This window comes from Scomber scombrus, chromosome 10, assembly GCF_963691925.1.
Source record: "Scomber scombrus chromosome 10, fScoSco1.1, whole genome shotgun sequence".
In the NCBI taxonomy this organism is placed as follows: Eukaryota; Metazoa; Chordata; class Actinopteri; order Scombriformes; family Scombridae; genus Scomber; species Scomber scombrus.
This window is the reverse complement of record NC_084979.1, coordinates 26,956,871-27,080,168: the sequence shown is the minus strand read 5'-3', so window position 1 is coordinate 27,080,168 and position 123,298 is coordinate 26,956,871. Positions and strand designations below refer to the sequence as shown.

The 123,298-nt window shown below is 39.5% G+C and overlaps 3 protein-coding genes across 3 annotated transcripts; 1 reads left to right on the top strand and 2 right to left on the bottom strand.

The window, feature by feature from the left end:
* Positions 1-9,772: 9,772 nt before the first annotated feature.
* Positions 9,773-12,630, bottom strand: igfbp6b (insulin-like growth factor binding protein 6b). The gene is made up of 4 exons (XM_062427533.1): positions 12,120-12,630; positions 11,114-11,148; positions 10,228-10,347; positions 9,773-9,886 (listed from the first exon to the last, which is right to left on the bottom strand). Exons 1-4 carry the CDS (start codon positions 12,454-12,456, stop codon positions 9,773-9,775), a joined length of 606 nt encoding a protein of 201 aa, XP_062283517.1. The 5' UTR covers positions 12,457-12,630.
* Positions 12,631-17,869: 5,239 nt separating this feature from the next.
* Positions 17,870-80,604, top strand: spryd3 (SPRY domain containing 3). Its single transcript, XM_062427664.1, has 11 exons — positions 17,870-17,971; positions 20,492-20,619; positions 22,035-22,110; positions 28,570-28,694; positions 31,032-31,171; positions 31,277-31,461; positions 56,003-56,152; positions 69,444-69,501; positions 76,610-76,729; positions 77,194-77,339; positions 80,020-80,604. The coding sequence occupies exons 2-11, from the start codon at positions 20,492-20,494 to the stop codon at positions 80,152-80,154; spliced, it is 1,263 nt and encodes a 420-aa protein (XP_062283648.1). The 5' UTR covers positions 17,870-17,971; the 3' UTR covers positions 80,155-80,604.
* An 8,192-nt stretch (positions 80,605-88,796) lies between these two features.
* lima1a (LIM domain and actin binding 1a) lies at positions 88,797-116,826 on the bottom strand. Its single transcript, XM_062427970.1, has 11 exons — positions 116,784-116,826; positions 113,759-113,965; positions 111,329-111,374; positions 107,674-108,078; positions 97,307-97,373; positions 94,843-94,937; positions 92,890-92,955; positions 92,678-92,732; positions 92,139-92,203; positions 91,912-92,045; positions 88,797-90,682 (listed from the first exon to the last, which is right to left on the bottom strand). Exons 2-11 carry the CDS (start codon positions 113,881-113,883, stop codon positions 89,581-89,583), a joined length of 2,160 nt encoding a protein of 719 aa, XP_062283954.1. The 5' UTR covers positions 113,884-113,965; positions 116,784-116,826; the 3' UTR covers positions 88,797-89,580.
* Positions 116,827-123,298: the final 6,472 nt, after the last annotated feature.

The window sequence follows — 123,298 nt, the reverse complement described above, 5'->3', positions numbered from 1 at the left end:
GATTAACTTCCAAACTAGTTGTGCTGTCACAAATCCTGCTCATAAGTATACACAAGAAACCTTCCTCCCTCAGGAAGTGACAGTCTGCACATTCGTCGTTCTGCACAGTGAAGCTCAAACATACAAGTAAAGTAAGAACATCACAAACTAATTTATTGTAACCTACTTAAACAGAGTAAGTTATAATAAAGGAAAAGGGCAGCAAGCCTGATGGCAAAGTTACTGAACTCTCAAGTTATCTCTGATCGAGATTAAATTACTTTGTCAGTTCAAAACTTGCAAGATTGTTAAAGCTGTGTTAAAGTTGAAGTGTTCTACTTGAGCTGCAGGAACCAAAGACAGACGACAGAATATACTGTTTACTGGAGGATGCAACCACTTGTAGTATGTATAATCTAAAGGGAGTTTTAACCTCTAGGGGGCAATGAGATCCCAAAACAAAGTCACAAGTATCACCAAGTACCAGTGGTAGAAGAAGTATTCAGATTCTTAGGTAAAAGTACAAATACTGTAGTTTAAAAATACTCCAATACAGGTGAAAGTCCTGAATTCAAAAGTATAATCAGCAATTTGTACAAAAAAGCATCAAAAGTAAAACTACTCATTATGCAGATTTACACGTGTTGTGTTTTTATAGTATATTATAATTTTTTTTATGTAAGAACGTTTTAATGCTGTAGGTCATTAACATGGAGCCAATTTTAGATATGTTGGGGTAGATTTATAGTACTGCATCTTCTTTTATATATGTTAATAATAATATTTTATTTTATAGCACCTTTCGAACACTAATACAGCTCAAAGTGCATAACAATTTTTTTTAAAGAAAAGAAGCAGATGATTCAAACAACAGTAAGAATATAAATTCATATTGTGCAAAATCTCAATTTGAAAAGTTAGTAGAAAGCAAACCAGAGGTGAAGTAAAAAGCATATCTCCTTCTGTAGAAGTACAAAGTAGCATACATATGGAAATTTCGAGATGATATTAGAAATATTATTCACTGCAGCTTTAATGATATTCAGCAGCTCTGGAGTTTTAACAGATTGTTTGAAACTCTTCTAATTCTCTTCTATTTTACAATTCACATTCATATTGTTAGGGAATTCTCCATATTTAGGGTCAAGCATGGGCCTTGAGGTCGCAGTAAAGGCCCGCAATCTCATCTTGGCAGAGTGACACACTGTTTCTCTCCTTGAGACAGTGAAGGTGACTGTCTGTGGTGTTTTGGGTAATGCAGGAGTCACTTTTGGCGCAGCATTGTTGTGGCGACCAAGGTCAGAGGATATGACTGTCTGCCTTCCTAAAGCCACAGATGGGTTACTGTGTTTCCTTGTTTGTAGAATAACAAACCAATAGGCTTATTCCATTACTGTAGATGCATTGAGTACGACCATTTATGGGCATATAGTGTTCATGGTACTATCTGTGAGGGGATGACGATCAACCGAGGACAGCTTCCTCAGAATCGTGGTGGCATCATGTATCACACAGGTGTATTGATAATACTTTGATTCTCCTCGGCCGAGCTTCAATAAACATTTTCAGTGTAAGACATCCTGGACTCCTCTGCACTTTTGCACTGATGAGGTTAACCACTGACAAACAAAATCTCCATAACTCTTATAATTACTAATTTCACTCCGAAGTGTGAATATGCTGTTATAAAATTGGACTTTGTGTCTTTAGAGGAATAATAAATTAATGTTTTCCACCAATTTGAGATGATGAGAAGCAGAAGGGAATAAAATGGGAATGAAAATTAGCCAGGAACCTTTGACTCAGACCAACCCACCAAAAACACACTATACTTTACACAAATTATAGAGTAGATTAAATTACTGTAACTATGATAATTTGTAGAACAATGCATGAAATAGAAACCCCTGTGCAATGTTACATAAGTATAATAATTTATATAATTTTGTAATGTTATAATTATGGTTTACACTGTGTCACATCAGATTCTGAGGGGATTTTATGACTGTAGTTCGTAAGGTTGAGAGATGGGTGAAATTAAAAAACGCCTTTTCATAGTAGAGTCCATAACTTCAACAGCAAAGTGCAGTTTTTGTGTGTCTTCTGCAGCGAGCTAAACACACTTCCAATAAAAGTTTGAAGGCAGTAGCTTGTCTTTGAAGTTTTTACTGGAAGTAATTGTGAAGCTGTGAAAACATAGGACAACAAATTCAATGGTGGCAAAAAAGACCACAAAACAAAAGTCAGACTTAAGCTATTGTAAAAATCAATTATTGCAGTAAGGAAACTTGATTCACAAAAGTATAAGATAACTGTTAATTTAGTCATTAAAGGACAAGTTCACAATTTTTCAAGTGTTTCTATGAACAATGACACAATTTCTGTGCTGTAATCATTCCTCCTGTTCATACTACTTGAGGATCCCCTCATAACGCACTTATAATGTGATGTAAAGTGATGGAGGCCAAAATCCATAGTTCTTCTTCTGTGCAAAAAAGTATTTAAAGCTTATTTGAAGTTAATATGAAGCTTCAGCCGTCCAAATGAGTCAAAATCAAGGGGACACCTCTCAGAGTGTCCTTTCAGGCCTTTCAGTGCAAAAGTCCCTCTTTATATTATTATACTTCCACTGCAGCTGAACAGGAAAATACTGTCCTTTGAGACACATGGGGGATTTTTTACTAAAGAGACTGTAACTGTGGCAGATATCCGCTTTATTTGACTAACTGAATCCTCATGTTATCTTCACTTTTTTGAAAAAAAAAATGTAAATACATTTTTGCACAGAAGAGGGACTGTGGATTTTGGCTTCCATCACTTACAATGAAAACACATTTGGCATATTTTAATAGCCAGTATGAACAGGAGGAATGATAACAGCGAGGCCTTGAGACATTTATAAATTTACGAGAAAAAAAAGTTGGATATTCTCCGACATTATAAAGTTGCAAATTTACAAGAAAAACAAACTGCAAGAAGGTGTTTTATTCTGCCAAGCAGTCACATTGCCTCACTTTGCAACAATAGACAGACGCCGCTTGTTGTGCATTAGATCTGCTGTAGAAGAACTGATCAAATTGTACTTTTCAGTTGGGTTTAGCAATAAGGAGATACTTGTGTAACTGAGCGTTATAGACACCCATATATAGGTTATAAAAACTACTCCTTCAAATTTATGTGAAATAAACTTGGATATTCTCTGACATTGTATGTTTTTTTATACGAAACAGGCCCAGTTTCTTTCAATGTCTTTTCAAAGTCCGGATGCTTAGGACGATATGTTGATTCTGGGCTAAGATAACACGTTTTTTGTAATGAATTATTTCTGAACAGGTGGTTTAGAGTCAATTTATGTTTCTTCCGGTTAAGCATTCACACAGTGAAGATGTGGTGGTTTTATTTTGAAGGAGTAGCTTACTATAGGCGATAATGTGTAATAAGGGAACTGCGATCTGTATGACCACAGCGGCGTTCGGAGGTATAAATGCTCAGAAATCGTTTGTATTTTATTTTAGCACCTTATGTCCTTCAGAAAACATCAAAAACACATATTCAGGAAAAGTCACAGGCCTACAGGCTTGTAGTTTTTAGTTAGTTTTTAGTTATTAACGTTATAAAAACTCAACCGGTTTTAGTGTTATTAGGCATGCGCTCAGCTCGTGTGTTCTGCTCCAGAATGATGCACGTGAATATACCCAAATTTGGCACCGTTTGATTTACTGTATCTCCAATACTCACTAAAAGTACTTTGGTAGGTACCCAACCCTACATACTGTATATGGCCCTAATGGCCGCCGTACTTATTTGCACGTCATGTCTTCTTTTTATAAAAAATCACAGAGGTTGAAACCAAACGGGGAGTTCCGGTCCTCTGAAATGATGCCAGCGCGGAAGTAACTTAAAACTGCATTTCATCAAAAGGCCACCAGGGGGCGACCATTTTGGTGTCAAAAGGACTTCCGTCTCTATACTATCTTATACTAAGTCAATGGAGAATTCACCAACTTCTCACTTGATTTCTAACCTCAGTAAACGTTTTCAAAATGTGTTTATGGTCTCAATCGCTAGTTTAAATCCTTCTTCAATGCAGTATGATGTTCATTTGGGACATTTTGGCCTCCCTGATTTTATATTTGACGATAAAGCAGGGTATGCATTAGGGCGTGGCTGCGTCGTGATTGACAGGTTAATTGGTTCACAGGTTCAGGAGGGTGCCTCTTGCTCCTCCTGATGCCCATATAAGTAGAATCCGTGTTTTTTTTTTTACCCGGTATGCACCGGAAATGTTCAAGATGGCGCTGCTCAGATCCGAAACTATTCGCTTCCAAGCAGCAGTCCACAAACCAATGGGTGACGTTACGGATGTTACGTCCATTTTATATACAGTCTATGGTTGAAACAGATGATAGATTAAGTTTTTTAAAAGTTAGTCTATAGAAATACAATATAAGCCTGTATTCCAAGTTAAAGCAAGCTAATTGAAGACCATTTTATTAGAAGTTCCCTCTTTTCCGATATGCAGTGAATGCAGCACCATGTTTCCACTCTTTCTCACATACATTACTTATCATTTGAAAACCCATTTTTACACAGAAGCCCCTTCCTAATGGGAACATCCCTCATGTAGACAAAATAAGTTCAAGACATTACACTAAAGAGACAAAGTAAAATGTAATTAATACGTTCTGCTTTAACATAAAGACATTCCCTAAACTTTGTCCTACAGAATGTATAGTTCATGTTTCATTTTGGAAATGAAACAAATTTAGAAACGTGCTGTTTGTACTCACATTACAATTCATAATGGAGTGATATAAAAATAGTGGATGGATGTATTGTGTTATGATTTACATACATACCATTGGCTTCGTCTCATGCTCAATGCACAGAAGAATCTCCAAGAATAGCAATCGCAAACCACCACCCCAGATAGAGAAGTAGGACGTGTGGTGGTGTGATTCTACCAAGGATCATGCTTCCTCCTTTATTTTCTGCAAGGCCTTCGTTTCATATTACGCATGGACAAATGGGATATTCTTTGCTGTTACCTTGGAAACAGGCATGTATCGAAACCCTGTGTGGAGAAGCAGGAGAAAATTATCCTTAATGTGCCTAGTAATGGCAGAAAAGCAGCATGACTCTAATGTGCTCTAATGTGTAATTTCTGTTTCACTGCTGGCGACTGGTAAGTGTGACTGCAGAGGGGATTCTCAGAGACGCAGCTAATGGATAAGAGTAGAAAGCCTCAAACCAAAGGCTCAGTTATACACAATAACCTGCTTTTATGATGGTTGATGATTCAGAGGAAACACAGCATCCGAGTGTTCAGAGTGACTGTGCAGGAGTGTCAAAACAACGACATTTTTTTGACAAAGACACTGAAGTAGAAGCCCCTATGGGACTTTAAAATGTGATAATGTTGAAAAAAAACAATCATTTTCAAGACCTTAGTACATGTTTTTGCCGAACACCTAACATGCCGTTTATAGGCTCTGTGTCTCTGTGGTTGTTTCTATGTAGGACAAACAAAAAGATCATGTACAAGTCATAGTTTTAAAGTTTTAAATTGTTGAAAAGTATATCGGAGGGGGAGATTGCCTGAAAAGACGACTCCAAGCTGGGGCTTTTTGGCTTGTACAACTAAAGGTACCTAAATACCCGGGACTCAATCAGGATATTGATTTTTCTACTTTTTTATTATATATTTCCTCAGAAACAATGTAAAGATTTTGTCTCATGGAACAATTGTTTTTGTTCTCATTCTTATGGTTGTGAATTGATAATTGTAGAATAGGTTGATTCATGTATCACTTAGGTGCACCTGTGATGTTTGGTGTCCACTTTGAGTCGCGGGCAATCTGATCACAAGTGGACAGCGCTAAATACAAGTGTAAATGACCACCATGATGCATTTTGATTTGATCACTCAAACCACTTCCTGAGGTGGTCTGGGATGCATCTTTGTAGTGTAAACAGTGTGGCTGGGTATCGGTACTCGATACCTTTAAGTTATTGACCAAAATAAATCGATACCAAGTAGTATCGAATCGTCTCCCGTCAAACGATACCTGCAATCGATCCTTTTTGCACCCAGAGCTAGAAAATAAGACTTGCTCACAGCCAATCAACACAAGGGTTCTTCTATTAAATGCAACATGTGATTGGCCAACTGCCACAGCAGCTACAACCCGTCTGTGGTGGTGAAGTCGTGGTGAATTTGAGTTAGCGATCTTAGCAGTTCAGCAGCCAAGATGCCACCTAAACGCTCTAAAGTGTGGCTACACTACACACCTGTTAAATTGGATAAAAGCAAGAGCACTAAATGTGTAATGGGTGTACTCAATTGGTATCGGTGTCACTTTAAGGGTACTTGATGATTGATACTGGCATCGTAATTTTTTAAGCGATACCCAGCCCTTGTAAACAGTAATGCGTCCTGATGCATCTCTCACAGTGACGTAACAGAAAAATACATCATCAATTCAGGACGTGGCGGTTGTTGTTTTGGTCAACAGATGAAAGAATGGAGAGGAGCACAGATGTACATGGTTGGAGTAATCTGAACAGTTAGAACAGGGAAGTCAAACATATGGCCCGTGGGCCAGAACCGGCCCGCCAAAGGGTTGAATCCGGCCCACTGGATAACTTTACAAAGTATGAAAATTACAGAATATTTAGTAACATTTTTTAATATAAAACGCATCGCTGTTCTTGCTTATTTTTAGTTAGTAGTTTTTAGTTGCCATTCACGCTCGTACATGTATATTAGTTCTTGAAACATTTTTTTCAGCTCTTTAGCCCGCATTAAAAACATATCTGGCACTTGACGTAATAACTGTGAGCGGGACCATTTGACCTTCTAGCAGAAGTGACGTAGGCAGCAACAAAATCTGGACACGTGTTCGAGATCCACAATAAAGACAGGTGTGAACGGTAATGTGTCTCAGCCGTCCACCTGAGACGCATGCTAAAGCCGGGTGTAAACAGGGTTATCGACTTAGCAGCCATATTGTGTCTATCTTCATTTTAACATCACAATATTTAAATAAGATATTTCTTTGTTTTTGTTAATGAAACTCACATCTGTATGAAATCAAGAGCTCATCGTTCTTGTTTTCCCACAACTACTTTAGTGTTTTTCTACCTTTGTCATCACTCGGTATAGCTCATTTCTTCTTAGAAATATTTAAAGTGTCCCTCCACTCAAAGATTTGTTTCTCTTTTTGTTACCATAGTTGGATGCTTGAGCTTTAATGTGCAGAGTTTGACACTAGAAGGCTGTTTTCGCATTTATCTGCTGAAGTTTCTCTGTGCTCACCCTTAATCTGAGTTTAAGACATCGACCTACGAGCGGGATCTGTGACATCACAGCTAGTCTGGAGCCAATCGTGGTCCAGTTTGCAACTCATACAAGTCTGATGTGGAGACCTGAAGCTTCCACTGTACATACAGTGAGAATGAACTTTACATTAAAGTAGGAAGCATCTGATACCATACTGTAATAAAATTAGACATTGCTTTCTTTTCTGGCTGCCAAAGTTTTGAGGTATTTTAGAAACTTGATTAATGTCCTGTGCTGTTTTAAGATGATGTGTTAGGTTGTTTCTATGATTAAATGTTTTATATGATTGTATTATCACATTTTTATTTAATTCTGATTTGTGCATTGGTGGAAGGGTTAGGGTAAGGAAGTTTTAACACAAGTAAAAGTATCATTACTACACTATAAAAAGTTAAAAAAAAAAATGTACATAAAGTATCAGAAGTGCCTCAAACTTGTATTAAATGTCCAGTTACTCTCCACTACTAGATTTGTTGTCTGTCTGTAACACATTGCTGTAGCATCTGGGACGAGAATCTATTGAAAAATATATTTTTAAGGTTAAATAAAGATTATGATCATGATCAACAACTGCAGCTTCATTTAAATTCCTCACAAATACCCGAATGAATTTTACCTGGTGGTGGAAAGTCAAAATTGAGGTACTTGTTACATCATACTTCTACTCCACTACTTTACAGAAGGAAACCACTACTCCACTAGATTTATTTAACAGTAAGTTACTCCTCTGTATTTCTTACATTAATATTTTACATACAAAACATGTGATCATTTTATTTTTTAAAAACAACATAGTTATACATTTCTCAACAGTTTATAAAATAGTTTGAATCAGCTCTACCTCGAGCAACTACATCATTAAAATGCTGCTTACATTTTAATGCATCAACAGTATATCATAAACTATAAAATGAACCATTCTGTGCTTCTACATATGATACTTAAAGTACTTTGTGATGATAATACTGCAAGATTTTGAATGCAAAGACTTTGACAAGAACACACTCAACACCTGCTGTTATATTAATATATGTTTTATTCTTCTCCATTTTTATTATCATTATGTTTTATTTTCATATTTGCAAATCTTACAGGTCCTTTGTGCATGGACCTATCATCACGGCACACACATTGGCACAACAAGATTGGTCAGAAATAGATAAATTCTAATCACACTTTAATAGCACACATTTTCATGACTTTTGCAAGGACTCGGGAAAGACATACTATAACAATAACAAATTTGATCTTTTTTTTTTTTCTTCCCTCTATTGAAATCAGAATTTATAGTATGATGTGCCAAAATAAAACATAATAGTAACATGGACATTCTCAATTCTCAAATAAACAAAGCATAAATAAGAAGGAAATAAAAACATGAGATATAACCATAAGATGTACAGCAGTTGAATAGAGCTCTGATGAATGTGATGAGTTTTGCCATAAAGGTGCCTTTAAAGCACAACACTTCCCCTAACATGAAATAAAATAATCTCTGTCTTTAAATAAGAAACTGCTGACAATATAAAAATACATGGCATTGTACTGTAGTTCATTAAATAAACCAACAATTCATATATAAAATATTATATTGACGTGTATAAAAATATGCCTTACAACTTTTTGAAAAGGGTAACAGCCGTAAGCTTTTTGTCTGCCACTTCAGAACACACAGTCGACCACAAAAATCCAACATATGTACAAACAATCAACTAATAAGCAGTCAAAAACGCCATTTTGACAAATAAAATGAACAGAAGCATCCAGAATCATTTTTCGTATGACTATTTTTTCTGACTTGACATATATATAAGATACTGTAAGATTCAAGCAGTACTTGATGGAAATACAGACTCAAAAATAAATTAATAGAAAAAAGAAATATTCTGTCAATTAGGTATATTGATATCAGTGTATCTTTGGAGAGAGGGAGAGAGGACGGTGAGGGAGACACGTTTTTCCAAACATTTGTGTCACATCACCTGCGTAACAGTATTTCAGCCCACTGAGATCAGAACAAACACAGGCAGTGTCAGCTATCCTAAAGTAAAAAGGAAAACGGAAATCTACCAGAAAGCCAGGACAAGAGCCAGGGAATATAGAGATCATTCAGAGTAATACCGCTTGGATCACTGAGGCAGTTCACGGAGCATTAATGTGAGCATGCAGCATGTCACCAGACGACGCAGAGGACGTTGCTGCAACTGTTGAACATTCAGGCAGATGTTATTGTTGTCGCTGCTGGACTGTAAGTGTGTGTGTCTTGCTTCTAGAGAGGACATTAACTGGTGTGTATTTTCCATAGGAAGTGGTTTATCCCTGCTACCTCCTGTCCAGGCAGTGTCTAGCACATGCTAAAGCCACCCCCTCTCCCTGTGCTCCTGCTCCTCCTCTACCGCCTCCTCTTTCTCCTCTTCCTCCAGGCTCAGAGCAATAGGACAGACTCATCTCTCACTCCCCGTCGCATGGTAAAGTGCCATCTTCGCTGGCATGTGAGGGCAGGGCCGTGCCGAGCTCGTCCACGCACCAGCAATGGCCACGCTGCATGCCCTTGGAGGAGCGGCACTGTGTGAGATTAAAAGACAGAGAGAGGGAGATTTTGAAAGGGAGAGAGGGCGGAGATTGAGTGGGAGAGTGGGAAAGGTGGTGAGAGAGGAAGAGAGAGAGAAAATGATATGTCATCATAGCGCAGTACTGATTCTCTGAGCCCACAGCTGAGAGGCTCAGAGAGAAAAGTGTCAGTTATTCTCAGCCCCTATGGTCACAGACAAATCTCTGGATGCAGCAGAGTACAGCTCTCACAATCTCACATGTACATACAGTCAGTGACACATTTTCACATCACGTCGCGTCCAAAAGCCAACAAAGTTCCAGTTTTATGTTTCACTGTGACTGTGATACTCTACCTGCTTTTTCCTGTAGAAGCCGCGAGTGTCACAGTTGGGTATATAGATGTCGCGGTCAGACTGGATGATCGTCAGCTCGAGACCTCTCAGGACACTATTGAGCAGTTTGCGGCAGGGGGCCTAAAAAAACAGCAACGCAGAGTGTGACTTCAAACATCACCAGAGGTAAAGATAGAGAACCTGCCTTCATCTGAGGAGAGAGTGGCTGCTATCTCCCCTCAGGTGATTCTGTTGGCAGAAAGTCTCTTTGATCACAACACATGTCGATGTAATTCACACACAGGATTAGCCACAGTGATGCAGCATTACAGCCAGAAGCAGGGAATATGGATATTTATATATATCAGATGTCACATATTGTGTAACATTATATAACCATATTGTTACACAATTGCTTTTGCTTTTCAGGTCACTGAATGGTTTGAAGTGACTGTGCGTTTTTTGTGTCACTTTGGGAAATTAAACTATGTGATCTTCATCAATGATGTGACTATTGTGATCACACATATTTGTTTAAATGCTGTGGCTCACCCGGCTCGCAAAGTAAAAAAAAAAATCTGTGGCGGCAGCGGCCGACTTGAAACTTTCCTGATTCTCATCATGGTCAATTAGTTCTGCCGCATAGCAGCACACACATCATGCACCATAATGCATAGCTTCAGAGCCGTGTGTGTACATGCCACTGCAACACCCAAAACAGCAGAGGATGGTAATAACCCTCTAAAATGCAATGCAGCTCGATATACAACCCTCTCCATCACATATGATGTGTGTTAATGCAATCTTGTTACATAAAAGGCTTTAAACATCTCAGAAATTCAGTCATTTAGGTGAGGATTTGTTATCTTCACTCATTAAAGACTGTAAAATAAGAACATGAACTTACTTTTTCAATGTCACCACTGTGTGAGGGATGGGGACCTGAGAGGAAATGACACACCGGCATGAGATTGTGATATTAAAGCAATGTGGCCATTAACATCAAACCACATCCAATGTCAAACTATACAATATATGCTTCATATACAGTATAATATAAAGACTTGGGTATATGTTTATACATCAGCATATTTCTGCATAAAACATTACAAAACAGTCACTCAAATTGAGATCCATCTGAGGGTGGTCATTCAATGAGAGACCTAATTTCCATCAGTACATTTCCTTTTCAGATTGGTAATCGCAGTATCTCAGTTTGAACAGTAGATGGAGATCACTGCAATAAAAAGCAGCTTGATCAGGATGTAGGTGACACTGTGACAGTTTCACATTCATTCTAAAATCTCTACAGAAAGGCTGACTTGTAAGACAGATCATTGTCATGCACTCTGTCATTGAAATGGATAAATATTTAACACTGTACATATCATATAAAAGCAGGTATATGTATCTTTACTTAAACACTGTCGCAAAACCCCAAAGACTAAATAAAAGCTCATTGAATGCATTTCATAAAGAAGCTCTGTGCTTTTGGTGATTCACCATCATTTCTGATTAACAAATTACAGTCCTTTACAACAGGACTGTAATGACAAATGACATTTTTTATCACAGTGATTCCAGAGGCACTGCAGAGCTGTACTGAATGCTAGAGGTTTGCAAATTCATCTGTGGTGCACAAAATGCATCCAGGCTTAAATGTCACACACAAATTGGCCTTTCCTTTTGTTGGTGAGTGACACAGCATCACATGCAATTCACAGCAACACAGGAGGCACACTCTATGCACAATTATCTGTGGTGGCTGTTACAACATCTTCAATATACCACTGTACATGTCAACCCTACCTGCAGTGTCCATGCATGCGTCTGTGTGCGTTTGTAAAGAGCATGCATGTACGTGTGCATACGTGATTTCATGCACGTGTGTGTGTGTGTATACAGTATCTTACCTGTGGGGTGGGGCTTCTCAGTGGGACTAGTCCTGCTGTGCTTGGCGCAAATGCCCCTTCCCTGCAACAGAGCCTGGAGGGGGCTGTGCTCCCTTGGTGGGGGAACACAGCGGAGCCCTTTGGCACAGCTCAGGGTGTACACACCACAGGGCTCTCCCTGGGCCAACACTGACGTGCTGCCGGCAACATTATGGTCCCTGGGGGGCCGACCTGCCCCCAGTGGATCCCTGCAGGAGGGACAGACCTTGAGGGTGCCCAAGCGGTTTGCCCCGGTCCATGATCCGCAGTGAGCAATCAGCAACAAAACAACGGTTGTTAAGTTAGAAAGGATAGGCATTTTCTGTCCAGGTCTCAGGTTCTCCACACTGTCACTCTCTGTCAGTTAAATGTGGCTGATGCTATTTCTGGATGTATATTTCTCTCTCACTCTCCCTCCCTTTCTCTCCCCTTTCCTCAGTCTTCTTCCCGTTTCTATACAGTAGCTTTCCTTGGTGCTTTGCTGGTTGAGTCCCCTGCAGTGCCAGAGGAGACAAATGGAGATCGAGAGAGACACAGCAAAGCACCAGCTTTTAAAGATCTGAAAGGCGGTGATAGAGAGTGAGTGAGTGAGTGAGTGAGTGAGAGAGAGAGACAGGAAGAGAGAGAGAGAGAGAGAGCACAGTTATGACACCTTCAGGGGCTGGGACTCAGAGAGAGAGAGAGAGAGAGAGAGAGAGAGAGAGAGAGAGAGAGAGAGAGAGAGAGAGAGAGAGAGAGAGAGAGAGAGAGAGAGAGAGAGAGAGACAGAGAGAGAGAGAAAGAGAGAGAGAGAGAGAAAGAGAGAGAGAGAGAGAGAGAGAGAGAGGGAGGTGGCAGGGAGGGAGAGAGCAAGTGGGGGGTGGATTATGTTCCTTTCAGAAATTATCAAAATCTCCCCACCCTTTCCTGTTATATACTAACACATACATCTAGCCCTTCATCTCACACTTATCTTACACATTACACATGCACAAACAGTAGTAGTCATGTTGAGCTATTTGCACTTTCTTTTCCCAGTGTCAGAGACCTTTGGGGAATTATGTTTGCCATGGTAACAAATACAAACGTATATACATATGTGTGTGTGTCTCCATCAGCGTCGCCACTGCAATGCCATTTGCTACAACAAACACACAGCTGTGTGATTCCTCCTGCTTGGATCCTGTACGAGGTTATGACCGAGAATATTTCCTGTACAAACATGTAATCCTCAGGCTGAATTCCACAGCTGAGATACTCTGTCTTTTTTTGTGTTAAATTACAGATTATCAGTCATAAAATTTAAATTAGTGACCTCCCTGAATGCACTGTAATGTTTGTGTATTACAAAACAGATGCTTAACATACTGAAGATTACTTTATGGTGCCGTACACCGACTGAATCTGTGCCTCAGTTTAATCAAATCAGTGCTGAGTGCCAAATCCACTCTTTAATAAACCAGTCAACTTCTAGATTACATTTGAGCAGCTATCAGATATTAACTGACTTCATGCACGGTGTCACATGTTGAAAGTGCGAAGGCAGAGGAGGTTATTGCTCGCCAGTTGTTTGAATTGGAAGAGTAATCATCTGGATAATTAGGAGGAGGACTCGCTTTTGCAGGAATGCACATCGACCAGCCCGAGCCAAACTGCTAATAATGCAATCCATCGCTCCACTCAGCCAGTTAGGATTTTCTACACGAGTGCAATCATCGAATGATCACTGCTGAGCCCTTCACGTTTTCTACTCAGCGCACAACACTAGCTTGTGACATAATTAAACTGTCATGCCCGTGTGGTTTTGTGATAAATAGAGGTAGTTGGTGTATAGAAATGATGTTGTTCTCTTAAATATACAAGGCGTCATGCTTTAACTCTTCAAGACAGATGCAAAACGTAACTTTGCAGCTACTTTAGTACTTTTATGGTTACGCTTTTAGTGATTTACTTTTACATGAGTAATTCATAAGAATCGCTAAAATTATAACCACAGTAATATCTGCAGTAACAGCAAATCTTTTGGAGCAAAATATTTTAGCCAATGCTCTATTTCAACACTAATTAACAACACGCTGCACTGCAAGAAAAAATATGAAGGTTGATGCACAGTCTGCAAATACTGTATTTGTAAGAAGAGAAAGTGAAAGCTCATGTGTAGGTACAGTGTGTTCCTGTCTTATCTAGAGCCCCATTGTATCCTGTGTTATCTGACACAGCCTTGCTGCATCTTGTTGCAAGTTTATTTGGAGCTAAAATGAAGCTCCAGCCATCCAAATGGGTCTAATCAAGTAGAAATCTTTCAATGTTGCAGTCTTTTATGCCAAAGTCCCTCTTTTTGCTACTATGCTTCCACCACAGCTCAACAGGGAAACACTGTCTGAGGAAATACAAAGAGGGACTTTGATGCTAATAAGACTGTAAATGTGTCAGATATCCACTTGATATGATTAACTGAGACTGCGGAAACCTCATTTGAGTTTCACCTCAACTTCTGGAATATGTTTTTCCACTAAATGACTGTGTGGGCACACTGTGGATTTTGGCCCCCATCACTTACACTGAAAGCACATTTGAATGGGATCTTTTACTAGCCAGTATGAACAGCAGGAATAATTGCAGCGAGGGCTTCAGACATTGATATTTTTCCTCTGTGGACAGATGCAACGTGAATATGACACCAAAAATGAGGGAGAATTTCACAGTGCATAAAAATAATTAGGATATTATATTAAAGGACAGGTTCACAATTTTTGCAGTCTGTATTAAACATTGAAATAGGTTGTCTTGCTGTAATCATTCCTCCTGTTAATACTGACCGTTAGAAGATCCCTTCATAATGCACTTGCAATGTAAGTGATGGGGGACAAAATCCACAGTCCTTCTTCTGTGCAAAAATGTATTTAAAAGTTTATCTGAAGCTAATATGAAGCTTCAGTCGTCCAAATGAGTCAAATCAAGTAGATATCTTTCAATGTTACAGTGTTTTTAGTGCCAGAGTCCCTCTTTTTGTTACTATACTCCACACCACAGCTCAACAGGGAAACACACAGAGGGAATCTGATGCTAAAAAGATTGTAAATGTGGCCGATATCCACATGATATGACTAACTCAGACTGCTGAAGTCTCATATAAGCTTCACATCAACTTTTAAATGTGTTTTTCCACTAAATGACTGTGTGGACTCACTGTGGATTTTGGCCCCCATCACTTACACTGAAAGCACATTTGAAGGGGATCTTTTAATAGCCAGTATGAACAGGAGGAATGATTACAGCGAGGCCTTGAGACATTTATAAACATGTGCAAAATGTGCAGTGTGTGTCCCGCAGTAGTAGTACAGACATGACAGGGCACACAGACATACCCACTGGCTTGTACTTGCTGGAATTCAGGGCAACATGAGGCCAAAATCTGCCTTGCCATCAGCAGCCTGCTGTTCTGATGAATCTTGGCAAGGAGAGCAGAAATCACCTGCCGTCTCGTGTTCCCATCAGCTCGCGAGCTACAGCACTAGTCTGTTTCCACATATCAGGAGAATGTTCCAACACACACGCCAGACCAACGGGGGCTCTCTTTTCCACATTCCCCTGGATAATTCATCTTTTTCCTCATCCAGCCACACACATTTCTTCCTCTGTTTCTTCCTACTCTCTGCCTCCCCGGCTCAGGTCTATCCCAGCTGGCTCAGAGAGTCACTTCTGCTTTCAGCACAGCAACCAGAGAGTCCGCACAGCGCTGGAATGGTCTCCTCTGACCCTCTTGTTAGACTGACCACCTGCCTACGTTGGTGCACATTTTTAAGCAGCTTTAAAACCTGGTGTTATGTTAGTTTAGGATCATTAAACATACTGTGAGTGGTGGAAAGTAACTGAGAACATTTAATCAAGAACTGTACTTAAGTACAGTTTTGAAGTACTTGTACTTTACTTGAGTATTTCCATTTTCTGCTACTTTATGCTTTTACTCCACTACATTTATTTGGCAGCTTTAGTTACTTTTCAGATGAAGATTTGACACAATGGATAATGCAACAAGCTTTTAAAATAAAACACATTCTTAAAGATGAAACCAGTGGTTTCCAACCTTTTTGTCTTTTGACGTCTTACAATAAGTGTAGTCAGGCTCATATTTCAGATGTCTATGAGTTGTTAACAGCTCCACCAAATAGTTTTTAGTTTTATAGTTTTTCCCTCTAAACTTCTCACATGGTTTCATTTCAATAAAAACAAAGATTAGAGATAAAGTCCAAAAACTGAAAACACATTTGTGTATCAGAACTTTGTTTTTTCTTCTTTCCTCTCCCATTAATCATCTCACCACCCCTCACATTTATCTGCTGACCCTTTAAAGGGGCCTGACCCCAAGTTGGGAACCACTGGACTAAACTAGCTAACTGTATATAAAGTAGTGTAAACTAGCTCCACCTCCAGCAGCTACAACAGTAACATGCTGCTCTAACACTGATGCTTCACTATTAATAATCTAATGATGTCATATATAATAATATATCAGTCAGAGGGACCAAACCACTACTTTTACTTTAAAGGTGCAGTGTGCAGAATTTTGTGGCATCAAGCGGAACGGACTTGGCAGAAATGGAATATAATATTCTTAAGTACGGTTTAAATTAATGTATAATCCCATGAAATTAAGAATTGTTGTGTTTTCGTTACCTTAGAGCCCTTCATCATATCTACATCGGTAGCAGGTCCTCTTCCACAGAGTCAGCCATGTTTCTACTGTAGCCCAAAAAGGACAAACCAAACACTCATTCTAGAGAGGGGCTTTTACGTTTTTTACGTGGCCACAGTACTCCTACATACTATGAAGGGGAGGGGGAGGAGGAGGGGTTTTAAATTGTTTGCAAACTGCAACCTCACCGCTAGATGCCACTAAATCCTCCACACTGGTCCTTTATTACTTTAACTACATTTTGCTGCTAATACTTTATTACTTTTACTTGTAACTGAGTATTTTTACATTGCTGTACTGGTACTTTTACTGAAGTAAAACATCTGAATAGTTTGTATGTTGTTCTGTGATACTCACCGGACATGAGAAACAAGCTGGTCCCTGAAGGGGGTTTCCTTTAAGATGATTGATGATTGCATTTACTTCCATTCATTGTGGACAGCCTGACCCAGACCTTAACCTAACCTCAATTCACACCTCACACCGAGCCTCAACAAGGACCTCAGACGTGACATTTAACCTCATTAGGGCCAGAATGTGATCCCATGAGGACTACAGGTCGGAAAAGGTCCCAATGAGTTAACAACACACACACAAACACACACACACACACGCACACACACGCACACACACACACACGCACACACACACACACACACACACACACACACACATGCACAGATACACACACGCACAAATACAGGCACACATGCACACAGATACACACACACACATGCACACAGATACACACACACGCACACACACATGCACAGATACACGAACACAGAGACACGCACATGCACAGATACACGTGCACACAGATACACACACACACATACACACGCACACACGCGCGCGCGCGCGCGAACACACACACACACACACACACACACACACACACACACACACACACACACACACACACACACACACACACACACACACACACACACAGAATATCCGAGCGATACGATTGGCTGTATGGCTTGTCACCGCTTCTAAAAAGCTCGCTCTGATTGGTTGCTGCAGTGCCTCTGGTGTGACGTCACTGGGGAGCGCCGAACTCTAGTTTCCAAAGTTTTGCTGTGGAGCTATGAACAGCTGATGGACAACAAGAAAAAAACAGAGTGTCAGCGTAAACTAGCCGCGTAGATAACAGGTAAGACATTGACTAATCGATAATAACACCTGTAGGGAGCCAGTTTCCTGCTCTGTTTGTGTAGAAACACCCATTATTCATCCTCTTGCTCAACGCTTGAGCCGCAACTTCATGAAACTAGCTCTTAGCTCACGCTGCTAACACCTTATCTCTGCGTCTCCACCTGCTGCAAATGGACACTTACACCTAAATAACAGCGTTTAATTTACACTAAGCGATGCATTACGATAGATCACAGTAGCTGCAGTTGACTGTCTGTACTTTAATGCTACATTTAACTTGTCTAATTAGCTTTGTCGTTAGCAAAGGAGCTAGCAGGCAAAGCTGGGGCTAATTGTAAACATTGTCACGCCCACTTCCCCCCATGTCCCCACTGCTGTTTGATAATGTGTGTTTTAGTGTTGGTAAATTAATGTTTTATCACCTGAAACCGACCGACATAATATACCTCAATGAGGTTTCAAGAATTTGATGTGTTAATTTAAAGATAAAATACTGATAAACTACTCAGTAATTAAAGACAACTAGTCATCCTAGTTTAGGATCATTACACAGAGTACATATAGTAAAGTACTGTACTTAAGTGCAATTTTTGAGGTGTTTGTAGACTAGTTGAGTCTTTATATTTCACTCTACTACCTATCCACTACATTTCAGAGGGGAAATATTGTACTTTTTTCTCCACTACACTTAATTTAAGTCTGAATCTCAGTACATTAATCACAAACTGTATTTAAGTACAGTTTTGAGGTACTTGTACTTTACTTGAGTATTTCCATTGGAGGATACTTTATATTTTATAATCCATATTGTACTTATTACTCCACTACATTTAATTTAACATTTTGTATTACTTTTCAGATGAATATTTTGACCCAATGGATAATATAACAAGCTTTTTAAATACAACACATTGTCAGTAATAAATTGACAACTGTGTTATTTTAAACAGAGTTCATATATTTCAGTACTGTACTTAAGTGCAATTTTGAGGTACTTCCCATTTGACTCTATTGTATAAATCCACACCATTACATTCGGAGGGGAAATATTGTACTTTCTACTCCACTGCATTTAATATAACAAATTTGATTACGTTGGTGCACATTTTTAAGAAAGTAACTGAGTACATTTAATCAAGAACTGTACATAAGTAACATTTTGAGGTACTTGTACTTTACTTGAGTATTTCCATTGGATGATACTTTCTACTCCACATTGTACTTACTTCTTCACTACATTTATCTGACTGCTTTAGTTACTTCTCAGATGAAGATTTGACCCAAATGGATAATATAACAAGCTTTTAAAAATACAACACATTGTTAAAGATGAAACCAATGGTCTTACAAAAAGCAGCCGGGGGGGTCACATTTCAGATGTTTGTGAGTTGTTAACAGCTCCACCGAATAGTGCCAGCAAATGGTGCCAGTGTCTTGTTTCACAAATTCAAGTCATAGTGTCCTCTCATATGCTCATGCATCGGTCACAAGTATGGTGTTGCTTTGGATATGTTAAATGCATCAAAATTAACGCTCATGTTGCAAGTCACAGCTTGCATGTCATGAATTTGATATGATTTTATGAGGATGCCAGAATTTCCCAAATTTTCCCAACCATGAAGCGACATAGAGATTGAACTATAAAGAGCAATGCCCATGAATCTTCTGTGAGTCTTACATGCTGAGAAAAGACACAAAGTTAAAGATGAATATCAAGAATGTCTTAATCTGTATCAATAGTTTTTAGTAGTTCACTGATTCCTGCTGGCAGAATGCGTTTGTTATTTATTGATTATTTGCGCCTGTATTTATTGATATATTGATTGTGAATGCATTATTTAGTAACCCAAAATATGATCAGGTTGTTTTTTGAACACTGAAAATTGTTTATCAGCTCAAATGTTTCAGGAAAAACTGATATGATGTATCATGTAAATCATATCAGTCACTATATACATTTATGAAAGTACATTTTATTCAATTTGTGACATTGTGAATTTAAAATAAAACAACACTTTGTCATCTCTGCAAGTTGTCTATTTATTACCAATGCATTTATCAGTACTACAGTTAAAATGGGTGAAAATGGGAATAATTGCATTGCAGGTAGATTTAAGGTGTACCCCTAAATTTTCTATTTGTGCTCCTAAAATGTTCAGTAAGGGGCTACAATGCTCCTAGTAAAGAAAGTTAGTCTGGAGCCCTGCAACAACAACTGATATAAGTCTTGCAGCTGTTGATACTTTGAAACTTGCCTCAGTGCCCTGGTCATGGCCACATCTCCTGCAGATAATAAATGAGAGTTTCCACTTATCAGAAACTTTCAAGCTACTATTGTTTAAAAATAATCAGGAGCTCATGTGTGAGAGGAGCTGGGTAGTTGGTACACAGTATTAGCTGTTTTTATTCTCTCTCTGTGAGCAAAGAGTTAGCAGGACAGAAAGCTTTGCACACAGTCTGCCTACTATAAACTATTAACTACTAACTTAATGTCAAAATGCTCGTTTTCTTCATTCAGATGGATGACATCAACGTGCTGCACCACAGATGCCTCCTGAATTTGAGGCGTAGAATCCGAGATATTGGGGATGGGCGCCCAGCTCAGGAACGATACATGAGGTTACTGAAGGACGGAGACACACTCAGGTCAGCCGAATTTAAAAGTTACCCTCGTCTGGTGGGGATTCAACTGAAGTGAATTGCAGTTAATTCAACTATTTCATGATAAAAGTCTGTGTTCAGTTAATACTTCACTACAGTAATCACTGACCTCATGTTAACTTTCATGTGATCAGGAGTTCTGCACAGAGAAGTGTACAGATTTACAGTTTGAGGAAAAAGAGAGCATTGGTATAAGCAGATATCCCAAGTTAGGTATCAGGAGCAGTACTCGGAAGGATATACATTGACTGCTGAACCTTGCTGGAGCGGGTTTATAGCATATATTTAAACAGTTTTTCTGTATTATCGGGGAATTAATTATTATTTTGTTATTATGTATCTATATGTGCCAATGTGCACTAAAGGCAGAAAAGGGCTCAAGAGCTATTTCTTTTAAAGAAAACGTTGTTAAATGTTAAAATGTTATGTTGATGCCATAGTGGTGAACAACCTCATGTTAGGTCTTCTGCCTATGACAATAATGTACGAGTTTGTATCCCTTGATTGTAGTTCATCTCCTTCACATAAAACACAGACAAAAAAAGGACAAAAAATAAAAATTTCAAGGTTTGTCAGTGGAGGTTTGTAAACAAGGGGAATATCAGAATATCAGTCAAAGTGAAAATATATTTGTCCTTGTCCTTTGTTTTTTTTCTACTTTATTTTACATTATTCCTATATTGTCTGTTTCTTCTGTCTTTTAATCTCTTTTTTTTAAATACCTAGTTTTATTTCAGCATTTATTAAACTTTTATTTTACTTTTACTTTGTGTCTTTAATCTATTCTAACTTAGTTTTTACTCTAACTTTTAATAAACCCTTTCTCTTTTCTCTCTTATTTTACTTATTTATTTAATTATTTTATTTATTTACTTATTTAATTTTAATTTTCTTATTTTCTCTTGTGTGCATTGGTCTCAACTTTTGTCTTTTAATTTGTGCTTTCTTTTTTAAATTCCTTTTCTTTATGTTGTCACTTGTTCCGTCTTATTATCAGCCTGTCAATCTGTCAAACTGTAAAGCGCTTTGAACTACACTAGCCTGTATGAAAGGTGCTATATAAATAAAGTTTGACTGATTGATTGATTGTGTATCTCCAGGTTTAACCCTCATAACAAAACCTATACTCATATAAAGCTGCTGGTAGTTATACTGTATGTTTAAACAGTAACAGCCAATAATCACACGCCTGTCATTTGATATAGATCCTCTTCTAATCATACGACTTTAAAGAGCAGTTTTTAAAATCACCTTTCATCGCCTCGAATGCACATTGTCTCGTTTGTGCTGCACACGATTATGTTGCTAGTGTAAGATTGAAGAGGTCGTTTGGGGTGCGTTTCTGATTGTGCATACAGCATTTGAGACCTATTGTTAAACCTGTAATTTATTCTCCGTAGTTACCAAGGGAACTCTGAAGAAGTGGGTTGCTATGTGGCTGGCCATCCTCTATCAAAGGGAAACTGCTACTTTGAGGTAAGTATGCCTATTGTGACACTGATGTGTTGTAACCGAGTTGCATAAACCTGTCCGTCGTCTACTCTCAATATCTTATTTTTTTTGTTTTGTTTTGTGCATCATTGCCTGACATGATCGCCAAAAAAAAAAAGTAGATAATCATTAAAAAATAAATGGTCCTTGTCATGAACTGGCTCAAGGTTCAGACAAAGCAAGGAGGAGAACACACATGTTTAAGTCTCACAATATCAAAGTAATTTATTAGGGTAACTTATTAACACAAATAAAACAAAACTACATGTTAAATCTGTAGAATCAGTGGAAGTGCATGGATGTGTAAATATGTTGTGTGCTAGAAAATAACCAAATGAAGCAAACAAAGAAAAAGGGTGTTGCTGGTGGAAGAGAGAGAAAGAGGGATAGACTGAGCAGGCCAGCTTTTATAAAGGTGGCTCAGCTGACGGCCCAGCCGACAGCCCAGGTGAACTGCTTCAGCCCGATGACTTCGGCTCTGCTTGGTCATCACAGTCGTTTTACATAATCATTCATTTTGAAATGTTGGATAGTGGTGGTGGTGGTGGTGGTGGTGGTGGTGGTGTGGTGTGGTGTGGTGGGGATAACTGACAATATGATAGGCTTACCACATACCATCGTCCCTAGTTTATGCCCAAGATTGCTTTTCCATCCAGCCAGCAATTTTTATCCCCTTGGAATCCCGTTGCTGACAATTTTCTCAACTTCATATTAAATTCTTTTAAGGTCCCCCCCCCCCCCCACCATTCACACACACACACACACACACACACACACACACACACACACACACACACACACACACACACACACACACACACACACACACACACACACACACACACACACACACACACACACACACACACACACTTCCAGTTCACCAGTGCAAAAACCACCACCTCAAAAATGTCGTAGCTGCACTGGAATGAGAGGATAGCGGGTGGTGGGTTAGGTGGTATCTCTGAGCACAAAGATTAGTCTAACATACAGGCAGGCAGACTGGCAGCGGGACGTTCCTCTGTATCAGGCCCTTTTTTTTTTTTGTTGAAATAGTTAGTCACACATACAGTAAGAGCAGCAGAGGTATGAGAGAAGGAGGAAAAAGTATCTTGGTGATGTAGCACAGGAAAGTTGCAAGACTTGAGTCATAAATTCGAGGCAGAGGGCTGCAGTGTGTTATTTATGAGGCAGCCTGTTTGCGGACGGTGCACACGTCAGAGCAGAGCCTTGTGCCGTGTGGTCAAGCGACTGCAGGTGAGGCAGGGCAGTACTTCCTCCTCGACTGGGGTGGTTTTTATTCATTTTTTTAAAGCTTCAGGAGGAAAAATTAAGGCTGTACATTATCCAGCGAACCTACGTCATTCAGCCGAGCCGCAAATAGAGCCAGACAGGACCACGCACGCAGCATCCACCAGTTCCACAGCTATACCAAGCTGCTGTCCTGCACATGATTTGCTTCTTCCACTTATTCTTTCCCAGTGTTTTTTTTTTTGAGAAGAGAAGCAACATATTTGAACATACATTTAAGCATTTCTGATTCGCTTCACTAAAAATCCAGGCTCACTACGTGCTTTGATGTTATTAATCATGGCTGTTAGGTGTCCCTGATGTGTGCCAGATGTGACATTTCCCTTAAATGTAATGTCAAACTCTCATCTGACCTCCACATCTCTCTCTTTTCTCTCTCTCTCTATGCTCCTCTAGCACGAAAAAAATCTTCAAGATAACAACATTTATATTTAAATGAGAATCACATTTGAGAGGCTGATGTATCCCTCTGACATTTAAACAAATGGATTTTTTAATGTAGCCATTAACCGGAGTTGATGCTACATTATTCTCCACTCAGTGACGCACACGCTGTAGAGTTTCCCAGATATCTCAAAAATTTGGAAGCTTTTATTCAGAGAAAAGGTCAGGTTACTGTCAAAGTATGCGTCACTGCCGTCCTCGTGTTTCGTCTAGCCGTGCTCTCTCCAGTTTAGGTCATCCGTCTTCAAAAGCAAAGTCGAAACATCTGCGGCATTCCTGCTTGTTTTTATTAGATTTATTAAATAAGAAAGAAAAAAAATTAATATATCAACATAACTTAACGGCTCATCAGGATCAGATTTATTGCAGAGTAAGTTTCCAGATACGATGAAATGTATCTTTGTTTTGTGGTGCGTAACAATAAAAGAAGAGGTAAGAGAATAAAAACAACCACCACCAAAGACAGGTGGTGTAAATATATGAATCAGGACTGGTTTTTATTCATCTGTTAAGCCTTATTACAGATACCACTCAATATTTCATCTCTTCTAACTCTGAAGTCATACAGAATAGGTTCACTCCACTAGTCAGATCTGAAATAGGGAAAAATCTGCCTTAAAATTAGACTGTTTTAAAGGCTGTATCCTAGACCTTGTTTTAATTGATTTCAAACTTCACGGTAATTGTATCTGTTTTATTTGTATTCATTAATTGTTTTTATCTTCTTTTATTTACCTACCTGATATTGTTGTAGTTGTTGATTCCTCCTCAACGGTCTTTCGAGGTAAAATTGAGTTTAAATGAATACATTTTCGCCATAAAAAAATAAGTAGAAATATGTGAAGAGTGAGTGAGTTTTGAAAAATGATGTTGAGGATATTGATGGTGAAAGGCATCTCTGCACACCTGAGTAGCGACAGGTCCGTAGGAGGAAGGTGCAATCACAAAATGGAAAAAAATGTATTGAGCATATTTATTTATAAAGTGACATCATGTCCTTAATTGTACTGTTTATCTATTGTATTTTACCATTTTGATCATTTTCATATTCTATTGTCTGACAGGTGATTATTATTACACATTATTTGTATTAACCCATGTGCTCATTAATTAGTCAGTGATCTTTCAAGTCCTCTCATTAGATGATTGAGGCAGCTCTTGTATGTATGTATATATAATCTATAATAATATAGTCTTAATTGGTACTGGACTCCATTTAAGCCCATGTGTGCCCCATTTAAGCCCACGTCATGATTTATTTAAAAAATATAACAATATTGTTTTTAAAGAATTAAAAACAGCAATATATGTATTCAGTAACATGTTAAATATTTAAAAAATTAGGAATAAACCCTCCTGAGCAAAATCTTAAATGTCTGACTTCAGATTTAACCTCCTTTATAATCATCAACATTTTCATCAGTAACTGTAACGGATTACAGTTAAATTTTTTTGTAATTAAACTACATAACACTGTTACATGTAACTAGTTACTCCCCAACACTGAATATAAGATTATAGATTTCTCATTAATGTTAGGTGTGGCGTCTATGAGTCTGTGTCAGCGGGGGTCCTGGACGTTGTCGATGAGGTCGGCTGCAGTGGTGGTGTGCAGTTTTGGTCACGAAAGACTGCAACTTCGTGCCGGAGTGGAGGGTTTTGAAAAAATTTATGTCTGCGGTGGGAGGGGTCGGTTCGCCTCAGTGTCAGTATCAGTTACGGTTTTTATTTAGATGTTCAGGTGTTTTTAGTTTAGTTTATTTTCGGTCACCGGACTCAAACACACAACCAAAGCAAACAGTCATACGTCCCCGATCCTTGTCCTTCATCTCCACCAACTAGTGACGAGACAAAAGGGTAAAACAAAAGTAAAAATAAATAAATAGATAAATAAAGCAGTTTCCAACCGAAAAGGTGTATGCTGAAGCATTTGCTTATAACACCCAACCTTCAACCATTAGTCATAACTTTTAAAAAAAACTATTTTTTTTTCTTTATTACTATTTGTAAAACAAACAATAGAAACAGGCTCAGACATGTGTAAAAAATAAGTAATCAAAACAAAACGACAAATGTAGAAGATAAATTCGAAGAAAAATGGGAATGATAAATAAATAGATAAATGTGTAGGCAAGCGGATGGAAAATAAGATGAAATAACGTGAGCTGCTTCAGTGCTATACATTGATTGATTGATTGATTGATTGATTTTATTGGATTATCAGGCAGAGAAAAAAGAATCCAAAGGATATCATGTCAAACACTTATTTCCAACATGGTTCCAAGATGTTAGACGACAAAGAAGCACAAAACATTCAGCGTAAAATACTAAACAAACACAATCTAGAAGATTAAAAATAACTCTCAGAAAGACATTGACAAACAAAACAAACTTTCTTTTACCCCGTTCCATAAAGAAACTCTTAAAGTGACTTCTATAACCCACTTTCATATTTAAAGACTAAATGTGTAGCGGCAGGCTGCTCCACGACATGACACCGGTATAAAAAAGGAACTTCTGTCTGCATTATTCACTCGAGGCACTTTACAAGAACGCACACTGGCCCTGGTATTATAAACTGAGTATGGACCAAAATATTGAGGAGCATGCTCATTGATAAAATTGTACATATGATGCAGCTTACTGCCCTTCTGAATTCATCGCCACCAATATGAGTTCTAGGAGATGCATTTTAATAAATACCTACTAATATTATTTTGCATCATCATCATTGAGTCTCAAACAATGTAGGATCAGCGATCTGAGGAAGGAAGATGGGTAAAGAATGGGGGAGGCAGCACCTTTCATTAGGATTTTTGGGGCAGACACCGATATTGGGGAGTAAAAAAATTCCGATATCAATATATCGGCAGATAATCTTATATATATACAAAATATGTACACAAAAACACTTTTTTTATGTGGTTATCAAACGCTTGTGAAAAAGATACTTTATGGAACGTAACTTTATGTCCTTTCGGAGCGCATCGGTAGCCGAGTGGTTACCGTGCACGCAGCATAATGTCCCTGGTTCAATTCCATCAAGGGACCTTTGCTGCAAGTCATTCCTCTCACACTCTCCCTGTTTCCTGTCGGCCTCGATGCCCCCTACTGTCAAATAAAGGCAAAAATAAAGGCAAAAATACCCAAAAATAAATCCTTGACAAAAAAAAAAAAAGAGTATACTTTTTATAAAATAACATCATTGCACTGAAACAGTTAACTTCACTTCATATTTAATATGTATATATTAAACTTGAATTAGGAAGAGATTATTAAATATGTATAAAATGCGGTCTTTAAAAAAATATGAGCACATATCGGATGGAATAAATGCTGATACCGATATATCTGTGACAGGCCAATATAGGCTGATAATATCAGTTGAACGATGTATCGGTTGGGCTTTACCTTTCGTGTAGTTAAATGTAGTTAAAAGTGCTTCACAGTTGATTGACAAGCTGATAATAAGACTGAACAATTGTTAGAGCGAGGACGACATAAAGAAAAGGAAGAAACACGATGAAGGAACTGCACATATGTTGGTGTGGAGCACAAACAGAGCATTAACATTTTATTTGGGAACAAACATGAAAAGAAAGCAAAATGGTCATACTGAAAAAAAAATAGACTTACACGTAACAATAAGCATAACGCAATGCAAGATTGTCAACCATATCTGAAAAGGAGTGGGAAGCAGTAATTAAACACCGGTGTGCAGCATGGATAAAGTACAACACGAGGAACTATATCCTTCAAAAATACACCAAATCAAAGTTTTAGGTTATCTGATTGTACCAACAAAATTAATTTAAACAGATGGTTTAAATAATGCTTTGGCAAGTAATTCATTATGCTTAGATTCAAAGTAAATAAGATACTCGTCTCCCACGTAGCTGTCATCACAGAGTTTGCAGATCCTCTGGTTTCTGTCTCATTCTTTATATCCTCCAGTGACCTTTTTAGAGGAAAGTGCATTCTCCCGTTTGTCTGCTTTGCCTTTCACCTCATTCTGCTTGGCAGTGTGTGTCATTTTGCTCTGATTGAGCTTAGCCGGCGGGCGGCATGACGTCTGAGGATGAGGGGGTGATACGTCTGAGGAGGAGCAGGAGGGGGGAGGGGGGAGGCGGGGGGGTAACTGTGGAGGTTTTCCCATGCGGCCACTGGCACAGCTGTGTACCCGAGCAGGGAGTCAGACTCTGGGCATTTAGCTCTGCTTGGCGTGACGTCTGAGGGAGACGGGGTGATACGTCAGAAGGGGTGGGGGGGGGGGGGGGGGGTTGCGGGATTGCGGAGGTGTTCCCGTGCTGCCAGTGGCACAGCTGTGTACCCGAGCAGGGAGTCAGACTCTGGGCATTTGGGTGAGAGCCACACAGACATACTGAGGGTGAAGAAAGGCCCGAGATTTACAGCAGGCTCACTTTCTTGAGTCGGGTTTTCCATTCAAGGTGTGAGACAGTGAAGGTTCTCATAGTAAAATATGTGTGTGTTTTAATTTTGGGTTTCTGCTATAAATCCATGCTGCTTTTTAAAAAAAAAAAAAACCTCTTCATTTTGCCCACATAAGTGAGTAAAAACATATTAAAAGACTGTTTAAGTGTAGCAATAGGTTTAAACTGACTATTTCTGGAACCACAGTTGTAGTTACATTGTTTGTGTGTGTGTGTGTGTTTGTGTGTGTGTGTGTAGGTGACAATAGTGGACACGGGGGTGAGGGGGACCATTGCTGTGGGCCTGGTGCCTAAATTCTACAGGCTGGACCACCAGCCTGGCTGGCTGCCATACTCTGTAGCTTACCACGCTGACAACGGCAAGTAAGTCAAACCACAATCATCTTTGCACTACAGTACAGCGTCGGTTTCTTGGATGGTTTGGGAAAGAGGATTGTGGCCTGTTGCTGCTGCATCCACACATAACTACAACAGTAAACCTCTATATCATTCTTCTTAGCTTTGACTTTTTTGGAACATTTTTCAGCGGCATAAAAACCGGTCAGATGAGTAGTTTTGTTGTAATGCTGCCGAACCTTGCACCTCCCTTTTTTTTTGTCTGTAAATGTACAAATTGGTTAAAAAATTACCATCACGATTTCCCAGAGCCCAAGTTTATAATCAATTTGTTTTCCTGATAATCACCTGTGTCTACGAAGTCAAAGCATTCAAAGTATTTCGGCTTAAAATAATGCAGCTAAACTCCCACAAAACTCTGCTATAATAAGAAGTGAATTTACAATCATCATGCAAAACAGATAAAAGCAGCTAATTCTCATAACTGAGGTGGAGTCAGTGAGTGTTTTGCATTTTTGCTCGATAAAATGACTCATAATTAATTTGAAAAATGTTGTTGATTCCAACTCTTATTGAGCAGACTGAAACAGATGTGAGAGAGCCACATTAAATACAGTCGCTTTGCCAATGTTGTAAAGTTTCTGCTATCGGTTACATTCATTAAGTCGAGCTGTGGACTCAGTTTTTAGCGCCGCAGCAATTCCTGGCCTCGTCTTATCTCACATAGGAATGATCCCAATGACATCCACTCACAATACAGATTTTAAACTTGGGAGAAAGAGAGCACTGTTATCAGATTGTTAAATGAATTGCAGATACTCTTGAGTAGGAATCTGTATATTGGAGAAGAAAGAAGTAGAAATGACTGAGTCGAGGCATCTACCTAAAACACTGAAACTAGATTAAAAGTGTTTAATAAAAACTCATAAGCAGTTGTGCTTGAACTACTGGGGATACTGCGGGTTTGACGTCCTGTTTTTAAAGCTACATTTACCTTCATCTAGAGTTTTATTAGGTACACCTGTGCAATCTCATGCAGTCCAATACAACAGCTCCGCCATAAATTCTACTTTTACGAAGCTTTTACATTTTCATTCATGTTGGTGTACTGGGGTGCATTATATTGAAAAGTCATGTATATTAATGGGATGGCCAAAATATTAGGAACACATTTCAATATCATGAAATCCAGTAGACCCAACACCTCCACCCAGTAATAAACATAAATTATCACCTTTCAGACAGTGTCAACAAAAACTGAAACTGTGTAAGCTTCATAAAAGTAGAATTTATAGCCGAGCTGTTGTATTGGATTACATGAGATTGCACAGATGTACCTAATAAAGTTCTCAGTGAGTGTGTATGTTTCTGTTATTATATAAATATGTGTATTTCAGTGTTTGATTTCACCTGTTGGTAGCCCTGCCACAATGTGCAGTGTGGTGCATCAGCCTGCATTGTGCTGACATTCGATACTCAAAAGTAACTGTGTTTACATTCTTTGATTAACACGGATAAAGAATGACATAATGGGACATGTTGCCTCGTCTCGCTGATGTTATTGAGTCAGACGCTGTTATTGTGAAACCATTAATAGCTGAAGTCATTTTTTAAAAACATTTTTTTACAAGGTGCATTTACGTTGTTTTATATATTTTGGAAAATTAGCTTATCCCCTTCGTGCACAGAGTTAGAGGAAAAGTTCAAAACCACTCATCGACGTGGCAAATTGTGAAGCTTTGTTTCCTTCATCTTCCAGTTTTTATCAAGGCAAATTTATTTGTATAGCATGTTTCAACAACAAGTGCTTAAGACAGAATATAAAAGCAACATATGGCAAAATAAAAAGACATTTAAACACGATTTAAAAGTGTTAAACCAGTCAAAGGTTTGGACATACTTACTCATTCAAGGGGTTTTCTTTATCTTTACTGTTTCCTACATTGAAGAAAGATACTGAAAACATCATAATTATGAAATTACACAGAAGGAATCATGTAGTGAACAAAAAATATCTTTCATATTTTAGATTCCTCAAAGTAGCCACTATCTGCCTTGATGACAGCTTCGCACACATTTGGCAATATGATATCTTGATCTTACTTTATTTAACACTTTATTTGTTCAATACATAACTTTATATGTATTATTTTATAATTTTTATGTCCAGTGTAGAAAATAGTAAAGAATAAAGAAAAACCCTTTAATGAGAAGGTGTATCCAAAGTTATGACTTGTAGTGTGACTTGTGATCCCTTAATCTCATACACAAGTATAAATTCAGTTTAATTTTTCATTTGAGTTATAAAAAGATTAATGATGGAACTACATTACTTATTACTTATTGAGTCTCCTTTCTTCCTAGGTTGTATAACGGTAACCCTGTGGGGCAACAATTTGGGCCAAAATGTGCTCGTGGTGACCGCATTGGCTGTGGAATACACTCAGAAAATATCGAAGGAGGTTTTACAACAGTCTTTTTCACCAAAAATGGCAAAGAGGTAGGTGTTTTTAACCTTTATGACACTCTGTAAGGCTTTTATTTTCGTGATTCAGCAAATGAAACCAGCAGAATTGTCTCTGTTTTGTTACCGTCTCTCATCCAGGTAGGTTCAGTGGAGGTTCCCGTGTCTGCTGAAGGGCTGTTCCCCGCCGTAGGGATGCACTCCATGGGGGAGGAGGTGAAGGTTGACCTGCAGGCTGAGTGGTTCCTGGAGGAGGATGATAGCATGATGATGGTGGACAGCCATGAAGATGACTGGGGACGGCTTTATGACGTCAGGGTGAGCGGCACGGTAAGTGGAATGAGTCTAATTGATTGCTTGATGGTTAAAACTCATTTGAGGAGAGTTAGGTCGATATCAGTTTTATCATTCTGCGTTCAGAACAGCGAAACTTCTCAGCATGGTGGAGTATTTCTTGGAATTTAAAGTCTTTATAAGAGCTTTAAACTGGTTATGAGACAGTTTCATGATGCCTCTGATTCCTTTATACGATCTAAACAAGCAAAGAAGACCATCAGCGAGAAGATTGGCTATTTCTGTGTAGTTGTTCTAAGTTGTAGTTATTCTACAGCGCGCACGCTAGAAGAGTCTTTATTTATATTACATGTAGTATTTTAGCATTACGGGGTAAAGATGTTTCTTAGACGACAGGAGGAAATTTCTTTTTATTTGATATTGTTAAAAAGAAAAGTTGGACCCATTTTAAAAAAGACGAGGAGGATATGAGGAGTGAATCTGAAACATGAAAACTAAAACAAGAAATAAAACATTAACCACTGAACTGACTTTATTGTGACTTTATCGATTTTCACCTGCAGCTTCATCAGGTTCACTCACTAAAATTACAAAAGCTTTTGTAAAGTCACAGTAAAGTCAGTACAGTGTGCAGCAGTTATTTTTTATTTTTCACTTAAGATGTTCCTGGGCCCGACCGGCACCAGCATACCAGCATACCAGCTTTGCACGGGGAGTACTCCGTAAAATAATAATACATATTTTTTCCTCATTGTTTCACAGCAGTTATGTTCTAAGGCACAAATAAACAGGCCCACATCACATGCACAACCCCGTGAAAAAGGTGATGCAATGCCAGATTAGGTGTGAATCCAGCCTTACATGTAACCTAGGTGTATAAACAGTGCCAAAACAAAGTTTACTTACATCACCATCATCATATTACAATTATTAGTCTTACATAGCCACAAATAGTTTCATTACCTTTCTTTCACTTGCTCCCAAAACAAAAGCACAGGCTAGCTAAGATCTTTATAACATGAAGCGGTGGTGCTCATGGGAAATGTCTTCATTTCGCTAAATAGTTCTGACCATATTTCAAACAAACTAGAAAACATTAATGTGAAAATTAACCAGGTCCTGCTTGTTTTCAATGTTGTACCACTTTTAGAGTCTATTAATCACTTCAGCACAATATTTGCCCTCTTTGTGTTGTGGACACAGAGACACAATGTACGTGAAAACACACGGATTACACAGGGCATATATTTGGTTTGTTTAACTAGCATATGTCCTTTTGAAAGAGCTAGATTATAGTAGCTTTTCTGCAGCTTGTGCAAGGTGGTTGCCAGTTTCCACCCCCCATGTTTGTTTTGTACTCTTATGAGATCCTTCAGCTGTGTGTTCTTTAGCAAATCCCTCTTTGGTGACAACTGTACTTTAATGCTATCTTAATTTCGGAGAAAGCTTCAGACACAGTTACTTGAACAATTTGGTCCGGGAATGGATCGAGGTCACATTTGAAGTGGTTTGTTTTTTTTTTTTTGCAGATTTCTTAATAACATCAGCGTAGGGGTTTTTCCTTTTTCAGGTTTGGTATAAAGATTAACCGCAGACTTTCAGTGAAGACGTTGAGTCTTTAGAAGTGCAGGATTATGCAACAGTTTTGTAAATTTACCTGCAAAGTTTAGACACACAAGCTGGATAACGTATCTACTTCTTCATATACAGGGCTCAGTTATAGAGATAGGAACTCCATCTTCAGACTTGAATAAAGGAAATGAAAAGCACCTCCAGCAGTTTTTGGTTGCCAGATGTGGTGAATGATTTCCACAATGTAATTGTTTTAATTACACCCATGATAGTCCTGAGTTATTATATCCAAATTAAACATAATAAATTAAGATGAAATCTATTTTACACACTATAACACATTTTTTCTGTTTTTTTTTCATGTTTTCTGTCACTCAAACACGAAGCTTTAAACATCAAATAATGTACGACACATCCCGCCGGTGTAGCGGTGATTCTATCAACGGGTGAAATCCGATGCCAAACTATAAATCAGTACCATTCCTTCACCATACTAATTCTCAGTGTTGGATGATTTGGTGCCCTAGGCAAATTCTCAGTCTGCGTCCTTCCCTCCCACCTGGCTTCCTTTATTGACACGCTTTTGGCATATCACTTATACCACTTTCCAGTGCGGAGATGACGCAGGTATGACGCAGGTATGACGCAGGTATGATGCACGTCTACCCGACACGTGTTCTGCTGACATTTAAACCCATTCATAAGACGGCTGTCATCCTGCATCTCTCTTTCAGGACAGACTGCTGTCTGCTTTGGAGTTTCATAAAATTCACCGATAAACCTGAGAATGACATCAAATAATTACCACATAAAAGTTAAGTTTCAGTTTCAAGTCTCTGTCCATCTGTGTGCTCCCTCTCAATCACCCACAGGAGCACACTTTCTGGTTCCTTCGCTCCCCTCTTTCTTGCAGTAGTTCCATCCTTCTCTTTCTCTCACACACTGACTTTATTTGGCTTGTTGGTTAAATGCAGGGCTGTCCCCTAAAAGTCACTGAGTCTAAGCATCAGTCTATAAGCCCCCCGAGTTGACTCACATTTAGTCAGTCTGATCGTTACTTTTTATCGCTGACAGCGTGAGCGGCTGTAAACTTTTACGTTTTCTTTGTCTCTAAATGACGTAAATGCATAATTATGATGGAAACAGAGGACAGCGTGACGCAGAGTGACTGTTTCCCGCTTTGAGCTCCGCTGCAGGGAAGTCAGCTAAATTACTGTTTGAACAGACGCATACCAGCATCTCTACCGTGTCCTCCACTGCCGCCCCGGCGTAATCGACACTTCGGCCGTCAGCAGCCGGCAGGAGAGAGATACTCTGTGCTGTGCCTGTATTTTACAACTGAACTAAAACCAGGACGCACACTTTTTATTTCTCTGATGTTTTCAAATGACAAACGATGAACAACAGCATTAAACACGAATCTAAGAAGTAAAACATGAGACTCATGTAGGTAGTTATATTAATAGAGTGGGGGGCTGCTGATTTGCATGTAGGGCTAACTGAGGGACATGAATACTTCTTATAGGAGGTTGTATTGAAGAAAGAAACCAATTAAGTAAGTAAAGTTGTTTTAGTATGTGCTCCTGTTAGAATGAAATATATGTAATGAGATGAATATAGAGTCGATGCATCAGTCTGAATTGTCGACTCTGAGTCGCCTTTAGAAATCCTGAGTCATGGACAGCCCTCGTTTCAACACACACACAAACTACACACATACACAAACTACACACATACAGTATATGAATGAATAGAGGTGTGTGTCAGTTGATGAGACGCACAGAGCCAATGATATTTTTTTAGTGAATCATCATGGTCTCAACTGCTAAATTCAAGCCCTTTTAACATGTGTGCTGTGGTCATTTTGTAAATGATTGCTCCGTTAATACGATCTGAAGACTTGCAGTAGCTTTGATGTCTCCCTTATAGGTGTTGATTGACGGTTGGCTCACCTGTTGTTCGTCCCGGTTGCACTGAGTCGGACTTTTGAATTTCTGTTCAAAGAACAAAAAGTGGATTTTTGTCCAAACGTGCAGATCTATAACTTAATGTTATTGTTAATGTGACAGGATTATGAAACCTGCCCTGTTAGCACAATTTAGCTAAAGTAGCTGATATTACAGAGGCTGCTCGCCACTGCTGGAGACATGACAGTAATAATAACACAGCGGAGCACTCCACCGCCCCTTTAGTTTATTATTCTCATACAGGCAGGAGACTATTAGATGCTTTCAGATTAATTCATGAATGAATGCAGTTAACTTTTATCTTAATTGTCAGTAATGTTCCCTCCTCCTCTCTCTTTCTCCCACACACTGACTTTATTTGGCTTGTTGGTTAAATGCAGGGCTGTCCCCTAAAAGTCACTGAGTCTAAGCATCAGTCTATAAGCCCCCAGAGTTGACTCACATTTAGTCAGTCTGATCGTTACCTTTTATCGCTGACAGCGTGAGCGGCTGTAAACTTTTACATTTTCTTTGTCTCTAAATGACGTAAATGCATAATTATGATGGAAACAGAGGACAGAGTGACGCAGAGCGACTGTTTCCCGCTCTGAGCTCCGCTGCAGGGAAGTCGGCTAAACTACTGTTTGAACAGACGCATACCAGCATCTCTACCGTGTCCTCCACTGCCGCCCGGCGTAATCGACACTGCAGCCGGCAGGAGAGAGATACTCTGTGCTGTGCTTGTATTTTACAACTGAACTAAAACCAGGCCGCACACTTTTAATTTCTCTGATGTTTTCAAATGACAAACGATGAACAACAGTATTAAAGTCTAACAAGTACAACATGAGACTCATATTTGCATATTGTGTATTTATTTTGTTATCTGTTATCATCTGTTCTGCTTTGGTAATGTAGATTTCTGATCTGTCATGCCAATCAATTATGAATTTGAATGGTTTGACAGACAGTATACCGGAGCAAGAGACAGAAATGTCTCTCTGTTTATTCAGTCGTGAATCGGTTTTGGATTGAGAATCATATCTGAATCGAATCGGAAGCCAAAAGATCGCAAATTGAATTAAATCATGACCTTCCCTGAGTTTCCCACCTCTAGTAGCTGATGTTGTGCATCAGTAGGCCAGCGTTCGCCTCAGCCTGAGGTAGCAGGGAGTGTTTTTTCGGAGCGTGAGAGGAAACACCCCTCACTCGTTATCTTGGAAGATCCTGGCTCCAAACAGAGAAGATTGCGCCAACCATAACCTCGTCTCCGGGCTTCGAGCCAGCTCCGTTGCAAACCGACAGGTGACGTCACACCTCCCCTTCATCCATCCGGTGGGTTGTAGGGTTTCCTGTGTAAAAGTTTAGGAGTTTTAGGTTCTCAGACATTGACTAAACTCTGATTCACGTAATTGATATTCGGCCCCTTCAATGGATTTCATTGTTGGCGACTTGCGTTTCATCACAATGCTTTTTTCTTTTTTTTTATTCCCACCACTCTTCAATAGTGAACTGTAACACCTTTGTTCTGTGTTGATGTGTGAGCTCTTAGTGCCCCGACCTCCCAACTTCAAAAAGAGTAACCACAAGACTACAGGCAGGTTTGTCAATGATAGCTTTGTGTATATGTGTGTGTGTGTGGGTCCCGCATGTGGTTGTGTGATAAACACGTCTGTCCACAGTGATAGGCAAACATCTGAAATACACATAGAGAGGCTATCATCTTCTCTGGAGGCGATAAAAGCAGGATGCTCGCTGTGGGTCAGAGGGATGATTCAACCAGCAGTCTCTCTCTTTCTCTCACTCTCTCTCTGTCTCTTCTTCTTCTTCTTCTTCTTTCTGTTTTTCTGGTGCCGGGAGTCAGCAAATGGCATGAGACGTGTTGATGGAGCCAAGTGCCTGGCAGTCCACCAGGTAGTAAAAATTCAATAAGTGGAGTAACGGGACTCTGAGGAATCTTTTACTCTTTCTCATGTGGTTGGAGGTTTTCACAGCTGGGGTGCCCGGCTGCTCGGGTAGTCCAGAAAGTTTTTCCCTCCCCTCCTCTCTCCTATCCCCCCTTTTTTCTTTTCTCTCATGAGTAAGCTACCATTAGCCTTTCAGATCCAATGATGTGGTCACCATTGTGAGGGTTTTAAGCGGGTGATTATCCTCGAAACTGATAAGGCTGTCAGGTTTTTACAAGTACAAGGATTTTCATTTTTTTTTAGTAAACACACCAAAAGACGGAGGGAGGGAAGGAGGGAAGGGTGTGGGACCAGAGTGGTAACAGTAGCTGCTTCCTGGAATGACTGAGAGAGTTTGGTTTTTGAACAAAGAACGAGAGACAGTAAAAAAAGGAAGAGTGTCGCAGAGGAAATGAACAGATAGGATATAGGAGAGAGAGAAGTGAAGAGAAAGAAGAAGGTTAGAAGTCTTGAAGTAGCAGGATTAGTTTGAGGTGAGATTAATCAGACGCCAGGTGGTCTCACTTTAATCTCTGTTGGTTTTGACTTCTAATTAATTTCATCGTGTGGTTTTAAACACTGAAACGTCTCAGTTCGCCTCACGTTTTCCAAAATGTTTAAATTACACCGAACGCAGATCGGCTCTCTTCTCTTCTCCCCTGCTCTCCTCTCATCTGTCTCTTCTTCATCATTGTTTCTTCTTCTCTATTCATGTCTCCTCCTCTCCTTTTATCTTTGATTCTTTTCCTGTCTCCTCCTTTCCTGTATCTTTGTCTTTTTTCCTCTCCTCTCCTCTTACTTTTCTTTCCTCTCATTTCTTCTATCATCTGTCTCTTCTCCTCCTCTCCTGTATCTTTGTCTTTTCTCCTCTTCTCTCCTCCATCTCTTTTTTCCTCTCCTCTCCTTTCATCTGTCTCTTCTTCACTTCTCCTCTCCTGTATCTTTGTCTTGTCTTCTCTCCTCACTTCCCCTCTCATTTGTCTCCTCCTCTCCTCTCCTCGCCTTACCTCTCCTTTCCTCTCCTCTCCATTCCTCTCCTCTCCTCTCCTCTCCTCTCCTCTCCTCTCCTCTCCTCTCCTCTCCTCTCCTCTCCTCTCCTCTCCATTCCTCTCCTCTCCTCCTCACTTCCCCTCTCATTTGTCTCCTCCTCTCCTCTCCTCTCCTCTCCTTACCTCTCCTTTCACCTCCTCTCCATTCCTCTCCTCTCCTCTCCTCACTTCCCCTCTCATTTGTCTCCTCCTCTCCTCTCCTCGCCTTTCCTCTCCTCTCCATTCCTCTCCTCTCCTCCTCACTTCCCCTCTCATTTGTCTCCTCCTCTCCTCTCCTCTCCTCTCCTCTCCTCTCCTCTCCTCACTTCTCTCATCTCTCTCCTTTCCTCTTTTGTGTAACAGATATTTCCACTCCTGGTGGTCTCCATTGACTCATGTATCTATCATTCATATAGATTAATTACACTTCTTCTCTCTCTCTCTCTCTCTCTCTCTCTCTCTCTCTCTCTCTCTCTCTCTCTCTCTCTCTCTCTCTCTCTCTCTCTCTCTCTCTCTCTCTCTCTCTCTCTCTCTCTCTCTCTCTCTCTCTCTCTCTCTCTCTCTCTCTCTCTCCAGCAGCAACAACACAACAGCATTTTTTATTACTCGTTGCTATTTGATAAGCGTGTATAATCACTGCTCCGGATGATGGCTGTCCTCGCTGATTGTGAAGGAGGAGGAGGGGGGGAAAAACTGAGTGACGGGAAAAATTACTGCAAGATAAATTACTTTACTGACTGGTATGCTTTTGATGAGGCGGTACTGAGAAGTGCAAAGCCGCAGAATGCCGAGTACAATGGTGATGGTAGTGACTTGTCTGCAGCTAAGTCTTTGCCTTTGTGAACTGTTTACATTACAGTCGGAGGGGGGGTGGTGGTGGCCACTCCTGTTTAGATAGGTGGGTATCTGATCCGAGATTTCTGCCCACTATCATCATACCTACCTTGCCAAATACCCCCCTCCTCCCCCCTCCTCCACCTCTTCCTCCTCCTCCTTCCGCTCTATTCTATCTACTTGTGTGTTTGTTTTATAACTCTCCAACTCTTATTTCTCTCTCTATCTCTCTCTCTCTTTCTCTGTGCTCAGTGCATTGTCATCAAATTTGACTTTTTCATAACTATCCTTGAAACAGCTCTCATAAAGTTACTCTGAAAAGGAAACTTTGGTGATATCTTTTCAGGGAGGGTACTGTTGTTTTTTTCACTGTGGCCTCTTACATTTTTATTTTGATATGCTCCGAGTTCCTTTCAACTTTTCTTTTCTTTTTTTTTTTCTTTTTTCTTAATCTCTCATCTCAAGGCCATTTGTTCAGGGTAATGAATACTCTTCTCATAGTTCTGTTCTGAGTGGAAAACTGAAGTTTTAATTTAATGTCTGTGCCCTTGTTGGCTCCGCTGTGTCTATAAATCGTTTCACCGGCGTCTTAATATGTGTTGAAAGCAGGTTTGTCATTATGCAATATGTGAGCACTAACTTGTGATGCCTGCCAAAGCTGCAGATGCCCACAGCTTATTCAATCTTCTCAATAGTAACACCACTTTAAATGAAGACTCCTCTCTACAGTGTCATCATCCAACTAAATATTTACGTTATCGATCTGCTGATTAGTGTCTTGATTAATCAGTGTGTCTGTAAAATATTTTTTCTCATTTTCAAATGTCTTGTTCTGTCTGATCAACATTCAAAAACCAGACGATATTCAGTTTTCTGTCACGTATGACATAGTAAAAGCTTCAAGTCCTCCAACATGAGACGCTACAAGCTGCAAATATTTGCTATTTCTTCTTAAAAATGACTAAAACTGACTAAATATTTCAGCTCAAGTAACCAACCACTTTATCTATAGCCATCAATCTATAACCAGGGACCTTGATTAACAGTAAATTGGTGGTAATTAAGAGTAGAGTGTCAAAGCATCACCAGTTTTAACAATGCAAAACATGACATTCTTTTATTCATTTCATCCATCAGGTTTTTCAAAAGAAAATGTATTTTATCATATTATCAGATTTTTTTTAGATTTATATCTGACAGAGCCTCAAAAAGATGAAAAATCACCCAAACACTCAGTATCAGTCCAGTTTGTCTCTCATTGTACGCGGACATTACAGTGGTTCCTCCACAGGTGATACTTCACCTTTTCTTAAAGTTACCTTCCACTCAGAAATATTGTTTATTGCTTCACTACACACGAGAAAGCTGTTGACACACTCATCGCCGGAAAGCGGAAAGTTTCTCAACTTAAATCTGAGTAGAGGGGGGCGTACCGACGAGTACGGACGAGCGTGATTTGTGATGTCACACCGTACCATCAGTATGGAAATTTACAGTGTACATACACTTTTACTCAATTAAGTAGGAAACTTACTTTGTCTCACAGATAAACATCTGAAATCAGTCAAAGTCATATGAGTCGTCATTTTAAGGTCAATGTTTAGGTAAACTTTATTATCCCACTCGGGGAAATTCATGTGTCATACACGTCTCAATTAAACACAAAAGTACAATATACACACACACACACATACACACACACACACACACACACACACACACACACACACACACACACACACACACACACACACACACACACACACACACACACACACACACACACACACACACACACACACACACACACACACACAAAGTTTATAAATTAAGCCTTTTGAAACATTCTTCTTTGGTAAGTTCATTTTTTTGTGGAAAAACTATCTCATACACAAATTACTAGTTAAAAAAAATTGTGTTTCAGTTGTCTTTGCCAGGTCTGGAGGAGACATTCAAGGTAAAATTTGTTGTGGTTATTTGTGGTTTGGATGAATGAATTCGTTACAAGACAGCATTGTGTAGAAGACTGTTATTCTGGATAAAATTGATGGATGTACCTCCTGGTAATTACCTATATTTGACGGAGCCTCGCCACAGCAAAAGGAAAGTGAAATTTGGAAGTATTTTATAATGATCTTAATAAACACTAATAATGTTTGGATATGTGTAAAACTGCCAATCGTTATAGATGGTATCATTTTCATGAATCAGAACAGAAACGAACGTAATAAGCTCAGGGAAGTTGTGACAGTCCACTTTCTGTGTTCTTGCGATGGGGCGCGCAGTGCACTCGGAAATGAAGTGGGATTAATGGAAGCCATTATCATTATCAACGGTTGTGTTAAGGGCTGAAATGAGTCATGACCGGTCACATCAACTCCTCTCCGCCCGTTTTTTAAAAGAAGTCTAGTCCAGAAGCGAAAACTTGGGCACATAATGTCATCCTGTTGCTTATTTCAGTAGAATTTCTGGACGTAATGAAAGACTTGTCATCCTTTTCCCCCCGCCTGTTCCATAATAATGCACATTTTTAGTTTTAAATCAAAGGCATCCACATCTTTTCTCTAACTTTCTTACACTGCTGTACAGTAAAGAATTAAAAATGGCTGCATTTACTTTTTATAATTTATCAGTGCTGCCAAAACTGTGAATGAAACACTCGTGTATTTAAACATGACATGGTTACATAAACTGAATGTACCATGTAATGAACTTGTTTACATGGCTGTTGTGGTTTCTCGCCAATTCGACCGCCGGACTGTTTTCGCAGTCCATGTTTACTCGCCCCTAACAGCGCCAATATGCAGACTGTACAGATGTTTGCTGTGGCTAGCTGGGAGCATACACATTGACTCTGTGTGTGTGTGTGTGTGTGTGTGTGTGTGTGTGTGTGAGAGACAGCTCAGCTTCTGACAAATCTCTGAACTTCACAGAAACTTTCCCTCACTCGCTCTCCCTCTTCCTCTTCCTCTCGTCTCTCTACATTTATAAAGGAGAGTAATAAAGTCTGAGCATACGTGCAAAGTTTAAAAAAAACATTTTGAAACTTGTTCAGTTGTGTCTTGGCCTCATTTTGTGCCACAGGACGTTCCCACGCACACTTAACTCTTTCCTTTGAATTTATGCAATCAATCGACTTCTAAAGAATTTTGAAATCTAGTCAGTGTTTCCCCGAAATTGAACCATCTGTGGTGCATTGTTACAGTTTTACCACGTCTCTCTCAGAAACATTAATAATAAAATTATGAAATGTTGAATTGATAAATAAAGTTTTGACAAGAGGTATATAAGTGGAAAAATGTAGTTTATGCCACTGATATTGGTTAAAGATCTCATAAACTTCTCAGTTTTTTTTCCATCTAGATCGCAGTTTTCATTCAGGGCTTCTTATCCATCAGGTTAGCTAAAACACATTACACATGTGCTAATTACACATACAGAAATAAAAACATGTTACAAAATGTTTTACAGCAACCAGAAGTCAAACAATAGAGCTCGGAACAGTGTAAAGCAGCACAACAAACCTCAGGTGACCACGCCCAACAGGATCCACAGACTGCAGCTTTCAGCCAGTAGAGGGCAGCGCAGCAGTGCGGTCTTGGTTAGTTACTCAAACTAAAGACAGCTCTAAAGAAAAAACAACAACATTGCTTTTAAATGGTGGAAAGAAAATTATTTCGATAAAAAACAGTAACTCAAGCCGCTAACAGTGTTCATAAAGTTCTGATTAATGTGTTGGTTTTAAGTTTCAAGGCTTTTGTTTTACATCAATAAATATAAAATGTTCCTCTACAAGTGATCTGACTTCTTGATTTCTAAGATTACTTCATCTCACAAAGAATGCGAGATCTTCACTTTGACATGACTGTCAGTGGAAGGTGTTGGATAATAATCCACATGAGTGATGTTTTTTTTCCTTTTTTTTTTCTTTAATGGCTCTTGCCACCACGGTCCCGCTCTGCTGTTTTTCTTTAGAGGAGACATTTGGCTGGCTCTCCTCTGCGTACGTGCGGCTCAGTGCGAACACGAGCCTCCAATCCTCTGCCTCCTGTTGTCACAGCAGTCAATGTGCCCACCAACTTAATCCCCTCAGCTGCGGATGAGCGGGCCGACAAGTAAGTGGACAGCACCTGAGTCTGCAGTTATCAGTTTTCCCAAGAGTGCCGGTGCTCCCTCACAGCCCTATATCTCACGTTCAATACCCCCCTCCTCCCACCCTCCGTCTCCCTCTCTCTCTCGCTCCCTCTCCACCTCTCTCTCTGTCCACCTCTCGCTCCCTCTCCACCTCTCTCTCTGTCCACCTCTCTCTCTCTGTCCACCTCTCTCCTTCATGTGGAGATTAAAACTGAAGATCTATGTGTCTTACCCTCTGACATAACTGTAGTGGTTCATAAAAGTTGGAGCCCCCCTTTTCTTTTTTTTAAACTCTCCTACACATTGCAGTATCTTCTCCAGAGTATCTCCTCCTCTTCTGTCCCGGCTTAAACTTTATGTGAGCGTGAGCCACCCCAGACATTGTCATGTCGTAATAGTCATCGTTGCTCCGTTTCTCGTTGTACCTTTTCCAACTGCTAGAGCCAGCTTAGTACCAACGCCCCTCTAAGGTTGCCTGCTTCCTTCCTTCCTTCCTCTGGGAACAATAGTCGTGAATCCCAACATGACACTGCTCTTGGATGAAAGTTCACAACTTTCCCATCAAGTTGTGATGTGTTTGCAACCTCGCTGGCCTATCAGTGGCACCACTGCTGCTTGCCTCCAGATCTCTGAACCGAGCAGCGTGAGAAAAGAGGAAACTGGGAATAACTAAATCCAAGAAAAGTCGACGGGCTGAGAGGAGGCTGGCCTATTTGGACTTTCTTCACACAGGATGAGTAGAGATGAGACCCCAGTTGTGTGTTTTTTTTGTCACCAGAAGATGACCCTACTCTCCCATTATCCTTTAAAATATTTATCTCTTAATTTTCTGGCTTCAGTTTCATCCTTTTTCTGAGATTCCCTTTCCATGTTTACAGCCTCACATTCATTTTCTGGCTACATTTTTTTTGCTCAGTTTCATAGTCTCGAGGTTCCCTGATATTTTTACAGAGGGATTAAAACACCGTCACTGGACAGACTTTTGGCTCATTTATGTTTTATTAGCTATCCTCACATAACTGATAGTAAGCTGTGTTTTCCTGGAGGTGTGTGAGATTTTTTAAAAATGTTTTTGGTGACTAGGGGACACTAAGATTTAGTTGTTAGCAGTTACGGTGTTAATATTGCATCGTCAGGAGAACAGACGAATTATATCCAGGTCACCCATGGCTATCATTGGGGTCAAAGTTTAATATATTTAGTCTTTGACTGGTTCTTTAGCATGCTGCTGATTAATTACTGTATCATGCTGACATTGTTACATAACAGGACTGGGTATCTGTACTTGATACCTTTTTAAGGTGTTGACCAAAATAAATGGATGCCAAGTTGTATCGAAACGTCTCCCGTCAAACGATACCTGCAATCGATCCTTTTCGCACCCAGAGCTAGAAAATATGACTATTTGTACAGAATTGCTCACAGCCAATCACAAGTGTGGCTGCACTACACACCTGTTACATTGGATGAAAGCAAGTGCACAAAAAGTGTAATGGGTATCAAATGAAGTACTCAGTTGGTATCAGTATCACTTTATGGGAACTTGGATTGGTACTGGTATCGTAATTATTTAACCCCTATTATGTAACATTTGCTTTTATGTCTGAAGGATCATTTTCAGCAGAATTGATTTCCAACTGTGTCTCAGTTTTTAAGTACCGGTCGAGTTCAAACCTGCTTGTGTGGAGTTTACGTGTCACCATGATTTGTAATATCATGGTGATAATTTTATTCGTTTTAAGATTTAAGTCTTTTTTGTGAACACTAATGATTACTTTTCATTATCGATTCATCAGAGAATTACTCTTTTGGTCTATAAAATCTCAGAATTTTGTGAAAAAAAGCCCATCGCATATTGCTTTATCCAAGGTGATGTCCCTACATTGCTCATTGTTTGCCTGACTAAAAGTCCAAAGCGAAAACATGTTAAGTTTCAATTTCAGTTTAGCAGGAACTAATGAATGTTTGGTTTGAAAAATGACAATTGTGACAATCATCACGTCCACCTACGCAGAGTCCCAGGTCGGCGTAGGTGGAAGTGTTCAGAGATGTACACTCAGTAATTTTAGGCTGCACATTGTGTTCATTGAAATGAGAAAAAGGACAACATTTACATTATGTCTTTACAGCTATACGAACAAGAGGTATAATTCTGTGCCTGAAGTTGTGTGTTAACCATTAAACCTCAGAAAATATTACATTTATTGATCATATCAGATTTTTCCTGAGCTGAGCTGAACTTTAAATTAAAGGACAGGTTCACAGTTTCTCAAGTATGTCTTAAAGTTGTCCATATGAACCAGGAGGGGAGTTCTGGTCCTCTGAAATGAGGCCAATGCGGAAGTAACTTAAAACTGCATTCTATCAAAAGGCCACCAGGGGGCGACTGTTTTGGTGTCAAAAGGACTTCCGTCTCTATACAAGTCAATGGAGAATTCACCAACTTCTCACTTGATTTATAACCTCAATAAACGTTTTCAAAATGTGTTTATGGTCTCAATCACTAGTTTAAAGCCTAAATGCAGTATGATGTTCATTTGTGAAATGTTGGCCTCCCTGATTTTATATTTGACGATAAAGCAGGGTATGCATTAGGGCGTGGCTACGTCGTGATTGACAGGTTGATTGGTTCACAGGTTCAGGAGGGTGCCTCATGCCCCTCCTGATGCCCATATAAGTAGAATCCGTGTTTTTTTTTTTACCCAGCATGCACCTGAAATTTTCAAGATGGCGCTGCTCAAGAACTATTCGCTTCCAAGCAGCAGTCCACAAACCAATGGGTGACGTCACGGATGTTACATCCATTGTATATACAGTCTATGATATGTGAAAGAAGTGTTAATCATTCCTCTTTTTCATACTGACTATTAAAAGATCTCTTTCAAATGTGCTTTCAATGTAAGTGATGGAGGACAAAATCCAAAGTGTGTACACAGTCACTTTGCACAAAAACACATTTAAAACACATTTGACACTTGAAAGCTTATATGAATCTTCATCAGTCTGAGTTAGTCATATCAAGTGGATATCGGCCACATTTACAGTCTTTTTAGCATCAAATTCCCTCTTTGTGTTTCCCTGTTGAGCTGTGGTGGAAGTATAGTAACAGAAAGAGGGATTTTGGTTCTAAAAAAGACTGTAACGTTGAAATGTATCTTCTGGATTTGACTCATTTGGACGACTGATGCTTTATATTAGCGTCAAATAAATTTTTCTGAGAGAAAATGGATATTCTAATGATCAATATGAACAAAAAGCCTTTTCCACTGTTCATTTGAGCATGTGACTACTGTTTTCAGACACAATCTCTCTAGTTAATTAGTATTTCTATTTCAGCTTCACTAGCAGCCTACATTATCATTTACTTTCTGAACATGGTGATGTTTGAAAAATCCCACTTCTACTTGATACTCCTGCAGGGCAGTCCCAGGACCTCATGACACCTCGAGCTGCTGTTTTACTAAATCCTTCTGTAAATACTCAGATATTATGAGCAGAAATCTGACCTGTGCCTAAATGTTAGTAAGTCTGGACCTGTGTATTTCTTGGTGAATCCAGTTGTTTGGATCAGTGTCTGGACAGTAATACTGACTTGGATCCTTGAGAATAAAACGCCTTCTTCCTCCTCTCTGAATAGTGTATCAGTATGACAACTGTGAGTTTATTATTCAATACTTTGAAAAATGATCTTTGACTCCAGAGAAATTGGTGATCACAACCCAGTGGTGGTACATAACCAGCCAATTACACAAGTCCAGTCCTACACGTATCTTGGTGTATACATCGATAGCACTCTGACCTGGAATATTTCATCAAAATTAAATAAAAAAATATGTTTTTATTTTCTCAGTCGGTTCTAAAGAGTATTATTAGATATTTGATGACTGCATGGTTTGTAACCTACCATCTGGTAGACGATACGGAGCTCAGAGGTGTAATTGAATCCTTTTAAAAACCTGCTTCGTCCTTTTCATCTGTTGGAATATTAAATAATAGCTTAAATTAAGAGGGCCAAACCCTTAAATTAACCCTAACCCTACAACATTGAGCGATTAATAAATGTTGTTTGTTGACTTTGGGTGATTAGGCATTTCTATTCTGGCTGTACTGAAGGCTGAGTACAAGAGATGCCTTAGTGTGTATTTTCTTCTGCACTATTATTTTGTTTTGTATTGTACCTTTTTATATTTATTGTCTTATGTGTGCTGGTGTTGGTTTGCTGATGGGTCTAACTTTGCAGATTGTCAAGTATATACTGTACGTCACGCCATCTTTTCATGGCATCTTCTCTCTTTCTCTCTGGTAATATTAAGCTGTTGCCCAAATGTAACATTGTGTTTTTCCATCAGTGGCAACCTTCCTGCAATACTGTAACTTTTTCTTCTTCTTCTTCTGCTTCTTTTTTTTTTTACGTCTTAGTCCAAATAAATCAGCGGTGGTGGCAGTAGGTGTTGGCATGGGAGCCGCAAGTTTTAATTTGAGCAACATCTTCCCAGCAGCGGTAATGGTGATAATAAATGGAGTGTATTAAAAGGTGATGAAAAGCCTCCACATGGCCGATGCGTGACGAGGTGTCAGTGAAGGGCAACAATGTGGGTCCGTTGCCTCTCACCGGTTTTAAAAGGGAAATCTCAAGTGAACGATTGACTGTTTAAACCTGCAAAGTAACGGCGTAAAGTCAAATGTTTTCACGTGTTGTGTTGTGATGGTTGCATAGTGTTCGAATGTTATTCGCTGGTGTCATACTGCATGTGATGGCTGTATGAAACACAAAGGTAGTCTCTTTTAAACAGTGTTGCTGCAGGTGGGAATGTTGCCGCGAGGCGTACTGTATGCATCAAGGCAAATATCATCATGTCTTGTAACAGTAAATACTTGTTCACCTAACTGCACATCACTTACTCTGTCAGTGCTATGGTAATTACAGGTTGTGTTTTGATTTTTGCATTTTGTTTTGGTGCTAAGTGCTTCTTTGAACTTCCTAACCCAGTTAAAATGAAAAGGGGTGTCCCTCAGAGAAAGCACCTATAAGAATCTTTATTGATACCTGCAGTGAAATCACTTTGTTAAAATTGCTCAACACACAGTTAGGAAAGAGGAAGTGCTACAGTAAAGTACAATTAGTAATAATGATATGATAAATACACAGTGAATAAGTAGAAAAATGTGCAAAAAGTAGAGCGGTAGAATTGCAATGCAAAGTGCAAAAAAATTGTAACACGCAACATAGATTGACAGTACTTTAACAGTACACGTACAACATCACACGACGCATTACACGCTTAAACAAGAAAGTTGTTAAAGGTTCGTAATGAGTGATAGATTTATTTTGGATCTGCTAATCTTAAAAGATACATTCAGATAACAACAATTTACTGCAAATATGGTGTTTGCGGTTTCTCCTGAGAACCTCTACCGTATGAGTTGAGTTTGAACATGCGAGCGATTATGCAAGCGATGTTTTGAAATATCTGAACTTTTAATGAATAGGTGGTTGTGATTTGTAGTGGTTTTGTTCAGGTAATTTATCACCAAAAAGACAGAACAGATTGTATTGTGTTACACTGTAATGTAAACAGAGTCATGACATGGTTTAGGGTAGAGTAATTTTCACACTGTTCAGCACTAGTGGATGCATTCAGCGCAAACATCACCTGTTAGCTCATTAAAAATAGCACCGGAGATGGAGTGGTTGTAACCGACTGTGGCGTTTATGGCGTCAGTTTTCAGTCCATCAGTTTTTCAATGTGCACGCATTAAAAAAAAGAGAGAAAAGAATTGACTGATGAACAAGTCAGATTTGGCCGCTGGAAGGCACCCAAACCCGAGATCACAAAACCTCTGTTCCAAAGGACAAGGCCAGAGAACATGTTTTCCAAATCAAATAGGCACATTTGGATCAAATTATTCAAGATTTTTTTATGTTAATATTTCAGTTTTTATGCGTACAAATTGTGAGGAACTATTTCCAGAGAAGAAATGGAGACCAGGGGATGAAAGAAAAGTGAGGGAAACGCTTCCTCAAGAACCAAAAGTAGACAGACATTAATAATAATGATAATAACTTTTCTTAACAGTGTTACAGAGTGATTTACAAAAGGGAATAAAACCAAACAAGGCAGATAAAAGAATAAGATGTACAGAGGTAAAGAAAGAGGGAGAAAAGTAACAGTATATGATGTATAAAATAATCAAATGCACAGAAGTAAAACCAGTAAAATCACACAATGGAAACAGTTTAACATAAAGGGGGGAAAAGCTGTAGCCCAGATGTAGTAACTGGTGTTTAATCAGGTCAGACTTTGGTCAAAGTGTGAACCACATAATACGAAGGAGGTCTCTTAATTTCACCTTTCTTCAAGTTCCCCCATTAGGTGTGACAGGAAATTGGCAGGACCACACTCTGGGCGTTACATCTTGTTTCCCAGGCAACGGCTCAACAAAACACATCTTGCACACCATCATCACCGTTCTCACCACTCAGAATTACAGGAGCGAGAGAGAAAGAGGGATAGAGGAGGGAGAAGGAGAGAGAGAAGGAGAGAGAGATTGTCAGCTATCTCAGTGAGGCATGCTTCGCTCAAGGCTATGTCTCTCTTTTTCTTCCCTCCTGTCTCTCTCCTCCTTCCATTACTCAGCAGCAAGAAGCAAAAAAAAAAAACAACACACACACACAGACACAGAAAAGAGAACACCGAAACTCTTTCCTCCTCTCCTAAAGGAACAAGCAGTTGTCCAGGCATGAAAGTGGAGTAGGTTAAGGAGACACAAGAGTACACATGAAAGGACAGTCTGTAACAAAAAAAGGTGAATGCTAATGCAGGAGGTGTAACTGTTATCCACTGTGAACAATTAATCAGCAGGGTAAAGAAAAGGAGCAATTTTCTCTCTCTATATATATTGTAAGAGTAAAAATGCATGCAGTAGGAAACTGAGAGGTTGGACACGCACTTACTTCCATCATCATCATCATCATCATCAATCAGTGTGTTTTACATGCACACTTAAATAACGGGATTACTGTCGGCTTTCTCCAGTAAGCTGGTTTCTTAGCTGTCGTGTAAACAAGAAAACTGGTCACGATAATCAGGGTAAAGAATTAGAGCAGCTTCATTTTCACAGGTAGGGGGAAAAAAAGAAGTTTCTCTAATTCTGAGAGAGCTGATTTTACTGCTAACCTGCTTTCAAATCTGTGGCTGTCTCTTTTTATTGGCAGTGAAGCAGCCAGATGAAAGGAGAGATGGTTATTACACAGAGCGTTGCTTCCTTGTATTTAAAATAACTCCGCCCGAAGTTCAACTAAAACTGAGACTAAACCAAAGTAGCCCGTAGAAGTTTAAATACATCAATTTCCCGCCACTGGATGTTAAATTTAGCTTCCACGTTGTGAGGACAAGGGTTATTATAGTTAACTAAAACTAATAATGAAAAAATTTAGATCTGAAATAAAAATAAAAATGACTAAAACTAAAATGCAAAGCTAACTAAAACTAAACTGAATCGGCTTCGACTTCTTAAGGTAACGGGCTAGTACCAGCAGGTGGCAGCTGAGCGGATGCCGGCTGCCGCATAATGCAAAAGAAGAAGATGCTTAACGTGCTATTTATGATTTTTTTTCGACAGAAGAAAAAGAAGAAGAAGAAGAAGATGATTCAGGCAGAAAACGTCACAGGCCAATAGGGGGATATTTTGATTACGACCCAGTAGTAGATAAAAGTCCTGATGGAGAGTGATGGGAACATTTGTGGGGTGCAGCTAAAAGGGTAAAATCCCACTAATATGAAAGTCCACATTTGAAGCTCTCACAGAGAAGCAGGAGACACTGCACACTTTACCTCAGTGTCAGACATTATTTCATCCCTTCTAATACCTGGAAAACGAAATAAAAACTAAACTAAAACTAGTCAATTCCTACTAATACTACTTAATTGGTTGTTAAACTAATTCAAACTAAACTGAAGTAAAAACAACAAGCTGAAAGATTAAATAAAAATAAAAACTAAAGAACATTTCAAAGCTAATAATAACCCTAGTGAGGACGACGTGTGTTCTCTCCTCTCGTTGTGCTGTCTGTCCCCTTCAACACACACGCCAGAAAACACAAAAGAAACCGCTCTGAAAAATATCCACACTAATACAATTAATAATAAGGTCAGGGGTAAAGGAGATATCTGGTTACTGATCAGCTGTTTGTACACATGCAGACTGATTACCCACAAAACCTTGTTGCACTGAGTAAGTTACTCTTTTCATCGTGGGCTGTTTGTCAACGCTACAAAAATCAATCAAATTAAGTACGAAACTTTGAAGAATTAAACAATACTTTCATATTAAACTGCCTAAATGTTAAATTGTTGCTGTTCAGGCTGCCTCGACAGCGCAAATGGGCCGTGACACATGTATTTATGCAGCTTTATGCAATCAGACTGAGAACAAGTAGCTGATGTAATTATGTAACTGTTGGAACAGGCTTTACTAAGACTCGGTCTGTGTGCTGTTTTTCTTAAGGTGTGATCACCTCATATGGTTGCCTGGTGTTATTTTTGGAGAAATTTACCTAGGAAAAAAAAAAGTATCAAGTCTGTATTGTAGTGTAGTTTGATGCTATTAGAGTTTTTCAGTTCTAAGGTCATCTTTGTCTTGATTAAAGGGATCCTTTTTTGGAGGTTTATTTTACTATTAGTAGTGCTTTATGTAGTAGTGTAGTAGTAATACCACATTTTCACTCTGTTTTATTGACTGAGAGTTAGTGGAGCATCAAGAAATGTAGCAATGTGCCACAAAAGGTGGAGAAGAGCAAGAAAAGGCGAGCAAATGATGGAGGGTTAAAAATATTACAAATGGTTTATGAGGAAGGAAATGCACTGAAGATTTTCGTTAGGCCTCAAGGATATATATATATCTATATATATAGTGCATTTTGGTGAGAAACAACTAAAAATAATGAAAAAACTCATCTACTCACACTTTTATAGCTTTATTTAGCAGGAAATGAGCGGAGGCAGAGTTGGGAAATGATGTGAACCGGAGATGGTTGAGGTTCCTTTATAATGATCATTTAAAGACCCCCTCTAATGAAAATCAAGTTTTTAACCTTGTCAACACGTCCATGTGGTGTTTTTTTATATGGTACAATACATGAAGTGAGACATGAGTGAAATAAATAGTCAACACCACGGCTGAGGATTTCCTCTTGGAAGCTGCAGGGCACCGAGGACGGTCTCAAAAAAACATGGATTCACTCAGGCAGGATTTCTTACATCACAAATCTATGAAATCAATCATTTATTTAATTTAAGTCATGCTGCGTCTACCTCCTCGGGTTTTCCCTGACAGCTGATTCTGATCTGTAGCAACCTGTTGAGTCGATAACCCGAGTCCAGCATTTTTCTGTTTAGCCAAGTTTCTGTCAGAAGAGAAACGCAACAGCTCCGCACCTCCTGATGAACTCTGTTTCACTCAGATCAGAGCCAGTTTGTCATCCAGTGAGTGAGGTCACACGTGGCCTGATCGCATTAGCTTTTAGGTTTTAGGTCGGCTGACAGACCGACCCGCTAACTCTTCTTCTGCTTCTGTCCCTAAAACTCTTTACGCCGTAATCGGGAGCCGGAGAAGCTGCTGCACTGCTGTGTGCCGTCATGAATATATTTACATATTCAAAGACGAGGAAGAGTAGAGGTCATTTTAAGGATTTTAGAGTGGTTATTATATCAGAAACTTAATTATTGTTCCAAGGAAAGTATCTTCATATGTCTTAATACATGTCTGGAAAGGATTTTTACCCCTTACAGACTGTTTAGGGTCTAGTTTGACCCAAAAAACCCTAAAAAAAACGTTTTCTTTTAGCCATAAATTTGATGACTTATCCTCATGTGACTCAGAATATACAAAAAATAGAAATGTTTCAACTTTCTAAAAATGTTTTTGTGCAGCTGATGCACATTTTTGTTGAGTATTTGACTCATATTTATTAAAAAATTCAAAAAGCACCGTTCAAAAATACTGTTAATTCATCATTCATCATCATCATTCATTGAAAGCACCATGCTCTCCAGTGTTATATAACAATAAACCATTATATAGTGTGATTACAGATATTTTTTCTCGCTCAACAAAAAGCGTAAAAACTAAGATCATCAATGATTTGTGGGTCCAAAATTTAGTATAAAGGCTAACTTTGAGGAAATACTGTGAAATGCCCAAATATGAACAGTATGTGAGGGTTAAACAATTAAATTGGGGTTTAAAGTTTGCTGTGCACCCATGAATATTTTTTGAAGATTAAATCCTGCGTTAAGTTCATTATGAAACCAAAAATGATGATGTGGATTGTATTTTCCTTCATGCATGAATGGTTTGGATGCTGCAATCAATCAAGTGTTTGATCACTTGAATGAACCAAGTTAGGCATTAAACATAATTTTGTATAATATACAGCTACACATCCATGTAAGTGCTGCTCTCAGCAACAGTTTTAATCTATCGTCAAGCTTCAGAGACTTATGAAACTTTTTGACTGCCTCATTTTCATTTCATTTTTTTTCTCCCAGTTTGATTGGTCACTAAGCAACAGAGAATAACAAAAAGGGAAAATTGTAATAACTTAATTGAGACACTTGACTTTTTCTTTTTTTTTTTGTCATAGATGTTGAATAGCTGTTCCCACCAGGTGTGTCCTTTAAGTGGCTGGCTAGTGAAACCCAGCACACCCAGGTGGTGTTACACACACATACACGCACGCACACGCACATGTACTAGCACATGTGCACACAAAGGCTTTCTAAAGAAGTCATTTTTGTCCACCCCCACCTCGTCTGTCATCCTCGACTTTCGAACTGGGGGCGTTTTCTTCATTACACTCATGCACTCACATGGCATGGAAACACCGCTCAGCCTAAAGGCTTTGCGGTTGCCTAGCTGCCCACCTACTCACCTGTACCCACCCATCTCCAACCTGTTTGGCTGTTTAAGAGATAAAATAGACCTAAAAATAATCACATTATCATTGTGTGCTCTACATGCAACCTCTGAGGTGGCTGTTCGTACTTGCAGGATCGTCAGCCACGGGCGGTTCATCAAGAGTTTGGAAGTGTCAATCTATCATGATGCCCACTCGCTTACTGCAGGACACATTTGCAAAAAAGCCAGTTTGCGTGGTTAAGTCCTTCGCCTCTGGAACAAAATCAGGCTAGGATCCTGCCCAAGCTTGATCTGCTGTCTCCATCTCAACTTTTCCCACTGAAAAAAAAAAAGACTCATTACTGCCAGCCCCCTTTTTAACCAGTCAAATAAAAACTGAAACAAAGAAAGTCAGGAAAATTCAGCCACAGTAGTAATAACAAGTTTTGCTGAGAAACTTTAAGGTACAGGAAACTTGATTTATAGTCACATTTTTATTCTTTAGCTATATGTAGAAATACATGTGAGGTACTGTTACAGAATACATCAAATAACTACTAAAAATACACAATTAACTGTTCAGATTTTCTTATGGATGTCCAGAAGCCAGGACAGTATTGAGGTTTGAATTAGATTTAAAGTCAGTGGCGACTTACCAACAACAGCAATACAATAAAACATACCAGAACACATGAAGAGTGTAAAGTAACAGAGGAATACCACAACTATAAACTATATGTGTGACTGAGATTTGAATAACTAATAAAATGTTTGTGCTGAACACTGAAGGGCAATCAATAATCTTTATTAGTGAAACATAGATCCACTCGGTAACCCCCCGAAAATAACAACACGTACTCAGAAGGATGGGACAAGCTATTAAACGTTATATGTGCTCTTTCAACAGCTGTGACAGTAGAATAAAAACACCCATCGCCGAGCTGCTGATTCTCCTCTTGAATTAACGCATTCACGCTGCACACAATTATCATTTTTCTTTTATCATTTGGAAAAAAGCTCTGTGGCAGTTTGATTATGAAAAAAAAAATTGGCCAAGTGTACATGTATGTACTTAGAAGTCGAGACGTCACCTCCTGCCAAAACGAATTAGACTAATGACTGTCAATCATTAAAGGAGGCATCCAGGTGGAGCAACATTCCCCATTTGGACTTGGTTTTTTTCTCTGTTGGAAACTCGTTAAAATGATAAAATAAAATATACAGGCAGCGAAACATTAAGAGAGAAATGACAGCAAACTTTAGATAAACAACAAACTAATAACCATGCAATGTTCAAAAAGTGTGTAGGATGAGGTGAGGAACTTTTCTAGTCCTACTCCTTTAAAAAAAAAAAAAAAAAAAAAAACATTCAAAGAAACATAACAGAATAAAGGAACAATAAAGAAAACAGAAATATATTTAAAAAAACAACAAGTCAAAAAGACACACTGTACCAAATCATATTATTCCGGTCCACCTACTGGAATAAACCATCGGTAAAGAAACAACATAAGTGCAATTAACAACAACTTAGCGTTTCTAAGAGATGAGGGTGCAACAACATACATAATTAACTCCTAATGAGCTAAAATGAACCTTTTAAGGCTCGGGGTGTGCTCAAAGCTAACTAGTTCATTTGTTGTCTGATGGGGGGAAAAAGTATTCATAGCTATTCTAAACAGAGACTTATTGTCATAGAGAAAAGGGAGACACGATAATTGCTTCGAAAAATTGACGAAAGCAGTCGTGTGTGAAGAAAATGTGCTTGATAGAGCAGTTAAAATCCCGCCTATTTTCCTACCTCTGCATACCTGGCCGATCATTAAGTGGGTGTGAATGTCGGATTAACGGATTAGTTTTTTAGGAAGTTACAAACCCCACTTAATTCCAACGCTTCCGACGAGGTTTCAGACACTTTTTAACAGTCTTAAAAGCAGTTTGTTTGAAGCACACTGATTCTCTCAGCATCGACATTGTTGTTTTTGTGAAAAGCTCGAGCAACATATTTGATTTTGATCTCCATCATCTCCGACAGCTGAATGAGCCTTGTGGTCGGACTTAATTGGGCAATAACTCGGTTTTGTAGTGCGAGCGTGCATCTTATTATGCTCATATTCAATTAGACCCCTTTTTATATATTGTCCATACTGTATATCAACATATTAACCCCCCCTCTCTCCTTCTTTTTCTGCCCCTCTGCTTATCCCCCCTTCCTCAGCTCTTGGAGTATGTTGGCAAAGGAAAGAGCATCATGGACGTGGGTTTGGCTCAGGCCCGCCAGCCACTCACCACCCGCTGCCACTACTATGAAGTGGAGATTGTGGATGCCGGAGAGAAGTGCTACATTGCCCTGGGCTTGGCAAGAAGGGTGAGCTCTCTAAGAAAATAACAACTTTACACACACACAAACACACACACACACACACACACACACACACACACACACACACATAGACAAACACACACACATACGCGCCTAGACTCAACGGAGAAGCAAGCTTTTCTTTTTGCCCTTCTCCCTTTTTTCCTCACTGTCATATATTACTGTCCAGCTTAATGAACTCAAGAGATGTGGACTGCATGAATAAGCCTCCAAATGGCTGACTTATATTCTCCCCCGCTGGTCCCTATTCAACAAGTGGTTGAGCTAACAACTATAATGACGGAAAACTCTGACAAAAACCTGGATTGGGAATTACGCAGGTCATTAGCATCTGCAAAATGTTCCTCAGTCCTTGCCTCGGGAATGTTGTAATCTTGGAAGAGCAGCAGTGATAGTGTCCTTTTTTTCCTTTTTTTTTTAAGGTAAGATCCTGGAAATAAATGTTCGTCTCACTGCATCGAGAAAAGATGATGAGTGATTAGGACGACCGGCTTTTCTTTTTTTTTTTGGAAGAGACCTCTATCTACAGTGTAACACATTAAAATGACTACATCTCTTCTTCGCCTTCATTTCAGTTGGCGAAAAACAAAACTGTATCGCAGCCAACATCTGGTAAGGAGTAAGGAGCAAGACGACAGCCCGGCCGACCAAATAATTATTTAATGGCTGCAGCGTTGTGCGATCACATTGACATGAATACAGGATAATGACAGCAGCTTTTGCTTTATAATAACCTATATTATTGACATTTAAAATACGTGAGTTGTCTTCTTAACTTTGCTGCCACACAGTCGACTGTGACTGGACAGCTACAGTATGTTACTGTGCTGCCTGCCAACCCATTAAATCTACATCGTGTCTAATACGGCCAAATCTGTTTCTGTTAACAGACAACGGAGCGAGTATGAAATAATTATATAATCATGGCCCATAAACACCAACAGCAGTCATTCCCACGCTGCTGCGGCTACGGTGATAAAAAATTATTATTATTTTATAATGTCGATGTCGTCTGACAAAATCAGAATAAATCAGGTTAATGGAGACGTTTCCACTCTGTATTTGGCCGTATTGACATTCAAACTGAACGATCACTGCCACACGGACCCTGACCTTCACCGAGCAGCTTACGTCACTGTTTTGCAAAAAGCTCGGTTTTCCCCTGTACACACTGAAACAACAAGCTGGAGTTTTAAGATTTACACACTCTGGAGGCCGCTTTGGAAAAGGTCCGTTTTTTTTGGGGAGGAGAAAAAACAGTTTGAGTCTCGACAGAGGGCTGAGAACGGAGAAAAAAAAGATGTGTTTACAAATTTAATCGGGTTAGTGTGGATGTGCTCTTGTGGAATACTTGAACTGTGTGAAATAGAGTCTAGTAGTAGTAAACATAGCAGTACTGTCATAAGCTTTATTTTCTTTCCCATTATCCAGCAGCTTAGCCATTCTCATCGGATCTAATAGCCTACTTTGTGGAGATAAAACACGTCCAAGAGGAAAATACAATTAGAGAAATTTTAACACCTCTCATTTGAGCCCTCATTTCTTTTTCCAAAGAATGCACATGCGGTTCCCATTTCAGCATTTAGCACTGCAGCTCTGCAAGTGACTGTTACCATGTTGACCTGCTTTGAAGAATTAAACAGACAAACCTGTACATGTTTGGGCACTGACTAAGACTGATTCAGTAGTCGTTGATAGTTTAGGATCTTGCCAGCACTTATATTAGAACTAAGGGTTTAATGGTATGTGTATTCGTCACGAACCATTTGGTGCAGGATGTTTGGTTCGGTATGCTCCGTGACCCAAAAAGTTACTGTCAAACGGTCTTTTAATCAACTCAGATGTGCAGAACCGTAATAAGAGTGCGGGTTTCATCTGGAACGTTTTGGCAGCGCACCACGTAGCTGTAGCATGCTCATGACTTAGCTAGCCGGCTTAGCTAAGGTAGCCGGGTTAGCCTGTAGTGTCGCTGCTGTCAAAATGACAAGCGAGAGACCCGCAAGACTGTCCGAGTGCAACACTGTTATTTAGATATGCTCTGTTATCGCCGTAGTGAAACAATACGGCATCTCCCTGTTGCTCCGCTTAGACAACACATATTAGCAGCCAGCGCTCAGAGAGAAAAAATATAGTTGAGAAGTATTACAGTAAAAGTTGTGGTTTTGTCCCTCTGACTGATTTATTATTCATCATCACCTTCATTGTCAGACTCAGGGTCCAGTTTAAAAACACAGAGACGATACAGACATAATATATAAAGAAGACATATAAGATACACAGAACAATAAAAGCATTGCACTAGTTATAAAAGACAATCACACCAGTGTTTCCATATAGGTGACTGGCAACGTATGGATCTATACTTTTGGATCTGACAACAGCCGAACAAGGTTGTTCTGAGAAACGTTCAGGCGACAAATAAATCTGTACATCAAACTCCTCAAGAAGGCAGAATAGGTCACTTACACTACCGTACCTGTGTTTCTTGAGTAAAATCCTCATGCAATCATCATAAGCAACCTGAAGCTTCTGCATGCTCGCCTTATTAAACTTCATCCATAAGAGAGCTGTGTATATATAAAGGAGAACAATGTGCCTTGACGAGCCTTATCTTGACATTTTTCTGAGCCCATGTGGAATTTCCTTGCAGACACATTAGCTTGGGCATATAATATACAGATATATATACCTGTAATGTAGTGACCCAGGTATTTTGGGTTATTATACATGACATCATTAGATTATTAATACTGAAGCATCAGTGTTAGAGCAGCATGTTACTGTTGTAGCTGCTGGAGGTGGAGCTAAGTTTGAACTACTTTAGATACAGTTACACCATCAATCACCATGAAACAGCTGTCAGCAGGTGTCCTGAAAGGTTGTTTTCTTTTTCCACGGCAACACCGCCATGTTTACATTTTTCAAAAGAAGGCCAAATGTTATTTTCTACCTTTCTAACTTTTTTTTTTCATGCTCTACTGAACCATGAACCCCAAAAGCAAGATACATACCGAACTGTGAATTTTGTGTGCAGTTACACCCTTAATTAGGACTGTTTTTATCCTCTTTCGTAAGCTTATAAAGGACAGGATTAAACTATAAATGTCTACCTTCTAATAGATGGACTCTTTTAGAAAGCCTATTTGTATTACATGTTTACCTAATATTATTCTCCTGACTATTTCAACAGTATGGATTCATAATATGATATATATTTTACACCATGTACGTTTATCCTTGAGAGAGCGTTATGAATGTGAAACATTAGTGGCTGCCAAAGCCAAGGCCTGCGGAGAGAGCTGCCAGCACTGTCTCTACCAGGGTCAAAACTCGACTCCTTTTAATAACAAAAATAAAAGATGAAACTTGTACAACATCTTTCAAGGCCTCAGAGGCAATTTATAAAACAGGAACAGAGGGCGAAGCACAGGTCAGTGGATACATAAAGACTCAGAGAGCTACAGATTCAGACGGAGAGGAGAAGTACAATATATCGATATGTCAATATTGCAATATGAGACTAGATATCGTCTTAGATTTAGGCGTAATTCCTGTCGTTTCCCATGTAATTTTCCAGACTAACTAGACTGTTGTAGTATTTTCCTTCACCCAGTTAGTCATTATATCCTCATTACTCATAATCATGTAACAAAAATCCCATTGTGTAAATATATTGTGAAAGCACCGGTAGTCATCCCTACAATACTGTCTCAATATCAATATGAAGGTATTTAGTTAGAAAATATTGTGATATTTGATTGTTTTCCTTATCGCCCATCACTAACTTGCACTGTATGTGTGCTGTGCTTACAAGTTTCCATCCATGTCATTTGATTTATTAATATTTATTCATTATTTTAAAATCTTATTATCCTCTTTGTGGAAAATGTTGCTTTTACAAATTCATCCCTGAGTACTCGCGGACAATGAAACCCTAAGACAGAGTTATGAGTCATGATGAATTACTAATGTACTGAGTCACATAGTAACATAAGGAGTGCTTAAATCACAGATGAGACAATTTAAAAGTAGTTTAAAGCCTTTAAATCATATTATACTAAAAAAATCTCCATCAATTATATTTACTGAATTATTTTTCTGTGAATATAAAGACAAAACCACGACAATATCCTCTGATAGAGCTATACAAGGGTACATGTTCCTACATATGCTCTCAATTAAACATACAGACGTGCTCCCATGGGTGAGGAAGACGTTGAGCGGTGATAATTTCAAGTCCTATAACCTCCCTCAGAGTTCCCTTCTCCTTTTCTGTTGCGCCACCACGTTTCTCTCTCTGCATCTGGGTTTCATTACAAAGACATTAAGCTTAAGTCCAGGAGAGGTGATAAAGCAGAAAATTGAAGGGCTTGGGTAATGACTGTTTACTCACCAGCAGTTGCAAGTTTGCATGCTTGTTGGTCTTGTTCACGCAGCATCCCGTGGTAAGACAACAGGCCCTGAATATAAACACAAATCTACTCGTTAATGCCCCACAAAGTGCCTGTCTGTCTGACTCTCTGTCTATGTCTTTGTTGTGGTTGCTGACTGCATGCTCACCTTTTGTACTGTACTGTATTTTCTACTCTTAACAAATCTCTTAACCCCCACCTATCCCAACTTTATGTCTCTATTCCCATCTTAACTTTAGCAGTAGCCGCCGGTCATGTCTCGTGAGTAGTGACAGCTTTTTATTTGGGTCTTTGTTTCAGCCACCTTGGTGGGATGGCAATGTCGGCTAGTCGTTCCACCTCTTTGGTTCAGACTGAAATATCTCGACAACTATTGGGTAGATTACTGAGAAATTTGGTACAAACATACATGATCCCCAGATAATGAATCCTAATAACTTTGGTAATCCTCTGACTTTCCCTGTAGCGCCCCCATGATTTTTGGTTTTGAGTAAAATATCTCAACAGTTATTGGATGGATGGCCATGCAATCTTGTCTCCCCCTCAGGATGAATTGTTATAACTTTAATTGATGTAACTGGCTTTTTTCCACTAGTGCTATCATGAAGTCAAAATGTACTAGATGTTGAACAGAGAAACATTACATAGTATTTACAGGCTAGGGTTATATAGTTTTTAAAATATGCATCTGTAGAAATGAATGTGATGTGTTAAAAATACGTCAAAAAAGGGAAAAAATCATTTTAAACAACCTTTGTGGCCTTTTGAGTATGGATTTCTGAGTTTTTGAGGTGCTTTTGAATGCACCATGAAATCTCTTAAGCTTTGCCGTACAAGGCAATGTAGATTTCAGCGTTTGCAAGGTGCACATGAATGCACCATGAATGTTTTTTGCAGTCTATGGTCAGCGCTTTATACAATCGATCTTTAAGTGGTCACGTTTTTAAGTGTAGATAACGAGACTGCGACTCTAAAGTGTAGAAGACGTGATGTGATTGCAGGGTAAAAGCTAATTGAGAGAGAGAGAGGTCAGAGGAGGGTGTTTGTGAGCCACGGGGGGAGAACGAGTCAGTGCAGGTGCGTCTGCGGCTGTTTGGGAGTATATCAGAGAGAGTGAGAGAATGCGAAAGCGGGTTGAGAAGTCCAAAAATAGAAAATCCATTTGTCACGGGCAAAGTTTTATTGGGGCGAGCCGCCAGAAATTAATGAATGTGAGGGAAACCCTTTCACACCTACTAAATATCAGCATGTCAGCATTTTGCTTAAGTACAACCTCACAGAACAGCTGCCGTGGACTCTTAGTCTTTTTTGCATGTTGCATGACCCAAAATTGTCCCGTTTCACGTCACTGTTCCTTTCCAAAGAAGTTCAAGACGTTAAAACTGAATTAGCTTGTAAAAAAAAAAAAAGAAAGAAAAAAGGTGGAAGTAAATTTTTGAATCCCCAAAGCCACTGTTGCCAGTTTCCTGTCCAACAGGGAAGTTGGAGGGATTTGTGCTATGTGATAAGTTTGTGATGTGTGTGTGTGCGTGCGTGTGTGTGTGTTAGTGTGTGTAATCTAAGATCTGTTTTGACCTTACTACAATTCCTAGACCTGTCATGACCTCTCACTTTCTGGAGATAAGGGTCTACATGAATGTACAGCATGCATAAGCTTGGTAGCAAGGTTGTTTTTCATCCGGTACACATACCGGTTGCTAGGGTGTGGGACAAAGAGATCTAGGCTCAGTTAGTGGTGGAAGAGTGCAGGGGGGAGATGGGGAGTGTGGGTTTTTTTTTTTTTTTGAGGAGGTGGGGTAGCAAGGTAGATGGGGAGGCCTGAAAGTCAGGAGGTAGAAAAATCAAGGGAAGCTATTCAGAATATGAAAAACACAGGAAAAAAAAAAGCAGGAAAACCCTCATGTCCTGAAAAACAAACAAACCCCTAAAATCCTGCAACAACAAAAAAAAAGAAAACGATCATAACCCTGAGAAGAACAGTGGGAGGATAGGAAAACGAAAAACGTGGGTCGGGGAGTCGGGGTGGAATCTGTGTGATAGTTGTAACGGAGGAGTGAAGGAACAGATACGTGGTTCATGTCATATGTGTGTGACTGAAACAGATGGTTTTTGCAGTTCACCCATGACCTTGTGTCTCTGATGATTGTATTGACTCACTCTCTGTTCTGTTCATGTTCATAAACACAGTCATAAAGCCACACACACAAACTCTAACAGTGCGTACTCCTAACACCACATGGACAAGAAATAAAACTGCTCAGGAGGCTTGAATGGCAGCGTTTCCTCTGTCCTGGTATGCCCCGGGACCGGGTCCTGGGAACAGCTCCCTTCCTCTTCCTCCTGTGATGTAGTAGTCCTACTGACCTTTTTCAATGTTGCTGCTGTGAACCTGTTTATTCTAACAGGGGTCATTTTAGGATCAAACAAAGGAGCAGTGACTCTGCCAAGACCACTGATGTGGAAGTTGGAGAAAACAAAAGCACCACTAGCATGATTTAGGAGAAGCTCCTCTGTGTGATAAGAGATATTGATATTAGACTGACGACACATTGAAAGTCATCGTGATCCTTGTCATTTATTGTTGGGTGACTGTGATGATGGAGTGAGTGTTGGAAAAGAGGTGTGCAGAGGTGGAGAGGGCGAAAGGCAAGTGTGGCTCCAGAGGTGGTAAGGTAGGTCACTTTGGTACAAACTAAAATATCTCAACAACTTTTCAATGGATTTTTATAATTTTAATGATCCTTCGACTTTAAATGTGGCACCATCATCAGATCAAAAGATATATTTGTTCAGTTATCTGGTTTACTACCAAATACACTAAAAACTAATGACATTTCCATCATCTGCAGCTGAACTTGCTAAACTAACCATGAGACCATGAGAAACATCACAATCTAGCAGCACCAATTTTGAGCATGTTGTTGTGCTGAAAACAGTCCAATCAATCCTAGATTTTTTAAGGCTTGTATCAATGTTTGAGAGTTTAAAGAAATCTCACTATGATATATTGACCAATAATAGATTTTTGATTACAAAAATAAGCTAAGCTGTAGTCTTTTACCTGACTGACTACTTCCTTGAAAGGTTTATAGTATGAAAATATGCAGAACTCCAATGTAAAATGGTGAAACATTTGGTGAAATATTTGTATAAAACAATATGTAATACACTGCTAATCTCTCCTACCTCCGCCCATCCTTTCCTACACTTACTCATTAACAAAACAAACTTGGTAATTTATCAGTTTTATGTGTTTATTCCAAGAATGATTTGTATCCATAGAAAGCAATGAACATGCCCTAACACATTGACACAGAAAGCTTGTTGTTCTCCTCACTCCAGCCAGATCATCAGCTAATGTCAGACAGTTGCTGTTATCGCGTGGGGAGCGAGAGGTTTTAGCTCGATGACACAAGGTTAAACAAACAGACCTGCATTAGTTCCCTCTGCCCAACCCCTATAGGTGAGGTTGTTGTGTGGGCACGTACACATACAGAACCGCACAACTTTCCCTCCCCTCTTGGCCTCTTACAAAACTGTACCTGCAACACACACACACACACACACATTACACACATTCATGGTAATTCATGGCTTTAGTTATATTTTTAGACAGCTCTGCGATATGCCAGTGTGATAGCCGCAGTAGATGATGGGTATCTGCTTCCACAAGGTTCCCTCCTTTCGCCCGCACCTTTCCGCTCTTTCTCTTTCAGACTTGTTTACTCTGCCACAGTGTGGAAATGCAGGCAGCTCTGATGACACCGGTGTAGCAGCTGCAGATCTTGATATTGCAGGCTTTTTCGCTCCACCATGCTCTGGACTCAACGCCGGTATTTGTTGTTCTTAGAGGCGGCTTGCGTTTCACCGATGCCTCTGCAGGCCAGCCGGGGTTGCGACTATGTTTTGAAAGTTCACGGTATATCAGACCAGCTGGTTTAACATGGGCTTCTCGCTCTAAAGTGTATTCCATCATTGATTGTTGATAGATAAGGAGTGTAAGTGTGATTATGTGGCGCCACCACTGATTTGGAAAACAAAAAAGTCACAGGATTAACTGTTGTAATTTCCAAACCACATAAGGGTGTAATGTGTCTTCTATCAGAGGCAAAGCTGCTCCAAATCTCTCTTAACCAATATAAGCTGTGCTTTAAATAGTTGATGGTTAAAAATAGGTTATAACTGACTGACAAAAACATTATATTTACACTGAAAATCTTATTTTTGCACTCTTAAAAAATGTAAAACCACAATAATTATAAACCTTTTGGAAGAACGCACTGTTTTACAAGTACAGTACCTAATTTTCAAGTATACTGTAGCAGCTGCAGTATGTCGAATTCATTTGAGGACAGAAGTGTGTTTGTTACCAACTCACTAAACACTCACCCCCTTAATTACTGTTGCTACGGCTGTTGAGATTTCCCGCATGGCACATACACAATCACTAACGGAAATGGTGACAAATTTACCATGCGAAATTCAGTGTAATTTTATGAGTAAAGGATCATTGATTTCACACAGGTAAGCAAAAGTTGCCTTATCACGTTTATCAGGTGACAGTTTCACTGGTTGAAATTACAACCAGCGTGGCAGATTTTTATCAGCTGTAGCTAACTAGCAAACTAAGCTCCATGAATTGCTTGAAATGCTTTCCACGGTTTAGATTTAGACGGAAATCTGGTCTTTAGTATGTACTAGTTTAGTATGCTAGTCAGCATCACGATCTAATGATCCATGTAGAAGACATTGAAGTAAAGAAGCATCGCTCTATTGAAGTGTAGAGCTAGTATTGGAAGTATGATCATGAAAAATAGAAGATCAGACTGTTATTTCGCAACCCCTTTTTGGCCGCTTAGCTCACATACTTGCTCTAGATGTTTAATGTTCTAAAACAAAAGGAAAAAAAGCTTCTAGGATGAGGACTAACAGATGGGTTTGGCAAACACAACGCTATCTTGGGTAACATTAATGGGGTTCGCTAGTGTAAACTTCCCCAAATTTTATAAAGTTTATGGTGCGACATGAAAACCAGAGTTTAAAAGGTTACTCTGCAAAGATTTTAGGCATTTTAGATATTTAGATTCCTATCCATTACACAATACCATCACAGAGGCATATGATCGTTCCCAAATTTATTCTGCGGCATGACGATGACCCCAAAAAATACAGCCAAAGTCATAAAGAACTATCTTCAACCAGACAACAAGAACAACGAGTCCTGCAGCAGACAGTATACGGCCTCCACATCGTCAAATCAGTCTCTTCGTGTAATCCCAGACTGAGACGCCTAAATCCACAGAAGAAGAAACTGTGGCAACTTCTCCAAGATGAAGGAACAACCGACCCAAGTGCCAAGTACCTTTTTAAAAACTGTGTGCAGGTGCACCGAGGAGAACTGCTGCTGCTTTAAAGGCAAAGCTGCTCACAACAAATACAGATTTATTTAAGTTTCTTTTGTTTACTATTTTACTATTTTGAAAGCATCTTCACTTAAGTTTTAGTGCCTAAAACATTTGCACAGTAATGTACCAAATTTCATTCAAATCCATCCAGTAGTTGTTGAAATATTTCAGTCGATTGGCAAACAGACGGACTTTCTCAACCCCAGAGCCAGGCAGCTAGAATGACTAAAAATCCAGCTTTTCATTACCGTAATTAGTATCACAGTGATGTACTGTACTGTAACGTTGTGTCATCAGTATAGAGAACGGAGTGCTGCTTCAGTTTTTCCTCACAACATACCATATTCATTTAATGGAGCTCACTGAGTAGATGTTTCTGAATTGGAAATGATGGACACGACAATTACTAAGAAGACTGCAATGAAAACAGGCATTTAAGACTTTGATCCATTTATCAGACGCAAGTCTGCGGGTTACATTAAAGCACTATAAATCCACCCGTTATTTGTTTAGCCATTCCTAATGTTGTCTTATTTCAGTGTGTTCCTCCAAATCACCGTTCAGATTAGTGACTGTGGGTCATCAATCAGGGGAGCAAACACCCAGACGTTCCTCTCCTGGTGGAGATGCAGCCCACATGCCAGTCAGCCAGAGGAATCCTCGGGCTTGTGGTTGAGACGAGGGGGAAGAGGAGCAGACTTGGCGGATCAAGGGGTTTCAGGCTTGGAGCAGTAGCTGCATTCCTCCATGTCTCTCTGTCTTCCTCTGCTGGTGTCTCACTCTGTCCGTCTCCCTTTTCTCGCTTTTCCCCCCATCCATCTCCATTTCCTGTTCCTCAAGCCCCAATGGGGTTGTCAGACAGGATCGTTGATGTTTCCCTGATGTCCTGGCCTCAAATGCTGCACTCTTGTCTGTCTGCAGCGTCCCTTTTCCTCATTACTCATTTCTCTTCCCTACACAGGTGCTAATAGTAATAATTTAATCAGCTTTATTTAGTTTATGAGTAATGTAGTGCCTCTCCAGTCCCTGCATCTGTCACCTGTGGCTTTCCTTTTGTTTGGATAAAAGCACATTTCCCTTTTTGGAGACTCGCTTAAAGGCTGACCTTTCGCTTTTTTGGACGTCATCCTGGTTAAAATGTTTCGTTTCTGTACTTCAACTCGAGACACAATGAAAGGTTTTTTCTTTTTTCTTCTTTAGCCTGTTAATACCAACGGAAATGAAATGCAGTCGGGAGAGTTTACCTGAGAGAGAAAGCATTTAGAAGATGTAGCCTACAGTGAGATAAAAGAGGAGCACTATTTCATTACCTTCCTCCTCCTCCTCTTCCATCCTCTCTTGTTCACTAGTGTGTTTCTACAGTAATGGAGGTACAGTCTAGAAGACGGATTAAAATCTCTGATAATTACCTCTGAGTCATACTCTGATCTTATCCGAAAGTTGGCCCACTAGTTATTTCTATTGGCATGGTGAAAGCTGGAGAAAGACATACATACTATATATGCAGACAGACGGAGAGAGAGAGAGAGAGAACGAGAGAGAGAGAGAGAGAGAGAGAGAGAAAAACACATCCTGAGCATTGAGAGAAGTAGCAGACACTGACAGACATCCAAAACAGAGCGGCTGACGGAAAGGAATCCACTCTCATTAATATGTTAACACGGGTAAAAGGAATATAGCAACCCGATTCATTAAAAAACTTCAAAGGTCGCCTGGCTTTCTTTTTTCTAACGACATTTTAAGCTCTACATGAATAAAACGCAGCTTTTCATTCATTTGAATTGGGTTCGGTCCGTCGGTGCATCGGGGGTGTTGATGGAGTGGTCTCCGGCAACAAAAAAAAAAGATTTAAAAAAAAAAGGTTCTGACTCAACTTTTTCCGCAACCCATGACATCATCCGGCAAAGCGCTTGTTTTGGCCACTTACATGCAAGCGCACATTCCTGGTAGATAACTTTGCAATGTAAACTAAGTATTTCTACTGTTTACCTCGCAACTGCCGTGATGCAAGGTGAGGCAAGGCAAGGCAAGTTTATTTATATAGCACATTTCAGCTAGGCAATTCCAAGTGCTTTACATAAAAAAAACATTACAAGCATTAAGACAAAGTGCAAAAGAAACATATTATAAAAGTACAGTTAAACTAGCTATTAAAGAGTTAGGAGAATAGAAAACAAGCTAAAACAGAATAAGACGGATAAAATATGAGAATGAAAGTTACAGTGCAGTGCAAGAAATAAATCAAAAGCCTTCAAGTTTGATTTAATAAAAGGCAGCGGAAAATAGACGAGCCTTCAGCCTTGATTTAAAAGATCTGAGAGTTGCAGCAGACCTGCAGTTTTCTGGGAGTTTATTCCAGATATGTGGAGCATAAAAACTGAACGCTACGTCTCCATGTTTAGTTTTGACTCCGGGGACAGAAAGCAGACCTGTTCCAGACCATCTCCGAGGTCTGGATGCTTTATATCGGAGCAGCAGATCACAAATGTGCTTTGGCCCCAAACCATTCAGGGCTTTATAAACCAACAGTAGTATTTTGAAATCAAGACAAACGTTAGACAAAACTTTCCAGAGTTGTAAAATCCTGTTTCTGAGTATTACAGTAGAAACTACTGTGCAGTGTTTTTGGTGTCTGATGAGTCTTAAAATTTATGGATGTTATTCAAACTGGGCTTCCTGGATCACGTTTCATTCTCACCCGTACCTAAAGCAAAACACACTCATAGCAACGCAACTGGCTAATTTTGGTTTGAATGCACGTTGAGAGGTGACTGTTTTGGGGTTTTTAAAAAAAGATGGAGTAGTTACTGAACCAGGAGAAATTACATTGAGGTTAAGCTTCCTCTTCTTCAAGTGAGGCCTGGACTCGATGTCAAGTTTCCTTATATCCTTGAATTCAATTTGTTTTTTACTTTAACCTCCTCCTGCAAACAATTTCAAGTGGCTGGAACGGAAAACATGAAAGTTTTCTTTCTCACTTCTGTCTGTATGCCAGGAACCGACAGCAGATAAGTGTCTTGTGATTGAAGAGTATGATTGAAATACGTTTGCAAAGATATGAGGGACGTTTGTCTAGAGTCGCTCTATAAATAAAGATACACCAAGATGGAGATAGACATCCAACTCCGGAGCACAAAGTGAAGCCTTTTGTATATGTGTTGTGTTTTTAGGTTAAATGGAAAGTTTTGTATATTGAGAAATATGCTTATTGGCTTTCTTGTTGAGAATAGAGCTTTGCAGTATTTCAGGTTGGGACAGAAGTCATTCTTGCAATACAGTGTAAAAACCTTGATATGATTTTGATTTTGTTTGTTCTAGATATTCATGAAGTTACCTTGTGTAATTCTGGTTGAAACAAAAACCTACAGACTCTTGGCAAATTCTCCACAGTACAAAGATTAAAGATCAGAAACTGTGAAAATGTGTATTTGTGACGTGTGTAACTTTGTGTTTGTGCAGGATTACCCCAGGAACAGACACCCGGGATGGAGCCGAGGATCAGTGGCCTACCATGCAGGTGAGATTTCTCCATTTTTCCAGGGATTTACACAAGGACACAGAGTAGCCAGCCAGTGGGAAAAAGAGCCAGCTAGGAGGAAAAAATGTGTCCCGTAAAAGCTTAAATTTGGTTTCTCCTGGCACATTTTAATGCCACTATTCCATCATATACACTGACCCTTAATTATTGCATATTTCTTCTCCCTTTTCTTCTGTACTCCACGCCTATTGGCAGTAAGCAGGTTTGATTTAAGAATGAATATTCACTTTATTACACACAAAAAAGGAGAAAATGACTCAATCACAGGATAAACAAACATAAAAATGGATGATGTGGAAAAACATACGTATACTTATCATCATATACATGACTGCAGGAAGTTAAAAAGTTAAAACATTTTAGGGCATCTGACATTAGTTTGCATAACTGGTCAATGGAAAAAAAATACAAAAGTGTTCTAGGACATTTAAACTGTAAAATGACGTGTAGTGTGAGACTGAGGTACAGCGTTTTACATTTTCCTCATATGACACTGGCCTGTTAGAGTGTGTGTTTGCAATGCATCTTAGAGACGGCTCTGCTGGTAAAAGTGCACTATATATAAAGATAATTTATTAATTCGTTCCTTGATCTGATTCCAACATCTTTGTGGTGTATATTGAAAAAATGGAGTGCTTTCAGTGGACTTTTGACACTTCCCTTGGCTGTGCAGTTAATGCTTTCATGTGTTTTCTCGTACATTATTTTGCTCGCATCGTCAAACACCGAAAATGACTCTGAGCTCTCTACTCGGCAGGTTACAACCTCTCAGCTGAGGGACCACACACATTCATATCGCGCATGTGAAGGATGGACTGATACAGACAGATTGGCACTGTATCATCGTCCTCGCGTTGTTTTGAAGTGGAGGCTAGAGCTCGTAAATGTAGCGAATCATGTTAATCAAAACTGTTTTTTATCAGAATCCAAAATATTAATATAACGAAGTAACCGGCTGAACTTAATTGAGTAATCGTCTGTTTGGACGGAAGCCGGTGCTCATGGAAATCTCTGCTTTCTCTGTTTTTCTTCCGCTATCAGTCTGCAGTGCAGCATTTCTCAGTATAAAAGGTTTGTGCATGTGGAATTCCCTTTGTTTGAATGAAATAAATAAACTGGAGATACTTCCTCAGAAGCATCTATCTGCTACCTTTAGACACAAAACATCACAGGGCACCGTCTCAGCTGGATGTTGAGGTGCCTAGCGCAAACAGAGATCAAGGAGGATTGCGGGGAAGATAAAAGGGCAGCAGGCAGATAAAACAGATGGTGACAGCATCAGAATGAGGCGAAGAAGCATATCTCCATCTCCCACTCTCTCTCCCTCTCTCTTTCTCTGTGGGAGTTCGATCATGTAAATGCCTCTCAAGTGATGGACCACAAAAAACAAGACACAAGAAACTAGTTTTCTCTAAGTTATCTGTTGTCGTCTTTTACTTCCACACACACACACACAAACGTACGTTACATCTCGGTGTTCGTGACGACAGGCTCGTGAACATTTATCTGCACAGGCATCCTGCACAAAAACCCCCACAGCTCCCATTCCAGGCCTCAGCACCGCTGCGCTATCAGTGCCAAGAGATTAGCTATCAAACGCTGCTACCATGATAGGAGAATAGGTAGGTGGTTGTTATTACAGCTACAGTAGGTCGCCAGCTCTTTATCTACCAATCCACTGTCACAGTCAAGATCTTGTTAGTCCTTATCTGACCAAAGCAGTTAGGAGCTAGCTGGCTTATCGGCGTTATTTTGGTCTGAAGCATCCTATTGTTAATCTTCCTCACAGGGAATTTCAGCTGCTCGTACTCTGAATGACTCACACGCCACTAAAATGTCACATTCACAGTCTACTTTTTTTTTCCCGGCAGGAAATGTGAATGATTTTATTTTTAGAGGAAGGTTTATATTCTTTCTTCCAGTTGACCTCCAAATCAGCTATCAAAACACATTTTCTTGTTCACTCCGCACATTCCATTCATGTTTCAAGTTGATGTTTATAGTCTTAAATCCCCCGTATCCCTTCGCAGATTCCATTTATACTTAGGATACATTCATAATAATAACAGTTGATGCTGTGCGTCGTGCCGGGGTCTGCGGATGATACCTCATCGCTGAGTGACAGACGAGGCCAGTCATTCAGAGGCTCACCGTGCCAGTCCCAGAGGTCTAGCGCTGCGGTCTGCCTGGTTTGGCTGCATTGCGCTGGACACCACAGAAATGTGCACGCCCCAGCACAGCTCCCATTCATCTTATTTGTTAGAGACTAAAATGATGTATGTGGTTTTCCACGCTGTGCGTATGAGGTTTGCCTTCCCATGCTTGGGTTAAGGTGCGGGCTCTGATCCAACTACTTAAAATCAATAGCCGGGGCCTCTTCTTCGTATCTCCCCCTCGTTCCTCGATGCATTCGAGATTTTCACGGGACAGCTCCGGAAAACCTCAAGAATTGCACGCAGACGCTCTTTGGCAGGTTGACAGAAACTTAATGTATACACAGTATTATATACACTAGGTAATATAACCACAGCAGAAATTGCTTAAAGAAGGAATGACTTTAGCTGTGTTACATTGGTTTTCCTGTTCGGTGCGAGCCAAGAATGCTGTGAAGAGCTGTTTCTGTGACACGTGGTACCTCTGTTATTAACTTTTATGGTTAGTTTTTGTATTTGACCTCAGTATCTAAAAGGCTAAATGTCTGCCAGGATATTCTTGGCAGCTCTCGGCTTCGTATAGACTGAAACTCATTGTTATATTTTTATCGCACCCCATGCTGTTCTTTAGTGCACTGTGAGTGTTAGTGATATTTTTATCTTTATATTTAGCATTAAAGAAAACTGTGGCTGTGCAGTAGTTTTATATTATGCAGCCTAGAGGCAAATGCATAAATCACAAAATGATTCAGTGCAACATTTCTCCAACATTTTCTTATTGACTCTTTAAATGTACAGCTGATTTCTATTCATGCCATCCTGATTTATGGTGTGTTGTATTGGGCACGTGACCAGTGTTCACCTGGCTCGTGTGTGATGTGTATTATTGACTTATAAGGTTGTTATTTTATTCCAGATATATTCCAGTTATATACACAAATGTCTGCCAACCGTACCCCCGCTCCTTTGTATAGCTTGTATAGTACGAGAGCTCCTTGGCCTGCGCTGGTGTTACAATGAGTGTTTGTGTTGGGAACTGGCCCAACGTGGACCTCCATCCTGTGCGTTGGCTTAGGTTGGCTCCGCAAGTTAATGGTCCGTGGGCCCCTGTGGGCCCTATCAGAGGCAACCAGCCATCCAACCAGTGAGTGCTCCTCAGTAAGCCTCATTAACCCTGTCACCCCCTCCAAACCCCCCATCAGTGACTCACACGTGCTATGACTCAACACCCGCATGTTGAAGAGTTGTGCCCTACCGCCATCGCCACCATCCATCCTTCACCACCACGCTAACCTGAGATAATAGGACGCAGTCTAACTTCTGTGGTGGGGCCTAATCTGATTCCAGCTCATGTTCAGCAAAAACAATTATTCAATAGAAACATGTGGTGTAGGTGGATAATATCACTGTCTTACCTAATAGGACAAGAATGGATTTGGATGATTGTTTAACACTAAGTGTAACACTAAAGCTTTGTTCGTACTCGTCCTTATCATTTGGACAGCTGCGGGCTCACACAGGACAGCGGACAGGCTTCCATACACACTACAATCATGGATATGTGCAAGCAAATAAGCTCCACACATTCACGCTAGAAACAAGATGGTGACTACATGACAATGAAAAGAGGAGCTTCTTTAAATAACAACAAAAAAAACAAGGATGGGGAATAAAGTCAATTTTTGGGATTCACACGGACGTCCACAAAGGTCGATGCAAACCCTCGTGGACATTGGCAGATGACGAAAAATGTACACCACACGGACCCTCGCTGCCAAACGGGTGCAGCACCCATGACTGACCATGAACAGCCTCAACACAAAGAGAGTCTAATAAACACATTAAACACCATCTGAAACAATCATGTAACCAAACCACGTATGTTGATATTATGGATGTCACCAACTAGGGGAATTCACATTGACACTTATTGATTATTTTCATTATTGATTCATCTGCCATTTATTTTCATGATTAGTCAACAAAGTCATTAACCATTTGACTAATAAAATATCAGAATAAAAAGTGTGTCAACCTCCCAAAACACAAGTTGAAAACAGTCAAAACCCAAAGCAGCAACTCTTCTCAGTGAAGAAGCTGGAACTGCCCATTTTGGATGAAAATTATGTTTATCTTATTGTTGACTATTAATTTTCTGTTGATCAACTAACCAATTAATTGACTAGTACATACAGCTCTTAAAAGAAAATACTGTATATTTTAATATATTATATAATAATCAATAGCTCAACACTTAGTGAGTCACAGAGCAGCTGGAAGTTGAGTCTATTTTAGATTCTTAATAACGTGCAAACTCACGTTTGAGTGTTTCTGCTCCTGGAATAATATAAATATAAATATATTTTAATTTTCATGTTTAAGAGTCTGTGAAGTTATTTTTCTTTGGGCAGGGAAGCCCAGTCTTTTCCAGACAAATTCTCATGTTACGAGAAATCCTGTTTTCCTGTTCCCAGCTGGTCTCAGTCCTCCGCCAGGTTCCCAGAGCTGCTCAGGAGCCACGGAGCCTGCCCTCTCCTCCTGTGGGCTCCACTCCAAAGCCTGAACGCAGCTCCAGTTTCACCTTGTTGTTCCTTCAATAATCAACCTTAGACCTAAGACCTGGTGGAGGTCACATTAGCAAACACTGCCAGCCTCACCAACAGCTGCCTCTGTGCATGCACACCAAACATGATGGTAACCTCACGACAGTAACATGAAGAGCTGCTTTGTTTGTTGTCTCTGGCTGAACAACAAGAATTAGTACTAAAAAGTTAAAGAAGAATTGGACCACAGATGGGGAATAGAGTCAATTTTTGGGATGCACATGGACGTCCACAGAGATCAATGCAAACCTTCGTGGACATTGGCAGATGATGAAATTTACATCACATGGGACCTCACGGCAACACGGGTGCGGCAACCATGACTGACCATGAATGGCCTTAACAGACAAACTCTCATGTTACGAGAAATCCTGTTTTCCTGTTCCCAGCTGGTCTGAGTCCTCCGCCAGGTTCCCAGAGCTGCTCAGGAGCCACAGAGCCTGCCCTCTCCTCCTGTGGGCTCCATTCCAAACCCTGAACGCAGCTCCGGTTTTCACCTTGTTGTTAGTCCAATAATCGACCTTAGACCTGAAACTTGGTGGCGGTCACATTAGCAAACATTGCCAGCCTCACCAAAACCAGCCTCAGTCTGTGATCTTGACTCCCTCATTGCTTCAAAGCCAAAGTCTGGTCAACACGTCTCTGCTAATTTTAGACTCTCCAACCCTCCAACACAAATTTTAACATTTTCCGCCACAACCTTGCTTCAAATTGAGCTTGCTTCCTGAATATTGATTTCCAGCCTTTTCAGCACCAAAGCACGCCTGAGAAAAGTAACTTGAGTAAGAACCGGTTGTTTGCTCAAAAAGTAGCTTTTACAGCTGCCAGGCGAATGAATTCTACTGTAGCTTAAAGGCTATTTTAGGAACACTATGGAAACAGGTTACTTTAACTTTTTGTGTTTTTATTCTGTGTCATGTTTCAGTTTTTATGCATAACACGTGTTTTATGTAAGATCCACAGTTTGTGTTTCATGTTGGTTTGAATCTGAACTTGTGTTTGTTTGTTAGTTTTATTCGTGGATACAGTATGTGGACATCAGTGTTACATGCACATTATTTCATTTAGAGCTACAACTAATTATTATTTGCACTATTTAGGCAGCTTTTTTTTTACTTCCAAGTGTCAAGATCTAGAAATAGTGGATATATCATCACAGTCCAAAACACAAAGATATTCAGTTTGCAGTTATATGTAACAGCACTTACATTTTGCAAAAGCTGGTAACAATAAGTACAGTATTTTTGGTTAATGAAGGAGTTAAACAAACAATAGACTAATCGTAACAGCCCTAATCTCATTATTTAATACACAGGACACTCAAGAATCAAACAATAGTAAATACAGACCTGTACTGCACAAAAAACCCTTCTGCAATCACAGTTTGTGTGTTTACAGACACGTCTTGAGTAAAAGTGAGAGCAACAATAGTGTAATTAAAGGATAATTAAAGGCTTATGCCATGAATTTTGTCATAAAGTGTTTAAAGTTGTCTAGGTAGTTGAAGTTGCTGAATTTTTTAAATAAATATAATCTGAACATCCCATTGAACTGGAACTCGCAAGAATATGAAAATTCCTCCAGCTGGTTTAGCGAACATCCTTCCAGCTCTTGACGCTCCGCCAGCGTTCTCCCACCGTTCCCCAGTCAGACTGGCCTCTATCCTTTTAGGCCCCAAAAACCTAGACTTCCACATCCCAGCTCACCTCCAGTGCCAGCCCTTGTCACTCTCCAAAGCCCTTGCTCCGCTATTTTTAGCCACGCTGCTGCCTGTGCCGGCGTGGCTTCACTGTTTGCCTAGTGTGTGGTGTTGTGACAAGGGCCCGCATGGGAGCCGTAATGATACAGTGTCTCCGTCTCCCTCCCGGTGCTCAGATAGAGATTGTTTAAACAGTATCCTGAGCCGGGGACGGGTCCCATGACAACTCCATAAATATTTACCAGCAGCAGCCACGCCGCTCCGCTTGAGGAGAGCTCGTCTGCAGGCTACCTCTGCAATGTTTTTCTTTTGCTCTTTTTTTTTTTTTTTTTCCCATTGTTGTCTCTCGCAACTGTAGTATGTGTTGTTTTGATGATTTCCTTTGGATGTTGATGTGTTTTTTTTCTTTCTTGGAAGATAGGTGTTTTTACTAGTACTGCTTTGCCTTTACATAACATCTGGAATGTGTGGATGTCCTGATGTTCGCTCTATACACACACATATTTCAGGTTGTAGTAAACACATGATAAAGTAGGCCACATCAAGTATAAAAACATGACTTCGCACATAAACAGACGACTCTAATGAACGACACAATTAAAAGTTTCCTCCTTGCTCTTCTTCTCCGACAGATGACGGCAAGATCTTTCACGGCAGCGGGGTCGGAGACGCGTTTGGTCCTCGCTGCTTCAAAGGTGACATCATGGGCTGCGGCATCATGTTCCCACGAGACTACATCCTGGACGGAGAAGGTGCGGGCAGAGGGTTCAGGTGGTACAATTACACCATCACTCATTTAACTGGTTGGCGTGCCCCGTGGGAGGTTTCGCTCTTAAACCTACTTATCGTGGTTTTAGCATAAGGCGGTTTCGGCAACATTGGGTCTTAATAGAGTCCATTGTGTATGGCGTGTGGGAGAGAGAAACTGGATGTGAATCAACGTCCATCCCCCTGCATGGAAAACCCCTTTTACATGAGAGACAAATTAAGGATTTCCTGCTCTCAGGTGGTTTCAGTGCATCTGCATCACGTCATGAAACCTTTGATAACAACCATGAAGTACTTTTGAATTGAAATCATCCTAATTATTCAAATTCAGACACACGCACACGAGACGGCACAGATTAAACTTAACATCTCTGTTCGGTGTTACCTGGCCTGGTGTTTTACCTTCGAGTGACGCCTTTCTTCAAACACACTGTTTTGTCGTCCTCAGGTGAAATGGACGACTGGGATCGGCTGGAGGTCCGTTCGGGTCAGGCGAGCGTGCAGAATGTCGTGTACTTCAACAATGAACAGGAGGAGGAGGAAGAGGAGGATGGGGACGAGGAAGAGCAAGGAGAAGAAGGCAGGAAGGTCATGGTGAGGAACACTCATGAACACGACAAAGCTGTATTAAACATTGATATGCACACATGTAAACTGGACATGTTATACAGTAATCAGCATTTTGTGGTTCAGACAGGAAATGTGGTCCCTTGCGTGACAAACGGAGGCAGTTGAAGGCGTCTGTCGGACTTTTTTGGCACCCGAGCAAACTTTTATTGAATGAAGGCAATGTGCCTCAACTAATGTCCTCAAAAAAAACTAAATAAAGACTCTACGCCCCTCCAAAATATGACATTATACCCCTCATGAATATACACTCAAACAAGCTATAATTGCTATTTTAATAGTGTACACAGGATCTGATATGCACTGATTTTATGTACGGCAGCATTTTCTGATCCTTTTTCTCCATTCAAGTTTATATAATTATTAAATTCCCATTGAAGCTTACTGGTTCAGTTCAGTGTTTATTGTTAAACTGTAAAATATCACGCCTACATTACTTGTCACAAGTGTTTATGAAAGAAATGTGTGTATATGTAAATATTCTGTGTATATAAGATTATTGGCCGATACATGTTTTACTCCGCAGTATCGGTATTGGCCCCAAAAGCCCAGTATCGGTCAGGCTTTAATTTAAACAGCTGCCTGCTCAGATTACGCTCACTAAACGTGACAGAAACAGACTCACAGACTGTAGAAACACTCAGTGAGTCTGTGTGAGACTGTTTCAGATTCAGTGTGGATACGTATGTATATAAAAGAAAACATTTTATATATAAATTGATGACAGACCGTCATGTCCTCACTCAGACAGCTGCTCTGACGACTTCCACTTGTCCTGTGCATCAGGTCGAATGCTTCCTCCGGATTGGCTGGAATAATGTTGTGTAGCTCGGACATGGACAGCTAGCAGAATCACTGACTCTACCTTTTTAATGCAAAAACTGAACGATGTGATTCAAAATATTAAATGAATCAGCTTAAATCATTAATATGACACGAATGGAGAATGCAACTCCTAAAAACTGACCTGATGTGATCGACTTTAAAGAAAATGGATCACTCGGTCATAGTTATGGGAACTACAAACAAAAGAAAACTAAGTTAACCAGACAACAGCCAAGTTTAATTTTGGTATGTCATCAAACCAATCGCATAAACGTAAATAAGAAACAGCTGATACGACCTGCCGCCGCTAATGTCAGATGAAAGAAGAATGAGAAGCACCGGCAGGCTGAGGTGTACGAAACAGAGCAGAGTAATGAAAGGATGAGTACAGATCGTTTAAAATATGCCTGATATGATCCTCTGAGTCAGCCGTGTACATATACATAGTGGTATTGTCTATACTGTAAAGAAAGTAAGAGCCTTCACAGTTTAATATTAACCTCTCAGCCATCCCTATGTTCCCATTATCAGTGTTAACAGCCCAAATATCCAAAGTAGAACATTGCTGGTCAGTTTCTTGTATTTTAAAAGTGGTTTTTGGGGTTTTCTTTGGCAAATCTTTGTCTTCACAGCAGCAGTACAACGTTTATTTATTTATTTTACTCTCTAGGACAGAAAACCTCAGCTTGCAGCTTGCATCACAGTCATTATTTTCCTATTCTGGTGTAACTGGGCTCCTGGGGGAGGTCATCGTCGCTCCGTGACCTTTATACTACAATCCGTGCTCACATCCCCTGTTTCACCACACCTTCATATAATCCACATCCTGAGAGTCACCCTTCAGATTCAAATCATCCAATCGCTCCGACTCTGTTGTTTGTTAGTTATTGTTTTTAATTACCGTGGTTTTCCGTTGGGGGTAGATTTTGAGGAGGGGAGTGCATGTGGTGCTGAAACCTGAGTGGGTGAGAATGGAATCAGCCCGAGCCGTAATCCGGGGATTTGTTAATATTTATTCAGCAGGACACATTACCCTCAATGCACTGCTCCTTGACATTACAGAGGTCTCTGTGGGCACGGCTGCACGTGTGTGCTTGGTGTCGAGGGTGGGGTACTCATGCATGCATGCACGCCCGTGTGTGTCTGTGTGTGTGTGTGTGTGTGTGTGTGTGTGTGTGTGTGTGTGTGTGTGTGCATACTTGTGTAACAAGGTTGTACCACAGAGAGCGCCGGCACACACTGTACCGCCACGCTGCCGATGTTGTTCAAACTAACGAAGCCTGTTGCAGTTTCACTCACCCTTCATCTGTAATTGAATAGCGGTTAAGCCTTTTCTTTTTAGAGTGGGTGGTACAGTAAATGTTTGATCTGTGACTCAGCTTGATTTATCGAAGACATACACTCCACAGTACTTCACTTGTTGTTTTAGTGTGTAGGTATTTGCTCTCCGACTTGGAAAGAAGCCCTCGGTATTAGCTTTGAAAAGCTTGTTGGTGTTCTTTTGAGAGCAGCTAGATAATGTTTGATCACTCGCTGATTTAGCAGAGACATGTACTGTAAACATTGACTTTTTTTTTCCCTCCCCCCCCTTCACGAAGACAGACATTACACTGTCAACTATTTGTTTAATGATATTTCCTAACGGCACTTAATTCCTGTTTACAACTGGCACACCGAGTGCTCTCAAATGAGGTTTTTATTAGTATCAGTGATTATAAGAGGGATTTTCTTTAACAGCAAATTGTTCCACAGCCCCGTCAAGAGGATTTATCATCATTTATCTACTGCTTTAACTCACTGTCGCCCCCCTGTGGTGCTGCAGGTGTTCTTCACCAGGAACGGGAAGCTAATGGGCCGCAGGGAGATGGCGGTACCTCCAGGGGGCCTCTACCCTACCGTTGGGATGCTAAGCAGCGGGGAGAAGGTCAAGGTGGATTTGCATCCCCTCAGCGGATGAGCCGAGAGCTGGACCTGGACCTGGACCTGGACCTGGACTTGTGACGCCCTGCAAAACAGCTGGCTGCACTGTAGAGCTCACCCCACGGTAGCCTAGCATGCTGCTATAACAGCCCCCCACTTGCCAGAACTACACTCATACACACACACGCCAAGTTCAGTTCAGCTGCGATCCCCATAATGCACGTCGCTGTCACCTTCCTCAACACTGCCCCGGCTTTGTTTTTAATTTATAAGACTTTGTACATGTTCACCATCGTCGCAGCAACACGCAACCAGATTGTCGTCCTCTGGTTGCGAGGTAGCAGAGCGAGGTTACAGCGTGCAAGGTGCAGGCGCAGAACAGCTGAACCTTCGAAGCTAAAGAAATACATAGAAACTCCTCGGAGACGTTTAACTGTTTAATTCTATGCAATCTGTACAGCTATCATCCAACCTCCTCATATATATATATATATATATATATATATATATATATATATATATATATTGTTTTTCTTTTTCTCAGCTGTGTAATGCATGCAGTGTGTCTCTGAAACACTGAGCTGTTAAATCCCTCTCATGAGGTCTGGCACACTTAGTTTATTTCATTTGTCACGACCCCAAGCAAAGCAGAGCGAGGCCAACAGTTGTGCCGAGTCAGAGCTCGTTGGCAGTTTATGTTTCAGGGAATAGACCCTCTCTCTCTCTCTCTTTCTCTCTCCCTCTCTCTTTCCCTCTCTTTCCCTCTGTCTCTCTCCCTCGACCTCCCTCCCTCTCCCTCTCCCTCTCCTTGTCCTCTGTCTCTCTCTCTCTGGGAGAGGCTGCCCTCCTGTGAGCGATCAGGGACTTGCTGCTGCTGCCGCCCCTCCTCAGTCTGCTCTCCCGGAGCCGGCTGGAAGCGAACAGTGGATTTTATTTCGACACATTTTTCAGAAACACATTAGTGATGATTGTAGAGGATTTATTTTTTTTGCAAGTTTGGTAATCGCAACCAAACAGAAGATGTTGTTTTTTCTTTTTCTCCCCCTCCCATCCCCTCGAGCAGCATCAGATCTCACGTTTTCCTGGAAGAGTGGGAAGAAGAATAGATTTTGTTTTGTAGTTTTTCGTGTTGGAGCCAGATTACTAAATGAAAACATGTCAGGTATATTTTCTACGAGGAAATCTGGTGAATACACATTTAAATTTCTAGTCTACGTCAAAAAAGTTCAGGGAATGTATCCTTTGTTTTTTTTTGTTTTCTGTTTTGTACTCGGCACTTTGAGACCATGAGGGAGGCTGCGAGAGGAAGAGACGCGTAGAGAAGAAATGCTTACAGCAAGTGGACAAAATAACAGAAACGCCTCCCAATATATAACGCAGTCCGATGCAATGCTACACCAACACCAGCCATAAAAAAATGAAAATAACCATAAAGTTAAATCAATTAAATTATATAACTTTATAAACCTCACACAGAAGGAGTTGCAGGGCTCTTGCATCGCACCGTATCGTGTTATACTGTATTGTAACGTTTTACTCTCCATAATGTAGAGGTTTTACTCATTGTGCATGTTTACCCTCAATATGAAGGAGTAGTTCCTATCTGCATTTTCTTTTCCCGCCTTTTTAAGTATAAAATTAGATTTCTTTTTTTGTTTTGAAGCAAGTGAATGAAAAAAAATCAGCTCGAATTAATGACTTGCTTTTATAGTCAGAAGGTAACTTCCTGCCTGTGATGTGATGTAGAATTAACTGCTGGATTTTTCTTTTTTCTTTTTTTTTTTCTTTTTAAGATGAAGACAATAATGTTTGTTGGCTGGTTTTATTTTTGAGTGTTTGTGTTTTACACCGGCACTTTAATGACGTGTGTGGTGAGTCTGCACATGAGTCTGTATCATGAAGCGAGATGAGCAGGTTAGCCGGTTAGCTTTAGGTTTAAAGGACAGGTACGCACATTTTTCAGGTGTCAAAAATGAACATTGGAAGATATTTTGCTTTGCTGTAATCATCAATCCTGTTTATACTGATCATTAAAAGATAGAAATCTAATGTATTTATAATGTAGGTGAGTCCTCGTTTTGAGCATCAGTGTATAAAAAGTTAGCTAGTCAGAGAAAGTGAATATTTTCCACAGTTTTTTTCTGAAATTCTTTCCTTTTGTTTCCCGGGTTGAGCTGCGATGGAGTTATCATGCGAGGCAGCTGGATTCGCAATATCACGACATCTGGCTAGAATCTATCTAATCAGGATCCGAGTTGCTCCAGAGTCTGAACCAGGGTTGAACGATTTCGGGAAAAAAAATTTAATTGCGAAATTATTTACGATGTTATAGGTAGAGCTAGACTGATATTGGCCTATTACATATATTGGTATTGGTGTATATTTTGTCCGATATGCACCACTAATTTAATTTTTTTAAGTTATATAGGCAGCATTTTATGTATATTTGATCTTAATTCAAGTTTAATATATACGTACATATGTTTATTTTTGTGTTTTATTATTTACAGGAATTTACTGGATAATAATGAACTTCCCACCACTGACGCTATTTTAAACATTAAAGTTTATAGTTAAACTGTAAAATATCACAGCCTCCATAACATATCTGTGTAAAGTGTGTATATATCTATATATCTATATATTCTATATATATGATTTTCGATTGCGATTTTGATAAAATTTCGATTAATTCTTCTGCGTTGCAAATCCAGCTGCCTCCCACGATAACATAGACAGTTAAAGACAGATGGATTCAATCACCTGCCAAGTATTTTTTGAAAGTGCCTCCACTTTTTCAAACAGTCTCCAAGGACGATTTCTCTCAACCATCATGTTAGTTAGTGGTGGAAGAATTATAACAAAAAGAGGGCATTCGTCGCTAAAAAGATATTAATTTTGAAAGGTTTCTACTTGATTTGACTCATTTGGACGGCTGAAGCTTCGTATTAGCTAAAGAAAAAAACGTTTGAATACATTTTTGCACAGATTGCGGATTTTGTCCCCGGTCACTTACATTAAATTTAGTGTTGAGTACAAACAGGAGGAATGATTACAGCAATAAAAAACTGTTTTAAGGTTCATTTGTTCACCTGAATATTTGTTTTAAGTCAGAGATGAAAAATAGTAAACGTGTCCTTTATAACTCAGGTTTTCTGGTACAGTTTTACAAAGCTGGCTCACTTTAATTAAGGTAAATCACCATGGTAACCTGAGCTGATTTGAAGGTCTAAACCTGTCCTGACCAATCAGATCACTGAAAAAATATAGACGTTATTCCTACAGGATCCTGTCATGGACAAAAAATACAAAGAGTTTATAGTAGTTAAAATAGATTTTAAAATGTATTGATCATCATAGCTTATATTTTAGGTATTTACAGATCTGCTTATAATTTTCTCAATTAACTGTTTGGTCTGAAAAATATCAAAACATTTGAAAAATGTCACAACTGAGAAACTGGAATGTTTTATACGTTTTATTGATTATTATAAATCAATAATCAGGATAGTTGAATGTTAATTTTCTGTTGATCATCTAACTGATATTTTTCTTTTATAGTCAGAAGAATTGATGCTGAATGTGACAGTCTATAAAAATTTAACTTTTTCGAAGCTGGATGAGAAAACCCGGAGTTACCTGAGCACATTGATAACCGACGTCATGATATTGATTATCCATTGATCGCTCAGTATGGGGCTCAGTGCTGCAGCCGCTAACCCAGAGACAGATCCTCGCTTCATTATGCTGAGTGAAACCAATCCGTGTATCTGAATGAGAGAAACTGTGGAGTTTGTCGTGTGTTTCTGTGGAAGCTGGTTTCCACACAAATGATTCTGATCAATGATACATTTTTTTTGATTAAAGGGAATTATATCAACATGATTATACTCTATCTGCTAAATTAGTTAACCCACATCTTAATCAAATCAGTTTAATCTGCATCGTCTGGGATGTTTGTTCAACATCTGGACGTCACATCAGTATTTGTCCATCAGCAGCCCTGTAACTGTAACGTGCATCCTGGTAACGCTTGAGTTTACAAGTTCTGTCATTTTAACCTAATTTACTGTAAGTTTTCTGAGTCATTAGCAGGTGAAATAGTTAAGGGTTTCTTTTTTAGTACCTTATATAGAGAAGATGGTGCAATTTTTAGTGATTTATGTTAATTTTTAGGATATTTTACATAGAAGGAGGTGAAATTTGGTGACTTTGGTTCATTTTTAGCACATTTTATAGAGACAGAGGAGCAATATAGTGATTTTGTTTCATTTTTTAGGACATTTTACAGTGACGGAGGTGTAATTTTGTACAAATAAGAAAAATTGAAGAAAGGGTTCAGTTGGTTTAAATCATTATATCTGGGCTCATATGTAAAAAATGACAGAAACTACTTTGTGTAGTTTTGTGTGCATCAAAACTAAATATCAGCAATATTAGGTTTTATATTTCCTGTATACGACCAAACCCTTATTAACTGTTACACAGCAGCTACTTTAAGGAAATTATTAAATAAACCTATTAAGCTAATGAATCATTTGACACACAAAACTACACACTGGGATTATTTATTTAGTAAGATTTTTTGCAAACTACTTATGAACCCAAATCTAATGAGTTAGTGTTTACCAACTAAACAAACTTTTTTTTGGTCATAATTTGTATAAAATTGCACCTCATCCTCGGTTAAATGTGCTACAAATTAACCAAAATGAGCAAATTGCACCTTCTTGTCTGTATAATGTGCTAAAAAATTAACCAAAATGACCAAATTAACAGTTAAATACCTGCAAATTACTCAGAAATGTTCCAGGAAATTACTTTAAAATGATGATAATAAAGTAAAGCGTTACCTACGTTGGTCTGTACCTTCCTGTCAAGGTGCATACAGCAGGTTTCTGTATTGTTTTTGCATGTAGATGAACTGCGTCATTCACACACTTCAGTAGTGCAAGAAGTATAAAATGATGTAAAATTACTACACAGGGTTAACTAATAAATCACATATCTGCTGGAGGTTGAATGTTTGTTGTTAGCTGTTGTGTTTGATTCGAGGACTCATGTAAAAAAAAAAAAAAATGTAAAAAAAGAGACTTAAAGATCAGGTTATATGTAAAGACGTATGCTAGACATTGCAAAGATATGAATGAGACAACGATGCGGCCGTTTGAGCCACATCTAAGTTCAGGGTTATTAAAGTCACTTATTTAAAAGTTTACTCAGAATCTCAGTTTACAAAAAAAAAAAAAAGTTTCACGGTTTCAACCAAATTAGAGTTAATCTGGTAAAAAGTTTTATAGCGTCTCCAACTTTACTCACCGAGGACTCCTGTAATAATTCTTTGCCTTGTTGACTTGCACTATAATGGCCTTGTTCAGTATGTGTGTGATTCAATAAATGTTTCAGTAATGTACAAAAAAAAAAGAAAGTTGTGTATTGTTTCATTAATTTTGATCCCTGCAAACCTCAGAGGTACTTTGTGTGTTTATTCTGTTATTTCACTTTTTCAGTATCTTATCAATCAGTTTGTTCCCGATGACTTCAGTTAAACTTTATTTATGTAGCAGCTTTCATTCAGGCTAGTGTAGTTTAAAGTGCTTCACAGTTAGTTGATTATCAAGCTGATAATAAGACAAGAACATGTGACAACATAAAGATAAGGATTAAAAATGATGAGACAAAAATTGAGACCAATGCACACAAGAGAGAATAAGTGATAAAAATTGTTTGAACATTTTAATAAAACGAGTAAAAACTGAATAATTAGGTATAATTAAATAAGTAAGATAAGAGAGAATAAGAGAAAATGTTTATTAAAAGTTAGAGGAAAAAAAAGATAAAAGAAAAGTAAAATGAAATGAAATAGATGAACTTTAAAGTCCGTGTAAAGTAAGAATAAATATGTGTTCTGAATTTGACATACCACAGAAAAGTGTGTTGTTAACCACCCTGCCAAATTTGAATGATTAAAAAAAATCACCAAATATAAAGTTGTGTAAAAACCAGCCTCTTTCTCTGCTCCCAAACGCTGTGGGAGTGGCCACCGAGTCCGCTGAGACCCCGCCCCCTACCAAGTGTCACCTGTCAATCAAAGTCACCACCTCTCCCCGAAACAGCGGCTAGCTCGGCGGCTAACTCGGCGACTAGCTCGGCGGCTAACTCTGCGACTAGCTCGGGGCTAACTCAGCTAACTGGCAAACTGTAGTAGTAGTGTGCGCTGAATGTATTTATACCGCTACAGCAGCAGGGGCGGGTTTATGCTCCGGTGTGTAACCGTGCTATTGGTCACCGGTTACGTAATCGCCGGGTTACGTAACCCAGCGGAGATTTTCAGACCCGCCCATTAAATCCCGAACACAGAAATCTTGAAACACAGTTTGTGAAGCCTAGCTCCACAATTCAAATCTATATGGTTGAAATGATTTTTACACCTTTTTTAGAAATACATTTATGACGTATTTAATGTGTTTAGAAGAAAATGTCTGAATTCACTTTACACGTACTTTAATAAAATCTGGACTAAAACTAGGTTAAAAAAGAGATTAAAAGACAAATAAAATTGATTAAAAAATAAAACTAAAAGTATGATGATAAGAAAATAGTGTAAGATAAAGTAGAAAGAAAACTTCATATTGTTTTCTGTTTTAATTTGTGCTTTAAAATAACACTGTATTGAATTACTGACTGTTGCTTTAAGACGGACTTGAGAAATTGTGAACCCGCCTTTTAACACAAACTACGGCTGAAGCCTCATAACGGGGAAATAAAGCTTTCTGAAACACTAAATCAATATGAAGCAATAATACTGACGGTGGTTGACAGTTTTAAAGCATTTAATACACTTAAAAGACAACATTACTGCTGGTATTACACTTAAATCTGACATTATAATTATATTATAAGTGGTTTTATTGCTTCATTTATCGTTATTCTGTTCAGTAAAGTCTGAATTATTAAAACTGATCACTTTTAAACAGTCTACAGCTTTGGTTTTAAATACTTTAGCCGATTAACCCTTTACATACTGTTCATATTCTGACTCATAATTAGTCCCAAATCAGTCATTAATAAATATTTGTTGGATCTTATGGAAAAGAAAACATTCGTAATCACTATTTTATCACCAGCTTCAATATCTACTTTAAATTTCTGATTTTTTTTCCCACTGTGCACCACAAATATCAACCTCACGGTGGCGCCAGATGGAGAGTCAGAAGTTCAGTATGATTCATCCTCTGAGCACCAAAGTTACAGCAGTTCATTCAGAGTAGTTGAGATATTTCTGTCTGGATTAAAGTGTCGAACCAGCTGATCGACAGTCAGGCTGCTAGCATCGCTGAAGAGAATAAAACCATTTCAGACGAGTAGCTGTCAGGTTTTTGTGCCTAAATTTGATAATCACCTTTTAAAGAAGGTTTATATGGTGTAACAAATAGCTTCATGATTGTTATTAACTGTTTTAGTGTTCAGTGTTGAGGAGTTACATGTACCTATTACAAAATAAATGTAACTAGTTACTATTAAAGTTACTTATGAAAATGTTAATGATTACAAAGGAGGTTACATCATGTTGCCCTCTGACAGACCCGGACATCACTTTAAATAAAGAAATAAGGACAATGCCATCCTCATGCTGCTACACATTCACTTTTGTGTTTTTTTTTTAATCACTATTCTGTTTTATTTTATTTAATGTCATGTTTTATTCAATATCCTGTGTTTTTATGTTTTTATGTTTGCACCACAGAGTAGCAATTATAATTGTATTGTATGCATATAGTGACAATAAAGGCAATCTATCTACATCTGTCTAACTATCTATATATCTAACTTATAAAGCCTTTAAAGTGACTTATTAGAAAGCAGTACTCAACCACTGAAAACTGACACCTGTTGGATGATTTGCTGTAGGAGTTTGAACAGACGTTCATGGCGCTCAGAGGATGAATCTCACAGAGATGCAACAAACCGTCGATCAGCAGATAAATAACGGGCAACTGTTCAGATAATTGAATAATTGATAATAGTAATTTCTTAAGCAATTGTTTAATATTTGCTTGTTGCAGATTCTGAGCTCTACAAAATTTTAAAAAAGTCATTTTCTAAACTAATTTCTGAAACTTTATAAACAAAACACTTAATCAAGAAAAAAACACTTGGCAGATTGATGATAGAAAATAGTTGCAGCCCTTCTTCCCGACTGTGGTGATCCTCTGACGCCACCATGAGGTCGACAGTTGTGGGTTTCTTAACCGAACATAATCAGGACGGAGCCTTTTAAGATGAGAAGCCACTGAATAATGTTTACAGGCTTTTAACTGAACAACTATTTGATGGGTTTCCATGAAGTCTGGCTCGGGTACGTTCCCCTCCTCAAGAGGAGCAGTAATCACTTTAATCCTTTTCCTCCGACGCCAGCGTGAGGTTAATTTAATTTGTCCAGGACTTTGATTTTTGACCAAATTCTGCAAAAAACTAACGACGTTCCCATCAGCCTCAGCCTCACTCTGCGTTTAGCGTTAATTAGCAAACACGCAGTTTACAGTAAAATACAGCCGCACTGATCAGCACGGCTCTTTAAAAGATGCTTTCTGCCTATAAAACAAACAAGACTAAGCAGGACTTGAACATGTTGTCTCCATGTTGGAAACATTTAAAATTTACTCAGACCAGCCAAGATTGTATATAACAATTTATTTAAACAGTAGCAATCTAAAGATATTTGGTCCCCTGGTTTTAAAAACAACAGTACAACATTATTCAGATCACTGTAACAAAACGGAAATAAAAAGGAACATGAATGGGTGGGTTTTTTTTTCCAGTTTAACTCGTACATACAGAATGGCGACTGAAAAATAAAGTGACAGATGTATTTTCTACAGAAAGTGTGTCAAACTAACTAAACCCATTATTATTATTATTATCAAATCTTTGAAATGTTGACAGATGGAAGTGCTGTGCTCTCTTATAAACTTCATAAAGAGGCAAATTTAGTGGCAAGAATCCATATATATCCAACTATTACATAACAGTTTTGTTTTGTAACAATTTTTTTTGTAGGAGGCATCGAATGAAAATACAAAATTACAAAAGTCATGTACACAAAAATAAAACAGATTCTATGTGTCATAACCTTTGGACATCTCCGTCTAAAAAATATTCATTACACGGGGAATTGTTTTAAATATTGTACTTTTTCTATTAAAAAAAAAGAAAACTGTCAAAGCGACACGTTTTCCCAACAGTCTCGTAAAAACTATGTTGCAGAAATGGCTTTAAATGTTTCAAACTGTTGGAAGAGGCACGAATCAAGAGCTCAGTAGAGTTCACACTAGACACTGCAGCGACTCTCTTTTAGGAAGAGAAGAAGAAAACATCTATAAAAAAACAAAAAAAGAAGGAGAAGAAGAAGAAGAAGTGTTCGTGGCTGTTCATCGTGTTGGTCAAGAGCAGATTATTCAGTTTATACATCCTCATCCTCCTCTTCTTCGTCCTCGTAGTATCGGTTTCGTTTGATCAGCTCCTCCACCGTCAGCGCCTCCTGCTCCTTATCGTCCACCTCCTCGCTGTCCCAGAAGCCAACGTCCTGCGAGGACTGGCTGGGCTCCACTTCCCCCTCAGGAGATGAGACGGTCTCTGTCGTCTCCTGGCGTTTCAGAGGTGGCATCTCTTCCTCCAGCACACCTCCGTCCTCTTCTTCTTCCTCCATCTGCTCCTCCTCCTCTTCTTCTTCTTCCTGTCCAGGTTGTTCAAGCTCCTCCTCTCTGTTGACGGGATGTTCTGGCATGTCTTCACTCTTCATCTCCCCCTCCTGCTCCTCATGCTCCTCCTCTCCTGAGCTGGTGTGTACGTCCACGCAGTTGTCCTCGGTGGGCGTCTGGCTGTCTGACGACTGGTCGCCGTGCTGCAGCTCCATGCTGGAGGGTTCGGGGCTCGCCTGCCGCTCGTCCGCAGCGGGAGGTTGACTCTCTTTTCTGGGCTCGGGAGGAGAAGGAGTGCTGCTGGTTTGGTTCGCCAGTGTGAAGGGCAAGCTGCGCTCCTTCAGGGAGGAGCTGCGGCGCAGGGAGGAAACCTCTCTGACCTGCTCGGGAGGGGAGGTGGGGGAATCCTCCTCTGGGGGCCACTTGGCTCGGATTGGCTTAGTGGCGGAGCCCCCGTCTGTGGTGGTGGTGGTGGTGGCTTCGGTGCGGCCGGTTCCGTCCTCCGGTTCGGTGCGTGGCGGCCAGGAGATTTTCAGCCTGCGGGTCTCAGCGGGTCTGTCGGCCTTCTCTGCCGATCCCTGTCCCAGAGCCTCCATCGTGGCGGTCAGGACGTTGACTTTAGCCAGCGGAGAGTCCTCCACACTGGGGCTGTCCAGGTCTGAGGACGGAGTGGAGCTTTGGGTGCTCGGCTTGGTGGGAGTGTTGGACTGCGGCGGAGTGTCCTCGGCCTCCAGTTTGCCCTCCCACAGCTCTTTGTGGGGCCGGTGGCCGAAGCCCTCGTCGTAGTTTCCCTTCGCCTTGAAGAGCTGGCAGAAGTGCGGCTTGCAGTAGACGTTGTTGTGCAGAGAGGCGTAGTTTGCCAAACTGATCAGGAGAAAAAGAAAAGAGGGAAACACTGTTAGAAAATACAAACAAACATATTTAAAGCAACGGTTTTAATAAATAATGTAACTTTCAATAACTAATCTAACTTCTAACTCATAAAGGAGTTATGATTAATTTTAAGTTTTCTTCAACCTTCTATTTTGCTGCAAGTATTTCATGATTACTATTATGTTTATTGTTTTCTTTTATTCCAACATGTTATTTTTCACTTTTTTAATGTATTTATTCTTGATATTTCAAGCCTGTTCAGTTGTGGTTATTTTCAATGTGCTTTACAAATCAATTTTGACTTGACTTAATCATGGGACACTGGATTGGAGTCTGGAAAATACAAATTAAAGCTGAAGCCACTGCAGCATTTACAAAAGAAAAAGGTAAATTGGAAAAATAAACTCTGTATTGATATCATTTTAATTAACTCTAATCCGTCTAGACTCGGCTAATCTCTCGGTCACAGGGTCTCTGTTTGAAGTGACCGTTTCATTTCCTGTATAAAAGAGATCTGTTTAATTTCTGGATGTTCTACTAAGATTTTTCCCTCCTCATATTACAGCTGCACAGTGCAACGAGACTACAGTAACATTTCATTAAAATGCAATAAAATTAAAAAGGGGAGAAATTTAAAGCTCAGTTTCCTCTCCTGGGGCAATAAAATATTTTGTTACCGTAAATCAGAGGTTTGCTTTAAGCTCTGATTTTAACCATCTCAGGTTTCCTTTGATGGTTTCATATAATTATTTGGTTGGTGGTATACTGTATTATTTTGTCTAATATATGAGCAGTGGAGAAAAACAGCCTCTCTTCAGTGTGAACTAAATACTGAAGCTCAGGTGCAGTAAAAAGCTGCAACTAACAACATTTTGCATGAGCCCAAACATGCAATTTTCAGAGGTGTCTCTTTTCCATTTTACCTCCACAAACCTCGATGTAGTTGTTTAGTTAATAAAAACAAACACAATATGACCATCTAGCGGATTAAAGCCCGAGAAAATATCCCTTTAAGTCAGTGGTCTCCAACCCTGCTCCTGGTGAGCTACTGCCCTGCATGTTTTTAGGTATCTTACCTCTCTAACACACCTGATTCTAATAATTAACTCCTTATAAAGCTCTTTGACGAGCTTCAGCTGCTTGATAACGAGTTCATTATTAGAATCAAGTCATCTGCCGCTGTTTCTTTTTTAAAACAATGAATTTTGCGTCCTCCTCACCTGAGTTTGGTGTTGCAGTGCGAGCAGCGGAAACAGGAGCTGTGATACACGTGCTGATTGGCCACCAGCCTCTCCAGAGGATAAACCGTCTTCAGACACGACACGCAGGTCTCTCTCACAGGCAGGCGGAAACCCTACACACAAAGAAAACTCAAATACTGGTACAAAAAAAACAAAAAAAACAGAAGTGTGTGTGTGTGTGTGTGTGTTTGATGTGAAAGACTCACCTTGGACGTCTTGGGCTGAGAAGAGTCTCTTTGATTGGCGGACGCTGGGGTGCCGGGACCAGAGCCTGAACGAAGAGAACGGAGAGGAGAGTTAAAGAAAAGGCAGTGAAGCTTTGTGACCACTAGATGGAGCTGTTTCATATCTGATGAAAGTAGAGTTGACTTTTTCCAAATCAAGTGACATTTAGATACTGAGGGATCCAAAATAAAGCAGTTTAGAAATTAATACAAGTGTTGCTTTTATTAAATAATTCATAATACACAATTAAGTACTACTGTATGAAGTAAAATATGTAGAAATGTAGATAAACTAATAAAAAAACTAATATCTGATTAGCTCAACTCTAACAGACTGGATCATCGTCTATTTTGAACATAAAATAATGGACTTCAGGTGCCACGATTAATGTTTATGTTCCCTTTAACTCAACACAAACATCCACTTTAAATGAGACGTGCCAAATTCTCATTAAAAAAAAAAAAAAGGGAAAGAATTCCTATCATCTTGAGTCATATGAAGAACATGGAAAGTAAATTACTGTTGCTCTCCGCGGTGAAACTTTTCCTGCTGTTGTTTAATTCAGACTCTGGACTCTGTCAGAAGAAAGGGGGAAAAAAAAAAAAAGTCTTTACAAGTGAAGCATGAAGTGAAACAATTTATAAGCACATAAGTGAGCAGGAACTGAAAGCTTTGTGACAGCGTGTGTGCGGTATGTGAACGCAGTTTTGTTGACGTTATAATCCTCCTCACCATGTCCAGAGAGCACGGAGGGACATTTTCCTTCTGCTTCCCACAGTAACTGTCCAGCTGATCGTTCTGAAGAGAGACAAAGAAGAGACAGACACGCAGAGGAGGTTAAGTAACAAAAACACTTCAAACCCACAAGCGCTCGTTTACACAAGACAGACTTTCAACCTAGAAAAATTTGACTGTCTGAGCTGCGTGTGGCCTGTTTTATTTGCTTACGACACGGTGATCCGCCGGCCGCCTCCAGTTCAGAGTTAGTTTGGGTGATTGGATTTGACTACAGCACAAATAAAGTCACCTTGAGAGCTTTAGCTGCAGACAGACGTGGTGTGTAACGTCTGATAAACCTCCTCAGGTAATGTGGAAGGCACGTAAAAATACTGATATAGGGAACGACTTAAATGCTCCTTTAAACAACTGTGGAAGACTCAGAAGAGACATTTTATTTTAGAAAAGATTAATCAGAATCAAAGCAGCAGAGACCAAAATATCCTCCCTCTTAGTCTCTTAAACTTTGTCCTAATTTAATGAGACACAAGCGAGCATCAGCAACAAAATCAGATTGCTTTGTTTTCGAATTGGCTTTGAGCAGCACTCCACTTTGAGCTGAACTTCTATTAGACACCATGTCTATGTCCAAAATCACTCCCTAGTTACTAATAATATAGTACACTACCCTCACTGTTAGAGCCATTTGTTTTTTTTGTTCAATTTAATAATTAAACGTCAATTTATGTATTTTTTGTAGCCGTTTTGAAGGTACTGGGCAGACAGGTGAATTTATGTCTGTAGGTAGATAGAGGACCAGCAGGCACCAGGAAGGGTTTATGTGTTTTTAACCAGGGCAAGAGAGGTGACAGACGTTATTCTTCTTTGTCTGTTTGCAAATAAACCAGAAGAAGCATCATGCTTTCCTGGACAAAACACTTTTTTCCCCCCTGTGTAAGATTCATTCCTGAGGTGACATTTACCCTCCGTTATTTTGAGTGTCTGAATGCTGAGCGTGTAAATATCTCCACTATATTGTCCATGGCCATGTACACTAGAAAACAACCATCATGCGACTCTACAGCTGATGGTGACGACACAAAAAGACGATGATTAGTTGGTGTCAGAACTCTTGATCTGCTGCTCAATACTGACTGAACTATTTAATGTTTATTATAGAGGGAGTAGTGAATGAGTGAATAAGGGAGTGATATCGGACACAGCCCACGTTTCTATGCAACTCCTGTCATTGGTGTTGATAGCGAACAGCTGATTCATTTAATTAAAACGAGGTGTTATCTCTATGATAAGATAATCTCTCGTCCTCATTTCAAGACGAAAACCTAAATAAAAGTACGAGCCAGCTGGAGTGAGATCACCATGGAGCTGTGAGTGTCTGATATAAAGTTACTATTGGCTGCGATGTTGTTTGCCACTTCCAGTAAAGAAACGTCTAAATATCACAACATAAAATGTGTTTTCTGTTTAAAAAAGTACAAACAAAAGTATTAAACAGTAACAGAAAGTTAATGCTACAACAGCTCTGTGCTGAAATCACTGGAGCTGCTTTTTTCCTGTTGCTTTAATAAGAAAATCTGAGAAAAATGGCTAAATTGTGTTATTTTACTGTAACTTAAGCTTCTATTATCTAACCAGACATAGTTAAGATTACGTACATGATATCGCTTTGGCATGATGAAAGCAGTTTTTCAACATCTGTCACCTCCAGAATTGGTTCAAACAATCAGATTTCAATCAATCAGTCTTTAATGCATTTAGATGCATAAAGTGACGCCCGTCTCCTCTCATTTCCTTCAATCTACTGTCAAACTGTCTAATAAATTACATTTCCAGAGTCAAAGCTTCTCGAGGGACAAACAGTTTTCACCAAGTAGTGTCAAAACCATCACATAGAATCGGTGCAATACCCCTTTAATATCTTTAATGATGATTGACAGGAGTACTCACATTGACTGAGGTGGGAGAGACTTCCTGTTTGGAGATGGCAGCTTGATAGAGGGCCATCCTGTCCCTGAGAGGGGTCGACTCTGCAAGACTTCCATCTGCCGGAAAACATAAAATATGAAGTATTAAATATTAAGTTCCCGTCTCAAATTAAACGGTAACCACACATCATCATTCTTAGTAGTTTATATTTGTTTAGGAAACTAATTTCTTGAGGTTTTGTGAACAGATAATCTTGTTTGAAGTGCGTCGTGGCCTCAAACCGGTTAGAGTTTTGTATTTGATTTACTTCTATTTTTTTTAACACTCATTAACTGTCAGGAACATTTGATCGATTCTGCTTTATAAACACAACTCCTCTTGTGGAGGATTTATTTTTTTTCAACCCATCCCAGTTCAGAGAGAGTGCAGAATGTGCTGTTTAGTCATGCAGGCTGCGGACGGGAACATGAGGTCAGGAGTCGTGTGCAGAGTTTAAAGGGGGGGGGGTGGAACAGGGGTTTGTCTCTTCCTGTACTCTCTGAAACAGTCTGCTGATCGCTGTGCTTTCTACGGCTGCTTGTGTCGTCACTGCTGAGGGTTTCATTTCTGGGAAGGATGTAAAGTATCCAGAGGAAGTCAGGACGACACTCATTGTTTTAGAGGATACTGTTCGTGACTAATTGGAAAGTACCAGAGAAAACAATACTGGATGTGGTTTCTAACGAGGGGTTGTGAATCTGACCCCATCAGAGCAGGCCATGTTTTCACTTTAAAAAAGGAAAAGTGCAGATTTTTGTGGCATCTAGCAGAACAGTAATGCCAGAAATGAAGGATGATGTTCACAAGTATGTTTTAATGTGTGTATTATCACCTGAAAGTAAGAAATGTTTTGTTTTTTGAGAGCTCCTTCAGCGACAGGCTCCTTCACCCAGAGTGTGTGAAGGAGCGATATCGCAGGTCTTTCCTTCCTGCAGCTGTCAGACTCACAGTAGCTCTGCTCCCCAGTTAACCTCAATTTTTAATGTACTTGACTGTGCAATATTAATATTTCAGGTATACTTCTACTTCACTTTAACTGTGCAACATATTTCCACTTTAAATCTGTACAATAACAACATCAAACTCAGGTATATTATCACTCAATATCAATATTACTCTTATACATAATGGGTTTTTTTACTATTGTTTTTACTGCTTTTGTACTTACTTATTTATTGTTCTTTACTCTTTTTTATTTATGCTCTCTACTTTTTTACTATCCACTTTGCTGCTGCAGTAATGTAAATGTCCCCATTGTGGGACTGATAAAAGGATTATCTTATCTTATCTTATCTTTAGAATAAGCCCTTTATATCTACAAAGGGAGCAGATCCTCTTTCATGGAGCCTGGCATTTTTTCTACAGTAGCCCAGAGCAGACAAACCAAACACTGGAGGAGAAGGCCTTTCATGTTTTTCACAAGTTTCCCAGCCACTGTAAATTCTCTTACATGCTTGCGTAGGGGGAGAGGTGTCCCTCATCACTAGATGCCACTAAACTCTACACACTGGTCCTTTAAATAGATATATTAGTGTTCATACTTTTTTTTAAAGTAGCTATGATTAATGGAACGACTACCTGTATATGAAAGAAGTCACTCATAGAGACGAACAAATAGAAATGATATCAGACTACCATTTTGGGTCACTGTATTACTGTACTGTGAACATAGTGGAGCATTTAGCAAGAGCCTGATATTTCCCTCAGGAGTTGGTAGAGAGCAAAAACAGAGCTAGAAGAGAGTGAATATTAGACTTACATTCAGTAACTGTTAGATGTGGAAATAATCATCTGTTGGCTAACGAGTTCAACATTGTTTTAAAACCTGCATCAATTTCTTTTTTTAGTGCAACAAGCTGGAAACAACCTATTATCACCTTATAATGTTGATATGGCAAACAAAATTCAGCAGTTCTGGAGCAATATTATCATTCATTTGGAGTTTTTCCTGTTTGTCTGACTGAAAGTCCAAAATGTACTCTCTCTTATTAGCTGTGGTTTGGTTTCTATGCAGAAAATATCTTGAGCTTTTTTGGGCAGATTCATCTAAAACAGTAAAGTTGTGGGCTGTAAATCTTAAAAGATAAGCTTAAAGACTCAAAAACGCTTCATAGAGCTGAGAGGAGCTGCAGAATGGTAATTATCTGTGATTGTTTCTATCAGTGACTCCTTTCACATTTGATCCAGTGTTAAAATTCATTAATTTAAGCAGCTTTAAAGGAAAAGAGAACAGACAAAGTACAACATTCCTGTTCTCTGGTGTGAAACACTGACTACACCATTAGAAAGTGATCATACATGGTATTTCTGAGGGTTTTTCACTCTGATAAGAAGACATTTCTACTGTAAAAAAAAAAATTAAAGCTTGTAGTTTTGGATTTTACTTTACATAGTAGTAACATAGTAACATAGTGTTAATTTAAAGATAGAGGATAGAAATATGTACCTCCTAGTAGCTGGTCCATGTTGGCAGTATTACCGCTGCTCCCTCTACTCGTCTGGTCTCTGGACACCTTCAACAAAACATACAAAAGAAAAGCCAACAAAAAGCAGACAGTTAGAGGTGTGAAAGAAGTCAGAGCACAAAAAAACAGCGTGAACGTGTTCTGCATGGCCAACGCCAACGCGCTACAGCACGCATACACGGCCATTCGATGCTCACATGTTTTGGAGGTTCGGAAGCAACGCCGTCGGTCAGGAGGATCAAAGTGGAGAGGGACGAAGGAAATGCAAAAGACAGGAGGGACGGAGGGAGGGAGAATCATAGAGGTAAAGAGTAATGTGTGTGTGTGTGTTTGAGTGTGTGTGTCCAATTCAAACCACTTTAATCCCCTTATGGGCTCAGGGAGACGGAGCTGAGTCAAACTCCCCGTCTGTCCACAGTCGCCAGCCAGAAAGCAACTAAACTGATTATCTGTCGTGGTTTTAACAATGAAATTCAGACCTGACTCATACAACATATCACCGAAAACCATTTTAAAATAATTAAAAACCAGCATTTCTGTACCTGACGTGGGTCGTGGGCGTGTTGAACCAGATTTTTTATCTTTCTCTAACTTTTGTGTGTGCTAAAAAAAAGCACCTGTAGTCGAGGTGAAGAACGGGAGCGTAACGGTTTAAAGATATTTATATTTTTGTTGATCTGGTGAAGTCAGATGGTGAAGTCTGAACTCTCTCCAGCAGCAGTCAGAAACCACTCCCACTGAGCGGCGTGCCAACACATCGCCCTCCTGCCGTCATTTCAAGTGGAGATTAAACAGCAGGTCAGACAGAGACTGACCCACAGCCTCTACACATTTAGACTTACAAGAGACTCATCATCTCAGGTCTGATAGATTTACCTCTAAAAATGATCATGAGGTTTAGTCTTTGTTCTGTATACGGTTCAGAATCGGTGCCAGACTGACGGACTCAAGAGTGTCTGCAGGCTTCAGCGAGTAAAGCTGGGAGAGATTTCACAACAGCGAGGTCGAGGTGAACGGACAAGTTGAATCGGTGAATCAGACAAGTTAATGCCAATGAGTCATAACCCAAAAAATAAATGCTTTTTTAAAAAATATATTAATATCTCCAATAAATGCATATTTTTTAAACTGCTATTTCAGCAACTTTTTCTAAGTAAAGCATCCAGCTGTTTTAAGTATAAACTCATGACTCATTTTTAAAGATTTACGTCATCAGTAGGAGAAAAAAAAGGGAGTTGGGAAGTGTTGAGACACAGACTAACAAATTATTGGTTTTGGGTTTTTTTTTGACAGTAACCAAAGTACAGAATGTCACCAGCTTCATCCTTTTAAACTACACCCAGGAATCTATTTCTGTGTATGTACAATGACATCTGTATCAACTTTTAAAGCAAGTTTATGCAACTTTTACTGAGCAGCAACCACTCTGACCCTAACGTTGTAATTACAGTATAAAGTCTAACAGTAGCACAAGTAGAAAATAATCGATGAGTCAGCAGTAATGTCAGTTTTGAAGCAACATCTAGCTAAAGTTTGTTCCTCTTTGTCAACATTATCCAACATAATGTCATTAGTTTAACCAGATAAATGCAACTGGTGAACTTCAATTCAAACATTTTCTGGAGAACGTTCGCCGCAATTGTACAAGAAGTTTATCTTGGATCCCGAAGGAGTTAACAGACTCCTGATGGGCCACGTAAAGAGCCTCCGTGGTGCCTTTTGTGGAATAAACTGCTTGTAAATATTTGAACAACTCAGGTTGTTCCAGTGCTGTAACTTTTGTTTCTGTGGGAGCAAGAAAAGAAAAGTTACAGAGGAGTAATGTGTCAGAGTTTGTGAGAGGACAGCTCGACATGTATCAGAAGAGCTGAAGATAACAAGTTTTGGTTGAGTGTCTGAAACAATATTTTAGGTCTTTGACAGGATGTAGCAGAAAAATCCCTGAGTGTATTGAATCAAGCAAAGTTAAGTTGGATTGCTTTGAGAACCTTACAAGGTCTCCTGTAGTAACTATTAAGTCTAAACTTTGCTGATTTAATTGTTTTGTTCAGTTTTAAAAGATTTAAAGTCACTGACGATGACATTTATTCACTTTTTCTGAGCTAAGTGATCTCATCGCTGTTCAGTTTGTACATAAATAAACGCGTCGCTGCTCATACGGCCGAACATTCGAGCTGATTCTGGCTTCAGTTCATTACTTTCAGTCTGGTGCTGATTAAAGCTCCTGTTTTCAGTTCATTACAAAACTGAGCGTACAGTTCTGCGGCTTTCACAACCTTTCAATAAGCTTTTAACCACGAGGTAACGTACTGTGAACCACAGCTAAAAGCTACCGAGTCATTCAATGATTTTTAAAATCTTTTAGCACTGGACTAAACTTTTACCCTTTTATCAGGTGAGCTTGAGCCCGATTTTAAAAGATGATGTCATCCGAGGGAGAATCTGTGCCAAATCTAAGAGTCTGACTCAGGAGTGAGTTAAACATGATATCAGCGTGCAGTCATAAATAATACACATGTATGATCACACACACACGAACAGCTGGCTTGTCCCTAAAATGAAAGAACAGACAAAATCGTGACAAAGAGTCTCCAAAAAAACCCATCATCATCATAATAATGGATCTATCCCCTCGGGTGGATTATCTTTCACAGACCGGAGGTGCAGCTTTGCAGGAGGGGGGTCGTCTGAGGCTTGGTTGCGTGTGTGTTTGTGTGTGTGTGTATGAGGTGGGGGGGTGTAAACATGTGTGTGTGGGGGGGGTCAGTAGGATGTCAACAAGCCGTCCGGGCTGGGTCTAAGGAGGCTGGATCAGCAGGCTAGACAAAGAATCTGCTGCTAATCCTGACACTATTAAAGCTCTCGTACAGGCTTGCAGTCCCCCTCCTCCTTAGAGACCCCACCCACCAAGACAATACCCCTCCTCTTACATTAAAGCTTCCCCAAAACAAAGACAGAAGAGGAAAGCATGAATCAATAAGCCTTTAAAAATACAGCAGTATACCTTGACTGTGACTGGTTAATGGCAGCAGACACAGATGAAAGGAGCCACTGATAAAGTTAGCTCATGAAGTGGCCTTTTGAGAAGCCACTTTCATTACAGGGCTTAAAAAAAATAGAGAAAATAACAAAGAAGACTCTTTCAGCTGCAGAGAAAATATCCTTAGTCGACAAAAACAGACAGACAAAAAGTAAAAGTGGGGGAGTGTGGAAGGGACGGGTGTCTGTTCATGAGGCAGAAACAAAGAAAAAACAGAAACACCATATGGCCATCTGAGTCTGAATGAAAAAGAAGCATAGCTACCTCTCGTGAAGAAAGAGACGTAGAGGAAAAGAAGAGAAGAGTCACAGAGCGGCTGGAGATGAAGAGTCAGTCAGCGGAGAGACAAAAAGATGAAGTCAGATTTTTCGGAGGGGAGTGGAGTGGGAGAGCCGTAGGCAGCAGCAGCAGCAGCAGCAGCGAGCTCCAGAGGACTGAGACACAGACTGAGAGGAGCGGAGCAGCCCAATCTGGCTTACGACATGAGGAGATGTGGGGTAGGGCCTCTGGAGATGGAGGAGGAGGAGGAGGAGGAGGCGACAGGGAGCAGGTGTTCAAAGGGGGGGCTGAATCAAAAGAAAGGGGTGTGGCCGGCTAAAGGTGGGGATGATGACAGGAGGGGAAGAAACGTGTGAATGGTGCAAAAAGACAAAGTATAGCAACACTAATATGAACTTAGTTATAATATTAGTGGGTTATGTTTGATATTCTTCATCACATTTTTAGGTTTATTTTAGTATTTTTCATTGAGGTGGCGTCAAAAAGCGCAGTGGAAAAGCATGCATCTATATACTTTGGGGGTTTTTATTTATTTATTTTAGTATAAAACTGTATTTATTTGTGCTTTGCTAAGTTGTTGATCTGCCCGGTGATGACAGATGTAAACTAGACTCTTAGTGGTGTGAACTAAAATGTTGATGTGTAACTGTCCCTGCCAAATAAAATCTTATAAATAAGAGTAAATAAATAAAAAACGTTTAGGGTTGTATCTGAAGGATGTAATTTGTTTCCCCCCCCATGAGTCAAAGAAGGCTTACAGCTTGTTTAACCCTTACATACTGGTCTGGTCAAACTGTAAAAACACCCCAAATGTCTTTTACTCTGAAACTTGACTTTTCCTAAAGTGGCCCAAAATGCACAAAAATTAAAACATTTTAAAATGTTATCAGTTCTGTAAAGATGCCCTACCTGTATCTATTGACATGTCTTTTAGTTAAATGAAGAGTTAATAGCTTTAATAAGATAGTAGATTTGTCTTCATGATGTAGCTGTGAAGACTGATAAAATACATTTACATCATTATTGCTCTGTTATATTTTCATGTGTTAGGTAAAATAGGACATGATATTGTGTGACAGTGGGTTTGTCCAAAAATATCTCTCTCTCTCTCTCTCTCTCTCTCTCTCTCTCTCTCTCTCTCTCTCTCTCTCTCTCTCTCTCTCTCTCTCTCTCTCTCTCTCTCTCTCTCTCTCTCTCTCTCTCTCTCTCTCTCTCTCTCTCTCTCTCTCTCTCTCTCTCTCTCTCTCTCTCTCTCTCTCTCTCTCTCTCTCTCTCTCCTCTCTCTCTCTCTCTCTCCCTCTCCCTCCCTCTCTCTCCCTCTCTCTCTCTCCCTCTCTCCCTCTCTCCCTCTCCCTCTCCCTCTCTCTCCCTCTCCCTCTCCCTCTCCCTCTCCCTCTCCCTCTCCATTTATTGATCAGTCAGATCGACTATTGATGCTTTCTAAACAGATCTGTGGTTCATAGTTAAGTATAGACACTTTTTATGAGGGGAACAAACTGTGAGGGTTCTTTTGGCTTAAAATGACTCTTATGTGAATGTATGTTCTGCGTTAGTGATTTTCTATATTTTTCTTACCATCAACAAATGTCACGTGCAGATCCAAACTAACAATGAGTTGATCTACTTTGAAGTGTGTGTGTGTGTTTATCTAAGTCAATGAGCCACATCACTGCACTGGGTGACACCACAAAGATTAAAGTTGCATTAGTTTGTTTAGAAACGGCTCCAAACGTTAATAACAGTGATTACATTTTCAGTCTCTGGAGCGAAGTTGTGTACGGCCGACGCCACAGAGCAGGTTGATTTATAGAGCTTCACTAGCTCGTTGTGCCAAATATCACAACATCTTGACTTTGTACTGAAGTTCTTTGAGAAATTAAAAATGTTATAGAATAAAATCAAGATGTTGTTATAAGCTAGTGAAGCTCTGTAATCCTCCTGTGGTAAGATATCTCACACTCTGGATACATACACACACACACACACACGTTACGAACCGGATCAGAGTCTGCAACAAAAATGGGAATCACACATGATAAAGTATCTAAAATAACATTTTTATATTTCAAGTTGATAATAAATGTTATTTTAGACGCTTTATCATGTGTGATTTCCATTTTTGTTGCAGATTCTGAGCCGGTTCATAACAAATAGGGTCTCGTCTGGTTCATAACAATCAGTTCATTGTTAGTTTGGGTCTACATGTGAGATTTGTGGACAATAAGACTTTTTTTTCACATCACCAGTCTGATCCTTTGAGGCAAACTCAAATTTGTTGTCCACATATGTTAAAACATTACTATGAGCTGTAACTCACTATGAAGCTGCAGAGTCGTTGTCATTTGAGACATTTTTTATTATAAAAAGATATCGCTTATAGCCACTTTAAGTGCAGTTTCATGTAAAAAAAAAAATATTTATGTGCTTGTTTTTGAAGGTTTGGTTTAGTTTATTGGGTCATTGTTTTTAAATGGATGCAACTCAAATAAACATGTAATTAAATAAAATAAATAAATCATAAGTTTTTGTTTTTCTTCGTCTCCCTTAAAAAACAGTGACAAACCAAAATAAGACCGAGAAGGTGTTGGCTGAAGCATGAACTTATAACACCTACCCTTTATATATTTTAGGATTATAATAAAAGACAAAAAGATATTAAGTGTATTTTTAGCCAAATTTAAGTCACCACTATATTAACATGAATGCTGTCTTCACAGAGAGACTGAGGCGTATGAATTCATGAGTCATGGCCAAAAAAATGTGTTTTGTGAGGTCACAGTGAACTTTGACCACAAAAAATTTAATCCGATCATCTTCGAGTCCAAAGTGGACGTTTTGTCTCCTCGAGGCATTCCTGAGATATCATGTTCACCATAATGGGACGGCACAACCTGAAAACATGATACTTCCGACTCCAGGCTGTTGTCAGCGTGGAGACAGAAGGGTGAGGGGTGAATTGGGGGGAGGATTCAGGGGTGTGTGGAGTTAATTTTTTTTAATATTTTGGGGGTTTTATCTGTGTCATGCTCCCCCAGTGTCAGAATAAAGCGGCGGGTGTCCGTGGGTGGAGTCTTGAGGGACAGGCGGGTGGTGCAGGAGCAGCTGGTGTGTGTGTGTGTGTGTGTGTGTGTGTGTGTGTGTGGGAGGGGGTGACTGTGGGAGTACAGGAGGCTGGGTGGGGCTCGGCTCTGGAGAGGAAGCTTGCGTGAGTGAGTGTGTGGGAGGGAGGGAGGGATAGAGAGGGGGGGTGGGGGGGGGTTTCTAGGCCAGCAGGGTGAGGGTCAATTAATTTCAGGGTGCCTCATGACTGCATGCTTCTCCAGGCCTGCAGAGAGGGGGGTTATTTAGATTAGAGGTTTTGGGAGGGGAGAAGGGCAGAAGGTGAAAAAGGGTTAATAAAAAAAGTATAGTAGAGAGCAGAGCCTTTGATGGTGTGTGTGTAGAAAGAAGGAGCGTTGAGCGAAAACAGGAGGGCCAGAATGAGGAGAAGAAGAAGAAGAAGAAGAGTGGACAACGTGGATGATTGATGAGGTGGGGAGGGGGAACTTTGATGGCCTCGAGGAGGAAGGAGGAAGAAGAGGAGGAGGGGGGCAGGACGGTCTGATGAAGCTCAGAGTGCAGATCAGCTGTCTGCAGTCATGAGCCTACCAGCCTGCACCATTACATCATCTTTACCCTGCGAGGGGCGAGCTCAACAAAGAGGAGCAGCCTCGCCTTTACAGTGGAGACTATTGTACGAGTCTCTCAACAGTGTGTCTACAGAGCTGTATAGATCTTGTATTACTGCTTGAGGACTTCCTGCAAACAATTCCTCTTTTAGTAAGATAACTATGCAGTGTGCAATAAAAAAAAATCCCTCCCTTGAACTCCCCCGCAGCGCTTCTTGAGCTCACTTTTTTTTAAAAAGGCCCACATGCTGCAGGAGGTCAGTGTTGAGTTAAGAGAAACAAAATCTTTGTTAGAAAAGCACATTTTAGTTTTCTGAGCTCATTTTTTTTTTTGCCATGAACCTCCTCAAACTCCTTTAGTTTTCCAGCGTTGGATCCCACGAAATCTCAACAACAATGGTCTCAGGTTTTAAAGGATAAAGCTGGCGATATTCTATACTTTTCTTTTTTACGGCTGACGTTTTAAGTGTGTATGAAATGTTACGGTATGCAGTTACGGAGCAGTTCGGAGTCAAGTTTCTGCTCACCTGATGAATCTAAGTCCAAAATTCAATCTGTTTTAGTCTCTGTTAAGTCCAGAGAAAAGTCTGCAGCTTTATGCTCCACACAGTAGCGTTCAGCTGCATCCACTTCATTATCTGATATTTCTCCAGATGTTCTGAACACAGTTAGTTGACATTTTTAGTTTGGCAATGAACACACAGGAATTATGAGGGTCTGTTATAGTCAAGTGTAATTTGACAAATGTGGTTTTTAAATTGGTTTAAAACTGCACTGACTGAATTATTTTTGGTCAACTTTGGGGGCAGCAACTAACGATTATTTTCATTATCATTTAGTTTCATTATATAATTATGATCTCCATTAATCGATTAATGGTTTAGTCTGTGAAAACTCAAAAAGAAGTGAAGAAATATCCATCAAAAACTACCCAGAGTTCAAAGTGATGTTCTAAAAATGGCCGGTTTATGTCGGACCAACAGTCCAAAAAACTAAAAATATTTTATATGCTGCAGAAAAAACATCATATTTCAGAATCTAGCTCTTTTGCTTGAAAAATTAAAGTAATTAATCCATTATCACAACATTTTAAAATAGTTTATTACGGAGCAATATTACAATCAATGTGTTTCTGAATATAAGTCTAATATAGACTCTTTTAGCTCTGCTTTAAGTCTCCGTCGATTCCTAAGACGGAGACTTGGACCCAGCTTCCTGCAGCACAGGGCCTTAAATATCATTCGTGACCCAACACATCCTGGCCACCACCACTTCCAACTACTTCCCTCTGGCAGGCGATACAGGACAATACAGTCACACACACTACAAGACTGAAAAACAGCTTCTTCCCCCAAGCTGTTAAACTAATGAACACGGCCTGATCCCCTCATCACACACACTCACTGATTGTGGCCTACTGTTACAACAAGAACTGCTACTGTTTGCACCTTTTTATATTGCATATTGCACTTTGTTGCTCTTATAGATTGTCAATGTTGTATTTATGTCTTTTTTTAATGGTCTTAAATGTTCTTATGGCACAGGGAGTGCTATCTAAATTTCGTTAAATTGTTGTCTGACCCTCAATATAATGACAATAAAGCTACTAAACTAAAGGAAATATTTTAATCTTTAGCTGCTAAATGCTCCACTGTGTTCACCAGCTAGCTGCTAACTGTGTCTGTTTACAGTTTGATGCTGAGCAGATAGAGTACAGCGACTTTTTTAAAGCTTCTTCTCTAAAAAACACGACACCATGAGAGCGCTGAGACTGAACTGAGAAAACAGTGAGCTGTAAAAAAAAAAGTTAAAAACGCTCCATAGAGATGAGAGGAACTGCAGGGTTATGTGTGATAATGACTTCTTTTACATGAAACTACTCATATGATCCATTGTTGCTAACTTTAAGGACTGTGCTGCCATTGTCCTGATTGATCATGAGTAGTATAGCGCAGCAGACTCAACACAAACGTAATAAATAAATTGATGGGTCTGCTGATTGTAGGTCAGAGGTGTTTTGCCAGTTAACTTTAAAACACAGCCAACACTGAAGCACCAGTATGCTTCTTAAAGCCACATAATGACTCGTTATGCTCTATTCCTGTCATAAATGGACAGTCTGTGCTGAGGAAACACAGCACGGCTGTTGTTAACATGTCACACCTCGACTATAAGCACTTTACATTTGACATGCCTTGAGGAGGAGATGCATGACTGGACGCTAAACGTTTTCGCTTTTATGCTCCACAGAAAACAATTAGCTGTCCTGGCAGGCATGTAGGGGAGCTGCAGGCACTGATGCTCGTCCAGAGGATGAGCGAGTCAGCTGAGTGTGTGTGTGTGTGTGTGTGTGTGTGTGTGTGTGTGTGTTTTGATATCGAGGATAGTGAAGTGAGGCTGCACCATGTGACTAACGGCATGACAGCACTGAGGGGATCTGACCTCTTGAGAACAATCAGACTTTTTTACTCAAACTCAAAGATGAATCATGATCTTGTTGTGTTTGAAATGGAGATGCAGTCTTCAGGAGAGGAAACTCAAAATAGAGCCGGCCGATTTATATTTAATTAATTCTGTTTTTGAACAATGTGTAAAAAAGAAAGTGTATTTTCAGATAGTGTAGTCTCATATTGACTTGAGGTTTCTAGCTGTCTCGGATTATCTCATAGAGACTCTGCACACCGGTCTGCGCTGTCTGTGTGGGTTTGTTAACGAGGTATCATCTCTGGTTATGTGAGATGAATCGCTGGGAGTCGACTAAACAGTTTTCAGGTTCGACTTCTTTCAGTTTCGTTCAAGCAAACAAAAATGTCGTAGCTGGGAATACGACGTTTGAATCGTTCCCAATTCAATAAGTCAGAAAACCAGTTCTAGCCAGGTTAGCCATTGATAGACCAGTTGATAAAAACACATTTAGCTGTATTCATCACCGTGGCAACATGTCCACAGATAGAAGTTGGACAGTGTTGTGTGTACGAATGATTTAATGAGACACAAATAAGACAAAACTGCTGATAAACAGGATATTACTACAACTTTCACACTGTTGATGCATCATCTAACATCTTGGATTTTGAGGTTTGGTGCTGGTGAGGTTACACCGACGGTCCGAGTTGGAAATCCAACTTCAGGGAGCGTTCAGGTTGATATTTCTGACTTCCGAGTACAACTGTAATGAACCATTATTTCCTGGCCAGGCCTAACTCACACCTCATTGATCTCTGACTCCATTTTTTTTTTTAAACATTTAAATGAAACTAAAAAGGGAGATACGTGATCCTGCTTTCTAAAATCTTCCCTCGTGTGTCCACTAAAAGACATGACGACAATCCACCAAACCGTCACCGAGAGGAAGACTCACCTTCTCAAACATCATCTTCAGGCTGTTGAGGGGGACGCTGGGCTTCTCCGTGTCGGGCACTTCGGCTGCTGCTCCTGCTGCTGCTCGCTCCTGCTCCACAGCATCTCCGCTGGGCTTCTCCTCCATGTCCATCAGATCCTCGGGTTGAGCTGACCAGAGCTGGTCGCGGTGGGATTCGTAGGCCTGCGTCTCTGGCTCAGAATCCTGTTCCTGCAGGGCTTTCAGGGCGTTGACCTCTGACGTGTGTCTCGGTTTGGGACCCGCTGGTTGACTGTTGTAGGTCTGGAAGTCGGCGGTGCTGCAGGCTGCGGACGGCTGCTGCTGCTGCTGTTGTTGCTGCTCCCAGCGTTTCTTTAAAACACTCAGATTCCCAGAGCGCAGAGTTGAAGGTAGAGGCTCCACCACCTACAGAGAAACAAGATCCAGTTCAGTCTGGGACCCAACATGCATTTAAACCTCGGTCCAACACTAACAATCAGCCTCTAATTTTGTGTTAGTGAACTTCTTAAACATGTATTCAGACTTAAAAAACATGAGTTGTATTTGCAAATGCTTCAGACTCCATCAAGTAATGTTGGATTGTTGGAGTTTTCGTATCAGGAAGACCGAGACAAAAAAGGCCTCCAACTGATTTTGTGTCGTTTAAATATCTCAGAATAAAATTGGACTGAGGTCTTGAGGTAAAGCTGCAACTGACGCTTATTTTCATCATCCATCCATTACTCTGCCGATTATTTACTTATAAACAAATTGCCTGATTTGTTTGTCGAGCAAATGACCAAATAGTGAAAAGAGTTTGTCACAATAACCCGGAAGCCTCAAGGTGGAGTTTCCAAATTGCGTCAGTCCAAAACTCAAATCCAATAGTATCATTTGAGACAAAGAAAAGCATCAAAATGTCACATCTGAGTCGCTGGAACCAGTTAAAGTTTGACATTTTGACTTCAACAATGATTCAATTCAATTCAATCATTAAAAACAGTTAATCAACTTATCGTTTTAGTTTTTGAAGCATGGATTAAGACTGAAAAGGCATCTATATGTACAGTAAGCTGTTAATGAAGACACAAAATGAAATTAACTGTTCCTGCAAACAATTACCAGCATTTCTTTGAGCCATCATGGAGCACTAGACAGAGTTCATGCACCCAGAAGTTCAGAAACTCTACTCATCTGGTTCTAGTTTTTACATTTGATTATCTGCAGAGGTCTGTTATACGGCTGCAACTCACTTATATTTGTTATCTGTCTTATTAAATGTACTTCACAATATCACTGAAACTCAAAGTGAGATCTTCAAAATGTCTTATTGTGTCTGAACAGCCCATAAAACTAAAAAGATATTCACTTAATACGTAAATTAAAGTGAAATATTTAAAAGACATGCAATTAACTTTGGATGGACACGTATTCAAAGCAGAGCAGAGAGAAAGCAGGACGATGATAACACACATTTTAACTCCCTGACACACAAATTTGATGACTCACTATTTCTAAATCTTGGGAGAAGACGCACACACACACAAACGTTGAGGGATGTTAGCTACACTTGAAATCTGTTTAGTTTGCTCAATGACTTCCATAAATGTTGAACTCTCACCATCTAAACTGCTGAAAGAAGCTTAAAAACACTCAACATAAACACTGTCCACACACTTACACACAAGTTAAACCACTTTTGTGCAAAGCAAACACTCAGCTATGTGAGGAGGAGGAGGGGGGGAAAAAGTGAAGAGAGGAAGAAAGAGAAACACATGCACAAAAAAAGAAACACACAAAAGAAACTCAGCATGCACCTCTTCTATAAAAACCTGAGAAAGCTGGAAAAACTCTTATTTTTTCGCCCAAAGTAGAGAGTAAGAGTAAAAAACCTGAGACAGAGGCTGATGACCCGGCTGTCCGCTCTTGCCGTTGTGTGCCTCGGTGAGTGTGAGTGTGTGTCAGTGTGTCTGCGGGCCCCCCTGGAAATGCTACAAGCTGTCCCAGATGTGAGAGCCTTGAGAAGTGATCAGAGCAGCATGAAGTAACTAGCCCACCCCCTACACCAGAGAGAGAGAGAGAGAGAGAGAGAGACATAGAGGGGAGGAAACACAGAGGGAGTGAAGGGGGTGAGGGGTGAGGGGGCGTGGAGGTGGAGGGGGCGAAGAGAAAATCAGAAACAGAGACAGTCAGTGAAAGGAAAGAGGGAAAATAAGTCCAGGAAATGAGAAAAAAGGTAAAAAAAAATGTTTTAAAAAAAGGGAGTGTGTGCTGGAAAAAGCTGAATGAAAGGGCTCAAAAGTTCTCACAAAGAGCTTCACAAAGACTAAACCTGCATGTATAAAAATCTCCTGAGCGGCCTCCTCGAAGTGTAATTATATCTGATGTTTATTTAAGGGATTGAGTTCAGCAGCAGCACCTCTGTCTCCGTGTCGACTGAATAAAGGATCAGAGACGCAGATACAGAACATTCATTAATATACATGAGGGATGAAAAAGGGGCCTGTGATGTATAGGAATGTAAAAAAAGAGATAATATCTTCATTAAAGAAAATGTACCCAAAATGTGACGCACTAAAGATAACCAATGGTACAAGAATGAAGGAAAATGTTAATCTTTTAGAATTAGGGCCTGACAGATACTGGCATTTTGGGGCCGATGTCGATACTGATATTAGAGGTAAAATAAAAATAGATACATCAGCTGACAATTTTAAATATACACAGAAACACACAGCTTTTGCAATGATTCCTCAAATGTGGTTATCAAACAAAAATATGTAATGGAGGCCATATCTTTGTCTCTTTGCAGTGGTGAGCTAGTTTTTGCTGCAATACCGCGAGTGACCACAGGGAAGAACTTGGCAGCAACACTGAGCGGCAGCGTCATACCAGCTCTTATGTTACATCCATGAGCGTTGCAAATGGAGCGTTCGGATCAGGTTGGAGACCTGGATTTGACCTGCAGGGAGCATTGTTACATTCCTTCACCTCAAGTTTCTGAACTTTGAACGTGTTTAACATCCACCATCATAACCGTGTATAAACCCTAAGCATGGCAAGTCCCCTTTAACCCTCACATACGGCTCATATTCTGACCCGTCACAGTATTTCCTCACATAATTAGTCATTATACCAAACTTCTGAACCACAAGTCATTCATAAAGACCTCATCAGTCACAGATAAACATGATTTATCCTTAATAAGGCTTTCAGAGAACACACAACAAATTAAATTAAATGCGAAGAATGAACATTCTTGAAAGTTTGGATGAATATGGGTCGAATATATTTCCTTTTCTTAGTATTCTGGGTCACATTAGGGGAAGGCATCAAATTTCAGGCTAAAAGAAAAAAGTATTTTTACAGCTCTCGGATTTGGTCAAATTTGACCCTGAACAGTATGTAAGGGTTAAAAGAAAAGAGAAAAAGAAGAATTCAATTATTCGGCTGTGAAAACATCAATCCCCCAGAGCGGCAACAAAACATCCAGAAGCAGCAGCTGTTGTTTAAACTGCAACATGTGGCTCCAACAGCTGTCCTGCCACACCTGTAATGTGCTCCAGTATGAGAGCAGCAGCGTGTGCTGGATGAACAGCAGTATGAAGGAGAGAATAAGTGTGTGTGTGTGTGTGTGTGTAGATGAGATATATTTCATCTTGAGTCTGGTGCTTACCCTTTTCTTACTCTCTGCGTTTCCCTCCTCTGCTGCCATCTGGTACCTGAAGACGAGTCAGAGGACAGACGGTGAACGGGGAGGACATTTATGGTTGCGCAATCAAAAACTGTGACACAGAATGATGAAGAAGAAGACGAAGAAGCATCTGGTCTTGCCCTACCCTGATGTACACACCCAGGAAATTACCATCAAATGTCCCCGATCCTCTCCAAAAACACTAGTTGACTTTATTTGTTGCATAAACCCGGACTAAACATCTTTCAGCCCACAGAGACACAGGAAGTGTTTTAGTGGATTCAGCAGTTTGTAAAACTCTGATTAATTGACATGTCATAAAAAGGTAGAGTCACAATAAGAAATAGCTAAATAACTGTCATTTAATGCGTGTTTTTTAAGTTAATTATGGCAGTACATGCGAACATGAAGACAAAATACATATTTAACTTTACTTCACTGTTTGGTTTGTTTTTATTTTGGCATTTAAAACCTTCTATACTAACCTGAAGATAATCAGACAATAAAGAAAAGAGGTTTAATGTCAGATTCAGTCCACATATTTAGATTTTACAGTTTAAAAAGATAGTTTAACAATATATAAAGACCAATTCTAACTTTTATGTAAGGCTACTGTCCAAGTATTTGATTTGTTCTCACTGCATTATATGAATTTGACAGTGTATTAATTTATATTATAATAAAGCAAATGCAACATGGTGTGAAAATGAAATGTGAACATGTGAAAAAAATGCATCTGTGAAACTGTAATCAGTTTTTTTTTATATATTAGCCACAGTATCAGTGTTAAACATGCATATCCTCCTCAGGATGAAATGTAATAACTTCGACTTCTTTTCATATCATATTTGATTTGTTTTATTTATATTATCGTTATTATATTACAGAGAAGCAGCATTCAGTTTTTATGCATCACATATCTGGAACAATCTTGAGGTCTGCTGTAACTCTCAGGTGCTTTAAATCAACTCTGAAGACACTTCTGTTTGCTGCGGCCTTTCATTAAATCAAATTTGGGGCTTTTTATTCCTATCTCACACTGCAGCTGCACTGAATCAGAATCAGAAACAGGTTTATTACCAAATAGGTTAGCACATAACAAGGAATTTGCCCCGGTGTTGTGGTGCATAACAAAAAAAAAAAAAAAAAAAAAAAGTAAGCAGGTCAGATTTAAAAAAGGTAAAATTTACAGTTGCATAATATAATCCAGTAAAAATATATCCTAAGTGATAAGAGCTGCTGAATTGTAAAAGACCAGCATATGATGGTCAAATGTAAAAGTACATTACATTACATTACATTACAAGTGTTGATGTAATGCGCCATTATTCAATGTGATGTGTATTCTCCTGTTTTATCTCTTATTCTATCAGATTATTTTTATTTTCCATTCGCCCTCAGTTTTTATTTAAATATGTTGATTTGTAAAGTCCTGTAGTTCCATTACATTTGATCTTAAAGCCTTTTATGTTTTATGTAAAGCACTTTGAACGGACACTTTCTGTGATGGCGCCATGCAAACATGCCTTATTTGAAAAGGCCAAATGTAAAGTGTCTCTCTTTAAGCTTTTGTTGGATTAACATTTTACTGTTACGGAGCTGCTAATCAACTAAAAGGTAGTTGCATATCAATGAAATATTTTAGTAATTAATTCAGATATAAATGCTGTTTTACACTCACACTTACAATAAAAACCACTGCAAACACGAGTAACCAAAAGCAAAGCATTAGTCCTGAACATGCTTTTAGTTTTTTGTCTACACTCCCAATTTTAGGTGATAGCTACCCTTCTTCCTACATTCTTTAAAAGTTGCTATGAATAGCGTGTGCATGCAACAAATGTCATTTTCAGTAATGCTGACATATTTTTGAAACCCAAATAGCTGTTATGCTGTGAAAAATATCAGTTTCACTTCTCCAAAACATTCAAAAGATGTTCACTTCACTTCCTCGACAGAGCCGGCTAAAGATGAGGTCTCTCAAACTTTTCATTATGAGACACTTTAATGAAAGTGCTGCTGCTCGTCACCTCTGCACACAGAGCTGTACTCACTCCTGCTGGTCAGACGGAGTAAATGCAGACAGGAAACATCCTAACATGCAGCTACAGTCTCATTTCACAGAATGAGTAAGTTGATATGTTGTGTTTAACACCCATAAAAAGAGATTCACTTCAGTTGTTTACTCACTTATACCATCCCTGAGAGAAATGACACAAATGGAGTGACCGGTTACAGATGATAATGTGATGAATCACACAAAAAAAAAAAAAAAGAGGAAAATGAAAACAGCTGAGTGGTAAGAACGTTTTGCAAGGTCTCATTTCTTATCTGAGACAGACGAGACGGCCAACTGGCTGCTGGTGAATTATTAAACTCAGCAGGGGAGAGGTGAGGTGAAAGGTGACTTACTTGGAGAAGCGCTCTGCGATGGCGGTGTTTTTTCCCCGGGTGGTGACGATGGACATCTCCTTGGCGGTGACCCTCAGTGACTGGGACGTCCACTGGTTGCGGCTGAACGGAGCGACGGAGGCCATCTTTGCTCAGATTGTGTGTGTGCACGTGTGCGTCCGAGGGATAGATGTGCTTGTCAGCTTTCCGGGAACACAAGTCGTAACTCTGGGAGACGAAACAAAAAAACAAACAAAAAAAAAGATGTTTAACCAAATAAAAAGAAAACAAGCAAACAGGCAAATAAGCTTCTACTTCCTTCTCTTCTGCTCAGTTTGTCCGAGCTGAAATAACAAACACCCTTCCTGTGCATTCAAATTTTTTAGAACACCCCTCTCGCTGCTAAATATGTGATCTTTCACGTCAAAGGCTTCACATCAGATTAGAGTTTCCAGTCTGCCTTTTATATGTGAGCACAAAAACCCCCAGAAATCAATATATTTTATCCAGACTACACATTTAACAGCGTGTTACTGCAGCTCCAGACAGTCAATAGAACGCATCACACAGCCACTGACCATCTGTTCCCTGTGTGAAACCACTAACACAGCTTTCAGGGCGCCTACCGACAGACAACCGATACGCCTACATCACACAAAAGCTCTGTTGTATACACACAAACTTACACACTTACACACACACACGTCTCTACCTGTTCGCAACTTTGCAGCCTCGAGGCCTCGAAGACAAGCACACACACGCAGGAGCACCGTCGGCTCGCAGCACATAACTGTCATCAGTGAGTTATACACGCTCCGGCTGAATTAAACAATGAGGCCGATGACGACAGAGCCTGCCGGGCCTCGACTCATCAGCTCCACGTCATGCAGCAGGTGGTCTATTGTGGGACGTTGCCTAATTAGGACCGGCTCATTAAGTTTCGACAACCACACGAGATATTTTAAAAAAGGAACTGTCGCTCTCCAGACGGGATAGGTCACATCTTATCCCAAAAAATACAAGTAAAAGTAAAAGTCCTGCATTAAAAATCCTGCTTAAATACAAGTATACAAGTATCAAAAGTAAGTTAAAAGTAAGTAATTATATAAAAAATGAATCTAAATCAAGGTAGAGCTTATTTTTAGAAGTGCAGTTTAGTTAGTTTGAGTCATTTCCAAACATGAGTCTCTGCTTCCAGCTTTTCCTTTGTGAGGATTTGCTTCTTTTCTTCTGTTTTTATGACCATAAAAGGAATTTTATTGGGTTGAGATGAACAAAACAAGACATTTAGACCCTGTCCACACCTGACATTAACATGCTTCTCAGGTGATCCGATCATAAGTGGACAGCACTAAATACTGGGATGAATTTGACCACATGTATTTTGTAATGTAAACGCTAATGATGTGTCCTGATGCGTCTCGGGCAAAGACCTAAAAAGAAACTCATCATCAGTGCAGGACGTGGTGGTTGTTTTGATAAAAGCATGACAACGGTTGAAAGAATGAAGATGAGCTCAGGCGTATGTGTCTGTAGTAATCTGACCAGCTGGAATAGCTCAACCATGTATATTAGTTTGTTATCATGCACTAAAACCATATCTGGCACTTGTCAGACTGACAAAATAACTGAGCCGTGCCCTTTGACCTTCTAGCTTAAGTGATGACGGCAGCAACGAAATGTGGACAACACAAGTGGTCAGCTCGAGATGCAGAATAGAGATTGGTATGAACGTCATCTTAGCCTCTGGAAACATGTGATGGACATTGTTCACTGTTTTCTGACATTTTATGAACCAAAAATAATCTAAATATACTGTTTGGATTATAAAAAGGGCTGCAACTGATTATTGTCTTTATCAATTAATCTGTCAGTTATTTTCCTCAAATAGTCGATTCATTGTTTGTTGCTATAAAACTTTGGCTGCTGTCTCTAAAAGTCCAAGATGCCCAAAGATATTCAGTTTACTGTCATAGAGGACTAAATCAATTAGAAAATAGCCATGTTTAAGAAGCAGGAATGATTGATTATCAAAATAGTTGGAGATAATCTTTCAGTAGATGGACTGTTGTAGGTCTAAGTTTATAAATGTGTATATATCAAATCATCTTTTATCAAATGTACTCAAATTATTCATCTGAAAAGTATCTAAAGCGGTTAAATAGATGCTGTGAAGAAAAAAAAAAGTACAATATCCTCCATAAATGTAGTGGTATAGTAGTAAATATAAAATAGCCTTAAGTGGAAATACTCAAACTCAATTATGAGGAACTTACTCAAGTACAGCACTTGAATAGATGACCTAATTGAATACTTTCACTACTGCTCTTATCGGATGATTCATGGCCAAAAGTTTCCTTATTTTCACTAGTGGTTCATTTAGTTTAGTTCATAAAAACTCAGAGTAGACTATCTCTAACTCTATCTGGAGATCGTGTGACAACTTCAACAGAGAAAAAAAGCAGCAAATCCTCACAGCCTCAAGCCATAAGCCAAAGAATGACTGGCATTTTCTTTTCTTTTTTTCCCTTAGCGATTCATTTTTTCCTTTGATCTTTTGTCGTCTCCACCCGACATTATCACTGAGCCCTTTGGGTCGGGATCACTAAACTCTCCTTCCAGATCAAACACCCGGTGAAGGATGACAGTGAGACTATGTCCAGGCTACAATTGAGGTCAGCTCTGTCAGAGGAGATTTAGATTACAAACAAAGCAGCATGTAAAACTGATGCAAAGCTTCTGTTTTAAAAGTCATGTATCAAAAGAGTCCAAGAGCACCAAACAGCCTGAAGTTAAAACAAGGAGAAGAAGAGGAGGAGGAGGAGGAGGAGGGCTGAATGCTTTAATCTCTTTTTTTTTTTTTAAATCATCAAAAGAATTCATGGATGATTCATTTCAAACTTTAAAAAGAAACACACACCAAAAGAAGCTCAAAGTTTCAAGCAGCTTAATCTGGATTATTCCACATTATCAAGTCAAAGAAAAGAGGAAAAAAGAAGCTACATCAGCGTCCTCCATCTTTTCAAAAAATTAAAAACACACCTACCTGTGACTAGATCTGCTGTTTTACTCCCTTCTGTGTGTTTCAGTCGTGCGCTACCAGTGTATTTCCTCCTCTTTTTAACTCCACAGCTGCTTCCACAATCGCTTTTTGAGTCGACAGGGAAGTAGGAGGAGTCTCACTGCTCCTACTAAGCTCCTCTCAGCCAATGACAGAGCAGCATTCACCTCCACCTGGCAGGTACAAGCCCCTCTTACTCCCACTAACTCCTCCCACTTACCCCCCTCCCTCAATTTAACTACCAGGAAACTTGAAGGTATGTGTGACGACTAGCCTGTGGGCCTCCGTAATGAACAACATGGTAGAAGCAGCGGAGGAGGAGGAGGAGGAGGAGGAAGGGGGGGGGGGGGGGGGGAATCCCACGCTGGATTCCTGGAAACTGAGCCGACTCCTGGCTATACCACTTTCTCACACGGTCAAGGGTTTAGAGGATGTGACTCATTCACAACCCTGACTGACTGACTCCTCTGAAAGCAGGAGGAAGGGGGGAGGAGAGGAGGAGGAGGAGGAGGAGGAAGATGAGGAGATGTTGCCTTACGATAGAGGAACAGTTCTTGTGAAAGAGAGAAAAACAAACAAACAAATCTCTGAAGTAAAGCTGCAGGGAGTAGTTGATTAATCAATTAGTTGCCAAATGTTAAATTAATCACAGACTATTGTGATCACTGATTAGTCATTTTGAGTCTTTTGTTAAGATCATCTGCCTCCAACTTCTCAAATGTGAATATTTTCTTTAGTCCTCTGTGCTGGTAAAACAAATATCTTTGGCACATTTGTAGTTGCATCTTGGACTTTGGGAAACAGCGATTAATTGAGAGAAATAATTGGACATTAATTGACAAAGACAATCATCAGTTGCAGCCCTACGTAGTTTAACAAACGATTAATTATTTGCTCCATAAAATGTCAGAAAACAATGAAAAAACGTCCCGTCACATCTTTCCAGAGGCCAAGATGACGTCTTTAAGGACTTGTTTACACCTTGCATTGACATCCAATCACAAGTCTCCAACTATTTTGATAATCAATTAATCATTTTGTCTCTTTTTTTAAGAGGAATTTATCCAAATCCTCTGATTCCAGCTTCTCAAACATCCTCTATGACAGTCAAGCGAATGTCTTTGGGTCGGTCGGGACAAAATAAACAAGATATATTAAATGGCCATTTTCTGAATGTTTATAGATCAAACAACTAATCGATTAATTGAAGAAATAATCAACAGATGAATTGATTCTACTGTTGCAGCTCTACTCTGAAGTCTCATTTCATTACTAACAAGACGAGGTCAAAACCAATGACTGGACCGTGTGTGTGGTCTATGTGTGAAACTGTGGCCGATGCTTTAAAGGGACGGTCAGTGATAATATTTATAAAGTGGATTCCTGCATATTAAAAATGTTTAATCTGCACATTTCTATAGTAGACAGTAATATTTTCTGGTAAAGCGAACTAAAATAGCATCACATGACATGGTTACTCTATGTTTGAAATGCAGCTCGGCACAGGATACATCGTATAAACTGCATAAAAACTTCCAGGCACTTAAATCTAAGCACTAAAATAAAGTGGAGTAAAAAAAAAAAAAAAAAAAAAAAAAAACAGGACTTATGAAACATTGGTTTGTTTGACTTCCAGATAATGAAAATACTTTCAGTTTTAATATGAGACTTGACTCATTATCATCCCCCACATCCCCTATTTAAAACTTTCTGTTTTAGTTTGTATTGTTTGTTTCACTTTTATATGCATTTGTCTCTAATGTTGACATGTATTTGGTTGATTGTCTTATTTTATGGACGTTTGCCCGACTCTTTTTTCCATCATGATAAAGTTTTGGTTTCATTACCGTTTCCTTTGTGTTAAAATGACACCTTGAAGAAACATTTACAACCAGCAAAGTGTTTCTATTTGTAGTATTTTTTATTAGTGCTGAGGATTTCTTTTTCATCATCTGTCTATAACAGGACAGAAAATGGTAGTTTGCAGCTCTGGATTACAATTTCTACAAGTCCAAAGTGATGACCTCAAACATTTTGTCCCAAAACTTAAAAATATTCACATTTGAGAAACTGGAATCAAAGAATTTGGAAAGTTTCTTCTTTAAAAAATGACTAAGAAGCAACTGATAATCGAAATAGTTTGTTATTAATTATCTGCAGCTCCACTTTTTTCCTTATAAAACTGCATGAAGCCTGCGTGTACACAGTTAAGAGTTTCAACTAACACTTATTTTCATTAATGCTTCAGCTGCTGACTATTTTCCTCAATCAATCAATTACTTATTTGGCCTTTAATACTTTAAAAGATACTAAAAAAATGTCCATCACAGTCTCCAGGGTCACTATGATCTGTCTTCATTTGTCTTGTTTTGTTTGACCGACAGTCCAAAAGTAAAAGATAATACATTAACTACCATTTAAGACAAAAGAGAGAAACTAGAACTATTAAATCTTTGAGGTTAAGTTACCAGAATAACGACATAAACTATAAACCAATTATCAGACTAGTGTCAGATTCATGTCAACTCTGTACACAGTTGTCATTTACTGTCTTCACAATACAAATTCTTCCTCTTCCCTCTCCGTGTTTGAGGTGGTCGACCACACTGAGGCCCTTTAGGAAAACTAGATTCCAGCTCCGTGGTGGCCCCTTAGAGACTCTGAACTCCATCACCGTCACATCTCCAACAGTGAGTCACTTTAATCCCAAACACATGACGGCTGAGGAGAGACCGGCTGGCCTCATCTCCCCTCAGAAAATTCCCGAGAACTCCACTCTAAATTCCTGAGAACATCCAAGTCAATAAAAAAAAGGTGAATGCTACTTTCATTTTCACTTGGAGTGCTGTTCTTGGCAGAGAGGAGAGAGGAGTAAAAAGGTCAATCAGGCCGGACTTTAAACTCCAACTGAAGACACTTTTTCCTCAAATGTCAGCACTTAAGCAGAAGAAGAACAGCACGTAGAGTGTAGAGAAGTGGTTTCAGGTATCCAGTCTCACTCTGGTGAGCTATTAACTACAGAGCACATGTACTGTACTGTTTAAACACTACTTTAACCTACACGACCCTGCTACATGTCTGCTGTTATTCTGCAGACACAGGTCTAGAGCTGGGTATTGCTTAACCCCTTACATACTGTTTATATTCTGACTCATACTTAGTCTCTACACCAATTCTCATTCAGAAATTCCCCATCAGTCATACTTATGGAAAAGAGGTTACTGCTTTATGGTCCAGGAAAACATTTTATAGAATATGATGAATACACCAACATGTTTTTGTTATTGTTGTTATAAAAAGGTCAAACTTGTAAATTTAGTTATATAAAAATGTGTATCAGCTGCACAAAAATTAAAAAATTATGCATTTTATTTCCATTTTTGTAAACTGTGGTTCACATTAGGAAACATCCAGCTAAAAGAAATGTGTTTATGGTGTTTTTACAGCTCTCAAATGTAAAAAAAAAATTGGTTAAATTTGACCCTGAACAGTATGTAAGGGTTAGCAGTTTACAATACCAATGCCAATCCAAGTACCCTTAAAGTGGTACCAATATCAATTGAGTATTTCATTGGAAACCCATCATGTGAATAGAAGCATTCAATTTAATAAAATGCCACCATATCAATACTTATAAAATACAAAATCCCTATAAAAATCGGTAGAAAGCTAAATAGTCATATTTTCTAGGAGATGTTTCGATACTACTTGGTATCGATTTATTTCGGTCGATACCTTAAAAAGATATCGAGCACCGATCCCCAGCCCTACACGGGTCAGACAGTGAACTACAAACACAAACACACAAGTGCCACAGATTCATTCAGGCTCCTCGGATACGAAATAATCAGCACAGATCAGCGCCTGCGACATGACCAGTCGTGTTATAGTCATGATCATTCATGTGCTGAAACACAGAAACCAGTTTCAGAGCTCAGATAAACAGCTGCTCACCTCAAAGGCATTTAAGCCAAACTAGAATAAAAGACACTAAAAGATGCCGATTGCTGATATTTCCTCACAAATATGCAAATGGTCAATCTGGTCTACTAATCTCGGCTCCTCGGTTTTATCAGTAAAGCCTGTTTTTTTTTAATCTGTGCATGTAAAGGCAGAAAGGTAAAACGATTTACAGGTTTAGACAGAACCAAAGTAAACATGAGGTGATGTTTGTAAAAGTCAGATCACGATGCTGAGATATGATTCATAACTCCATATTTGGTTTGTTGGTAAAACTGATGACAGCTCAGCCTGTCAAACTGTATAATCTGATCTTCTGTGGCTCCAGTCAGCGGGACTGCAACTATCAATTAATCAGCTAATCGCTCTGTCTATAAAATATTGTGAAATTGCCGTTTAAAATATCTTTAAGCTCGAGGTGAGCTTCAAACCGACTGTCTGAAATCCAACAATTAGTTTAATCACCTATGAAACAACAAAAAAACTTAAAATAATCACATCTGAGAAGCTGCAACCAATAAATATTTGGCATTTTTCCTTAAAAATGATTGAAAGGAATATTTGTGTTAATTGTGTTTTGAGTTTGTTTTTTCTCTACTAGAACTGATTGATTAATAGACTAATTGCTGCAGCTCCATTTCCTCTTGCAGACACCAGGATGTTGATTATATGAGGCGGTTTTGAGGACCTTTTCGAGCATGCATGTGCTGTTTGTGCTGTCCGTTTCTAACAATGCATTCAAACAATCAGGGTTGGGAAGGTTACTTTTGAAATGTAATCGGTTACAGATACTAGTTACCCTATTTAAAATGTCATTTAATTACCTAACCAAAGTGATGTAACTTATTACTGATGATTACTTTTCTAACCAATGTTTTCAGCTGTTAGGGTAAGTGTTCCCATTAAGCATCAAAAAGTTTAAGTTCAGCTGTTTTTAATGGATACTGACATGATTTATAAGGGAGATCATTTCTTATAAAGCAACATTTATCTCTCATTTGAAAATGTATTCATTAGTTAATGTAGATTTTAGAATATAAAGTAAAGTCTGGCATGGGCTTAATTGGTACTGTGACACAATTTAAGCCTTAAACCAACAATTTCATAAGTAAATATAATTTAATGACATTTTTTGTCTCAGTAACTCTAACAGATTACAGTTTTACACCATCTAATGTAACTAGTTTCTCCCCAACACTGCAAACAATCTAGAAAACTATGAATCAGTTTTTTTGAAACTTCTCCAATTTTCCAGAAGTGTGAAACTAAAAATCCCCTGGAGTCTCACACACACACACACACACACACACAGTTAATTATTCACCTGCTGTGTTTTACATTGTCGACACAGTTGGTCTGAGTCCTGAGATGAACCAGATATTAGCCAGGACCACATAAACCCACAGGCAACAGACAACATTACATGCACTCTGGCTGCAGTCCAACTGTGATAAAATCATGAAAGAAGTGAACAAACAAACAGGTCGTCCAGCTGCTGCCAGACTCTGACACACACAGGTACAGCTCAGGTGAACACTGACTCACACTCGTGTCTGAACAGGAAACGTCTAAACTGCGATAAATCTCGATTATCGCCTCATTCTTGTTGAGACACTTGCTTCATTTGTGTCTTAGTTGTAGATTTTACGATGACTCAAACTCACCTGAGCCGACAGGTAGATTATTCAGGCACCTCGGAGTCATTAATCATTCAGCTGGTGACAGACAGCGCAGTGATACAACAGCTATAGCACTAATTTTAAACATCAGCAATTAAATTAGTGCGTGGGTTGTTAACAGGTATCCTTCCGCCAGGTGGTCAGCACAGGGATGCTGCGTTCAAGTGGTATCGGAGTTATCGGAATTATGTAGTTCACTTGATATTTTTTAAAAGAAAGCTAAACACTTATCCCTTCACTTTAGCTTTTAATTATATTTTCTATCAGTCTATGTGCTTCTTTTAATAGTTGTATTTTTATTTGATTTTACTTTTTTAACTACTTTTACAAGCCTATGTACTATTTTTATTGTTATTTTTATTCTTATATTCCATTTTATATTCCAATAATGCTTATATAATAACATTGCTTTATGCTCCTTTTATGTTCTTTTAATGTGAAGCACTTGGTGTATGTCATTTCTCTTTGCTGTAAAGCACTTTGAGCTGCATTTATGGTGTGAAAGGTGCTATAAAGCACATAAAGTTATTATTATTACTATTATGAGCTTCTGATGTTTAAAAGTCTTCTTATGTCAGCATTCAAGTCATGATTTAGGACAGCCTGATTTTTCTGAAATTTTCTCCGACAAATGTGATTTTGCACTTAATACAAAAGTGTTAGTAGACCACAGGAACATGGATGCTTTACATTAGTTCAGTATAATTAAACCATTTAATGAGTAGGGGAGATATTGGTCACTGGAGGGCGCTGCATGAGATGTTTCTTCCAAGGTTATTTCTGGAATAAACCACTTAACATTGAAATGAGAGGATGTTAAGCGTTTTTCATGTGAAATGTAAATATCCAACTCTTAAATGT

Excerpts from the sequence above, each read along its gene's own strand:
- igfbp6b (XM_062427533.1), bottom strand. The coding sequence starts at position 12,456 with ATGCCTATCCTTTCTAACTTAACAACCGTTGTTTTGTTGCTGATTGCT. Across the intron at positions 10,348-11,113 it reads ACAGTGGTGACATTGAAAAA|GCCCCCTGCCGCAAACTGCT; the intron begins GTAAGTTCATGT and ends CTGTTTTTTTAG. Across the intron at positions 9,887-10,227 it reads GCTTCTACAGGAAAAAGCAG|TGCCGCTCCTCCAAGGGCAT; the intron begins GTAGAGTATCAC and ends AATCTCACACAG.
- spryd3 (XM_062427664.1), top strand. The coding sequence starts at position 20,492 with ATGGATGACATCAACGTGCTGCACCACAGATGCCTCCTGAATTTGAGG. Across the intron at positions 20,620-22,034 it reads AAGGACGGAGACACACTCAG|TTACCAAGGGAACTCTGAAG; the intron begins GTCAGCCGAATT and ends TATTCTCCGTAG. Across the intron at positions 77,340-80,019 it reads AAGAAGGCAGGAAGGTCATG|GTGTTCTTCACCAGGAACGG; the intron begins GTGAGGAACACT and ends GTGGTGCTGCAG.
- lima1a (XM_062427970.1), bottom strand. The coding sequence starts at position 113,883 with ATGGCCTCCGTCGCTCCGTTCAGCCGCAACCAGTGGACGTCCCAGTCA. Across the intron at positions 111,375-113,758 it reads ATCGCAGAGCGCTTCTCCAA|GTACCAGATGGCAGCAGAGG; the intron begins GTAAGTCACCTT and ends ACTCGTCTTCAG. Across the intron at positions 108,079-111,328 it reads ACGCAGAGAGTAAGAAAAGG|GTGGTGGAGCCTCTACCTTC; the intron begins GTAAGCACCAGA and ends GTTTCTCTGTAG.